The 121,896-nt window shown below is 37.3% G+C and overlaps 2 protein-coding genes across 2 annotated transcripts; one reads left to right on the top strand and one right to left on the bottom strand.

The window, feature by feature from the left end:
• Positions 1 to 17,246: 17,246 nt before the first annotated feature.
• On the bottom strand, positions 17,247 to 46,002 carry GEN1 (GEN1 Holliday junction 5' flap endonuclease). Its single transcript, XM_065891336.1, has 14 exons — positions 45,805 to 46,002; positions 37,271 to 37,443; positions 36,404 to 36,590; positions 31,369 to 31,545; positions 30,150 to 30,260; positions 27,745 to 27,818; positions 26,316 to 26,407; positions 24,843 to 24,993; positions 24,503 to 24,539; positions 24,332 to 24,412; positions 23,240 to 23,370; positions 21,681 to 21,742; positions 19,635 to 19,775; positions 17,247 to 19,095 (listed from the first exon to the last, which is right to left on the bottom strand). Exons 2-14 carry the CDS (start codon positions 37,429 to 37,431, stop codon positions 17,777 to 17,779), a joined length of 2,724 nt encoding a protein of 907 aa, XP_065747408.1. The 5' UTR covers positions 37,432 to 37,443; positions 45,805 to 46,002; the 3' UTR covers positions 17,247 to 17,776.
• Positions 46,003 to 55,062: 9,060 nt separating this feature from the next.
• Positions 55,063 to 119,673, top strand: SMC6 (structural maintenance of chromosomes 6). The gene is made up of 26 exons (XM_065890859.1): positions 55,063 to 55,200; positions 58,032 to 58,149; positions 60,176 to 60,281; positions 65,513 to 65,649; positions 66,299 to 66,360; positions 70,253 to 70,333; positions 71,547 to 71,648; positions 75,070 to 75,189; positions 75,292 to 75,390; positions 78,600 to 78,746; positions 79,005 to 79,093; positions 79,503 to 79,667; positions 80,080 to 80,258; positions 81,323 to 81,527; positions 85,033 to 85,147; positions 92,020 to 92,180; positions 95,569 to 95,704; positions 96,945 to 97,025; positions 98,135 to 98,305; positions 104,173 to 104,310; positions 105,299 to 105,444; positions 108,842 to 108,967; positions 111,851 to 111,956; positions 115,320 to 115,472; positions 118,620 to 118,717; positions 119,559 to 119,673. The coding sequence occupies exons 1-26, from the start codon at positions 55,063 to 55,065 to the stop codon at positions 119,671 to 119,673; spliced, it is 3,294 nt and encodes a 1,097-aa protein (XP_065746931.1).
• Positions 119,674 to 121,896: the final 2,223 nt, after the last annotated feature.

A 121,896-nucleotide genomic window follows, 5' to 3' on the forward strand; every position in this document is an offset into this window, starting at 1 on the left:
ACTGAAACAGATTTTGTGGTGCTAGAGTCCTCCTAAAGTTTCCAAATCTGGTTGCCCATCCAAAACACCTGGTGGTTTTAAAAGAGCTCAGGTTCCTGGGATCACCGCAAACCTTCTGAGCCAGAGTTCAAGGGTGTGAGGCCCAGACATCCATATTTCACAAAGCTCCATGTGTCCTCCCCCCGCAGCTTAAGGATTCCAGTCTGGGAAGCTGCATTTGGAAATGCCAGGTGCAAGTGATCAACTTTGGGCCTCTGGGAGGCCAGCTGTGGTGGGTCTCCCATAATCCATGGCTAGAGGCAGCCTTGGCATCTTCTGTTCTCGTTATATGTCATTCGGGGAGAAGCCCCTGAAAAACAGAGCTCAGAAAAACAGCTCATGTCCCGGGTGGGTCTGCTGGTTTCCCCTCATGGGAGCCAAAGTGGAGGTCTCTGTAGGCTTGTTCTCCTCCCTGTTACCACGTAAGGAACTTGTTGAGTGGCTCCTGCCTGCGCAGTGACCAGCGTCTGCCAGAGCAGTGATTTCAGAAAAACAACTCTGCAGGCTAATATTTGATCACTCTGGGCAATGTGTCATAAACTTTCAAAAGCTCTTTATAGCTGCAGCAGATTAAAAGAAGGAGATAGAATGAGAGTAAAGGAGACAGAGACAGACAGAAAGAGAGGGAGAGAGAGAGAGAAATTCATTATCCTTATCGTGCTATGGTGAATGGATCTGTGCCCCAAACAACATTATTTTCCTTCTTTTCTTTCTTCAGCTTCTACATCTTTCTCTGATCTACAGCAGTGTTTCTCTAAGTGTGATCCAAAGACCACCTGATTCGGAATCTGTGGTGGTGGGGTCCAGCAGCTTGTTTGTATAACAGACTCTTCAGACAAGTTCTAAGAAGGCTGAATTTGAGAACTATTGGTCTGGAGGTTTGCAATCCCCAGGGTACTCACCTGGCACCTCTTCCAGTCTGTGCCATCCCAAGGTGTTTCCCTTGTCAGTGCTGTCAGCCTTGTTTGTCCTGCCCTCTCTCATTTCCACCCAAGTGCAGCCTTGGGGACTACCTTTGAGCTATGCACAGTGTCACTTAATGTCACTCTTACTGGGCCAATAGAGCAATGGTCTCCTTCATGGGGTTATCACCAAGCCGGCATTGCTCTCACAAACTCACTCCCAGATCAGTTAATTCACTCAACTTGCAACCCACATTTCCCAAGTACTGTATCTATTATGCACCAGAAACCCCACTACATTCTGGAGACACACAAGGAACCAGACAAGGTCCCCGGACCAGGATGCTCTCTCTCTAGAACAGAGGTTAGCAGTGTGATAGACACCAGAGATGGGCTTCAGGGTGTCAAATATAGCACGCAATAATAATCGTGTATGTTCCCATGTAAAGTTTACTGGTAGGTAAAAGTTTTCAAAAAGTTTTGTAGGTTTGGCATAACTGAAAAAGGGCTAAGAGCTACTGGATGGGTTGATAACAATGTTGAGTGCTTTCTGAAAAGAGAAAATATCACCGGCAAGCTAGCAAAATGATGCCAAATCAGGACCATCAGTAACACGGTCATTAGCAGGTCATCTCTTTCCTCCAGAATGGGTGATACCAAGATGCAGAAAAGTTTCCTTACGTACTGAGGTCAAAAGTGTCCCTGGTCACACAACTAAATGCCACCGATGACAGTCTATCTTCCTGATAGTTACATGTGGGTGTATCTCATTTCTGAGGAGAATGGAGATTAGCCTGGATGGATGGCCAAGAAAAATGTTTTGGGAGATGTGGGTTGTGAGTTGTACCTTAAGAGCAGCTGGGGCTGAGCCAGGGCTTGCTGGGTAAGATTTGAAGCCGCTGGACCAGCGTCATCTCGTACCCACGTTGTTCTGAACATTGGGACCCACAGCTGCAGAGTCAGTGCGAGTATTCAGAAAAGAGCTCTCTTAGGAGCAGCCCAATCCGCACCAGAACCTACCCCGGTGCTCAGGAATGGAGATCTCTGCTTCTGTAGCCATTCTTCCTGGAGAGGAGCTGTCCCAGGAGCCTCCGCCATGGTATCTATCTGGAGAGAGCAGAGAGGATGCCTCAGACCCCTGTCTGACCCGCAGCTCAGCACAACACAATCCAGAGGCGTTTGCAGGAACTGCAGCGGGGGAAGGGAAGAAGCATCCCCTCTCCGGATCGGAGACAGGATGGGGAGAGAAGGTGGGGAAGCTGCGGCTTGAGCTTTGAACCTGATCTCTCAACCTCAACAGGAAGACTTGGCACTAGCGACAACTTTCTTATGGCTCCCAATTTGGCACTTCTAAGGCCTCCTCTTTGAGGGTGGGGGATGGATTTTCCAAGGAGGAAGGGAACTTGCAGAACCTTCTGATTTGTAGCAGACAGTCTCAGAAAGTCTGGGGAGAGGCTGCAAGTAGGCGAGTGGTCCTTGTTTCCAGGGGAGGCCTTATTGGTCAAAAGACCACCCAGGTGGTGGTTGGTGAACACCAGGTAACCTTAGTCTAGACTTGACTTCCCAAGAAATCCACGAAATGATGGCATTCATCTCTTTGTCCTGTTGCTGTCAGGAGCACATTTCACAGGCCAGTCACCCCAGCCAGGATACTGTCTGGGCTCCTCAGCACATCCCACCGCCTGCCATGGAAAGGAAGGCTCTGTACAGTCCTACCATCGCCTGGGTTCAGGTTCCATTTCCAATAGTTACTCGTTGTGGAACCTTCAGTCAGTTATTTCTCTGAGCCAGGGCTCCCCTGTAACATGAGGATAATAATTAATTGTACCTCACTGGGTTGTAGTGGAGATTAAATAAGACAAAGCACCCAGCACGTGGAGGCGTCCATGTGATTTGTCTCTTTTATCTTTCACTTTTAACATAGCAAATACATAGCAGGTATTCTCATAGATCTGACGCCAGCTACCTCGCATGAGTTATTCTCAGCACCTCTGTTTCCTAGATGTTTTCCAGGATTCTTTCCAGCTGCAAAAAAGTAAGCGTCTGAGATTCTGAGCTTGTCTCCCACAGGCTTTCTTTGGGGCCGAAGGCAGCTCTGTTCAGCAAATCCTATGGGCCTGCAGAGGACGGTTCCAAAGCAAGCCGTGCAGCTGTCAGGCTGCAGAGGCCTGCGTGAAAGACGAGTAGAAGAAGGAAAGGAAAAATCGCAGAGCCCAAGGAGAGCTGCAAAGGAAGACAGCTGCAAGTTTGTCCTGAGTAAATCAAATTGTGACGTTTATTGGGCTGTTTCCAGAATAACACCAGCAAGAAAACTGGAGCGCAGAGTAACCTTTTCCAAGAAGGATCTCAGCTAAGTAGCCTACCGTAACCGGGCTGTGTGACTGGAGTCGGGCTGGCTTCATGAAAAGGTCATAGGTTTGGAGAGGCACAGACCTGAGTTTTAACTCTGTCGCCATTACTTCTTATCCGTGATTTGGGGCAGGTTAGTTAAACTCTCTGAGCCTCGTTTTCCTTTTCCCTTAACAATAACAAAAAAGGTAAATAACAAGATTTGCAGGGAGGTTGTGGGGATTAGAAATTAAGAAAAGTACTCCATATATACCTGGTATTCAATAAATAGGAAGTTTATTTATAATATGAGTATGAGCTTAGAACCCAGGGCACATATCCTAGAAACCTCTGGGCCTGGAGCCATCATTTCTCAAGTTTGTACCTGGGACGGTGTAAGAGAACTGGGGGTGGGGAAGGCAGGCAAGGCTGGGGGTGGGTGGGTAGAGGGGAGACATCCAAAGGCCTATAAATATCTGTCAAACTTTAAAATGCAAATCCCTTGTCTGTGGTCCTGTTGGGACCAAATCTTCCGTTATCACCTTTCTGGGAAGAGCTTGAGAGAAAAAAATGTTACGTATGGTTTTTCCCTCCATGAAGTGTTTTGGTTTGGTTTGGTGTGATTTTGTAGCCAAGCCTGGATTTCATTCAACTCTGACCTGGGTAGAGAGTTAAGACACTGACTGCATATGGTTTTCCTTGTGGATAGACCATGAGCTCCTCAAGGGAACTGTCTAACCCTTACTATAGCCCCTGCAATTTGCATGGTACTTGGCATAGAGTATCTGCTTGTTGAATGAATAAGTGGATGGATGGTTGTTAACTCTGGGCATAGTAAGTTGTCTTCACCAGCTGCTGACCCAGTCCTCAGGGATCTCCTCATCTACACTTCACTGGGAGCCATGGTTGGAGGTGGAGGGGTGTCCCCTCTGAGGGGGAATCCTCATGAGGGGCAGCTGTGGCACTCTGAGAAACGCTTGGATGGCGTCTGCCAGTGGCCAGGGCTCTGTGCAGCCCCTACCTGGGCACACATAATACTGCAGAGCAGCTTTTCCCTCCATTTGCCCCCAAAATGCGGCTTCCTCATATGAGTCCCTGTTAGTGATTTATTTCTGGAGAAAGAATGGAATTCCAGGTAAATCTTACAAAGGAGAATTTCAGGGGTAAGAGAGCCAATAATTATGTGACACCATGTGCCAGGTCCTGGTCCCCCACCACCATCCTGAGTCAGGAACATGGTTGGTACCTCACTCCCTTTCCTCCTTTCCTCTTCCCTTGCTGGCCTTGTTTTTCTCATGAAATAGTACTTGTACGTAATGGGTGACTGGGTTTTTTTTTAAGATAAAAGAATCTAACAAATGTGTCCAGCCTGGAATGCCCTAAAACACGTCATTTACGAGGCTCTTCCTGAACAAACTCACCTGACTTCACCTTATCCAAGAACCTGACAGCCTTCCGTCCCCAGCTCTAAACTGCATCTGCCATTCAAGCCTCCTATCAAGTCACTCACCACTAGGGAGCCTCTGAGGACCACCTAGGTCCCTGCTGACCACTCACTTCTGCATTCTGGTGCCACTCCTTTCACCCCGCACTTATCTGTAGAATCTGTTGTTTCAAGAACAGAGAGTCTGGTATCACAACTAAGTTATAAACATCTTGAAGAGAAGGACCGGGTATTATTCCTGTGTGCTCTGCACCATGCCTCGCCAGGACTGAATCCACCTGGAGTTCAGATTGCAGCATTTGCATTTTCAGGTAAATATAAACAGCACATCACTTATTTCATATGTAACCTTCCAGCTAAAAATGGCGGGGGGGTGGTGTCGATTGGATGAGGACAGTTAGGGGAAAAGTATAAGAAGATAACTCTTGAAATAAAATGACGATATGATAAAAAAAATTGCCGCATGTTGGTGGTCAAAGCTTGAGCTTTGGCTTCAGGAAGATTTGGGTTCAAAGGTTAACTTCATCCACTCATTCATTCAACAAGGATGTATTAAATGTGCACTACGTGTTAGACGCTGCTGCAAGCTCGGGGGATATAACAAAGAACAAGACAAAGTTTCTTCTCTTGTGTTGTTGCTCTAATGACATGAGACAAACAAGATCTAATTATCTGTGAAGAAAATAGTGGGGTTGGAGTGGGGAGGTGAGGCCGCTACTCAGCTGGCGTGGTCACACAAGTTCTAGCTGAATGGCGTGGAGGTGCTTACCATCCAGAGATCTGCCAGAAGTCCAGGCAGAGGGAGCAGCAGGTTCAGGAGCTGGAATGTGGAATGAGTTGCATGGGTTTAAGAAGCTGGGATGAAGTGAGAGAGTGGCATGGACATATATACACTACCAAATATGAAATAGATAGCTAGTGGGAAGCGGCCACATAGCACAGGGAGATCAGCTCGGTGCTTTGTGAACACCTAGAAGGGTGGGATAGGGAGGGTGGGAGGGAGACACAAGAGGGAGGGGATATGGGAATATATGTATGCATATGGCTGATTCACTTTGTTATACAGCAGCAACTAACACACCATCGTAAAGCAATTATACTCCAATAAAGATGTTAAAATTAAAAAAAAAAAAAAAAAAGAAAGCCAGTGCCGCTGGAGCCAGGTGAACTAGGGGAAAGAGGCAGGAGACAAGGCTAGGGGGCCAAGCAGGGGTCAGCCACAGAGGACTTTACAGGCTCTGTAGAGGACTGTGGAATTTAGACTGAGAGGGATGGGAAGCTTTTGCAGGAGGGCTGTTAGAAAGTGATTTGCATTTTATTTATCTGGCTGATGTGTGCACTACGAAGGAAGGGAGCGAGTGCTTTGAAGCAAAGATCAATCAGAAGGCGCTTTTAGGAGTTCCTGCAACAGATGATGGTACCTGCCCTTTGGAGGCAGCAATACAACTGGGAGGAGATGTTTGGACTAACGGTGTGACCACAGGCGAGTTGCTTTACTCCCTTCGATTGCTTTCAAGATTCATGAAAAATGTGCTTAACTGATTTGATTATTATGGGGCCTCTGGCCCATTTTAGACACCGTGCAAAGATGATTCAAGTCAGAGATGAATACTAAAAAGGAGACACTCTTAATTAACGCTCTACTGAGAAGTTGCAGACAACCTCGTCTAGAGGATATCTGGCCCTAGTGGTTAGAGCTTTGAAGGAAGGGGACAAAAATTCTGGGATATTTGGTGTCCTGCCTGTCCCTCGCATGCTATTCTTTCTTCACATACAAAAATCCCCAACCTCCCCGAGGGTTAACTGTGATAATTATTTTTTAATTCTGAAAATTAAAGTAACTTTTGTGATCATGTCTTGAATGTTCACAATACTGATTTTCTGGGATTCTGAACTACTCTGACCTAGTGGCCAGTTGCCTATAAATAAGATTAGTAGAAGTCATTTCACCTCTCTGATGGGCAGTTTCTTTTAAAGTGACACAGACTTAGATAAATGTGGAGTATACAGAAGCCTTAATTTTTGCCAAAGAAACTTTGGAGTTAGACTAGCTCTGGATTCAAATCCTCGTCCTGCTGTTTAGTAGATTCTCACCTCGGATAAATTCCTTAGCTTCTCTTAGCCTCATATATAAATAGGGGATAAAAGTGCCTGCCTTTCAGAGTTTTTGAGGGGCATATAGGAGGAGTTTGAAGAATCAGTAAAGTGGGTGGGCGTAATAGTAAACAAGCAATATATGTCATCTCTCTTTTCCCAGGATTCACTAATACTTTGCATCACTGTGTGAACCTTATAGTGGAACACATTTTAATGACATCATTTGTGGACCATCAATGGATTTAGCATATCAAAATCAGTAATGCTAAATTTATACATTAAGATATGTCTCTCAAAAGCCATCTGTCCTCAGTGTATAAATGAGGGCAAAGAGAGGCAGAAACATCATTCCCACTTACAAGAAGAGAAGCAAGCTGAAGCCTGGGAAGGTTTGCCCAAGGCAGCTAGTCTCCTTCAGAACTAGGACAATTACTCAGACCACTGCCTCCCAGGTTAAAGAGAGGGTCCTTTGGTCTGTTTCACAGGATGTCAACCTGGTTGTACTGAGTCCTTTGACACCTCCCGTAGAACTATCCCAGCTGTGAAGTCGTGGGGCCTTCACAGGGCCTGGATGAGAGACGTCTGTCTTTGGACACAACCCTGTAAAATAAGCCTTCTGGCATCTGGCATCCACAGAACCAGCATTCTCAGTTTAATAAAAATGTAAATGAGTTAAGCCTTAATAATTACTTTGGAGCGGTTACTGTAGCCAGTATTGGTTTAAAACAAAACAAGGCAAAAAGGCAAAGGATTTGTAGTCTATCTTCACTTGGATGGTGAATAAATCACTCATTCTCATTTGCGGAGTCAAAGGACGGCCCTTTTAGACACCGTTCACAGCTGAAAGGCAGCCATCTATTGAGTGGTAAATGAAGAGATTCAAGTTATGATGATGCAAACACTGTAGAATTCATTCATTAGGTCTTTGATCAGAGAATTCTAAACACACAGGCACCTTTTGCCGTTTGGGAGGTCAATATCTTCCTTTTCAGGTCTTGGCACAGAATAATGCTGAGGAAGCCCAGACACTTAATCCCCCCTAAAGAAGTTCTGCTTTAGTGCCTACAAAAAGAATTCTTCCAAATATTAGCAAAATATTCAGTCATTCTGCCCACGGAAGGGTCAGCCTACCTTGCTGATGACCCTGCCCTCCATTGCCAAACAGACAATTTATTGAATTTATCTGGTCTGGGGCTAAATAAGCTATGTATTCTGGCAATCAGCTGCCAAGGTTCCACATTTTGGAGTATTTGGGCTGACTCTGCAGCATCTCAGGTTAAAGGCAATGTGGCAAGTCCTTGCAAGAGGCTAATGCGAGCTGTTAGCTGAGCCTGATAAAAGCTTTTCCTGGCTAAGAAGGTGATAAACGTTGCCACGTTGATCTGCAGATGAAAGGAGGCTGACTTCGGTAATATTATTTAAGCTGTTTTACCCTAAGTGCTACCAGCGCAACAGGAACAGTCAGCAGGTGATTTAGCCCCCCACCTTCAGAAAGCAAGGCATCTCACCATGGCATCTTAAAATGACTAAATGGGACCAGTGATCAAGGAACCACCCAAATGGATTTGATCTTTCTCCACAGTCAGTGGAAGAACTAAGACCCTGAATTCGTTACCAGGCAATCAGCACCCATTCACTGAATGCTTTCTATGCCAGCCCCTCTGCTAAATGCTACAGATTCAGCAATACAAGATGCTCACAGCCCGGTGCCCGAGACAAAACTGCAAATCAATCAACACAAAACTACTTAGAGCTAATATCTTAGATATGTATAGGAACTAGTAGAGATCCATAAGAAGCTATATAAACCCTTCTTAGAGAAGACCATGTCTACACTGAGTCTTGATCAGTAAATAAGAATTAGTGAAGTAAAGAATCAAACTCTGTGCAACGTTCTGGGGGCACAAAATATTGCAATACAGTCCTTACAGAGTTGTTGAGAGGATAAAAAATCTTGTAAGGAACCTTACTTTGCACATTCATAGTAGGTACTCGAGAAATGTTAGCTTTCCCGTTGCCCAGGGATGTATTTATTTATTTTTATATATTTTATTTATTTATTTATTTATGTTTTGGCTGCATTGGGTCTTTGTTGCTCCACGTGGGCTTTGTCTGCTCTGCGTGGGCTTTCTCTAGTTGCAGCGAGCAGGGGCTACTCTTGTTGCGGAGCACGGGCTCTAGGTGCGTGGGCTTCAGTAGTTGTGGCACACGGGCTCAGTAGTTGTGGCTTGTGGGCTCTAGAGTGCAGGCTCAGTAGTTGTGGCACACGGGCTTAGCTGCTCCATGGCATGTGGGATCTTCCCGGACCAGGCATCGATTCTGTGTCCCCTGCATTGGCAGGCGGATTCTTGACCACTGTGCCACCAGGGAAGTCCCTTGCCCAGTGATTTAAAATTCCTTGTCCTTGTTTTCCTTCCCTTCTATGCAGGTTGGGTGCACCTTTGGTACTTAATGTGTGTGAATTGATGAACCCACACATAAACTTTTTTTTTTCTTTTTGAATAAAAGTGTTAGTTTCTGCTTTATAACAAAGTGAATCAGCTATACATATACATATATCCCCATATCTCCTCCCTTTTGTGTCTGCCTCCCACCCTCCCTATCCCACCCCTCTAGGTGGTCATAAAGCACCGAGTTGATCTCCCTGTGCTATGCGGCTGCTTCCCATTAGCTATCTATTTTACATTTGGTAGTAATATAAGTCCATGCCACTCTCTCACTTTGTCCCAGCTTACCCTTCCCCCTCCCTGTGTCCTCAAGTCCATTCTCTACGTCTGTGTCTTTATTCCTATCCTGCCCCTAGGCTCTTCATAACCATTTATTATTTTAGATTCCATAAGTATGTGTTAGCATATGGTATTTATTTTTCTCTTTCAGACTTACTTCACTCTGTATGACAGACTCTAGGTCCAACCACCTCACTACAAATAACTCAATTTTGTTTCTTTTTATGGCTGAGTAATATTCCATTGTATACATGTGCCACATCTTCTTTATCCATTCATCTGTCGATGGACACTTAGGTTGCTTCCATGTCCTGGCTGTTGTAAATAGAGCTGCAATGAACATTGTGGTACATGACTCTTTTTGAATTATAGTTTTCTCAGGGTATATGCCCAGTAGGGGGATTGCTGGGTCATATGGTAGTTCTATTTTTAATTTTTTAAGGAATCTCCATACTCTTCTCCATATTGGCTGTGTCAATTTACATTCCCACCAACAGTGCAAGAGGGTTCCCTTTTCTCCCCACCCTCTCCAGCGTTTATTGTTTGTAGATTTTTTGATGATGGCCATTCTGACTGGTGTGAGGTGATACCTCATTGTAGTTTTGATTTGCATTTCTCTAATGATTAGTGATGTTGAGCATCCTTTCATGTGTTTGTTGGCAATCTGTATATCTTCTTGGAGAAATGTCTATTTAGGTCTTCTGCCCGTTTTTGGATTGGGTTGTTTTTTTTTTTGATATTGAGCTGCATGAGCTGCTTGCAAATTTTGGAGATGAATCCTTTGTCAGTTGCTTCGTTTGCAAATATTTTCTCCCATTCTGAGGGTTGTCTTGTTTATGGTCTCCTTTGCTGTGCAAATGCTTTTAAGTTTCATTAGGTCCCATTTGTTTAGTTTTGTTTTTATTTCCATTTCTCTAGGAGGTGGGTCAAAAAGGACACACATAAACTTTTATATGTGGTTTATACACTCAGAATCCTTTAGCATCCTGGTCAGTTTCTTTGCTATATTTCTTTTTTCTCTTTGCCCTAAGATAGCCTAGCTTGCTTTCTGCTCCAGATTCCTCATTACTTCTCCCCAGTTCCTGGTGATTCCTTTGCCTGCATAGCAATTTGTTCTCTAGAGACTGGAGTTCCAAATAACTCCACAATTGAAAGATTTTTTTCACCATTCCCTAAACATGCCAACTCTCATTCTTTAATCTGTGTCAAGGTTACTTCAAGTTATTCCCTCATCCACTGAAATATCTTCTGCTGGTAATGCTGTTCCAATTCTGCCAACCATACTGCTGCCTATGCTTCAAAGCCCAAATTCTTTTAGTTTGCTTAAAGAATCTTCCCTCCTCTGAAAGATTCCTGTAATATTGATTGCCTACTGCATTCATTTAACAATTCTGTGCTAGCCAATATAGTTTTTTCTTGGATGCAAATATGCCACACTGCCCTACCTTGCTCTAGCTTGTCAACTCCTTGGAAGTAAAAATTGGGCTTTACTCCACTTTGTCTTTCCTGGCAGCCCTTGGCATTTGACGTGTGTAATACTTATTCATTAGACTCTGAATAAATGTTTCTGGGTTGAATGAACGTACACTACCCAAATGACTTCACTTGGAACTAGGAACCAGTTACAGCAAGGCTTGGAACTACATCCCGGGTTAGGGATGTTGAGCACCTCAGAGCCTCTGTCATCTCTATTACCATACTCATCCCTGGTGATGTCAGAAATTGGTAAAATGGGCAGATCTATAGAGTAGGAGAGAAGCTTTGGCCAAAGATCTATATCTGGAGTCATAAGCACATAAGCAGTTGAAGTCATGAGTATAGAAAATATCTAGAGAGAATAGAGCCAGAGAGAGAACTGAAGGAACACAAGTATTTAACGAGCATGGATATTTAAGCCTATGAGGAGTTTAAAACGATAGCCAAGGACGTGGGAGATAAACCAAGAGGCAGTGCTGACATGCAAAACAACAGAAATTTTCAAGAAAGAGGGAAGTTCAATAGTCCCAAATTCTGCAGAAAGTTAAATTTAAGACTGTAAATTGTTTATTAGCTTTAGTAACACGAAGGTCAGTTGGTGATCTTGACAAAAAAATACAGGCAATGAACAAAAATACAGTACTTGATTTCAAGACTTACTATAAAGCTACAGTAATCAAAACAGTGTGGTACAGGGAGATCAGCTCAGTGCTTTGTGACTGCCTGGAGGGGTGGGATAGGGAGAGTGGGAGGGAGGGAGACGCAAGAGGGAAGACATATGGGAACATATGTATATGTATAACTGATTCACTTTGTCACAAAGCAGAAACTAACACACCATTGTAAAGCAATTATACTCCAATAAAGATGTAAAAAACCAAAAAAAAACACCCCCCCAAAACCCAACAAAACAAAACAAAACAGTGTGGTATTGGAGTGATGAAAAGCATACAGATCCATGGAAAGAATATGTCAGCAATAGACCCACTCTTACATGGTCCATTGATTTTCAACAAAGGAGCCAAGGTAATTCAATGGGGGAAATGATGTCTTTTCAACGAGTCATGGTGGCATAACTGGATATCTGTATGGGAAAAAAATTTTCCTCAATCCTTACCTCACATTGTACAAAGAATTAACTTGAAATGAACCACAGACCCAAATATAAAAGGTAAACACCATTCAACTTGTAGGAGAAAACAGAAGTAATATCTGGGACACTAGGTTAAAGATATCTTAAATAGGCCACTGGAAACAAAAATTAATAAAGTAGACATTAAAATTTTAAATATTTTGCTCTTTGAAAGACACAGTTAAAATGACAGACTCAGGGATACAATTTTTGCAAAACACATCTTGTATCTAGAAAAAAATAAGGAACACTTATAATTGAATAACAAGAAGACAAACTACCCAATTTAAAAATTGGCAAAAAGAATTGAAATTTCACAAAAGAAGATATATGAATGACCTATATGCACATGATAATTAATCCACCAGTTATCAGGAAAAGGCAAATAAAGCCACAATGAGATGCCACTATACACTAATTAGAATGACTGAAGTGAAAATGATTGACAATATTAAGTTTTGGTGATAATGTAGCATAATTGAAACCCCTATGGTGGGAAGACAATGCTTCTTTGGAAGAGTTTGGTAGTATCTTAAAAAATTAAACATATGCTGATCATATGAACCTGCAATCTCACTCTCAGATATTTATCCAAAAGAAATGAAAATGTGTGTCCACCTAAAGACCTATATCTGAATATTCATGGCTACATTATCCATAATAGCCCAAATGTGAAAACAATCCTATTTTTCCATCAACTGATGAAAGAATTAAAAAAATGGTATATTAATATTATGTCATACTATTCTACAATGAAATGGAACAAGATATTAATATAGACAACATAGATAAGTCTTAAAAACATGCTAAGTAGAAAGTCAAACACAGAGACTATATACTGTATGGTCCCATGTACATAAATTCTAGAAAAGGCAAACCATAGTGAGAAAAGAGTACCAGTTGTTGTCTGGGATCAAGGCTTGGGAGAGAGGATTAATTGCAAAGGAGCATAAGGAAACTTAAGGGTGATGGAACTTTTCCATATCTTGATTGTGGTGGAAGTTACACAACTGTATACAATTACCAAAATTCATCAAACTTTACATTTAAAATGAGTGGATTTTATTGTATGTAAATTAAACTTCAAAAAAGAAAAAAAGTCCGTGAAAAAGGAATTGAGTCTTTAGGTTTATTTCTGAGAACATAAATTGACTGGGTGTGGGATCAGGTGAGCAGTTCAAAACAAAATTAATTACTCCAAAGTAAAATTTCATACTCATCCCCTTCAATGTAGAGTATTGGGTCTTTATACAACTCTAACCTCAGAACTTAGAGCTGTACACACACCTACGAAGTAATTAATGTCCAATTTATGTCAAAAGCATGATACCTTGAAAAATTAAAAACTTACATTACATGGGCCCTTAAAATTGAGATTACTAAAAATATGTGGTACTCGTTCAAAACTGGTCAAATTCTAAAATGTGATTTTACCACAGAAATAACACTCTTGGTAGCCATACTGTCAGCTTTTTCTAACATCAGGTCTTCAAAGTAAATTTATTATTTTCATGTGTAAATTCATGTCATTTACAATTATGCTTAACTATTTAAGGGCATATGGGAAAATTTTAAAAGAGGAAGCTTACAGCAAAGTCAAATATGAGTTTTAAAAGCATTCATATGATTTAGTTCACATATCTGAATTTCAATAGTTTAGTTAGCCCTAGAGATTTAAAAATGTTTCAATTGTACATTTATCAACAGTTAAAATCAAACATGACATTCACATCTACTGTATAGCTCTAGGCATCTGTGCAGATACACACGTAGGGATATTGATGTCATTAAAGAGTGAGACATCGTATTTATTGACATGGGAAATTTCTAAGATACATTAATATGTTGGTACAGAACACCTCTGGAAGGATCTACAAGACATTAGAAACTGTGTTTGCCTCTAGATGCAAGAATTGGAGTCTGAGCATTAAAGATAGATTGACTTTTTCACTCTCTGTATTTTTGTACTGTTTCACCTTTTTAATTAACCACACAGAAGTATTACCTTAAAAGTAAATACAGCTGACCCTTGAACAACACAGGTTTGAACTGCACAGGTCCACTCTTAGGCGAAATGCTTTTCAATAAATAAATACTACAGTACTACATGATCTGTGGATGGTTGAATCTGGGATGTGTAACTGCAATTACGGAGGACCGACTGTAAATCTCTGTAAGGATTTTTGACTGTGCAGCGTGGGGAGTAAGGGTTGGTGCCCCTAATCCTCCACGTTGTTCAAAGGTATACACTTCTATCAATACAAAAAATCACTAGGTTTTAGAAAACATATCAGTTCAGCTAGAATAGGTGGGTTTCTTGAGAGCAGTGGACTGACTGCCTTTATTCAGTACTCTCCTTGCCCAGTAAGATTTTATATATATTAAGTGCTCTGCAGACATGACACTTTTCTAAAACAATGTTACACTTGATTCAAAGTATTTATATATTTTTAGTAGAATTTTCAAAAAAACACCCAAAATCATAACTTCAGAAAAGCACAAAACTTCAAATGTATTCCAAATTTGATCCTAATTTTACAACATGGCATAATGAAATAAATACTAGATAAATAAACACAATTCCATCTCCAGTCTTGGGAAAATAAATCTCTTCACTTTTCTGGACTTATTTTCAAATCTAGACAATAATGATGGCAGTGCATATATGCCAGTGAGGTTAGACTATATACATTTTAGATATTAAAGAGTTTGGACAGGTAAAACTCTCCACAATTTCTTTTTGTTTTTAAAACAGCTTTATTGTGATATAATTCACATACCACAGAATTTATCTATTTAAATTGGAGAATTCGATGATTTTAGTATATTCAAACTTTCACCATCAATTCTAGAACATCTTCATCATCACACACTCCCCCCAAAACCCATCTTGCAAGCAGTTATTTCCCTTCTCCTTCCTCAACCTCCCCTCCCTGCCAGCCTTTGGCAACCATGAGTCTACTTTGTGTTTCTATATATTACAGATTTGCCTATTTGGAACACTTTATACAAACTGAATCATATAATACATGGTCTTTTGTGACTGGTCTCTTTCACATAGCATGTTTTCAAACTTCACATTGTAATATGTATCAGCACTTCATTTCTTATTATTGCCAGTATTTCGTTGTATTGAAATGCCACATTTTGTATATCCATTCATCAGTTGATGGGCATTTGAGTTGTTTCCACTTTTAGGCCATTGTGAATAATGCCACTATGGACATTTGTTTACAAGTTTTTGTGTGGGTGTGTCTTCATTTCTCTTGGGTATACACCTGGGAGTGGATTTGCTGGATCATATGGTAACTATGTTTAACCATGTGAGGAACCAACAGTCTTTTTCCATAGTGGCTGACCCATTTTACATTCCTACCAACAGGTTGTGAGGGTTCCAATTTCTTCACATCCTCACCAAACACTTTTTTTGATTCTAGCCATTTTATTTGTTGTGAAGTGGCATCTCTTTGTGGTTTTGATTTGCATTTTTCTGATGACTAATTATGTTGAGAATGTTTTCATCCACTTGTTGGCCATTTGTATGTCTTCTTTGAAGAAATATCTATTCAGATATTTTACCCACTTTTGTCTTTTTATTATTGAGTTGTAAGTGTTCTTTACATGAGTCCCTCTAGATATAAGCCCCTTTATTACATTTATGATTTGCAAATAGTTTCTCCCATTTTGTGGGTTGTCTCTTCATTTTCTTGATGATGTCCCCTGAAACACAAATGTTTCTGGTTTTGATGAAGTTCAATTTATTTTTTCTTGTTGCCTGAGCTTTTGGTGTCATATCTAAGAAACCCTTGCCTAAGTCAAAGTCACAAAGATTTATGTCAATGTTTTCTTCTAAGAGTTTTATAGTTTTAGATCTGACATTTAGGTCTTTGACCCACCTTTGTGTGTTTTTTTATATTTTATGAGGTCGAGATCAAACTTCATTCTTTTGCATGTGGATATTCAATTGTACCAGTAGAATTTGCTCAAAGACTATTGTTTCCCGATTGAATTGTCCTGGCACTCTGGTTGAAAATCAACTGAACATAAATGTGAGGACATATTTCTGGACCTTCAGTTCTATCCCACTGATCTATATGTCTACCTTTACGCCATTCAACACATTCTTCATTACTGTACCTTTGTGGTAAGTTTTGAAATCAGAATCAGGAAGGGCAAGTCCTGTCCTGCCATTTTTTTTTTTTAAGGATAGTTTTGCCTATTCTGTATCCCTTAATTTTCCGTATATATTTTAGAATCAGCTTATTGGTTTCTGCAAAGAAATCAGCCAGAATTGATGGGGATTGCATTGAATATGCAAATTAGTTTGGGGAGTATTGTCATCTTAATATTAAGTCTTCTGATCCATGAACATGGGATGTCTTTTCATTTATTTAGGTTTTCTTTCATTTCTTTCGATGATATGTTATAGTTTTCAGAGTAAAAATTTTGTACTTCTATTGTTAAATTTATTCCAAAGTATTTTATTCTTTTTGTTGTTGTTGTAAAAAGAATTCCTTAATTTCATTTAGTATTATTCATTAGAAGGGTATAGAAATACAACTGATGTTTATATGTTGATCCTGTATCCTGCAACCTTGCTGAACTCATTTATCAGTTCTAATAGTTTTTAGTGAATTCCTCAGAATTTCATAAACACGAGATCTTGTCATCTGCAAGTAGCAACGGTTTTACTTTTATCTTTCCAATCTGGTTCCCTCTAGACTTTTTGAATGCTAAATAAATAAATGAATAGCTTAATATTTGGAGGTGCTGTAGTTGATATTGTATAGATGCACTGTTAAAACAAAAGGGGAAGAAAAAAGTGCTATCGAAGAAAAATTTTAACAGAAAAAGCAATGAATTGAGAGGCAAGCAATCTGGTTCCCATACCACTATTAATTACGTGAATGACCCTGAGCAAGTTCCTAATCCTCTTCTGGTTATACATTCTATTTTCCAAATCTTTTTCCACTTGGCATGCCTGTGGACTTCTGGGGATATGTAAGAAGTAGATTTCCTCAGTTTATTCAGCTACCACAACCATGATTTTCACTATATATATTGATCATCATCCTCCTTTTCCATTTTTTTTTTTTTGTCCCTCACAAAAGAGAATAAGATTACTGAAACTGGAAGAGCAGCTGAAAGTATCTTCACATTGAAAGCAAATATAACTCTCAGAAAGGCACAACAGAAGATGTTGTGAGAATGCAGGCAATTATAAAGAGTTATCCCTTGGGAACAAGCTGGAATATCAAAAAATGCTTTAGGGGCTTGTGGAAGAAATGAGTAAAAATGAGCAAATGAATGGAGCGTTTACTCTGTCTAGTAGTATACTAACATTTTAAGGATATAACTTAAGAATAATCAATAAAGATATTTTTTTAATGAAAAAAGTATGTTATAAAAATATACATTATCTGAAGTTTTCACTGCAGAGAATCGCCTTTTAAAACCAAAGTTTTAGGTAACATTTTTTATTACAGTTTTGGTTAAAATGTCAAGTGTCTCACAACATATAGAATCTCGTTAAATTTTTCTACTATACATTAACTAGATACCTTCCTTCTGCTTCTGCTAATGCCAACAGTACTAGAATACTAAGTTATACTTGAATATTTTAAATTGAATTTCAGGTGTTTTGGAACCTTAGTTTTAATCTCTGACTTAAAGGAAGAGGACTATCCAAACAGGTACCAGAGACGTCTTTTTCCTTATGACACTGTAGAAAACTCAGAGACCCTTTTGCTGCATCTTGGAAACAGGCTTCTTCATTTCCAGCTGTTTTATAAGGCTGGACACACTGTTCAGTTTCTTTAATATGTGCTTTAGGGTTACTCAATTTGTTGGCATCATTGTTGTTGAACTGGGCTGCGCTATGTTTCTGAGAATTCTGCTTCATTTTTTGAGTTGTGGACTTAGCTTTCCCAGACTCTGGGATAATTTCTTCACCCGAGGAATGTTTGTCAAGGCAAACACTCTTCTTCATTACAGTTTTCCGAGTGGTTTGCCTATCAACTTTTCTACTATAATCTAAGGCAGTATTTGGTGGTCCAATTCTAACACTGGAGGTCTTTACTATTGGGTTATTGACAGAATAAGGTATCGAAGTATTTGCTTTATAGTTTTCTGGAAACAGCTGGTTTCCTTTTAGGACTTTACAGTTTCTAGATTCATTTTGCAAATGAATTCCTAGAAAATCTTTTGAAAGATGTGACAGACACTCAGAAGTACTATTAGCAATACAGTGTTCTTGCACAGTAAGTAGGGACAATGTTTTCAGATCATCATCTGGTTGTACATTATTCTGAGGAGATGATGATTTTATATGTATTCGTTCCTTTAAAGGTAAATCCTGAAGATGTAAATCAGTAATGCCAGAAAGTAGGTGCTCTTCAGGATCAGTCTTCTGAAGATCCCAATCGAACTGTTTATTAATGCTTGCAGTGCACCATTCTGATTCACATGACAATTGCTCTGTAATATCTTTAAAGCTATCAGGGATAGCTGTTTCAAGTTCCGATTTTACACCATGAGCAAAAGTGTTCCCTGGGATAGCTGAAGAATTACTAAAAGAAGTACCTTCCCAGTCAATGGTGCTCAAGTGCAGATCAGCAATTGCAGATATATTATGGGATGAGGTACTGGGTTGACTAGATTCTGTAATCAGAGACTTACTGATAGCTTTAATTTCCTGCACAGCCAAAGGTCTTGGAGAAGATATTAACTGTTCTTGTGTATTCAAACAGGGAGCATCTTCAGGTAAAAGCAAGGTATTCAATGACACAGTAGATTCCTGTGGTAATGTAGAATCAGGGGAAATTTCCAAATTTAACTTGGAATTCTGCTTAGAAAAGATTTCACGTGTGGGTTTTAAAGTCGTGTGTGATTGAAAAGTCATCATATCATCTGATTCTGGCAAACTGTTTCCTTTAGACTTAGTTTTCGTGCCTGAAAGAAAAAAAAATATATAATACAATTAAAATCTATTTTATTTTCCTAATATGGGTAAACAAATTAAAAAGCTCAGATCAGAAATCTTCTGTATGATCAATTTTTGCCTTTTGTCTCAGAGCATTCCTGGAAACTGTGTTATACATAATTATAACAAAATAATTATTAATAAAATAGTATAAAATATTTTATTTTGGAAACAATGTTATAGTTGAGTGGCATGTTGTAAGTTCCTCACTGAGTTCTGGGAAATAAAGAAAATGTATTTATAATCCAAAATATGTTATATATACTAGTTGCTCAATAAGTGGTTAGTGTAATTACTAACAGTTAAGTTAGCAGACTCAGAGCAGCATGGTCTATTCTTGGCTTTTAGATTTTAAAGCAAACTGTGTCGAGACAAGAAAAAGTACAATCCTTACTCTTGATTTTACAGAACTTTCAGCAAAATCTGGACAAGACAGATTCAAATAAGACAGGTCGCTCTTTTGTAATATTTGTGTGCAGGCTAAATAGTTATCAAATGTGATACTTACTTTTTTGTTTCTTGCCTTTAGTTTCTGACTTTTGTTTTTGATAAACAGCAACAATCTCAGGATAAGCTGCTTCAAACAATGATTCTTCTTCTATTGTTTGTAAAACCAATTCTCCAGGTTTATCTTCTACAGAGTAATGTTCTAAAGGATTAAAAATACAGTAAAACAGCTTTAATTACAGAGTTGACATATTACATTTTTCCAGGTAACTTCAGTTTACCAAGTCAACTAGGTCATTCACAAATGGATAATTGATGCAAATCTTGCTTTATAACACCTCTATTCTAATAATCTGTTGATACTAGTACAGAAGTGATTTTATTCCACTTGGGAAGAGCTGAAAAGAGGTTCCTTTTAAATTAGAACTTTAAATTTCTCTTGCTTCAGAGATGGGAGGAGCAGCTTAGAGACTAGGAAACTTTATTTAGATAAGGCTAGTTTGTTTTAATTTCATATAAGTGTAAAATTTCAGATAAAGAATGGAAACAATTTCCTAAAACTTTAACATTGGCTTTCTTTAGTGGTAGCTTCTGAAAAGGACAGAATTGAAATGGTCATCAAAACTATCACTATTTTCCAGATTGTTGTTTCAAAGGTTATCAATCTCTTGAGGACACACCTGGGCTTACTGGACTCACAAGCACCTGATAAGTGAAAATGAGAATGCTTATATGTAAACTTACAATAAGATATGTAAACAGTAGACTAGATTCTTGTATTTATCTTATATGAGGGGAAAACTCCATAAGAAGCCAAACTATAATGAAACTATTCATTGATAAGTTTAAAGTAGAAACAATAGAAACAAGTGAACTTAGAATTATTTCTTAGTTAAAGTAGCGTGGGGTACATTTTTTCCCTTAAGGGATGACTCCTACAAGGATAAGTGAAAGTGGGCACCCAATCCTCAGTTCTTAACAAAGGAGATGCACTGCCAAACTGGGTTAATGCCATTGTCTTTCCTGAAAATCTACTACAGTTGGTGGATCGGTTCCTAAACAGTTTTCAAAATTCTTTAGCTATTTTCCTATTATTGCTTAGAACGACTTATCTAATTCTTTATCATTTAATTCTTCAAAGTTACTTACAACGTTCATTTCATTTCAAATCTGTTCTCTCACTCATTCACATGTAATTATACAATCTAATTTCAAAGCCAAATAGAAATGAATTTGGTATTATTTTCCACTTTAAATGATCTGTGCTTTCCTTGCCTTCAGTTTTGGAGCTAATTCAGAGTTCACTGTATTTCTGCCTGTAGAAGAGAAGAGTAATTTGACCATTATAAATTCCCATGAAGGGCTTCCCTGGTGGCGCAGTGGTTAAGAATCCACCTGCCAATGCATGGGACACAGGTTCAATCCCTGGTCCGGGAAGATCCCACATGCTGCGGAGCAACTAAGCCCGTGCACCACAACTACTGAGCCTGGCCTGAACTCTAGAGCCCGCAAGCCTCAACTACTGAAGCCCGCATGCCTAGAGCCGGTGCTCTGCAACAAGAGAAGCCACTGCAATGAGAAGCCCGCGCACCACAACGAAGAGTAGCCCCCGCTCGACGCAACTAGAGAAAGCCTGCACGCAGCAACAAAGACCCAACTCAGCCAAAAAAAAAAAAAAAAAAAAAAAAAAATCCCATGAAAACTAAACAGAGTAAAGAAAGGAGAGGAAGAGCACCCCAGGTGCTTTACAGCAACCCTGATTTCTTTAGACCCAGCTATACAATGAAATCCAATGACTAGACCATTTGTAGCAGTATTTTCTTGAGAAATATAAATAAAAACTATTTCCATATTGTTTTCGTAAACATTAATTACAAAAGAAATATCAATTTAAGACTTTGAAATAAAATTACTTAAGTTTTAAATATTTACTATCAGTCAACGGCTGTTTACATAGCACAGGTAAACTATGAAATTAATCCTTGATGTATGTGATATATTTTCGTCTTTATTTTTTATATACATACGTATGTTTTACCTATGTATATGATATTTGCTAAACATACATGACCAAATGTTATAAATTTTGCTTAAAGTGTATACATACCAGGCTTTTCCCATTCTATTTCAAAGCAATGAACTCCATTTCTGATTCGGTTTTTAACAATTCTGGAAAAAAAAAAACTCATCTAATGAGGTTTAATTGCATGAGTTATTTGGAAATTTTCAATTTGTAGATTGAATAATTCAATTCCCATTAATTTTTATTGTTTTACTAATATTCTAAAAATGTTTTAAGAATTATTGTATGGCTATTCCTTTGACTTGTTATTTAAAAGATAGAGTTTATAATTGTTAGATCTTATCAGTAGATTTTTCCTCTCATTATTGTTCAGTGTTCCTCTTTTCCATAATAATGATTTTTGTTTTAAAGTCTTTTTTGCTTCTGTTAATTTTGCTACATCACTTTGGTAAATATTTGCCTGGTTAAATCTTTTAAATCTCTTTATTTTCAAACTTAACATAGTCTTATTCTGCACATGCCCTATATAAAGCAGACTGTTGTTGAATTTTGTTTACTCGTCTGATATGTCTTTTAATAATGAGTTTAATCTACTTACATTTATTATGATTACTGATATAGTTGGATTCATTCATACATCTTATTTTGTGTTTTTGGTTACTAAGATTTTCTATGCTATTTCCACCTTTCACCTTCCTGTATTCTTCCGGTTTGATAGTTTAACTTTCTTATTTTATGTATTGGTTTTAAAGATAGAGATTGTATTTCTAACGTTTTAGTGGTTACCCTTAACTGTTTACTTGCATACTTTGGGAGTTTTAGTTTATTATCATCATCATATACTAACCATCAAGCATTATTAAGATATTTATATACAAATTTTTTCCATTCCATTTATTAAATTAGCTAAACATGTTTTATCGGTTTGTATGCTGGCCACTGTTAGTTGTTATCCACATCTTCCCCCTGAGTTCATTTTTCTTCTTGCTGAAGTCATCCTTTAACAGTGCTTTTGATGAGGGTCTGTGAATGGAAAACTCTTAGTCTTCATATGTCTGAAAATGCCTTGCCAACCAGTGAATAATTTTAATGATGTCTGAGTTGCCAATTATTTTTAGTCAAAGCTTTGAAATATTACTCCATCATCTTCTGGAGTCTACTATTGTCGTGAAAGATGTATGCTAGCAGACTGTCACTCCTTTGTAGCTTATCTTTTTTCTTTAATACTTTCCCCCAAACTTTTTATTTTGACAAGTTTCAAGAAGAGTACAATGAATAATCATATACCCTTCACTGAGAGCCACCAATTCTCAGTTTCAGTCCCTCCATTCACTTTACATTTCTGTCCCCTTTCTGGTCCACGGGAATAATTATCTAGTTAATCTATATCTTTTTATATTTATTTCTTTTAATAGTCTATTATTACTATATGTTTGAGGCAGAGAAGTGTGTCAGAGCATGAACTTACTATATTATCTTGACTGTAAGCCCTGAATAAGCTTTTAATATTCCAGTAGACCTTTCCTCCATTTTTATAAAACAAAGAGATATATATCCCACTATTGAAGATACTAAGAAGAATATTTTAGATAAGATATTCCAATGGAAACACAGGGACTTATTCATACGATTCTTTATATTACCGAAGTGGCTGTAGTTGATTAGAGTTCCTTCTACCGAGCTTTCTTTCTATCATGTCATAGTGGGTCAACAGTACCAACAATTTCTCACATGCATAGTGACTGGGCCACTCCATTTTTTCAAGAGCAAATCTCTGTAAATATAATAAAAATAAAACAAGATCTTGTTATCTCTTGGAGACAAACAGCACTCTCAGGGTGATATTATCTTTTCCTTAAGAGATAACATTAGTTAAAGTTGTATCAACGAGAATATTCCCAGAAAGAACAGTGAGCCTCCTAAGGAGGCAATATGGCACAACGATGTAAGCGTGAGGGTTCTGGGTTTGAAGGCCAGAATATTTCCTAGATTTGGGTAAATTACTTAACCTCTTTTAGCCTCAGGTTTTCCCTTTGTAAAATATAATCCGGCACACACATTATAAAGTTAGGGAAGATTACATGTAATGTGGTAAATATAACAGCAAATTTTAAATGTTCAATGAATGTTGGTTGCCATTATTACTACTGCTGTTGGTAGAGCCAAGCAACAAGTAGTTACAATTTATTGAGCCACTCTGTTTCTTTAGCTACTATAGTAGGGGTTAATATAAATAATCTCATTTAATCTGCATAGTGACTTCACAAGATAATATTATTTCTATTTTGAGGAAAACACATATCCAGGGTCACATGGTAAGCGATGGACTGTCCAAATTTAAATTTAGGTCACTGATTACAAATCCCAATGCACTTGTAAACTATATTGTCTTCCATAACAATATACTGTCTTCCATAATAATATACAATAACAATATATATCTTTACATTCTCCGGTTATTAGCATCTCTCCCCCAACATATCCCTGAATACAATACATCTGTACATGGTCTTTAAGGTGTCTTGTAAAGAACAGCATAATTGTGATTTGTCTTATGGGCCGCAAAGTATAGTTACTGTGTGGCAAAGGAATGAAGATTAGATATAAATGCTGAAAAACACATGTGCACTCAAGAGCCATCTATTTCAAACTCCTCTCAGATCAAAGTGATTACCCCTTCTTATCTTCCTAGTATCCAACTTCACACTGTAAAATAAGAGTTTATTTCCAGATACCTGAAACAATAATAAATCAGGTCTTTGGTACCTGATTGCCATCACCAATTTATCCTTGTTCAAAAGGAATTCTTGAATAACCTAGCAAGAGAACAGAAAATAGCAATTGACATGTCAAACTTTTAAAAAAAGCTTCTGAGATAAACACATGGTTGAATTATTACTCATTACCTCATGGAATGGGAATCCCTGACAACTGCAAGCTTTCCTGAAAATAAGTTATATACATGTTATTAATACAATCAGGCAATTTTAGATAGACTCTAAAATCATCCATTTAATCTCTTCTCATTTAATGGAAAGTGTCCTTGTATAGTATCCTAGTCATCAAGCTTCTCGATGAAACATTATTAAATTGCTATCTTCTAAGATAGCCTAATTTTTGAACAGAATCTATAGAAGGATTTTGTGAAACGTTATTAACCTACATGGGGGAAAGTTATGCGGAAATAATTCAACCACAGGTGTATAAATAGGCCACATCAGGAAACAATGAGCACAAAAAACTTACTTCTTAATACTGTTTTCTACTGCATTTAGTTGTCTCTCCTGTTCTGTTCGGTGCCACTCACAAGGACAACAGTATTCATAATCATGTGGTTCACAGTATCGATCAGTTTTACATAATTTGCATCCATTACGTTCGTGATCCTTAGGTGAACCTTCATGGAGACACAAAAAGTATGACTTTCACTGCTTTTTAGAATTACCTTCTATGTACATTTTTTTTTTTTTTTGCCCTTATCCAAATTTTCAAAAACAAATACTGCCTAGCACAATGCCTAGCATATAGAAGGGTTTCAATACATTTAGGCCCAATAGAGTAATGAACACAATAATAATTCTTACGATAAAGTAGATCTTTAGCTATTACTATCACATGACACTATTTTTTTCTGTAAATTACCCTTCTGTCTGAAAGTGTTAATTTGTAATATGAAATTATACATTTATAATCATCTCAAATGGAAAACTGTGGTGTATGTGGTAGCTACATACAAGAAAAAAGGACATTATTAGTAAAACATTATTTAGTTAATAGAATAATTCATGAAATGGTTTCTTTAATAAGAATATGAAAAGAATAGAGCAGTTAATTACCTCTGCTAGTGGCTAGCTCTCAGTTACTATATAGCTATTTTTAAACTATGCTTGGAACATAAATTATGATTGTGGCCTGGGTATGGGGTCCTAGTGCCCAGTAAAAGGAAAGCATGACTACCTTCAACACTTTTGAGAACACAAAGAACCTACATAACTGATATGACCAAAATCGTCATTTATAAGGTACCAAAAAAACTACAGAATGGCATTTTATCTATAAAAACATTGATTTCTTCCATGGTTTCACCTATCATTTTAAAAGGCTAATGAAAACATATTAAGACAAATAGATAAAGCAGAATTTCTTTTAAAAGATGAGCTAACATGATCTCTTAATCTCTCCTGAGAGCAAAAGGCCTTTTTCACCCAGTACATGTCAGGGACATCATATTTTTATCAAGACTAATGAACAGGGTCCAAGCTACTTAACAGTGAACATGTATTAGAAATTAGTTTTAAGTCACTATCTTCACACACAATAAAAATGCACTATAGGACAGTTAAGAATTCTTTAAATGTATGAATATAAATCACTGATACATAAGCAAATGATTTCACTTCCATTTTTCCCTAAGATTTATCAGTACAATTTTTTTCCTTAAAATGGATTTCTATATTGAAAACATAATTTTAGGATCAAAGTAATCTGATAACATAGTTCGAAACTGCACATATCCTATATTTATCATTTACATCACGTTATTTCATTCAATAAATATTTATCAAGTGCCTACTGTGTGTATGTGACACAACTCCTGACACTGAGGGTTCCCAATCTGGTAAGGAAGGTAGGTATGTAAAAAGTACTATAAGAACAGAGATGAAAACCTAGGTATCAGACAATAATATTCTAGAGATATCATGCCCTATGTCTGCTTACCTGGATGGGAACATACAGAGCAATGAGCCAGTTTGCTAACAACTGCTGGTTGTGAATTAGAGTAACAAAATTTTTCATTCCACTGATTAAACCTTTAAAAGAAAATGGTATTAAAAAGAAAAAATAAATAATAAGGTCACCAAAATGCCATGTTCTCAAATATCAGGCTATTCTGTTCCTTTCCCCTGCCTACTTAATTTTTCCTTTGGCGGTAAAGTTGCTGTCCCAGTCTGGGGACATAAAAACATAAAAAATTAAAAATAACTAGGGGGAAGTTTAGTCTAAATTAATAAAAATTGGAATGACAGATAATTATAACAAAATGTAATCTCATTATTTTCAAGCGTGAAGGCAACCATTTTATAAAGTGTTGCCAAAAGTACGTATTTGCTGAAACTGTCTCAATAAGAATGATTTGTAGTTAGCCAGGTGCCACGTTTGCTTGCTTTTCCTTTTTTATTTTATTCTTCACAATTCCCAAATGATTCCTTAACTCACCCCCAAGCCAAAGTATACCTTTGCTTTTTTGCTTTGGAAAACAGTAATCACTGATGTTAATAAGGAGTTTATTAAAGTCTTAGATCTATTAGTAGCTTTACAGCTGAAAGAGAAGCACTAGAAGAAAGAGCATGGCTATTTGAAATCTTTCTCATGGTCACCCCTTCTTCATTTCTACCACTTGATGTTTCCTTTCATGTACTCACTATCTCATAACTACCGGAGGCAAGGACTATTTTAAGTCTCCCAGAGTCCTAGTTCCTTTCCTTTTTATTCATTCTATACTTTATCATCATAAATATTAATTTTTATAAAACTTTGCCCTCATCAAGTAAATATAACTCACATGCTTTCAAAACTAAATAGCACAGTTTGTAAACTTTAATATACTCTGTATCCTGTCTTGAGTCCTCAGATTGTACAGTTAATTCATTAGAATTAACATATTACTAAATTTGTGGCTATAGAACAAAGGGCAGTCAAGAAAAATTTTTGATCAAGTGTTATTAAATATTTGCAACATGTCAGGCATTTCATTTATAGAAAAATATAGTATCAAAGTATTTATATAAAAAGTAATTTAAAATATAAAATTAATTTAATGTTAGTTTATCTTTATTTGTTGATGAAATAGTCTAAAATAGCCTGTGGCAAATGCCCATGGTTATAAATAAACGCATTTGATATCTTACTACTTGTGTTTGTAATGAGCTAATAATACTGAAAAAAACAAAATATGGCTTAGGACATATACTTTTCAGCTTTCTTTGGAAAACTTCTGAATAAATAAAATAACTGATTTTAAATAAAAATACAGATCATCTCAAAAATACAAAACCTTTTTTTGGAAAGCACAATACTTTTTGTATTCACTATTAAGTTCAACAAGAATAAAAGACTAATGTCACAAGAAAAAGTAATTTTTAGTTACCTCTGAAGTAAACTTTGTCCTTTCAAAATCTTTATAAGTTTTAATGCTTGCTCTTTTCCAACTCCAGGGACTCCCTTTCAGAAAGTGGGAAAAGAAGTTCAAACGTTAATCACTAGGGAATAGATAAATGAAGGGTGAGATGTCCATTCAATGTAAGATTGTGTAGCTCAAAGAATGAGGTAACTGTGTGCAAGACACATTGTTACGTGTGAAATGAAAATTGCAGAATAGCATACAGTATGATTTAGATTTGTAAGTTAAATAACAATTATATTGTTAACTTATGCAAACAAAAAAGTCAGTGTTATATACCAAACCACTGACTGTTTATTTTAGGAGAGGGAGGAACAGAATTTTAGAGGGCTTTCATTTTCTATGTTAATTATTTTGATAGTATTTTAATTTGACCTAACTTTCTGTTATATTTGTAATCAGGAAAAGGCATGTTCATTTGATTATATGAACATATAATATTTAAAGATCCAAACAACCAAAGAGAACAAAGGAGAATTCCAAGTTAACTCTTGAAATTAATAACTTAAGAAAATTAAAATAAGCATTAAGTTTCCTACACAAAAAATATATAAATAAATGTATATTCACATGACAATTTCTGGTTTACATTGAGTCTTCCAGTTCCTATAAAAGTTTATTAATATGTCTTTGTAAGCAAGGCTGTTCTTTAGCCGATATGCATCAGGAGAGACATACCAGTGTTAAAATACTTCTAAACTGGTTAGTAAATAGCCAATGCCCATGTACCCTGAGTGCCTGCCAGCAAAGGGGTCTCCCCCTTAAAATTAATTCCCTTTCCAACCCACCTACACTCGGGATTCAGCTAAAAGGGTAACACATAGCACAACAGAGGGTATCCAGAAGCATTTTCCATCACTACAGCCTATGTCTTTAGTAAAACAGTTGCTGGATATTTTGTATGTCACCCTTCATGTATTAGCATTTAGTTATATATTAATTTTTTTAGGCAAATCATGATAGTAGAGTCTTAAAGATCATTAAGTACAATGATATAAATAGATAGCAGTTTTGGTTGCAAAGAAACAAAAAATCAAAACAGGTAAGGCTAGTGTATAATACCACTGCAGCTAAAATTGGTTTCTGTGAGTTCAAGTTTGCAACGTTTTTCTTATATTCAACACTGAGCAGTTTTTAGACTTTAATTATGACACAATTACATATGGGAAACAAATCTATTTCAGAATGAGAACTATAATAATTATTTTCCATGTTGTTTAACAGTTCTTTTCCTCCTGTTTTCTTTTTTTACTAGTTAAAAAAAATTGTTGATTTCTCTATTTGGTCAGTGGTGACACAGATTAGAAATCAGAGTTAATAATTTTACTATCCTACTATTTTTTCCTCTCCCAAGCTCTAGTGAAAAAAAATTATATGTCATCCTTCTTTAGACTTCTCTTGGGGATAGAGTCTATAGTATAATGAGGGGTTTAGTAAGGATACAAAGATGATCAGCAGGGACATAATAACAGGACTATACAAAAATAGTAGGAGCTACAGTACAAGTCATTTTATATATTTAAACATCATATTTATGAATGTGGTTATCATGGTAATTCTTAATTCATCCCTCACCTATTATACCTGTTACAGAGAACTATATTGTGTACCTATTTTTTTTTGTTCTTGTTTTTTTAGTTTTTTTTTTTTTTTTCGGTACGCGGGCCTCTCACTGTTGTGCCCTCTCCAGTTGTGGAGCACAGGCTCCGGACACGCAGGCTCAGCGGCCATGGCTCACGGTCCCAGCCGCTCCCCGGCATGTGGGATCTTCCCGGACCAGGGCACAAACCCGTGTCTCCTGCATCGGCAGGCGGACTCTCAACCACTGCGCCACCAGGAAAGCCCTATATTGTGTATCTTAAGATGTAAAATAAAAGGTTTTCATGAGCAAAACTCAATGCAATGCTAAGAGGCACGCAAGGATGAATAGCTTAACCCAATGATCGTGTTGCGTAGCAACAGTAACAATAACACTGAGCATGCGCACAAACAGCTAAAATGGAGATGCAGAACTCAGACAACAGTGATGGAAACTAATATTGGCACAAGACAAGGAAAGAGTAATTCCTACATTTCTCTAAAAGGATAGTCAAACGTGAATGTGAATCTCTTAGAGGAATGGCTTACTGAGATTTAAGCTGTGGTACTAGATGATTCTATTCTCATTTCTAACATTCAGTATCATGATGAGCAAGCTGTTTAATGCCACTTGAAATGTTGATTATTTTAGTTACTGAAGAGTTTATTACACCTGTATTCTAAATTAGGTTCTTAATTATATAAAATGATATTGTATTCATATCTATGCAGCATGTAAGGTATCAAAAAAACCCCATTATGAATAGTAAATAAATATGGCAATTTCAGCATACCTTTGGAAGATAATCACAGCCAAGTAGTATTGCTAGCCCAACCAGAGCATTTCTATCCAAACCTAGTTTACTCTTGATGTATGACATTGTATAACAGTCAACATGTGGGTCCTAGAAGAAAGAACAGATTCAGTTTCATCTTCAAAAAACTAAACAAAAACAACATTATAAAAAATAATTTGTCAAAGCTGTCTCTAAATGTTTATTCCTAAAAGTTTAAAATTATCCTGATCACCAGAATCTTCATAAAATCTAACACTTCAATATCTGGAAATAAAGTCATAGTTTCAAAAATGGCTTTAAAAAATTAACTATAGTAGTCATTTTTTCCTCTTTATTGTTTTCTGGTGTCTACAAAAGTAGATTTTCATCTTGTACAATTAAGCACTGTAAAATGTATATTATAGAAATTGTATATTATTGTAATTACATCATCAGAAGTTAACTATCATTAACAGCATACGGCATATTCTTCTAAGAAACATGTTCTTTGACACATACATACAAATATTTATTATTCTATTTTTAAGTAAAAATAGGATTATATAAAAATACTATTTTGCAATATTTGTTGCCCACTAATATAACTGGATATCTTTAATATCAATAATACATACCTTTTTAATGATTGCTTACATTAGACGGACTCTAAGGCAGTGTTTCTCAATGGGGATACTGGGAGCATTTTCAGAAAGATAACAGAATTTTTTGGCAAGAGGTTTAGTCTCCCTGGCTCTAATCCACGAAAGGTCCATAGTCTCCCTTGCCCAACCTTGAATAATTACAACCAAAATGTCCCATGTATTACCTCCCTCCATGAGAACTGTGGCTGTATTTAGCCATTCTCTATCAATGGGCATTTGGGTGTTTGCCAAATTTTTGTAATTAGTGACAATGCTGCAGTTAACATCCTTGTATATCTCTCCTTGCATATTTGGAGGTGTTTTTGAGGCTTACTAAAAGTGCAAATTCTGGGTCAAGGCAATACATATTGTATGCAATATTATAATATATAGTTGAAACTGATTTAGAATTAAATCTGTGGAACAAGTCAAGCCCTTAGGAGAGAAATCCACATTTCAAAGAGAATGAACTATGTGGCACTGATATTTTTAGTAACAGTAAACATTTTACTTAGCAATTGCTAAGTGCCAAGAATTAATTGCTTTAAAAAAAGTAGTGTGTAAAACAAATGCTGAAAAAGAGAAAGAAAAAATACCTTGGTATTCATAGTGAAATTTCTATAAACAGTTTGGGCCCCATAAAGGAAAGCATCTCCATCGTTGGTGAGGCAGCCATCTACATAACCACTGGCATTGAGGTAAGCACACATGGCTTCAGCTTCCCCAGCAGCTTGGACCCAGGGAATTCCTAAGCATTCCAGCATATCAAGGCACTGAAAAGAAAAAGAAGGTGTAACAAATCTAAGAACATTTTTATTGCTGCTTTTTTCAGTGTTTGACTTAATTCTATATCACAAGTATTAATAGTAGCTATTTAGGTGTTTTAAAACTTATTACATTTAAGAAACAACTGGAAACTTGAGCACTGAATACTTAATGGCACAGTATAAGTATTAAACTTTTAGATGCAATAATAAAAATTATATTGTGGCTATGTTTTTATTTTTTAAGAGCCCCTATCTTATAGAGAAAGGTACTGAAATACTAAAACAATATTATGTCTGGGATTTGCTTCAGAATAAGGTAGGACCTCCTAGAGAAATGGAAATAAAAACAAAACTAAACAAATGGGACCTAATGAAACTTAAAATCTTTTGCACAGCAAAGGAAACCAAAAACAAGACGAAAAGACAACCCTCAGAAAGGGAGAAAATATTTGCAAACGAAGCAACTGACAAAGGATTCATCTCCAAAATTTGCAAGCAGCTCATGCAGCTCGTGAAAAAAACAAATAATCCAATCCGAAAATGGGCAGAAGACCTAAATAGACATTTCTCCAAAGAAGATATACAGATGGCCAACAAACACATGAAAGGATGCTCAACATCACTAATCATTAGAGAAGTGCAAATCAAAACTACAATGAGGGGCTTCCCTGGTGGCGCAGTGGTTGAGAGTCCGCCTGCCGACGCAGGGGACACGAGTTTGTGCCCCGGTCTGGGAAGATCCCACATGCCGCGGAGCGGCTGGGCCCGTGAGCCATGGCCGCTGAGCCTGCGCGTCCGGAGCCTGTGCTCCACAACGGGAGAGGCCACAGCAGTGAGAGGCCCGCGTACCGCAAAAAAAGAAAACAAAAAAAACCCTATAATGAGGTATCACCTCACGCCAGTCAGAATGCCCATCATCAAAAAAATCTACAAACAATAAATGCTGGAGAGCGTGTGGTGAAAAGGGAACCCTCTTGCACTGTTGGTGGGAATGTAAATTGACACAGCCAATATGGAGAACAGTATGGAGGTTCCTTAAAGAATAGAACTACCATACAACCCAGCAATCCCACTACTGGGCATATACCCTGAGAAAACCATAATTCAAAAAGAGTCAGGTACCACAATGTTCATTGCAGCTCTATTTACAATAGCCAGGACATGGAAGCAACCTAAGTGTCCAATGACAGATGAATGTATCAAGAAGATGTGGCACATATATACACTGGAATATTACTCATCCATAAAAAGAAACGAAATTGAGTTATTTGTAGTGAAGTGGATGGACCTAGAGACTGTCATACAGAGTGAAGTAAGTCAGAAAGAGAAAAACACTGTATGCTAACATATATATATGGAATCTAAAAAAAAGAAATGGTTCTGAAGAACCTAGGAGCAGGACAGGAATAAAGACGCAGACGTAGAGGATGGACTTGAGGACCCGGGGAGTGGGAAGGGTAAGCTGGGACCAAGTGAGACAGTGGCATGGACATATATACACTACCAAATGTAAAATAGATAGCTAGTGGGAAGCAGCCGCATAGCACAGGGAGATCAGCTCAGTGGTTTGTGACCACCTATAGGGGTGGGATAGGGAGGGTGGGAGGAAGATGCAAGAGGGAGGAGATATGGGGATATATGTATATATAGAGCTGATTCACTTTGTTATAAAGCAGAAAATAACATACCATTGTAAAGCAATTATACTCCAATACAGATGTTAGAAAAAAAAAATGTGGGAGTACAGGAGTGGGTGGGAGTATAGATGAAACAAAATTGGTCAAGAGTTGATAACGGTTAAAGATTGGTGATGGGCTACTTTTGTATTCGTTTAAAATTTTCTGTATGGAAAAGCTAAAAATTTAAATGTCAATTAAAAAGTAATCCATATTCGATTAAAACCTTAATTTAAAAAGTACTTTTAAAAGTAATGAATATGCAATTTTCATTGTTTTGTTCAATGCTATTATCTCAAGAGTCTGGAAATATCTTGACATAATAATAATTAATCACATTAACATACATCTGTAAAACTACAGCAGTTCTTCTCACATGATGGTCCTCCCAATATGAGCTCTTCCAAAGAAGATGCTATTACACAATTTTGGCTTGAGACCTTTAAGTTCACTTCTTATCACCTCCCCTGTACGATGAAACTCTCACATTACGGGGAGCCACACAGGGGCCCGTTGTTGGAGTGCTCCTAGTAAGTCAAATGTCTGTACAGGATGTTTATATCAATTTGCAGTTTTCTTGGGGTTATGAATTTAACCCAGCTGAGTAGCTTATAGTTTAGCTTTACAGCCTAGTGCATTCTTTCTTGTCATATGTGATACTCTCATTCTATCACTGAGGAATACTGGAAATGGTGAGGAAAAGAGGCTATTTACCTAGTTTCTAGAGACAGAAAAAAGATCATCTCTTTTGCTTTAACTGATTAATTGTTTGCATGCTATATGATGTAATAAAAACCTCTGCCAGATGTTGCCCAAGGCGGACAAGGTTCAGAAGGACAAAGTACTATGTCAAAAAAAAAAGGTGCTTTTCAGAACTCTGGCTGGGTAACTTTAGAGAGACAGTTTTGTTATAGGTGCTGCTTTACTGCAACACCATAGTTGTTTCTAATTTACTCATACATAAAAAGTATCCTTTCATAAAAAACAACAAGAGTTTAAAAGTCATTTCAGATTCTGTTCCAACTCTTTTCAAAAACCAGCACAGAATTTGTGATGAGGTTGGTTGCAATTTTCTCTACCCTAAGCCTCTATCACATGGGGTGGAGGTTGTGTTGGAGGACTAATGTGTGCTTTTCATGCTTGTAACTAAAAATGGCAGTAGATTAGGAGAACGTAAGGCTTAGTAACTGAGTGTACAGAAATATGATAATGATTAATGGGCAGGCAACACTGAACCAATACAAAATGCCTAAGAACACCACAATTAGAGAAATAAAGAAATAAGCATAGAGCAATTTTCTCAAAAGGACATAAACATCTTTTTGCGTTACACTAGGTATTTAATGCCTTAAGTATGTAAACCATAGATATTTCCAGGAACTGATTACACAAGAAATAATTAGAATTCAGTATAGATATTTTCTTCAATTACTGATAGTCATTAAGGTAGAATAGTCACTAACTGAAAATTATTATTTTTAATCACATAAAAATAGAATTTCTGGAGAAAAATGCTTTTTAATTTACGTAATACCTTTTAAAAGAAATTAAAATTTTAAACATTAAAAAGAAAAACAGGGATAGGAACTCAAAGCAAACATGATAAAAGGTTTACTTCCTTAGTATATAAAGAATATGAACAAAAGAAAAAGTAAAACCTCAAAAGGTAAGTGGGGAAAGGATATGATGGTCATTACCCAGAGAGAGACTAAAACTAAGTTAAATGTTTAACCTCACCATTAAAAGAACAATACATATTAAATATGTATTATATGTATTTATACGTATTATATAAACAAAGAAATGTCTTCGATTTTCCATACTAAATAGTACAAAGATAAACCTCCTAATATCCAATAATCTTGTGGGTGCAATGAAATTGCCTAATTCATATCTGTACTGGTAGAAAGTAATTGGCAAGAGTTATAAAATCATTCCTAAACTTTGGTCTATCAATCCCACTTTGGGTAATTTTATATTAAAATCACAAGAAAAAGCTATGCTTACAAAAAAATGTTCATCATAATTTACTGTATAATAGAGAAGAACTAAAAAGCAAACAGTATACAATACAATATACAATCATGGGGAATGATTTCATACCTTCATACATGTTGTACCATCATTAAAGTAATGATTTTGAATAGAATATGGCAACAGGGAAACATGGGTATGTTAAGTGAAAACTCCAGATAAAAATTATTTGTGCATGATTACTGCAATTTTAAAAAACATATACCCTTAAAAAAGAGACAGGGGACTTCCCTGGTGGCGCAGTGGTTAAGAATCCTCCTGCCAATGCAGGGGACACGGGTTTGAGCCCTGGTCGGGGAAGATCTCACATGCCACAGAGCAACTAAGCCCGTGCACCACAACTACTGAGCCTGCGCTCTAGAGCCCGCGAGCCACAACTACTGAAGCCCGTGTGCCTAGAACTCGTGCTCCACAACAAGAGAAGCCACTGCAATGAGAAGTCCACACACTGCAAGGAATAGTCCCAGCTCGCAGCAACTAGAGAAAGCCCCCGCACAGCAACGAATACCCAACGCAGCTAAAAATAAATAAATAAATTTATAAAAAAATAAAGAGACAAGATAATAATAGCTTCCTATTGTTTTACTTACTTTATCGTATTATAGATTTCTCTTCTTTTTAAATTTTTATAAAAATATATATTTTATAACGTATAAATATATTAAAATATAACTGAGTACTTTTTAAAATTACAAAGCCCTAAAGGATGCCAAATACGTATTCTGTCTATGAACTCTCATTAATCCTGAATGAGTGAAGTATGAATTAATGAGAGCTCTATCCTGGGAATTCTTTAAGTGCTGAAGATGTCATAAAATGTTACATATTAAGTCCTGACTATGTACCGGTTGTTTTAGATATATTTTCTCTAATTTTTACCATATCTCTGTAAAGTATTACTATCCTATTTTACAGAGTAGGAAACGAGGCAGACAGGTTAAAAATCTTGCCCACTGTCTCAGAGTTTCTAATGGCCAGTCAGAATCTGAAAGCAGGTGAGTTTCACTCCAAAACTTAAACTCTCTTTATTCACACTGTGCTTCTAGTCACAGTAAAGTTAATAAGTATTAAGGATACTGAACGAAAAACTTTATCAGAGTAAAGTATACTCTATAATTCAAATCAGAATTATTAGATCATATCTGAATGCTCACCTCCTTTAAGACTGAGCTAAAGTGTGATCTCCCTGTTTTCTGAGATGATGTTTTTGCCGAAGGTCCATATCGAATCTGATTCCTCTTACTTATGACATCAGCTTTCAGCTTTGGGGGTTCCCCTTCCATAACAAACACCAGTTTTACATCCATTAGCGTTAAATATGAGATACGAAAAAATAGGTTCCTGAAATATAGACGTTAATAATACATTAATCATCATATATTGATAGCAGAAGTCAACATAGCAGTATGGCATAATGGCAAGAACATTAATATAAAAAATGTTATATGCAATAACATTTTATTTGTTAAGATTTTAAGTAGACGGGACTGAGAGACCACTGTGTGTCTTTTAGCAAAGGAGATTTATGATTATTCTAATTGCTATGTGGAAGCTGGTTTGGAGGAGGAGGCCAAGAGAGGAGGGAGGGAAACTAGCGAAGATTTCATCTCAGCAGGGCAGATAAGAGATATTGGCATCCACTGAGGCAGTGCTTCTGGACATCAAGAGGAGTCTGTGAACGCAGGGTATACTCTGGAAGTAGAAGTGGCAAGATTTCTGATGGACTGGATGTGTGGAGGACAAAACAGGGGGAGAATGGCTCCCAAATTTCTGGCTTTTAGTCATCGAAGCATACTTGCGGATATGTTAAATAGGCAGCCAAGTATTACCAGTCTGAAGCTCAAAGGGTACGAGGTACAAATAGTGTTATCAATATGGAGATGGCAGATCGAGACACGTTAATACATTTTAAAATCTCAAAATGTAAAACAGCAACAACAAAAGAAATGAAGTGGAAACAAAACCAAGACATCCACTGCTTATGCAATCATCTATTTATATTCTGAGCACGTTTACTCTACCTGAGGTGGGGCTTCATGACCGTCCCAATCATTTTTTTGACTGTCTGTGCTTCACATACCCAGAGACTCAGATCAACCGCAATGGTTTTCCCACCAAGACTGTGCAAGTGGACGTGTTGTTTAACAGGCTCCAGAATCTGCCACAAGTCATTCACTCCCATCCTGGTGATTATCTGCTGTTATTTGAGGCACCCTTTTCAAAAGATTGTTAAAAGACATAGAAGCTCAGAACAGAAATTCAAACAGTGTATTTTGAGCTACTGTGGGGTGATTCATAAATAATAGAGTATTCTATTTCTTCCACTGGTCAGCTCTTTGGAATGCATCAAGAACACCTGAAACATTAAAAATGGTGGTAATACACTTAGTGGCTTCAAAAACACTGACACAACTAACAGATGAAAAGTTATTAACAGATTATAGCACGCTGAATTTGTCTTTAAAATCCACTCATGTCACCAAATATGTTTCTCTATAGTACTGAAAAATAGTTATTTTTAAACCTAATGTAACCAGTGTCAATGGCTGCCTTGTCCCTCCTCACTCTTTCCTCTTTTCCACGCAGTCTTCAGCAGTGGCTGAGAATAAAATTTTTCACATGGTCACATTAATATTGTATGAAATTTGGAAAATAAAAGGAAAAATTACCCCCATCTCAAAAGGTGGTAATTGGCTTCTCCCACCTAAGAAGAGCTAACAAATGTAGAGACGGGTAGAAAATCCACAGATGTGGTAATGCATATTTGTCTTCTTGAGAATTCACTCCTTGATATTACTCTAAAGAGAGAATAGGACTAGTCCTCTATCATCATGAGGAAAAACAAAAAGACAAAAGCAAGGAAGAATGCAAACACACAAACAAAAAAACACAAAAGATTAAGGAAGGAAAACTGATGGAAAAGTGGAGGGGGGAGATAGAAAAGGAAGAGTTGAAGGAATACATTATTATTATTATTTTTTAAAGAGCACTGGCTTTTTAAATTGCAAGGTCATGCATGTTCATTGTGGGAAAATAAAAAATCTTTAAAAAAATATTTTAAAATCACCTATAGTTCCACTATCCAAAGAAAACTGATGTTAAACTCTTTTCTATGTACATGACATTTTAAAAACAAAATTTGCTTAAACCCTGCTATTGTAACCTGCTTTGGTATTTTCTATACACCAGTTTTTCCTTATTAAACATCTATAGCTGTTTTTCTTTTCCTCTGTTATTATTTGATAAAAAATATTATGTAGCATTTACATTGAAGATTCAGTCTATGTAAAAGTCTGACTATGTATCATCTGAATAATGACCTTACTTCACTCTACAAACACAAGGTAGGATACAAGCCATATTAAGACAAAAAGCTATCACCACAATGTAAAGCCATTCTAAATAAAATGTAACTGTATTGTCTGTTCCTTTAACAGGGTCCATAGTAAAAGCAAATGATTTCAAACTGTACATGGCTACAAAGAAAATAAATGCTGGAAATGTGGCTATCTGTCATTTTCTCTGAACTTTTCTGAATCTTAATTTTAAACGTGGTCAGTGTAACTCTAAGTAGTATTTTGTGCACTCATTTTTATGAAAAGCTGCACAAATATTTGCTGATATGTCACTTTAGAAGGAAAATTATAGATTTAAATACAGGGAAGAAAGCATTAGGTAGTAATGGTGGTTCCAGTGCTACTATAGTCTATTGCACAACAAGAAGGCCCACAGATTGAACGTGGGTGGCACTGTAACATGGATTCAGAGTCAAGGTTTTACCTCTTTGTTAGTGAAAAGTTGTAGTAAATTTTGGAAAAAGAGCTGGGGGGCACATGTATTCCCTAAGGCATTATTATGAAGGGAAACAAACCTTTTAAAATGTTAACGACTAGGACTTCTCTGGTGGCGCAGTGCTTAAGAATCCGCCTGCCAATGCAGGGGACATGGGTTCGAGCCCTGGTCTGGGAAGATCCCACATGCCGCGGAGCAATTAAGCCCGTGCGCCGCAACTACTGAGGCTGCACTCTAGAGCCCGTGCTCTGCAACGAGAGAAGCCACCGCAGTGGGAAGCCCGCGCATGGCAATGAAGAGTAGCCCCTGCTTGCTGCAACTAGAGAAAGCCTGCGTGCAGCAGCGAAGACCAGCGCCGCCAAAAATAAGTAAATAAATAAATTTAAAAGAAAAGAAAAAAATAAAGTATTAACCACCACAACATATAAAATTCAGAAATAGAAAGTTTGAGGGGGAAGTTCTTATTGATAATTGTGCTTTCGTTTTATTTGTGACTCACTCTGGATACTGGAATGTGTTGCCACTGAAGGAAATTAAGCAACTTCTCTCTGGAGGAACGTTATCATAACTGATCTTGGTTCATTTAAATTTGACCCTGACGCTAGCTGTCAAATTTTTAAATGCAGGTATCTCCTGATTTAGCAATAGCTCTCCTAGGAATTTACTTTAAGATATGCTCTTAAGTGCTTACAGATTTATATTCATTGTAACATTGTTTATAATAGACACTGGGAAGAACCAAATGAGCACAACAGACATATCTTTAAGCAAATTATGGTATATTCAAACAATGGAATAGATGATGCAGCAAATAAAAATGGATACATCTATCTGAACTGATGAAATAGTCTCCAAGTTCTGAAATGAAAACAGGTACAAAATAGGTTATTTATTAGGGATGACTTAAGTTGAGAGATGTGAAAAATTACTCTTTGTGTTGTTTATTTTTTAAAATAACTATATGCTTGTATTACTTTTCAAATTAAAAAAAAAAAGCTAAAGAATGTGGCCCTATCTATAAAGTGTTGGGCAAATAAACTAGAAATCTTTAGATGGTTTATGTCTTGCCTAAATATTAAGTAATGAAATATGGACACAGTTCATGGGTCAATTAAAAAGCAATGTTCTACATATTCATGAGGACCTGAATATCAAATATCTACATATTCATGAGTACCTGAATAACTTCAGTATGTTATTTTAAGGATAAGAGATTCATTTTTTCTGGTTTCCTCCAGAATGCCTAGGAATGAGTTATGTGGTCTTAGGCAAGGCGCATCTTTTCTCTGGCCCTTCCATGTCTAAAGTTCAATCCTTCCTACCATGTCTCTAATGCTTCATTACATAAGCTGACTACACATATATAAGTGAATAGTAAGAATAAAGACTGTTGCATGGTGCAGTGTTATCATGGCACACACAAACACATATTTATGTATAGGACTGTGATGTACATTGTATTCCTTCTGAGGGTGAAGGAAAAAAAAAATTGGAGAAACACTAATGAGGTAGACTCAATCTTAAAAATTGTAGTCCTCTGGGCTTCCCTGGTGGCGCAGTGGTTGAGAGTCCGCCTGCCGAAGTAGGGGACACGGGTTCGTGCCCCGGTCCGGGAAGTTCCCACATGCCACAGAGTGGCTGGGCCTGTGAATCATGGCCGCTGAGCCTCTGCGTCCGGAGCCTGTGCTCCGCAACGGGAGAGGCCACAACAGTGAGAGGCCCGCGTACCGCAAAACAAACAAACAAAAAACTGTAGTCCTCTATTTCAAGCACATTTGGAACATTTTTAAGGATCTTAATGGAATATATTATTCACTGGGGCAGCCATGCCTGGAAAAATAAAAATAAACCCAAAACTGATTCTATTAATATTTTAAGATTCCCACAGATTGGATCCCTTAAGCAAGACAAAGAGGGCTTTTAACTAAGCCCATAAGTAATGTCTTTAATATAATATGATCATTACATTTAAAACTTATTCATGTTATTTTAATTTCTTTTGTCAGAAATAAACCTGGTTTAAAGAATGAGCATCCCAGGACTTCCCTGGTGGCACAGTGGTAAAGAATCCGCCTGCCAATGCAGGGGACACAGGTTCGAGCTCTGGTCCGGGAAGATCCCACATGCCGCGGAGCAACTAAGCCCGAGTGCCACAACCACTGAGCCTGCGCTCTAAAGCCCGCAAGCCACAACTACTGAGCCCATGTGCCACAACTACTGAAGCCCGCACACCTAGAGCCCGTGCTCCACAACAAGAGAAGCCACCGTAATGAGAAGCCCACGCACCACAACGAAGAGTAGCCCCCGCTCACTGCAACTAGAGAAAGCCCGTGTGCAGCAACAAAGACCCAATGCAGACATAAATAAATAAACAAACAAATAAATAAAAAAGAATGAGCATCTGTGGTTATGTTACAGAACAATTAGCACTGGCAGCTGAACAGATATGTACCTAGGACATCTATTTTGGCTATTCCTTTATTATAATATGAGCAAAGACTACAAAGCTGTAACAACGGCTGCTTAAACACAACTAGTATGAAAAACGCAGGCAAAAAGAAAAAAAGGTCTGTAACAAAATTATCATTTAGGTCCCAGAAAGTAAAAATTACTATCTCTGAGCTAAGGTTTTCTCTTCTCCACTTTCCTTAGTTATGTGACATTTTCTAGGAAAAAAAAGTCTCTTTCATTGACAGTCTTCCTGGTCACCATATTTTTTTCTTCCAGTTTTAATGAGATACAACTGACATACAGCACTGCTTAAGGTTCAGTTGTACAACATAATGATTTAACTTAAGTACATCATGAAATGATTACAGTAAGTTTACCACATCCATCATCCCATAAAGATACAAAATATAAAAATGTTTTCCTTGTGTTGAGAACTCAGGATTTGCTCTCCTAACAACTTTCACATATAACATAGAGCAATGTTAATGATATTAATCATGCTGTACATGATACCCTTAGTACTTATTTATTTTATAACTGGAAGTTTGTACCTCTGACCACCTTCATCCAATTCCTTTTTAAACTACTTTGGTACCTTGACCTAGAGTCCCAATATATCTACTGAAATGCATTTGAAAAAGGTTAAAAATCTCTCGTGTCCCCCAAGCATATGCCTATAAAGTAGTAATGCTCTGCTATGCTTCTTTCATAACCATGAAAGAATTGCTGCTATCGTGAAACATGCTTTCCTCCACTGTTTTCTCTGAATGATAGGACCCAAGGGGACAATTTTTAGGAGCTAGCCTCCGTCTCTAACATGCCCCAATGAGTCTTTTTTTTTTTCTTTCTCTTAGTAACTTACCGTTAATGAATTTCCATTAGACCTTCTTGAATAACTGCAAGACTTTATATAGTCTTAACTAAAAAATAATAGATTAGAACTATGCCAAGCAACACTATTTAAAGGATTGGTGGCAGACATAAGAACTAGAAAGTTAACAGAAAGACTCACAGGAAGATTATTTTTAGAGTCAGAGAGGTGAGTCTCCTTTGAATACTCTATAATGAAGAAACTTCTCTTCACTTTCCCTCTTTAATATTTATTCCTCATCATCTGACAACTTCTCGGAATTCTTGATAAGAACATCTAATCTCCTACTTTACATGGATGCATGACATGCATCTAATTCTTGATTCCACCATCTCTCCTCAAAACTGTTCTATCCCTAGTCATTGCCAAATATCCAGTTGCTTAGGCCAAAAACCTAGCAGTCATTCTTGATTGTTCTCTTTACTTCACTCTCTAACAGCAACTTGATCAACAAGTCCCCTGTCTCCAAAACACATCCTAAATCCCCATTTCTAAAGATACTCTTCTAGTGCCTGAAGTCTGCTAACTGGCCTCTCTGCTTCTACTTTTTGCCACCCACGCAATCATCCTCCCCATAGAAGCCACAATGATATTATTTAAAAATCTAAAACATATTTAAAAATCTTCATCTCTCTGGTAATGGATAGTGAATTTCCTTAAGGGTGACATAACTTGTTTGTTACCAGTTAATTTACTTCATTTATGGTGCTATCTTATAGTCAGTTGTAAAATGCAAAAAATATTAATGTAAAATTACAAAGCATTCTAAATGTAATACATTCTTTTAAAATACTATTTTAGGATTATCTTCAATAGATCTACAACCTAAGGTCTTTGTGCTCCTTTTGAAAATCACTTGTAAAAGCAGAATATTAAACAAATACCTCAATAGTTCTAAAAGGGTAAAATTATGTGAAATATCTTATGAAAAATTACACCATGTGTGTGTTTGGTTTTTTTGGCTGTGCTGTGTGGCTTGTGGGATCTCAGTTTTCCACTCAAGGACTGAACCTGGGCCACAGCAGTGAAAGCCCAGAATCCTAACTACTAGGTCACCAGGGAACTCCCCATAACATGTTTTAAGGATGCACTTAATCTAAAATGTCTATTTCCACGATCAATTATTTCCCATTCCTTGTCACTTTCTTTGCACCAGCCCTTCCTTTGAAGTGATATTAAGTAGCAATGGTAAGACTGTAAAAGCATTTAAAGTTCCCAAAGGGGACAGAATGCAACAACTTTTAAGATATTCAAGTACAATTACACTCAAAGATAGAACAGATGGTTCTTGCATGAGGTCATGATCAACCTGAAAAGGTTGCTTGAAAATAGCTCAGCATTAAGTAAAATTTAAAAATACTACACATAGCAAACTCACCCCGAACTGTGCATAATTTTATCTTCCATTTTTATTTTAATAGGTGAAATTTGAAATTTTTTATGATGTAAGATTTGGTGAGTCTCTACTCCTATCTTTCATGATGTAATGATTTCACTGACATCAATCTGCTCATGCAATCAATGTATATTACATATATTTTTAAATGTCTCCTAATATAGTTCTTAAGAACTAATGTGATGCAAGAATACTTACGTGAATCAACGAAGTCAAAACAACCCATAGCAAATAACTTTATAGCCTACTAGTGGCTTCTATTTATATGCTTTAGTGAAAGAGCATTGGACTTGGGATAGAAAACCTAAAATTTTGATCTTGAATATACACTGACTAGCTGTACAACCTTGGGAGGACATTTAACCCATCTACAAAATGAGAGGTATTAAACCAAATGAATTACAAGATTCTGATATCTTTTGAATCTCATCACCAACTCTGATAGCTTGGTATTAAAAACAAATCACTCTATTTCAGGTATTATTTCTTGGTAGAAAGAACATGAATTTCTAGTTTAAAAAAAGAGCTTAAGAATCCCCTTCAGGTTAAAACAAAACCAAATCCTTTGATGTAACCATATGGTACCCATAAATCAATTTATGCTCCTAAAACTTCCTTAAAAGCTAATAAGCTTTATTGGTTAATTATAAAACTGAATGAGGTGAGAAAAGCACAGAACCTTGCTAATTCCACTAATGAATCAAATTTAAAGAACATAAAAGAGGTAAATGGTTTGATATGCAAAAATATACATTTTATTAAACAGCTTTCCAGTTTTATTTCAGTTTTAAGCAGAAACATTAGAAACAAACTTTTTTAACAATAAAGCAGGAACTACTTTAAATTTCCCAATTCCCATGCAGATGACTCTATTTCATATAAAGTTTGGTAAACTGTATAAAGCTTATTTCAATTCAGGATTGTATTGTATAAGACTTACCACATAATTTCACTAATTAATGCTGTGTTTATTTCTTCAGTTTTATTTTCATATGAATTTAGCTTAAACTTTGAAGAATAATATAACACAGGCTTAAATTACTTGTTATTAATAAATATTTATTAAATGCCTACTATTTACCAGAATTCTTCTTGGTGCTGGAGATACAATATTGAAAGATCAAGCCCTGCATTTAAGGACCGTGGTTAGGTGAGATTAGAGATAAAAAGGGAATTATAACAATGTGACAAGTACAGGCACAGAAGTAAGGCTAGAGAACTATAGGAGTAAATAGAGCTAAAGAAGGTATCCTACCTAGTGTAGGGCATCAAGGAAGACTTCTTAAAGGAAGTGACATATAAGCAGAGACCTCTTTTACCCACAAGGACCACTTGGGCCAGATGTCGTAGTGTTTTCACCTATTTTGACTATGTCATATGTGTATCATGGCAAAGGCCAGGAAAGGAACATATACTTGATCATCTTTAGAAGTAAAAGGGTAGGAATTTCCTTACTGGAGACCAGAAGTGTGACATCAATTTCTTCGGGGGTGTTCTGGGTTAGCAGTAAATACCCCTTTTTTCCATCTAGAAAGGAAGATTTTGGGGTATAGAAAGTATATTACGTGAAGAGCTGCCACGTGAAGAGCTGTGTAAAGACAGAGGCGGTAGCTTAATGTCGGGTTGAGAAGGCGCTGAAAGCTAAGCCAAGGAACTTAAACTTCTTTAGTTCCGATGTTTATTGAGAGGGTTTGCAATGTAGGCACGCGCCAGCGGAAAGAAAGATTGTAAATAAACAACCACAATGCCTTAAGATAACTGCTATAATGGAAGTATTTCCAAAACACAAAGTTAACACCAAAAAAGAGGAACACCCAAGTGTGCCCATGGGGATCAGGGAAGGCTCGGCCAGGATGGCCTTGAACCAGGCGTGGGAATGTACCCCACGGTGCCCGGGATAAGGACATTCGGGACCCAGTGGCCTCGGCACGGCCGCCAGGGTGCGACAGGGACACGAACACAGAGCTCGCCCCCAACCCAGACTGCAAAGGAGCCAGTGGAAGGACCCGGGCGGTGCCGTCTCTCCACCGTTCTGCGGGACTTACCGGGACAACCCTTCCTCCTTGGTTTTGAAAGACGCCCTTCCGTGATTTACCAGTTTGGCCTGAATCCTAACTACTGCTGTCTACAAGTTTCTAAATTTTCTCTTCTCAAAAAATAAGAAAAAGAAAAGGAAAGACTTTCTCTTCCCTTCCCCAAGCAAAGTCGACCGTTTGGCGCCTAGCACCCTGCCCCGGAAAGCTCCTGCGGAGCACTTCGAATTCGGTGCCTTCTCGCCCACGGCCCCGCCTCTTCCGGGAAGTGACTGTCTCCTTTCCGCGACCGCGGCCGTACGCTCGGCTTCCCGCGCTCCCAGCCGGTTGCAGTACGCATGGGTGGAACTGTAGTCCTGGGGCTCCGAGCTTTTTTCACTTTCACTTAGGCAAATCACCCGCCCCGCTCCCCGCGTCCCGCTATCGCCGAGCCCTAGGCTTCTACAAGCTTTCTCCGTCCGGCCAGGGGCACTTCCGGTCCCTCTTAGACTCCAGTGACGCGAAAACCCCGAACCGCGCACGCGCGGGCGGAGTCCCGGCGGGGGGGGGCGGGGCGCAGGCGCGGAGTGTCCCGCGGTGGGCGCCGGGGCGGCCGGGCTGCTGCCTTCTCCCGCTGTGGGCGCGCAGAACCCCGCGGGCCGACGGCGGCCGGCCGACGCCGAGACGCCCCTCGGGTGGCTTTAGCGTCCTGTTGCGCCACGGCCGACCCCCGATCGGGTTCCTTCGGGAGACTTCGACTTGTTCGAGGTAGGGTGAGGGCGCGCGCCGTCTCTCTCCCTTGCTGCGGGTCCATGCCTCTCCGCCGCACTCGTAGCTGGCGCCCCCAGCCCACCTGGTGGCGGCCGGGTCAGCGGAGCTGCGGCAGTGTCTAGGGCGCCCGGGGGGCCCGGGCGGCCCGCCCCACGGCCGGCGGGGATCTTCTCGCCCTGTCCGCAGGCGGCACAGGTCCCCTCAGTCGCGGGAAACTTGCCCGTGTGTCCGCTGGGCTCCGCCCTCGAGGGGCTCTGGCGGCGAGGCTTGCCAATCCCGGCTCGGGCTGCGGGACCCGGCGCCCGGCCCAAAACGGCCCTTTAGGCTTTGACGAGGGGCTTGGGGGGTATAAGGGTCGGGGGTTGAGGTTGGGTTCGGGAATCGGGCTTTTATCACCCGTTTGATGGTACCTCGCAAATAGCTACTTAAGAATGTTTAAGAGATGTATGTAAATATTACTTAAATTGGATTTGTTGCTAAAATGCCAGTTTCATGAGAACGCATACGCTTCTGTACCTGGAAGAATTAAATTGTGATGTTTGGAGGTTTTATGATGTTATTTCTTTTCCCTGATTTTCTCGTGGAGATGAGCTGGAGAAGAATCACTATTGGGAATTGCGGAACACAGGACTCAAGGGTAGAGAAAGGGCTTGAGAGGATCCTGGGATAATTCCTAGAAAGAACAACTATTTGCTGTTTAAACCCTGAAGACAGAACTTATGTGAGTGCTTACTGCTCCGTATATTTCATGAGGAGACGATTACAAGCGAGTGTTTTGAAGACAAGCTACTCTGGAATGTATATTCAAAAGAAAGAGTCCAAATTCGCTGACGGCTTTTAGACGGCTGCTATGTAGTCTTTTTAAATGTTCACTGGCACATGCACTTGCTTGCAGAGTTCCATGGAGAACTCTGGAAAGGGACCATATTGGAACTACTTAGATTTACTTTATCTCGTTCTTTTACTGTGTGAAATATGCAGAGTAATAATTTCCTATGAGAATGTGTATTTACAGTTGTGTTGTTTTTTTTTCCCCTTGAATGGCTGTAAGTACAAAGAAGTTTGGAGATTACTAGACTATTGCTTTAAAAACATGTTTTTGTGCAAGACAGAAACAGTGTTATGTGACCCCCGACAAGTCGGTACCACCTCTGCAAATATCAGTTCCTTTTCTGTAATTGGAGAAAATAACATGGTCCCTAACTCACAGGATTCTTAAATATGTGAGGGTGGGGGGATAGAGAGAGAGAGTTAGAGTTTTATCTCTGTACCTGTCTATAATTAGTATGAAGTATTTAGAATTGAGCCTGGCAAAAGTCAGCACAAATGGCATATTAAAGTGGTTACAGTGAAAAACCAGTTTCATTCTCAAAAGTTTATTTTACAGAGTATATTTTATTGAGTGCCTGGATGTAGAATTTTGTGTAAAACCTGCCTAAATCTTGACTATCATATTTAGACCTAAGTTAGGAAAATTAATCAAAGCCGTACTTGGCTTACTTTCAGGAATTAATAAATAACTCAAAATTTTACCACAATAGTATGCATTATATTTAAGGCATAATTAAATGTCACAGTTTTATACACACACACACACACACACACAAGTCCAGATGACTGAGGGTCAAGTGTAGATACTTACATTAATGTTAGTGTTTTGGATTCACTAGTTAATGAGATACATCTTTCTCACTAAACATAGTTTCTCTGGTGACCAAATTCAGAACACTTCCTGTGGCTTTCTTAGCTCCACTCCCAAATCTGCCTCTACTGCAGAGTATATTTTATTGCCTACTGGCCTCTCTATCTCAGGAGCACTTAAAACTCAGTGTTTTCAAACAACATAAATGTATTATTTATCCTCCTTCCTTTCCAAACCTGCTCAGTCTACTGATAATGGCATTTAGTATTAAGAGTAAAGGTTGTTTCTGAAAATTAAACACAAGGTAAAATTCTATAAAGCAAGCCCAAGTTTTAATTGGCTTGAATAAGTAATATTAGAGGGACATATCACATTAGAATCCTTTATGTAGTTTTATACATTAACAAAGGATGGACAAGAAGATGAACAGATTAATATCCAATTTCACTGCCTATAAATAGTGAAACTTGGTTAAACTCAGTTCATACCACGAGGAACCTGGACGTTAAAGAGGTTTGACTTTGGGTTTTGACAACCTGGGTTTGGATCTAGCTCTGCTAAGTTATAGCTACATAAGTCTGAGTATCTTTTAATTGAGCCTCAATATCCCCTTTTGTAAAATAAGGACAATACTTAGAAGGATGTTGAGGATTAAAGGAAAGGTTTGTACCTCTTAATCCCCTTCACGTATTTCATCCCCGACCCCTCCCTCTGGCAACTATACATTTGTTCTCTGTATCTGTGAGTCTGTTTTCATTTTGTTTTGTTTCTTTTGTTTTTTAGATTCCACATATAAGTGAGATCATATGGGTATTTGTCTTCCTCTGTCTGACTTATTTCATTTAGCATAATACCCTTTAGATTCACCCATTTTGTTGCAAATGGCAAGATTTCATTTTTAATGGTTGTGTAATATTCCATTGTGTGTGTATGTGTGTATCACACCTTTATCCATTTATCTGTTGATGGACACTTAGGTTCCTTCCATATCTTGCCTGTTGTAAATAATGCTGCAGTGAACATCGATGTGCATGCCACTGCTTTTGTTCAGCACCCCTTATCCTTTAGAGACTGGTCTCTTTTGCCTCTATTCTTACTCTCTCTGTTTCGTTTGTCTTCTATATTGAGGTCACAGGGATTTTTTTAAAACACAAATCTGAGTGTTCACATTTTATTATCTGAAGTGCTGTGCTTAGTACTTCCTAGTTTTGCTCATCTGGAATTGTTTGATGGGTGGCCTAATGAGTTTTTTCACTTATTTATTTATTATCTATTGCGTCTCACATTACTTCATGATATATTCCAAGTAGTGTGCTTAATTAATTCAGTACATTAAAAATGAGGTGATACAATGCAGAATGAGTTTGTGGTGGTGGGAGAAGTGGAATTGGGAATGAGGTAGATAGTCCATGGCAGATTCAGAAGCAGCAACAGTTTGCCTTTTTTTAAACCATTGTTTTCTATTAATAATTCCAGTTCTGTTATGACTGTTCTCACTGCTGTTAACCCCTACTTTGATATGAATGGGAAGTGTGAATCACTACATACTCACAATACATTTGAAAATTTAGAAGTTTATAGTCCTTTGTTAAAATGCTTTTGGTCTCTATCAAATTTCCTATGTACATGCTTGCTGTAATTAACCCTTGGCGATTGATTTTTCTTCTTGAACTTTTTTTTTATTGAGAATCTGCATATTTGTTACTATTCCTGCTCTGATGGAGTTTGCTTTCTGCGAGGGGGAAATGATATGTCCCTTAATTTTAATTTTTTTATTGTAAATAAACAAATATTAAAGACCATGAAGAGCTTTATGGATATATTGAAAATCCCAGAGGAGTTTTTTTTTCTATTTTTATATATTGCAGGATATTAAAAGTATTTTTCTTTGCATCTGTTTATATGTCTCTTTAGCCTATTAGAAACAATTTTACTATTGTAACCTAAAATTAACTCTCAAGACATTCATGTGTGTTTTTAAAAATCCATTATCATTAAATTACAAAGTGATTCCTATTTTAAAAGGTAGGATCCTTCAGTGTCTGTTAGATGCAAGTTACCATGGCAACCTAACAGCAAACTGCAAATCCCAGGCTAAGCACAGCAAATAAAAAACATCATTGTCATGTAGCACACTGTCTTCCGTCTTGTAGAGAATCTCACATTCGTTGTGAGGAGCTAATCACATTTACCTTCATGCCCCTTGCTCCCCCCAATTTTACCTGAAAAACTACCATTTTCTAATGGTAAAATACTAAAATCAGTCAGCTGATGTGTCTGCTAACTGCAAGATCGTGTATTAAGCATTAATAAAAACAGTGTCTAAAAGGGCACTTAATGTTGGGAAAACCAAAAAGTAATGTGTCTTCTTTGCTCTTCTATAATAAATAAATTACTGTAATTGAGAAAGGAATAGAGGTATGGGTGGGAAAGAAGGAAGTGTTGGGAAAATAATAGCCTGGTGGTATTCTAGGGAACTTAAATTAGCAACAAGCTGAAACTAATATACATTAATTCTTGCTATTAAATAATTTGAGAATTGTTTGATTTGCAAGTTCTGACTTGTGTAAGAGATTCAAAAGAAACATTATTTGTAAAAAAGATGGTGAATATTATGTAATTGTGACTGTAACACTAGTACTGTCTCAAAAGGCATTTGTTAAATGTCCTTCTTTGGATGTTAACTAATATACCTTTTAAGTGGTATTTGATTTATCGTGATAAATTAGGTTCCTTATTGCCTTCAGGATAGGATAAAATCCCACGTTTTTTAATGTTGTTTACAACAGTTCTTCTCAGACTTTAATGTGCTTGTGAGTCACCCGAGACCTTGTTAAAATGAAGCTTCAGATTCAGTTGGTTTAAATTGAGGCCTGAGATTCTGGATATCTAATATGTTCCTCGGAGATGTAGATGGCTGCTCGATGGTCCTTGGACCACATTTTGAATATCAAGTCTACCAGTCATTCTATGGCTGGCTTCTTCTCTGCTGCCCTAACTTTATTACTGGTAGCTATGCCTTGTCATTTATGGCACTGTGTCATGGACATGCTTATAGTATCCCCTACAGTAGCAGTTTGCCAAGTGTGGTCCAGGGATCCATGAGACTCTTTCAAAGGGTCTACAAGATCAAAATTGTTTTCATAATTATTGTAATATGTTATTTCCCTTTTTCATGTTCATTCACTTGTGACTGTACAATGGAGTTTTCCAGAGGTTACACACATGTGATGATGCCATCGCTCTGGCGACTGATAGAATGTGTACTTGTGTGTTGCTTGTTATAAAAGTTTTTCAATTTTAATTTATAATATGGTAAATATTGATAGATTTAAACAAAAGTTCTTTGAGGTCCTTGGTACTTTTTAAGACATGACAACCTTTGAGAACTGCTGCCCTGTGGTTTTTTTAGGCCATGGACACAAAGACTCACATCTAAAACTTTACCAGAGCTCTTTCCATAGCTTACGGTGGCTGTTCGGCTAGGGTTGGAGTTTCAGCCCCCCACGTGGACACTGCAGTGGGGTGGCCTCCTCACCTTTCCGGGCAGTGGTAAAGGCCTCCTCTGACACCATCCAAGGGGGAATGGGAGTAAGTAGCATCCTGTTACCCCCTATTGGGGGTGGACGTCTAAGTTCTCTGCCGGATGCCATCATCATGGCTCCCTACTTGGCCTACACAGCCTTCTCTGAAACTAGCTTCACCAGGGTGGAAGTCCAGGCTACCCACTTGGCCTTTGCTGGTGTTGGGGGGAAGAGGAAGGGCCAACAGTTCTTTTAGTGATATTTGACTGGAGTAGAGTGATTATTGTCTAAAAGTTTCCTGTCTTGTTAGGCTCCCCTTTTCCTGCTCCTTTGTCTAGAGTGAGCAAGCTTTCATTAGGCTTTTTTTTTTTTTTTTTTTTTTTTTGCGGTACGCGGGCCTCTCACCGCTGTAGACTCTCCCGTTGCGGAGCGCAGGCTCAGCGGCCATGGCTCACGGGCCCAGCCGCTCCGCGGCATGTGGGATCTTCCCGGACCAGGGCACGAACCCGTGTCCCCTGCATCGGCAGGTGGACTCTCAACCGCTGCACCACCAGGGAAGCCCTCATTAGGCATTTTTGTTTTTCCCCTGCACCTGTTGGTGTTTCCCCTGTTGCTGGCTTCTCCAAGTCTGGGATAGTTGAGGCAAAACAAAAACTCAGGGAACTACCACGATGTCATTCCTTGGGTCATGTGGTTCCTAGCCAATCTGCCTCCTTCTTCAGAGTCGTCTTATGTTTGTTTTATAGTATATATTTTCCAACGATTTTAGTTTTACTAAGCAGAGGAAATAGGGAAAATTACATCTATTCCATCTTCCTGGAAGTGGAAGTCTCTGATTGCTTTTACTAACTTGCACTTTGAGATAAAGAATTAGAGACTAAACTCCAGCCCCACTGCATATCTCTTATATTTGGTTGTATAAAAATATATGAATAAACATTAAAATATTTTCATTAAAGAAAAACTAAGTTTGAAAAACGCAAATAACTACTTTTGGGAGAAAAAAGTTTAAATTTAATTAAATAGAATTGATGTGAAAGGAGTCATGACCACAGTTGAGGATTTTACAAAACAAGGTAATTTTGTGTAGTAAATTTGAAGCTTTAAATTATCAGTGTTCTGGAAAATAAAATTATAGCAAACTTGTTCTAGGAAGATATAATGAACCTGTAATAGCCAGTGTACAAAAAAGAAATTGAAATGATTTCATAAAATTAAAATAGTCTCCAATATCTAATAGCTTTAAGCTTAGTTTCTTACTTTCCAAAAACATTTCAGTGTCATGCCAGAGTGGTGATTTCAGAGCATTAAAAAGATGGGGGAGGCTGGGCTTCCCTGGTGGTGCAGTGGTTGAGAGTCCCTCTGCCGATGCAGGCTACACGGGTTCGTGCACCGGTCTGGGAAGATCCCACATGCCGTGGAGCGGCTGGGCCCCTGAGCCGTGGCCGCTGCGCCTGCGCGTCCGGAGCCTGTGCTCCGCAACGGGAGAGGGCACAGCAGTGAGAGGCCCACGTACCGCAAAAAGAAAAAAAAAAAAAAAGATGGAGAGGGCTTCCCTGGTGGCGCAGTGGTTAAGAGTTAAGAATCCGCCTGCCAATGCAGAGGACATGGATTTGAGCCCTGGTCCGGGAAGATTCCACATGCCGTGGAGCAACTAAGCCCGTGCGCCACAACTACTAATCCTGTGCTGTAGAGCCCACAAGCCACAACTACTGAGCCCGCATGCCACAACTACTGAAGCCTGCATGCCTAGAGCACATGCTCCACACAAGAGAAGCCACCACAATGAGAAGCCCACGCACCGCAATGGAGAGTAGGCCCCGCTCACCCGCGCGCAGCAATGAAGACCCAACGCAGCCAAAAATAAATAAAAATAAATATATTTTTAAAAAAAACGATAGGGAAACTACCCAGTTCACTTAATGAAGCATGCATTGTCACAATAAAACCTGTCAAAGATAGTTCCCCAAAGCAGTTCCAACACAGTACGTATAGATATTTGATGTTTCTGCAAAATTGGTTCTGTCAGTGTAACTTGAGAAAGCAGTGGATAAAAATTAAATACTGTATGAATGTCTGTCTCGCCCACCCTCCTTCTCTCACATCTCTGCTCTAGGGTCCCTGTTCTCCGTCTACTTCATGCCGTGTTTGTAACACCGCTCCACTAGCCCCCCAGCCTCCCCCCACACACACCCTTCAGCTTGGCTGTCTTGCCCTACAGGTACATCAGCAAGTGGAGCTTTCCTCTCTTCTACGGAGAACTGACTTGAATCTTTCAATCCAAATGCATGAGAGAGAAAAATCTCATTTAACCCACTGCTGCCATGTACCTGGTACAAACAGGGCTGCTATAGTATAGCACTAGGGGCACCTAAATGGGTTGAGAGTAGAGCTATTTTTTATATTCTTACATCTTAGAAATTTTTTATTACCTATGCTGTGGATTTTTCTTTCCAATTATTCAGCAAACAGCTATTGGGTACCTATCATTTTAGATCTCTAAGTGAATTTTTAAGAGAAAAATGAAAGCAACATTTGGAGTAGTCAACCATTTAATTTCAATCAAAGACCATCAGCTTTGACTTGAGGTGCAGCATTTGTATGTTTAGAAAATCTTGATGATGTTCATTTTCTAGGTATAAACTTTATAGTATATCAGTAAAAAACAAAAAAACAGACAGTCAGCATGGGCTCTTTCTTTGGAGAGGAGTTAAGGGACACTATTGATGCTAGGCAACACTGCTCCAAATATGCTTCTTTGGGAAAATAATTAAAATTCGTTTTATGTGGTTCACTATTTATAAGTTATAAAAATTGGATGATTGCTCTGGAATCATTTCAGAGGCATTATGCCATCTCTATCAATAGATCCGCAGTTTCACAAATAAGATCTTTTACCTTTTGTGAGCTTAGGAGTTAAAACACTTAGGTAGGCCCATATGAGTAAAAACCTTGGTCATGAATCATTCTGAAGTAAAATCAACTAGTGTAGCAAATGCAGATTTTTTTTTTTAACAAAAATTTATTATCTTATACTTCTGTAGGTTAGAAGTCTGACATGTCTGCCTGGGCGAAAATCAAGGGAACAGTAGGACTGCATTCGTTTCTGGAGGTTCTTGACTTATCTGTGTCCTTGCCTTTCCAGCCCCTAGTGACCACCTTCATTTTTTGGCTCACGGCCCCCTCCCTCCATGCAGATGATAGTTCTAATTTTTTAAAGTAAAAATGAATGGATATAGTACTAAAACTTAAGCTTGTCTGTCTTATTTTGTTTAGTTTTTTAAGGTATGTGGAACAATCTTATGGATGCTATACATGATTTTCTTCATTGTCCCTAATATTTGTTTAGACCTGATGGCCAAAAGAAAGGAAGGAAATTTCTTTTCTCCTGGAAATGCCAAAAGACCAAGACAAGAAGAGCTGGATGATTTTGATAAAGATGGTGACGAAGATGAATGTACAGTTTCTTTCACTAATGGTACCTCTACTTTGGTGAGTGCAAAATTACAATATTATGTTTTTTGATTTGCATGTTTCTCATGTCTGGTTTATATGTCATATTCTTAATTCAGTATCAGGAGCTGGGTCTCTGCAGAGGAAAAGTAATATGAATTTTAAAAAGCTGAGATAAAATCATCTCACTAATTTTGAAGTTTATGTTAATGATTAAAAAAAATTAGTAGAGAAAACAATGAAACAAGGAGCTGGTATCAATAAAATTGACAAACCTCTACTAAGATTGACAAAGGGGAGAAAAGAGAGAAGACACAAACTACTAATATCAGGAATGAAACAGAGGATATGACCACAGACTCTGCAAACATCAGAAGGATAATAAGGGAATACTGTTAACTCTATACACATAGATTCACAGCTTAGAAAGAGTGGACCAGTTCCTCAAAAAGCACAAACTACCACAATTCATTCAATATGAAATAGATCATTTTAATCACTCTGTAACTATGAAGGAAATTTAATTCATCATTTAAAAACTCCCCAAGAAGATATCTTCAGTTCCAGTTGGTTTGATTGGAGAATTGTACCAGATGTTCAGGTTCAGGTTCGGGTTAGCATTCAGGAACAATTCTTAGACTTAACATCAAATGTACAAACCATTAAATGAAAAATTGATAAATTGGACCTCATCGAAATTAAAAACTTTTCTTCTGCAAAAGACCCTGTTATAAGGATGGAAAGTCAAGCCAGGAGAATATTTGCAAATCACATATCCAACAAAGTTCTAATATCTTGTTTGTATAAAGAACTCTCAAAATTCAGCAGTAAAAAGCAAATAATCCAATTTGAGAATGGGCAGAAGACATAAAGAGACATTTCACTGAAGAAGAGGATATACAGATGCAAATAAGCACATGACATGATGTTCAGCGTAATTTTTCATCAGGGAGATGCAAATTAAGACTACAATGAGATATCACTGCATACCCATCAGAACGGCTAAAAGTTTTTGAAAAGTGACAACACCGGGCTTCCCTGGTGGCGCAGTGGTTGGGAGTCCGCCTGCCAATGCAGGGGACGCGGGTTCGTGCCCTGGTCTGGGAGGATCCCACATACCGCGGAGCGGCTGGGCCCGTGAGCCATGGCCGCTGAGCCCGCGCATCCGGAGCCTGTGCTCCGCAACAAGAGAGGCCACAATAGTGAGAGGCCCGCGTACTGCAAAAAAAAAAAAAGTGACAACACCATATGCTGGTAAGGATGCAGACACTGGATCATTCAGTGGTGGGAATGTAAAATGATACAGTCACTCTGGGAAATAGTTTGGCAGTTTCTCTAAGAAATTTCACATGCAACTATATCATATAAGCCAGCATCTGTCACAGAGAAAAGAAGATTTATCTTCACACAAAAATCTATACATGAATGTCCATAGCAGCTTTATTCGTAGTAGCCCCAAACTGACAATCCAGATGTCACACATCTGAGTGAGTAGTTAGGCGTGCTGAGGTACATCTGTACCCTGAGATACTACTTAGCAACAGAAAGCAGTGAAGTACTGATACAGGCAAAAATGGATAGTTATGCTGAGCGAAAAAAAAGCCAATCTCAAAAGCTTACATTCTGTGTGATCCCACTAATATAACATCTTGAAATGACAGTGTTTCAGAAATGGAGAACAGATAATTGGGCCAGGTGTTAAGGAGCGGGTGGATTGGGTGGGATGTGGATGGGGCTCTAAAAGGACAGCGTGAAGGATACTTGTGATGGAAATCTTCTGTATCGTCACTGTATCAATATGAGTATGCTAGTTGTGATATTGTACTGTAGTCTTCGAGGTGTAACCTTGGGCAGGAACTGGGTAAAGGATTCACAGGATCTCTCTGTATTATTTCTTACAACTGCATCTGAGTCTTCAGTTAGATCAAAATAAAACATATTTTTAAAAAGTCTTCAACCACGATTTTCAGTATTCTACTCATACAAGGATGTAAATGTTTTCTGCTTTTTAATAAGCTGGTGTCTAGTAGAAGAGAGCCAGGGATTTTTTAAATAAATGACTAAAAAGGCTGGAGACGTTAAGTGTTCTTTAAAAAAATTTGGAAGGTTTGGTAAAATGTTTGATTTATTTTCGTATTTTTAATTACGGAGTCTGACCACTCTGTGCTGAACTTTTGCTTGAAACGTTTATAAACCTTCTCTAATTTAATTATGACATATATTCACAATATGAGAATTATAATTACATATCCTCCCCTCAGTGGGGGACATTTAGCAGTGTCTGAATATATTTTTGGTTGTCACAACTAGAGTTGGGGGAGAGTGCTACTGGCATCTGGTGGGTAGCAACTAGGGATGCTGTTTAACATCCCACAATGCACAAGACAGCCTCTCTCCAACAAAAAATGATCTGACTCAAATGTTGGTATTGTCCGTATTAAGAAACCTTGATACACTTATTAGACCCTATAAGGACTTTAGAATGAGTGGTTAATCGTATAAGGTCTCCATTTAATATCATTTACTCATTGACTAAAGTTAACATTTAAAATTATACTTTCTGGGCTTCCCTGGTGGCATAGTGGTTGAGAGTCCACCTGCCGTTGCAGGGGACATGGGTTCGTGCCCCAGTCCGGGAAGATCCCACATGCCGTGGAGCGGCTGGGCCCCTGAGCCTGCGCGTCCGGAGCCTGTGCCCTGCAACGGGAGAGGCCACAACAGTGAGAGGCCCGCATACTGCAAAAAAAACTCCACTATACTTTCTGTAACATTTTTCATTGGTAGCACTGCTAATCGTTCTCTTCTAGCAAATGATTGGTTGATTGTAGTGAATGAATTCGATTGTTTTCTCTCGTTTTTTAAATTAATAGACAGCAGCAGAAGTTGGAATCATTGAGAGTATTCAGCTCAGAAACTTCATGTGTCATTCGATGCTGGGACCCTTTAAATTTGGTTCTAATGTCAACTTTGTTGTTGGCAATAATGGAAGTAAGTGCTTTTGCCCTCCTTCTTATTTGACTTTGAACAGTACATTGAGATCAGAATGCATTAACTTTTTAAAATAGGTGACTACTAGTGCTGATAAATCTAAGGTTTAGACCTCTGATTTGTGGTCATGAATTTTTTCAGTATTGCCTGCCAGTCTGCACTTTAAGAAATGAGTTAACTTTAGGCTCATTATGCAACAGGGATAAACATTTCCTGCTTATTCTTCTGAATCTATGTACCTTGGAATTCATACCACAGAAGAGTAGGCAAGCTATCCTCATTGCAACTGAGGCAGGCCTGTGTCTTATATCTATTAAATGTTGTAAGAGCATGAATAAAGTGTCTTGGGAATCCAAACTTGAAAGAAACTAATTCTTATGGTTGTGGCCAATGAAAGCTTTAAGAAGAGGTGGTATTTGTGGTGGTACTTGAATAAAAATGAAAGATTCTTTAGATCTTATTGGGGAAGAAGAAGCTGAGATGTTCCAGGCAAAGATTGCTCATCACCAAAGTTTGGGAGGGGTAGAAGCAGATGTATATGGAGAGAGGTGAACAACCTCATAGGGTTTTATCATATCATACATGGTAGGGAGGGGCAGAAGCATACACTGGAGAATCAGTTGTAGGTAATGTTGTTGAGGATATTGACTGCCGTGATAAATATTTGGGGATTTCCTTCACAAGTCAGTGGGGAAGCAGTTAAAGTTTTAGAGTATAGAGGTGACACGGTGAAGATTTGTGAAACAAACTGGCCACATTGTAGAGAGTAGATTAGAAGGTGGAAGACATAGGAGTTAGACCAGTCAGGTAGCTTTTGTAGTAGACCCCCGCCTGATGTGAGGTGTTGGCTGCTTGACTGAGCCAGTACAGAGGGAGAGGAGCTTGCCAGGGTCCACGACTGGTGGCCGTGCTAGAACATGAAACTAGTACAGGTAGCTCCACAGTCTGTTTAGTTGTTGTTCTTTGTTTTCCCTACTCTATTCGGTCAAGAGGAAAGTATTTTCAGAAGGAGGGGATAGACAAAGGAACCAGAGCTATGGGGAGGTCAAACAGGACAAGAAGTAAAAGCAGACTGGTGGGTTGGTTCTGCGGTTAGATCTTCACTCCTGAAACAGCGAAGTTATGAATATAATGCGAGTGGTGGAGGCAGTGAATTTGGAAATGAAGAAAAAGGAGAGAGGTAGGATAGGGACTTGAAAGGCATTCCAGGAACTGAACTGGGCTAACCAGTGTGTACTTTGGTTAATTTGGAGTATTTTGTGGAAGATGATGAGCTGATAAGAGTTGATTAATTTGGTTGATTGTGGAGTTGAGAAAATGGTTACCATGATTGTTAAAGATTTTGGAATTTTAGCTTGTGATATTTTATGTCTGTTAGGGTAAAAAGAAGTATACTCTTCAAAGAGCTAGCAAGTGAATAATATTCAAATTAGGAATAATAATTGTCAAAATATTATGTAAAAACATGTCTATATGACTGATAATTTTTTCATATTTAAGCTCATTCATTCAATAAATATGTGAGTGCCTATTATGGGCTAATATTGGAGATAAAGCAAATGAATAAAAAACAACAGTCCTGTCCCTCTGGAGCTTGCATTCAAAGTTAAAAATAGTTTCTGGCTTCTGAGAATTTATGGAAAAAGTAAATTTTAATTAAATTAGGATGTAAGAAAAATTAGATGAGTTAAATATATATGGGTAATTAGAAAGATAAATTCATTTAATAGGCTGATGGGCCAAGATGACACAATGAGAGTTTTAGGTTGGAAAGGTATCAACCATTTTTTCCATTTCCTTATTAGTGGCAAAGATTTGATTCCTGAAATGTACTGATTTTTTTCTAATAGCAGCAGCTAAATATTTCATGATATGTACAACTTTTTGTTTGTTTTTGGCACTGGAAGAAAATTATAATTGAAGTATAATGCTTTATTTCAGAAATTTTTTTACATCAAATTGTAGGAGTCAGACTTCTCTTTTCTCCCTCTAATGAATGTGATTTCTTCAACACCTGTTTCTTTAGGTGGGAAGAGTGCAGTACTCACAGCTCTTATAGTTGGTCTTGGTGGAAAAGCAGTTGCTACTAACCGAGGATCTTCTTTGAAAGGTTTTGTGAAAGATGGACAGAAGTAAGTGTTTGTTTTCTACGTGTATTTTTCAGTTCTTTAATAAGAAGCAGCTTCTTTAGAATCCCAATTCATGTAGACATGGTAGGAAATGAATTGGCTTCCCGGAACTGGAGCACTGATATCATATCTTTTCATTCCTTTCTCTTGCCCCCTCTTGCCAGCATAGCCCACTGTTGCCTGTTCACCTCTCCCGACAGAATGCTTGTGTCAGTTAGTGCCATGTGCCTGCCCACTGACACTCGTTTCTGTTACCTTTCTGGAAGAACGAGCAGTGATAAATCTGCGTACTTCTGTTTACAGGAATATTTATAAATATTGGACTTTGCTGGCTCTTGACCCAAACCCAGCTTCAGCAAGTCCACGTCGCTATGATGTGGGCTAAGGCAGAGTTAGTGACGAGCCAAGGTGTCCCTAAACAGAATTGCTGCCTCCAGCTCTAAGAATTTCAAAAAAGTATTCCATCTGTCTCTTTATATCCTTTACTCAGGGCGTTCACCAGTGAGCTTGACTTGAGGACCACAGTCTCGAGTCTCTTTGGGGTCCATCTTGACCCTTGGTGAATGGTCATATAACAACCCTCTGTGGCTTTACATTTGTATTTCTTTCTGTTTTAGTTTGCCATCACCTAACTATATATTAATTGCTCAGTTTGCATCATCATAGACTCGTGACCTTTTGCCCATTAGGAAACTCTCTTCAGGCTGATGTCCTTGTTCTTTTTAATTCTGCCTCAGAAACCTCTGAGGGATCCTCGTGTCTCCTAACAACTGCACGTCCCAGGCTCCATCATACCAGCTCCCAGAGTCGGGCTGCTCCTGCTGTCCATTCACTCCTCTTTCACACGCCCAGTGCCCAGAACTTCTGGAACTTTGATAATTAACAGTGATACCTTTTTTTTTTTTCCTTCATGTAACAGACTTTCCTCCTGCTCAGTGTTGTATCCACTTAACTTCCCCCATTTTCCATTTTATTTCTAAAAAATAGAACGCGGACGGGATGTGAGTCAGGATTGCGGGTTTTTTATGTATCTCTCAGAAACCTTGGGAATCTTAACCCTAAGCCAGGGTTCCAAGTTGACACAGGAGAAGGGAAGAAAAGATACAGAAAAATTCATTTTCTGTGCTGTATGGCCTTGAAAAAGAACCGTTTAGTAACAATTCTCCAGCTTATTTTCTGTCTCTCCTTATCTTACTTGGGCGCCAGCGCAGCAAGGTCTTCTCTTCCACAGTCTCCAAATAAAATTATGGCTGAAGTCGAAAATTAGTATTTTTAACACTTTTAAGGCACTGGTCTCAACTCTGCTTCAATTCATTATACTGAACTCTACATTTCTTAGTTGTCCAAATAGTTACCTAGTCTGCCTAGCTAGATAACACATTGATCTTTCAAATAGAAGCCTCAGGAAGAAATTTTTTTTTTCTGCACCATTAAGGGGTTTATGTCTCAATTAAAGATTTTAAATGTTTTTTTCCATATGGGAAGTAGCTGGATGAAAGCAGAAACTTCTTTCTGAGATGTGTCCTTGGAATACCATTAAAAAAAGAAAGAAAAATAAAGGCTAGCTTACACAAATCACCAGCCTTGAAGGACACAGCTGCCTGTAGATAGGAACATTAAAATACTTTAAACAGAGTTAATAACAGTTAAAACCTTTAACCTGAGCTCAGCCTCCTTTTTACTGACCTCGTCTAAAAAAATAGCTAAAATGAGCTTTTCCAAACCCATTACTATTCCTCTTGTCCTCCCCTTCCTCATTTAAAACATTTGGTATCTATAAAATTTCTCTTCTTTTATAGTCTCTGATTCTGTCATCACTTTTTTACCGAATCAGCTCATCGAGCTTTTCGGTTCTATTCTGCACCTAAAATCTATGAGGCTATCCTGTTCTTCCTGAGGAACGTCTTTCAGTCTGGCAGAAGTTTGAGGTGGTCCTCAGGACTCTGTCCCTCCCGCACATCTGAAACATTACACTCTCCATCTGTGACGCCTGGGCTCCGGGCTACCTTTGTAGAGGGTTTCACCTCCTCCATTAGAGACGCTTGCCGAATATGGTTAGGAGAAACCGGATGACTGTGCCTGGAGGCTCTTTACTTGGCGCTCCAGCCTCTGATTATCCACTGAGGCTTTGCAGTGAGTGGTACAGGGACAGTGATGGAATTCTCCAGTGACCAAGGTCTCAGACCCCTAGCTGTTCAGGTTCTTCAACAGGTTCATTTACTGTTCCCTCCTCGGCCTTCCTAATCCTATCGTGGCGGCACTGGGCTCTTTGCCGCAGGCCTGTTTCTGACATCAGCTGTGGCATTGGGAGTGGGTTATGGGGGGACAAAAGCTCCTGCTGTACGTTCCCGACTTATTAGTCAAGGTTACAGAACTTACTGCAGATGAGCTGGCCATGCAGACAAGGAACAGATGCCTCCTATTTTTACATGACTTTTTCCCTGTTCCTTGTTCCTCGTGCCCATCAGTGCCTGATGCTACCAGTCATCTCTGTGCAGATAGGTTCTCCTGGAGCTAAGAAAGAAGCCACACCCTTATGGTGGCGCCGCTTGTGTGTGTTGTCGTTCTGAAGGAACTCTCGGTGACAGTCTCTCTTCTCACTAAAGGGTCTCTTTATTTACAGACACTGGGCTCTATGGCTGTTGACCCCAATTCAGCAGCAGTCACATTAGTAGGTGGGGAGACAGCAGTTAGTCTCAGCTCAGTTAGGCTTGTCTCCTTATACAGGTTTTTTGAGCAGTTGTTGTGAGGGTTTTTTTCGTAAGCTTTAATTTTTTTGAATAACTTGCCTTTCTTACATTTACTAAATTCATATGGCAGTAGGATACCAGTGCCTCCAAAGCTCTCACAATACTAAAGATAGCTTTCAAATGCAAGGAGTAGCTAGGAAGGAAAATAACAAAGTAGATGTTTGCTAATCAAGGGAGATGTCACTTTATTTGTAAAATGTTTTCATGAGGTACATTCACTTAATACTAGGTAATCATACTAGTTAATGCAATAAATATTGTTTGCTCCATGTTGTAGGCCAGCTACCCTTCCCCTATCATATACTTTAGTTAATAGTTTTCAACCTTGGCTGTTCATTAGAATCAACCCAGAAAGCTTTCAAAAATCTCATCGATTACAACTTTTCAGGAGCGTATCTGTCTTAATTAGGTATTTCTGTTTAAAAACACCCCCCCACCCCAAACCACTCAGGGTAGCTTTAGAAGAAGAGATTTATCATAAAGATGTCTTGGAAACTTCAGTGAGGCAGCATAATTGGATCTCATGCGTGACCAGAACTGAGAGACTCAGAACCAAAGATCTTCGGTCTCTAGGTCTTTCTTTTCTGTGTCTCTGGCTTTCTTTGTGTCTTTGTCTCCAGGCCTCTGTCTCCCTTCCTTCCTTAGCCGGGTGTGTGCTGCAGCTCTGCGGCCACACCACCTCCCTGCCGCTCCTCAGGGGCTGCACTTCTGTGCTGTGCCCTCCTCCCTCCCTCTCCTGCAACAGGCATGCAGGTGTGTGAATGTGTTTCCCTCTCACTGCCTCTGGAGCGTGTGTGCTCTTTCTTCTTCTTCAGATCTTTGGTACTCTGTGTCTTCATGGGCAGGCGTTTATGTCTTACTGTCTTGGTGTGTGGGGCTGCGCATGGAAGGAGGTGCTCTCGAGTTCTCTGTGTCTCTGATTCACAGCCAGTATCTGTGATTATGTGTCTCTGCCAGTCTGTCCAGGTGGTTTCCCAAGAGCTTATCTGCTCTGTGTTTCTGCTTCTCTCTGTCATCTCTGCAGGCTTTATACTTGTTCATCAGAATATAATGCCCCAAATTGGTTTCTCTGGTCCCAGAGGCCTCAGAACTTTGTATCTCCAAGGAATCACCACCTTTCCACTTGATGTGTCTTGATTTGAGTTTGTTTTAAAAACTTGTGGTTTTGAAATAATTTTAGATTTACATAAGTATTGCAAAGATAGTACAGTTTCCTTACAGCCTTTACCTAGTTTCCCTTAATGTTGTCATCTTAAACAACTGAGGTACTTTTAGCAGAGCTACGCGGTTAACACCGGTACAATATTATTCACTAAACTACAGACCTTACTTGGATTTTACTAGTTTTTCTTAATTTGAATTTTTAAAGAAGGGAATGTGGCACAGTTAGCATTCACTTTCTATATTTAACCCAGTCTGTGTAGGGAGGGATGGGGGCTGATAATGGCTGCTAAGCCATCTTTCTATGAGGGCATTTGCACAGAAGTACGGGGGCACCAGAGCTGAGCACCCTTCAGGGTGTCTACCAAGTGTAAGTTTACAGTGAAATTCATCTTGAGTATTTTTACCTACATTTCCTGCAAATAGGAACGATTTTGGGGTATGATTACTCCAAATTGATGAAAACAAGTTTATTCTGTTAAATATATCATTTAATTACCAATTAAAGCAATTTTGCATTGAAGGACTTTAGCATCTTTGGCAGATATTTATATTAACCAGAGAAAGTATTATCTGCTTTTATGTTTAAGGAAATATAAGTATGTATTTATTAATGCCCTTCATTAATTTTTAAAAAATTTTTCTACAAAGTCTTATTTGAACAGAAGTTAGAGTAGAAAAATAAAGATGAATTCTTCCCCCCCCATAATATGTTAAAATATACATGGCTATAAATGCTTCTTTAAAACTTTAAAAATGTTTATTTTGTAATACCAATTAAACTTTTAAGAAGCTTTGAGATTTAGTTTACATCTCTTGATATCAAATACGTAAGCTTTTTTTTTATTGCCAAGTAATAGAAGAATTCAAGTTGTTTCCCTTGATTCTGATTTTCTTAGAAAATATATAACTTCACTTTAATTCTTACTGCATCTTTCTTAGAGGCCTGCTGTCAGGATGATGCTTTATTATATAATTTAGCATAGTCAGGCAGTGTAATAGTGATTATACATAGCGGTTGGGAAAATGTGCAACTTATCCACTTGATGTGAAACAACCAAAACTTAAATGGATTCTGTGCAAACGTATTTCTGTTATGGATAAAATAGTCAATTATTTTTTATAAAGTTTCTCTTCTTCTCAACCTTGTTCCTTGGTATCTTTAACATTATTCTGTAGTAGCCTGTCAGCCATCAACTGCTGGTATAAAGCTGCTTTTCAAATGAATTAGCCAAATTTCTTGGAGGTTTTTAAAATCATGGTAACCTAGTGTTGTAATTGCCCTGTACCTTCATGTGACTTAGCTTAACCTTATTGCTTTAGCTCAGCGGATATCTCAATAACATTAAGGAACAGAGGGGATGACGCCTATAGAGCCAGTGTGTACGGTGACTCTATAATTGTACAACAGCACATCAGCATGGATGGAAGTCGATCTTATAAACTGAAAAGTGAAGCAGGTTTGCTCTGAATTTCTCTTTATTTCATATAAAGTATTAGTAAACATCCAGTTAAAAAGAGTTAAGTGATTGTGCTGGTATCATTGAGAGGACACTTCTCCTCTCTTGAAACTGCTTTCTTGCAAGAGGATTGGTTGGTTGCATGTATGTATACACACACGTATATATCCGTACATAGTTGTTTTACCACAGGGCATTCTACAGCAAAAGCATGATTAGCAGAATTTGGGTCTGTTTGAAACAGGCTGTGATAAGTCATTCTGATCTCACTTGTAGACTTCTTTTCACCCCCATAGTTTCTGTCACATGTGGAAAGAGAAAGTTAGCCAAAAGTAGAAAAAGACATAAAGGAAGAGGAGGTGGGTGTGGAGAGTTACTTAAAGAGACAGATGAGAAGGAAAAGGAAACGTTTAGCTATAGGAAGAAGAGAAGTACCTGCCACTGCATTTGTGTGCTTCTGCCTCCTGCGTACTTGTGTCATAACAAGTGTGTCACCCCAGTTCATTCAGATGTGTGTATGTGCAGTGGTACCTTTCTTGATGACATCAGGAAAACTAGTTAACATTTATGTTTATAAATAATTGCTCATTTTTAAAAACGTATTATTGCCCTAGAAACAGTCTGGTCATTTTGTGTTTCTCATAACTAGGCGCCTTGGTTTCCACTAGGAAAGAAGAACTGATTGGAATTCTTGATCATTTTAACATACAGGTAATTGCTAAATTTGTGTTTCGGATTAATAAATACAACTGGTTACTTTTCTGTGTGGTTTCATTTGTGGTGTGGAAAGAATTTAAATGGCCTCATATAAGTAAATTGACCACAGGACAAATATATTTAACTATGGTTAGTGAAGTTCCTTAAGGCTTCCTAGTTCAACAGGAACCTTCAATATATAATATAACATCTTTAATTTGGCAGAACACACAAGAATATCTTGTCTATACTAGTATGTGCCAAAAGTTATGTTAATCAAATTTATGTTATAAAGTTTCTTTGCTTTCTGCTGTCCAAGTCAGAATAGCATCATAGTTTCCTAAACTCAGTTGCTAAATTTTTGTAGAAAGGAAGTTTATTCTAGCCATATAAAGAAAGCATTTCTTTATGTATTTTGGAGTTATTTCATTATACCTATAGGAGACAAGACTTGATTCCATTCTGCTAAGATACTTTGACTGAATAATTGGAAATGGGGCTCATATAGTCCTATAACATTAGCACTGGAGTTGTCTTTGGAGGTCATCTAATCTGGACCCTTTATTTTGTAGGTGAGAAACTGTAGGCCAGCAAAAGTAAACTTGCACTTACAGTTGTCTAGGCGTGGGTACTGGTTGAGCCTGCCTTGGGATCCAGACATCCCTGTTCCATTCTAATGCTCTATCCATTGTATCACCCTGCCTTATTCCAGAATTAAGAACACCAAGAGTAGTCACCAAGGAAAAAGAATAATTATGAGTATGGGTCTCTTTCCCAGTTTGGTTTAGAACAGGTTGTCCAGAAAAACTTTGTGTAATGGTACAAATATTCTGTATTATGGTGTCCGATGGGGTGCCACTAGCTACTTGAGCACCTGAAATGTGTGACTGAGAAATCAAATGTTTTATTGTATTTTACGTAAGTGTCAAATGCTGCATGTGGCTAGTAGCTTGCATATTGGGCAGCACAGGTTCAGAAAAATAATTAGTAAAATCTGGAGAAAAGCAGTTACAGCAAATAAATTTGAGACTAGAATACAGGTCAATTTGTTATTGACCAAAATCAGGAAAACCAAAAGTTAGAGTGTATGCTCTTGCACTGCTGGTGGGAATGTGAATTGGTTCAGCCACTATGGAGAACAGTATGGAGGTTCCTTAAAAAACTACAACTAGAACTACCATATGACCCAGCAATCCCACTACTGGGCATATACCCTGAGAAAACCAAAATTCAAAAAGAGTCATGTACCAAAATGTTCATTGCAGCTCTATTTACAATAGCCCGGAGATGGAAACAACCTAAGTGCCCATCATCGGATGAATGGATAAAGAAGATGTGGCACATATACACAATGGAATATTACTCAGCCTTAAAAAGAAATGAAATTGAGCTATTTGTAATGAGGTGGATAGACCTAGAGTCTGTCATACAGAGTGAAGTAAGTCAGAAAGAGAAAGACAAATACCGTATGCTAACACATATATATGGAATTTAAGAAAAAAAAATGTCATGAAGAACCTAGGGGTAAGACAGGAGTAAAGATGCAGACCTACTGGAGAACGGACTTGAGGATATGGGGAGGGGGAAGGGTGAGCTGTGACAGGGTGAGAGAGAGCCATGGACATATACACACTAACAAACGTAGTAAGGTAGATAGCTAGTGGGAAGCAGCCGCATGGCACAGGGATATTGGCTCGGTGCTTTGTGACAGCCTGGAGGGGTGAGATAGGGAGGGTGGGAGGGAGGGAGACGCAAGAGGGAAGACATATGGGAACATATGTATATGTATAACTGATTCACTTTGTTATAAAGCAGAAACTAACACATCATTGTAAAGCAATTATACCCCAATAAAGATGTTTAAAAAAAAAAAAAAAAGAGTGTATGGATTCACAGGTGTTGGGAAAGTCTCGAAGGGCATCCAGTGTAGTATCACACTGCATGCTTACCCTGTGCGCAGTCTCCACCAGATGTTCCTTCAGCGGGTACTTGAGTGGGTAGTAGTGGGGAAATGACGTCCGCCTGAGGCTGCTGATTCCGTCTGTAGGTGGCTGTGTTTATTAGAAAGTTGTTGTTAATGGGAAAAGTTGAATAAAGTCAGTTTCTCTAAGCTCCCACTTCCTTGGGGAATATAAAATATGTTTCTTTTCTTTTGAAATATTTGAAGATTGTTATCATAACTCCATTAGTCCTCTTGTACAATTCAGTTAACTAAAGGTTCAAGTTCATTGATCAAAATACGAAAGGTCTAGAGCTACACTTACTGAGTAACCACTAACCACGTGTGATGGATATTGAGCCCTCAAAATGTGGGTAGTCCAGATGGAGGTGTGCTCTAGTATGAAGTACACACTGGAGGTTGAAGACTTAATGCAAAGGAATAACTCAGTTTTCATACTGATTACATGTTAAAGTGATAATATTTTAGATATATTAGATTAAAAATATAATACTAAAATTAATTTCACCTGTCTCTTTCTATCTTTTTAATGTAGCTACTAGAAAACTTAATTATATGTGTGGTTTGCATTATATTTCCATTGGACAGTGCTGGCCTAGAATTACCAGGAGGAAGGAGAGTGTTAGTCTTTAAGTACCTGATTATATTTGTCCCCTGTGCCTCTTCTTAATTTTTCTCTGAAGTTTACCTGTGTGCACTTGCCTTTTGCTTACTCCAGGGTCTCGATGGGTAAAGCTGCCAGATTTCTAAATAATCTCCGGAGTAGTATAGAAACGAGGAACCCCATTTCAGAGGCTGTAGAAAAAAGAATATGAACTTTGGTGAAGCTGTTAATCCAAAGCTGGTGATAAAATGTCTTCATTAAAGCTAGTGCATTAGGTCTTAGTTTTAAGAAGTCAGATACTGTGTGAAATTAAGATACCACACAGACCTTGTTAAAAAAAATATGTGGCAATCAGCATCTGGTCTGAGAAAAAGGTGATATGTAGAGGTTTCTTTATAACTGTATAAATGTTTTTTATCATCTTAGAAGATAAGACCCAAAACCCTGATTAACAGAAAGGTTTTCACCAGTGGTATACTAAATAAAGTACAATCAGTATTTTACAGATGGTAAATGAAGGAGTTAAGCACCTTTTCCTTTATAGTGGTCCTTCATGTTCTATACCTTATAAACAAGATTATTTTCTAACATATAAATTACTTTGTTATTAACACCAAAGATATAAATGAGAAATGAACTTGAATCTTTTTGAAACAAGTTGAATTAAAAAAAAATTTTTTTCAACTCCACTTTGAACTGTTATTATATTGTTATTTTAACTGTACTTTAATTTGTTAGCCAGAGGTAGTTTAATTCAAGTAATGGCTTATTTAAAATGACTTCTCCTTCAAAAGATAGAAGTGATCCCAGTGTTTCCATTTGTTTTACAGTATCCTCATGAAGAAATGACAGGATATAGGAACTCTGAAGAACTGCTGTACAAAAAATAAACAATACTCGTCATTATAGTTCTGATTAGAAGTGACTGAGTTGGACTTCTTGTGTTTAGTTGGGGGAAATAGCTAACTTGCCTGCGGCTACATAGGAGGTTCAGACAGAGCCAACTAAGAACCCAAGTCAGCTGACTCTCATGCTAGAGCACTTCCAGCTCTGTGGTCTGATGATTAACCAGTAGCATAGGAGTGGTACGCTACAAAACCAGTGAAAGGAATGAAAACTTGCTAAAAAAACACACTTCTTTAGAAAGTTCTCGTGCTTGTGCCCACATGTAATGGCAGGATATTTAATTTTGGCTGTAGTACTGATATTTATTTTAATATAATGAAATTTTGAAATATTTTCTCTCTCTTAGGTCACTTGTAATGGATATTTTAGTTCATTTCTCTTTAAGGAATTAAAATGAAATATTTAAAGATAATCATTTCTTTGTTTGTTTGTTTCAGGTAGATAATCCAGTTTCTGTCTTAACGCAAGAGATGAGCAAGCAGTTCTTGCAGTCTAAAAATGAGGGAGACAAATACAAAGTAAGATGCACCAAAATAAACATAAACCTAACCAAAAAGAATACATTTATAGATTAGGCATCTATACTGAACATTAATCTTGGTCACATAGTAAATATCGAGGATTTTTTTAAGTCACTATTTAGAGTAATATTGTAGGACTAATTTAGGAACTTGTTAAGTAAGATGGAAGTATAATTTTCTTGGTAAATCCTTGCTTTAACTTCTTTGCTTTTAATTCTGAAAGAGAATGAATTCTAAAATTTATCTTTATGGAAATACAAGGGAATGAGTGCCCAAACATACATAATAACTTTTAAACGTTAGATTATTTTAAACATTTTTAAAAAATTAATTAATTTATATATTTATTTTTGGCTGCGGTTGCTGCACGCGGGCTTTCTCTAGTTGCAGCTAGTGAGGGGCTACTCTTTGTTGTGGTGCGTGGGCTTCTCATTGCGGTGGCTTCTCTTGTTGCAGAGCACGGGCTCTAGGCGCGTGGGCTTCAGTATTTCTGGCACGTGGGCTCAGTACTTGTGGCTCGCGGGCTCTAGAGCACAGGCTCAGTACTTGTGGCATGCGGGCGTAGTTGCTCTGTGGCATGTGGGATCTTCCCAGACCAGGGCTCGAACCCATGTTCCCTGCATTGGCAGGCGTATTCTTAACCACTGCGCCACCAGGGAAGCCCCTATTTAAAACTTTTTAAAAAGCCAACAAAATATATGACTACTACTACAGCTTACAGTGTGACTTTTGAATGGGTTTTGGTATTCCCTATGCTAAAAAATTATGATGCATTAAGATCAAGGATACTGGGACATCCCTTGTGGCACAGTGGTTAAGAATCCGCCTGCCAATGCAGGGGATATGGGTTCGAGCCCTGGTCCGGGAAGATCCCACATGCCGCGGAGCAACTAAGCCCACGCACCACAACTACTGAGCCCGCATGCCAGAACCACTGAAGTCCGTGTGCCTAGAGCCCATGCTCTGCAACAAGAGAAGCCACCATAATGAGAAACCTGCACACTGCAATGAAGAGTAGCCCCTGCTCTCCACAATTAGAGAAAGTCCGCGTGCAGCAACGGAGACCCAATGTACTGACTTGCTTAAGTATGTTTTTAATGTCTTTTTACATAATTGGTCTAAAAGTTTTTAGAGAACAAATTCTTCTTTTTTTCATAGTCCCGTGGAAGTTTACCAACTCCTAATTATGTTTTTCTTGTTGTTGATATAGTTCTTTATGAAAGCAACCCAACTGGAACAAATGAAGGAAGATTATTCATACATCATGGAAACCAAAGAAAGAACAAAGGAGCAGATAAATCAAGGAGAAGAGGTTTGTAAACACTTAATGCAATTATTTTAGAGATCAGTCAAATTCCTATAGTACTTATCAGGTAAATGGTATTGTAAAATTATATACCTACATATCTATATATGTATATCTATATAAAACTAGTAACATTTTTATAGTATTCTATCAACTATAACAAGTGTGATTTTTTACATTCAGGGTATTTATTAGCCTTTACTTTTTTGTTTTATAATAATGGGTATGTCCATGTCTTAATTCTTCTATGAGGCTATAAAGTAGAGGACGGGGTAGTATCTAACATACTTATCCCTTAGTTCCACAATAAGATATCACTGATTCCCACTCGGAAGTAGTTTAAAAACTATATTTCTTTTGATGGGAAAATAAGCACAAGCCTCAAGTTGGTATTAAACGTAATATGCATTTATCATTGTATACAATAGATAACTCTTTCATTACACTGGTAAAATGTTAACATTCTTTAAGCACTGATAGCTTGGTAGCAGCTGTCACATCAGTATTCACCAGCTTGGCAGCCATGTGAATGTGCTTGAATTTGAAATCACTCAAGCCAATGTGACTTTTTTACTTAGGTTTGTTTTTACATCTGCTATAGTTTGTTCTTGTGCTTTCTTCTTCTGATTCTTGAAGAGCAAACCTTTGTTTGATAATCAGAGATCTCAGAGTTATAAGGCTTTATGTTTCAGCTGTTCATCCAGTACATTAAGTCCCACCAATTTTTGTATGATTCTGTATCTTTTTCTTTTGTCCCTTAATCAGTTTTATACAGTCAGTTGCTTTCAGCAACTTTTTAGCATGTTCTTTTGAGATAGAATTGTATTAATGATTGACCCAAGTCAACTTTATCAGACGTTACACTGACCTTTTTACTTCAAGTTTTTGAGGCATACATATTTAAAATTGGGTTTATAGTTATATGGTTCATTAAGTGAAAACAGAAAAAGCAAAGATGAGTATATTTATTTTTATTCCCCACATTATTTCTTCAAACCTGGGGTATGTGATAGTGTGCAAGGATGTACTATAAACCACAGAATTGATGATGGAGTATCAGTGTTATTGGAATGTCAATGTTATTATTGGGGAAAGGAAATATTGTATATTCAAGCAAATGTACATAGTATATATTAACATCTATTATTTTAAAAACAATAAATCAGGACTTTGAAGAAATTTGTTTGCTTCAGACAGCTTGGTGTTTAAATACCCACTTTCTTCATGGTATACTTTGTCGTAAGCGATTGAAGATACTTTGTTTATGAAGTTTAAGAAGCGCATCCCTATATCATGTATCAGAGTTGCTTATGCATAATATGCACTTAATAGGAAATTTCTTCCTAATTAATTACATGCACTATATTCTCAAAATAAGCTCTGGATTTGAATAGTTTAATCTTTAAGAAGTAGAATGTGACCTAACACAACATTGTAAATCAACAGTACTTCAATAAAAATTTAAAAAACAAACAAGAAAAACCCCAAGCCAACAAAAAAAGATACAGTGGGAGATACAAATGAAAAAGTCAAAAAAAAAGAAATAGAATGTGAAGATTAGAAACTGGAAGTCATTCAGCCATCAAATATTAAGTTCCTGCCATGTGCCTGCTAGCATTGGGCTTTGGTCATGACCATATAATGGCAAATACATACCAGGATTCTTGGGGTCGTACACCTAACTATTCAGCAGAAAGCAGATGGTAGATAATTGACTATGGTGAGCACTACTAAAGGAATTAAAGATTAGTTTGTGCAAAAGCACTTAATAGGATACTGGCAACAGGGGTTAGGGACAAGGCAGGGGCAGTGGGAGAGGTATAGCCGTTAAGTAAGTAATGTCTAAGGTAAGAACTGAAGGGTGAATGATACCAGGCAAAGGATGGTGAGAGTGAGGAAGTGCATTCCAAGAAATAAGCATGAATGGAGTCTTGGGCAAGAGAGCACGTGGTGGTTTTAAACAGCTGAAAGAATTCTACATTGTCTAAAGTAGAGAACAGGAGCATGAGAGTTAAGAGGCCAGACTGTGGAAGACCTTGTAAAACCTCAGGGCAGCACAACACATGGAAGTGGATGGCTTGACTAAATGTATATTTTCAGGAGATCACTCTGCTGCAGAAGAGAGCGAACTGCTGTAAGGAAAGAAAAAACAGAGAGGAAAGGTGTTACCTCTCTTTGAAGGTAATACCTTCGATAAGGAAGGTATACCATTGTTCAAACAGATGATGATGATGTAAGTTAGGGTAGTGGCAGTGGTAGTGTAGAGAAGAGCTTTGAAATGGTTTGGGCCAGTGCTCTGTGGACATGTAGGGTGGTGGTGAAAACAGAAGCCAGAGAGAATTGAAGAGCTAGAGATAATTTTCATGAAACTTGGGTGGAAAGGGAAGACGGCTTTTAGAGGAAGAGGTGGTGTCCAGAGGTGGATATTGGTGGTTTTGTTTGTAAATTGGAAAGATAAGTAAGTAAAGTTTTAAATATGATCATGGAAAGGAGTCAGTGAGGAGGAGTAAGTGGAAAAAAGATGAAAAAGATGGGATGAAAAATCAACTGATTTAGACCTCTTGAGAAGGCAGAAGGGGGGTGAGTAGGATGTAAGTAAGAGATAGGGACTGGACTTAAGTATTATGAAGCCACCTCTTCCGTTTTAGCAGGAGGAAAAGACTGCTTTAGGTTTATATATATGGTTGTTGAACACTGGAGATGGTTTCTTTCTGATAGCTTCTGAATTCTGTGAAATAGACATCAGGGAGAATGAGTAAGGGATTAGGGTGGCAGTTATATGAGGTTTGAAGAGAGTGATGATGGATTGAAATAATCCTGAAGGATGGGAAAGTGACTTGGATAGGGAAACACACTAAGATCCATAGTGAAGACCCTAGTTGAACATGGAAACCATGAACGAAGAGGAGAGGCTGTCAACCCAGGTGTGCAGCTTTAGAAGCTGTTCATACGTCACTAGAGTTGGTTTTTGCTTTATTGGTTAATTATTAAGAGAAAACTTGGATAAGAAAAAATGTAACATTTGATTTTTAGAAATAAATTCCTTTTGAGCCTTACATTATCATTGGAATGGATCCTGGGTATATTTTGCCCAGGAGAACAGTCCAGTCTGTCTATCAGGTAGGGAATTGATAGAAACTGAGTTTTGTCTATACTTGTGTGGTCTTGAAACTTTTATTCCTTTGCTCTTCTTCATTTGAAGAGTATCTGGTCATTTTTATAGTGTAGAAATTAACAAAATAATTGTACTTAGTAAAAGTATACCAAAGAACCAAAAATATTTTTTATTTTTGCTTTAATTAAAGAAGTCATTTCCTAGCACATCTTTTTCAGTACTTGTTTAGGCAGTATTCAAAAGAAATACATTTGCGGAAAGTCTTGTCTCTTCAATGTTGTTAAGAAATACATTCTTTTTTCTTTTTTTAAGCGACTTACTGAACTAAAGCGCCAGTGTTTGGAGAAAGAAGAACGTTTTCAGAGTATTGCTGGTTTAAGTACAATGAAGACCAATCTGGAATACTTGAAACATGAAATGGCCTGGGCAGTGGTAATTTTCACTTAATTACCTATTCACACATATTTGTAATATACAGAATATACTAGGTTGTGGTTAGTCTTATATGTGACTTGCTATATAATTTCTTTTTAGGTCAATGAAATTGAAAAACAACTGAATGCTATCAGAGACAACATCAAAATTGGAGAAGATCGTGCTGCTAGACTTGAGAGGAAAATGGAAGAACAGCAGGTAATTATATTTTTTTTATACAGAGGTAGAAGTTGGTTGAGGGGTAAGTAAAGGGAGTAATTTTCTGTTGAGGGTTTCCACATGGAACTTTGTACCACAGAGCAGCCCTGCTCTTTATATTTACCTTGCCATTCTCTTGTTAACAGCTTTATTGAGATATGATTCATATACCGAACAATCCACCCATTTAAAATTTACAGTTCATTGTTTCTTTTGTATATTCACAGGGTTGTACAGCCACCACTGTGGAATTTCTCTGCCGTCGTGCTGGAAGTAGATCTCCTAGCCTTTTCTTTCTTTATAGGATCCTCAGTGTACTCAGTGTGACTGACTTACATCTTAGTATTTTGTTCTACTTAGCTTACGAGCTTCTGGCTCCCAGGCTTAGTTGTAGTACAGGGTGTAATCTTTCCCACCTTACTTTTTCCTGTCTACCCCTAAGATAAGCAGGTCAGTCTTTTTCCTTTTAAGTGTTATAACATTAATCCATGAAAGGTAATAGATGAATGTGTAAAAGTAACAGAAATGGTGAAGACAGTACATTTACTTAGTGATCTCTGGACTGAATTTCTTATATTCCCTCTTCAGGTACTAAATGGAAATTCAACCCCACCCACCTCTCTCACCTTAGATTTTCATTTCTGAGAGAATATTCTGAAATTTTCATTCAATTCTTCTCAGTTTCATTTCTTAGCTTGTCATAGAGGAAGACCTTGTTGCTTTCCTCTTTAGATATTCCCCAGTCTAAAAGTGAAATCCAGTCTTAGTAATAAACACTCATTTTTTTTTTTCAAGTAGGGAAAGGAAAATCTTGAGGTTGGATGATATTTAGTTCTGTGGCTATTTGCTCTACTTAAGTATTTGGGCATGCTATGTAGTAAATGGTAAATTTCTGGAGGGTTTGGACTATCTTATATTTATATCCTTCCCACCATGTCTTACATAAAACCTTTCACATAGTATATGCTTGTTTATTGATTATAGAATAACTATTGAAGGGAAGGTTTCTGAAGAAATAGCGTCTAAAGCAGACTTTAAACTTGTATTAACCTAATTTAAACTGAAGATAGATGAATTATATTTAGTTTGTATAACACCTAGACCAACTTCAACTTTTATAAAAAACATAGAGATTATACTACTGATGTCTTAATAACAGAACTACACTACCATTCTATATAATGTTTCCTAAATAGCCTACATATTGACAATTCCCTAATCTGTATCTCCTAATCAAACTTTTATCCTGAGCACTTGGTTCAAATATTTGTCTTCCCATCTTTACCTACATGTTCCAGACACTTCAAACTTAGCAAGCATTTCTAGTTGAATAGCTGTGACAGACTTTATAGCTCACAAAGCCTGAAGTATGCACTATCTCGCTCTTTCTAGAAAAAATTTGCTGATCTCTGATCTGAATAGTTCTCATATTTTCCCCTTCTAATCTATTCCTGTTTTCAGTGCGACATTTTGGTCCCTAATTATTTTTGTCCCCAGAACATTACATTAACTTCTTACTGACATCATTTCCTTTAATTTTTCCCTTTACCTTGCCTTCCATGTGCTTCCAAAGTGATTGTATGTATAGATTTACATATAGTTTCGTTATAGATTTACATATCGTTTCGTATCTTGTTTCCCTGTTATCTAGAGGATTAAGTTGTTAGCTGATCATGGAATTCAAAGCCCTTCTACCCCTTCATCTCATCTCCCACCACTACCCTGTCAGTTCAAGCTCCAGAAATAATTTTAATTCCTAAAATGGTTTTAATGCCTTTCCACATGCTTTTCCAACTCCCTGTAACACCTTTCCCCAGCTTTTTTCCTGGTACATTTTGATTAATCTTCCAAGTTTCAGCTCAAATGCTTCTTTGAAGGTATTCCTAACTTTTTCTGACAGACCTATAAATTCTTCCTTGTGCTTTCACAATTACAAATATACATACCCTACTTAAGCATTATTGCGTCCAAACTGCATGATCTATTTGCATGTTTGTTTCTCTGCTAAATTGTGTCTGTCTCCCTTTAATTGTGTTACTTGAAGACAGTTGTTACTATATCTTTGTATCCCCAGAAGATAGCACGTTTATTGGAAAGCTAAATGTGGAATTAAAATATATTTTAGCATTTCAAATTATTAGAGAAATGCAAATCAAAACTACAATGAGGTATCACCTCACACCAGTCAGAATGGCCATCATCAAAAAGTCTACAAATAATAGATGCTGGAGAAGGTGTGGAGAAAAGGGAACCCTCCTGCACTGTTGGTGGGAGTGTAAATTGGTGCAGCCAGTATGGAGAACAGTATGGAGGTTCCTTAAAAAACTAAAAGTAGAGTTACCATACAACCCAGCAATCCCACTCCTAGGCATATATCCAAAGAAGATGAAAACTCTAATTAAAAAAGATACATGCACCTCAGTGTTCATAGCAGCACTGTTTATAATAGCCAAGACATGGAAGCAGCCTAAGTGTCCATCAACAGATGAATGGATAAAGAAGATGTGGTACACACACACACACACACACACACACACACACACACACACTGGAATATTACTCTGCTATAAAAAATAATGAGATAACTGCCATTTGCAGCAACATCGGTGGACCTAGAGATTATCATACTAAGTGAAGTAAGTCAGACAGGGAAAGACAAATATTACATGATATCACTTATATGTGGAATCTAAAAAATGATACAAATGAACTTATTAACAAAACAGAAACAGCCTCACAGACATAGAAGCCAAATTTATGGTTACCAAAGGGGCAAGGGGTGAAGGGTAAATTAGGAGTATGGGTTTAATGTATACACACCACTATATATAAAATAAACAACAAGGGCTTACTGTATAATACAGGGAACCTATATTCAATATCTTGTAATAACCTATAATGGAAAAGAATCTGAAAAAGAATAGATAGATAGATATGTACCTATCTATATATATCTATGTATATGTATAACTGAATCACTTTGCTATACACCTGAAACTAACATAATATTGTAAATCAACAATATTTCAATTAAAAAATACATATTTAACACTTTATATAATTATGTTTGTTTACCTAATTAATGTCTCGAGTTTAGTTAGAGCAAAATTAAGTTTATTTGAAATGTGAACCATATACAATTATTTTTTTATTTTTTCTGTTTATTGGAGAAAAATAAAATATCCTCCAACGATGTTATTTTCTTAAAGGTCAGACTTAATGAAGCAGAAAAAAAGTACAAGGATATTCAAGATAAACTAGAAAAGATTAGTCAAGAGACAAATGCACGAGCACCAGAATGTATGGCATTGAAAGCAGATCTTACTTCTAAGAAAAGGGCTTATAATGAAGCTGAGGTGAGAGAAATTTTCCAGTATTAAAAATTGCATATCAACTATAAATACTGTTCATTTATTTTTAAAAGTAGAGGTTTTTGTAATTGTGTTGCTTTCAGACTTTAGAAAATGTAATAATTTCATATGGCTATATATGTATGTTGTTTTAAAAATATATTTCTGCATATATTCAACCTCTGATTTGACAATTTGGCAAAAGTGGTCTTGAATGGGGTATTTGTGTTTTCATTTTACTAAAGTATTTCTAATTTTTTTTAGGTTTTATACAACCATTCCCTAAATGAGTATAGAGCATTAAAGAAAGATGATGAGCAGCTTTGCAAAAGAATTGAAGAACTGAGAAAAAGGTAAGATAGTTACTTTGCAATTTTCATAGTTATCTCATTTTGTAATAAAGTAATCCAGCTGAAATGGAATATTTTATTTTCTGTATTATTGCTAAAGGAATTTTATCACATTGCTTTATGTTTTGTTTTTTTTGTTTTTTGTTTTTTTTTGCGGTACGCGGGCCTCTCACTGTCGTGGCCTCTCCCATTGCGGAGCACAGGCTCCGGACTCGCAGGCTCAGTGGCCATGGCTCACGGGCCCAGCCACCCCACGGCATGTGGGATCTTCCTGGACTGGGGCACAAACCCATGTCCCCTGCATCGGCAGGCGGGCTCTCAACCACTGTACCACCAGGGAAGCCCTGCTTTATGTTTTTTAAATGTTAGGTTTTTCATTGAACATTTTCCACTTTGTATTATTTACCATTAGTGCTGATCAGTCTTTGGAACCTGAACGGTTGGAAAGGCAAAAAAAATTATCTTGCTTAAAAGAAAGAGTAAAGGTCTTACAGGATCAAGAAAGTTCAGTCAATCAAGAGATCGAACAATTTCAGCAAGCCGTAGAAAAGGACAAAGAAGAACATACCAGAATTAAGTAAGTGTCCACATTCTTATACTTTTTTCAGTTATTTGAAAATCATGTAGTTTTCCTCTTTATATGAAAAGAGAATACATGTTTTTTTTTTTGTTCTTCTTCTTCCTCATAATAAGGGATCTTTTAAAATCACTTTCCTAATAAGACTTCTTAAACCTGTAGAATTGGACAGTTTCTGGGATTTCTAGTCCTCATCACGATTGCATTTTTTTTTTTTTTTCCATGCTAAGTTTTGAGGTCTTCTGACTATTTTTTCCTGGGAACACAGTTGTTTGAAAAAATGAAAAAATCCGCTTTTAGTTTTTAGGGCAGCTGTGTCATTCACTGGTATGCAGGTATTAGGGGGAAAGACTGAGTATTTCTGTTTAACTGTATCACATATCTGTTTTGTTTTTCCACTTGTATTTTGTAGGAGAGAAGAGTTAGATGTGAAGAATACACTGAACTATAATCAGAGGCAACTGAAAGAATTGAAAGACAGTAAAACTGATCGACTGAAAAGATTTGGCCCTCATGTTCCAGCTCTTCTGGAAGCCATAGATGATGCTTACAGACGGGGGCATTTTACCTGTAAACCTGTAGGCCCTTTAGGTATTTGTCAACAATTAGTATATAATAAAAATTAGAAGTACATTTTTATTTTCTGGAAGGAGTCTATTGAATATAATTTTAAAACGCTGTTATCGAAGAACCATGTAGTTATATGTAGACTTTGTACATATTTTAAGAAATAATGATAAAATCACTTTAAACTTTGTAACTTTGCTTTTGTATATTTTAAGCATAAAAAAGCCAAAAGAAAGAGAACTTAGGAAAAGGAAAAGTAATTATAGAGTTGAATAATCTGCTTTTGATTTTTTTTTGAACGAATAAATCAATGAACTAATTTGCATGTAATTGATTAGTAGGAAAATTCAGTGATATCAAGATATAGTTAAAAGGCCAATCACCTGAGTTTTGTGTAAAACTTGATAAAATGACTTGTCTTTTTAAGTTTCTATTTAGGTTTGGACAACATTACTTCTAAGTCCTCTTTCAACTATAAGCCTGAGGTTATTTAGTTATCCTCATATATACATGAGAAAAAAAAATCAGTTGAGTTCTGAGGAGCTATCTCTAATTCTGTACATCATTAGGTGAAAGTGATGCTATAAATATACTTTTTTAGTAAAGTACTGTATAAGTACAGTATTATGTACTGTATTAAGTATTGTAGTAATGTCTCTTCATTTAAATGACATGTGCGTCTATACCAGGATCCATTTCAATAGATGAGGTATTTTTTTCCTTCTCTAAATCTAAAATTTCAGTATTAATCAGTTTTACAGAAAATAGTGAAGAGTCTATAACCCTTTTGGCTTGATTTTCAAAACACCATTCAGAGGCTGGAATAGTATTATATATATATATACACATAGGAAAAATACTGTTGATTTACATCAGAGCGAGACAGCTTTTCACAGGACTTGGTGGGTTTTCTCCCCATTGTATCCAGTGGGATGGGGTATTTCCCATTTGGTTAAAATGAGATCTATAATATCATTTAAATTGCTTCATATGAAAATATTTTAAAGTCATTTATGAACTATTATAAAGATAGTTACATTAACATTTTAAGTATTTATGGGCTTTTAATAATTTTCTCTCACTTTTAGGAGCTTGCATTCATCTTCGGGACACTGAGCTTGCTTTGGCCATTGAATCTTGCTTGAAAGGACTTCTGCAAGCCTATTGTTGCCATAATCATGCTGATGAAAGAGTGCTTCAGGCACTGATGAAAAGGTTTTACTCACCAGGGACCTCACGGCCACAGATAATAGTTTCTGAGTTTCGGACTGTGGAGTATGATGTAAGACACAGGTAAGGCATCAGTAATTAAATACTGTTTCTGGTTTCGCTTAGTTACGTGCAAGCTCAGAAAGAGTTAAAACATTTTTAATGCTAACCATATCTACACTCCTGATTTGTAAAATTCCATCAAGCCACGTCTTTAATTTGAATCTTAGGCATTGGAGATACATAGATAAATGAGAGATACTCCCTGCCTTTAAGGTCCTCACGTGAGATCTGTTTGGGGAGACATACTGGGAAGTAGATGTTGTGTGGCTTAGAAATTGTACTGAAGAGGGAAATGGTGCAGACCTGGCCACATTAAGAGGGAGGGTGTACGGAAGAACTTTGGCACTCATTACTCACAGTTCAACTTTAGGTGGTTTACAGATTCCATAAAGAGCTGTGATTGTTTTCTTTAATGACCCTAACAAACCTCAAGGGCACCACACCCAAACTGCCTTCTTTGTTAGCTGCTGGCTAGCTGATCACTTTACTTTTAAAGATATACGCGTATGTGTGTGTGTGTGTTCCTACATATATATAGTCCTCTCTCTATATCCCTATATATATATTCCTATGTATATATATTCCTATATATATATATTCCTATTAACAGATTGTTTTAAAATTTCTTTTCTCTCCCACTCCACTTTTTCTTATAAATCCAATTTTTGCTTTTTTCAATTGCCTTATATTTGGAAACATTAAAAATGCCCTTCATTTTAAGCGTGTTTTTTCTATATTTAATTTGATTGTGGTATTTTTCCTTTTACTTGGCTTTATAAATCACGTTTTTATTAAAGCTTTCTTCTGAGCTTAATTAGGATCATCAAATCATTTTGTCCTAATTCCTCTTACCAGTGAGGCTCACTGTGTTCGCCTAGAATTTGATGTGCGGTTTTTCCTTTGTCCCTCTCGTCCTCTTTAGGCTTTCTACATTATGTTGTTTAGTGAGCCTATTCCATACTTGTCCTTTCCTTGTCTCATTACTGACACATTATTGCTACTATTCCTTCCTACTTTTAGTTTTCCTCGACTGATGTTACAGCATCTCTCAGCGGGCAACTAATTGTGATATAAACTAAATATGAAGCGCATCCCAGGGAAGTAGAGCAAAAGGAAGGGGTGGTTGTGACTGGGTGCTTTAGAGCAAGCTGGTGGGAGCAGCGCTGTCTAGCAGTGGCATGTGCCTGCTCCAAAATACTTGCTCCTTCCTAGCATAGAAACCTGTGCTTTCAGTGGACTGGCCAGAGCCTATGCTTCACCACAATCCCCTTCCACGTCCCTTCCCTCTTAGACTCGGGCTCCTTATCCTCTCTCCCCTCACTCCCTGCATTGTTTCATTGGCACTGCGTGATGTTTCTAGAGCGCCCACCCCCTATTCTTTCCTATCTTTGTTTTTACTTCCACTTGAACTCTGTACTAAGGTTACTATCCTATTTCTCTGCCTCTTTTTAACAGGAAAAACTTCTCAGAAGAGTCGTCTGTGTCACTAACTTCTCTCTTCCCCTTCTTTCTTGAACCTACTCCAGTCAAGTTTTTATAGCTTCATCACATACCAGAGCAGCTCTTGTCCAGGTGCCAGTGAGCCTTGCTTCGCTTGGTCCTGTTGTCCTTCCTTCCTACTCGCTGACTTGACCTCCCAGCAGTATTTGATTCAGCTGATCGTTTAATTCTTCCTGAAACACTTTTTTTTACTTGGTCCCTAGGATGTCACTCTTCTTGTTTCCCCAAATCTCTAGGTATTCTTTTGTAATGTCTTCTGCTTATTTCTCCTCACTTGGGAACCTCCAGTATCAGTGTTCCAGACCTCTTCTCCACGTGCACCTACTCCCAGCACTTACTTCCTGGGTGAACTCATCCAGTTTCATGGCTTAAAATACAGTCTATACATTGATGATCACCACATTATGTTTCTAGCTGGGCTCTTTCCTCTGAACTCCAGAATATAATACATTCAATTTATATTTTCCACCTTGATGTCCAAAAGACATTTGAAACTTAACATATCTAAAAGCCAAACTCGTGAGATCCACCCTAAAAACTGCTCTTCCTATAGTCATCCCCATCTCCATTTTTCAGTTGCTCAAGCCAAAACCTCAGTCATCCTTGACTTCTTTCTGCCATCCCACATCCTACTAGCTGTACTTTATAAATGTATCCAGGATCTAAACACTTCTGCAGTGCCACCCTGGTTCATGCCATTATCATAGCTCAAGTGAGTTTTGCTTCTGGTTCCCTTCCATCCACACTCTCAATATCACAGCCAGAGTAAAGTCAGACCATGTCATTCCTCTGCTCAAATCGTGCTGTACGTTCTCATCCTCTTTAGGCCTAACTGCGACCTCTCGGACCCACATGACCTATCCTCTTGCCATCTCTCCTGTCCTTGTGTCCAGTAGCACTCCCAGTACTGCTCGTCCACCACAGCACACTGGCCTCCCGGCTTCTCCAACAGCCCTCTTAGGGCCTTTGCAAATGCTGCTCCCTGGGCACGAAATGCTCTTCTTCAGTATGCTAATGTTACTCCCATTTCCTCAGGTGTCTGCCTGTTGACACCTTAGTAAGGCTTTTCCTGACCCTTTCTGTGTTTAAAAGCACAGTATGCCATTTTTTCTTGATTTTTCTGTCTCCCTTCAGTAGAGTGTAAGCTCCATGGGGAGAAGGATGTAGTCTGTTTTGTTTACTGCTATCTCCTCATACTCTGAACAGCATCTTGCACATAGTAGGTGCTCAGTAAATACATGTTGAATTAATGAATGAATAAGTGGAAAACATATATACAAAGATATTTCTTTGTTTTGGAATTCTAGAACTAAGAAAGCAGTAAGAATGCCATTGCCTTTTCCCAATGTGTTTTAATTAAATGACTTTTATGTTTGTATGATAGAGTATAAGATTTAAGAAAATTGTAATGATTAAGTATAACAGGCAATAGGACATAATGATTGAGAATCTGGGTTCTAGAGCTGAGCTGCCTGGTTTAAATCCTAGCCTGACCTCTTACCTTTATGACGTTGGGGAACTTATTAAACTCTCTGCAGCTCATTTGGAAAAAAAAAAATAGAGCGAATAATATTATCTATCTCATATAGTTGTTTTGAGGATTCAATGAGCTAATACAGGTTTCCACAGGGATATCCCTCTGTGGGTATAAAAATCTGTGGATGCTCAAGCCCCATACTTGGTCTTCTGTAGCCACAGTCCGCATCTGCTGATTCTGACAACCACAGATACTGCAGTGCATACTGTATTCATTGAAAAAGAATCCACATATAAGTGGACCTATGCAGCTCGAACTCGTGTTGTTCACGGGTCAACTGTATTTATAATATGCTTAGAACAGTGCCTGGCACATAGTAATATATAAATGTTTGCTAATAAAATAAAATAGACCTATTACGGATGTTTTCAAACATTATCACATATTTTCCACGTCTTGTTACTATCCATCATCTCGTCACCCATTTTAAAAATATACATATGTAATTACTGTTTGGTAAGTTAATCCTTATATATTTTTGTCTCCTAGAGCTGCTTATCATCCAGAGTTCCCAACAGTTCTGACAGCTTTAGAAATAGATAATGCAGTTGTCACAAATAGCCTAATTGACATGAGGAGCATAGAGACAGTGCTGCTGATCAAAGTAAGGCCAGATGCTTGCTGCATTTTATATTATTCTAAATTTCCTAAACTGAGGTTGGTTATATAAATTCCTATTCTGCTTAAGTACTTGATATTTTATGAATTCTTTTTCTTAAAGAAACTTTGAGTTCTGTAAAATAAATCAATGTTTATTCTTCATCAGTATACATATTTCTATTGATATGTACTTGTTAGATTAGATCACCAATATTGTGTTTCATCTATTGGCATAAATTTGCTGAGAAGAGACAAGGGAATTCAAAACAAATCTGTAATTAATACAAACAGAGTCTCTTTTTCTCATTAATGGAACCTGAGAGGCAATGACATCAGTCATCCAAATGTGTATATGTGAATTGCAAGTTCATATTGTAATTATTTGTGGGCTTGGCCCTCTCATATTTTAGACAGATACTTGAAAGAAAATAATGAAGTCCTCTTGTAAAGGTCTGTTCCAAGGAAGGTTGATTAGGCTTCAGTTAAGCCTAATCCTCTTTTTACTTCCTCTAGGAAGTAATATACTAAATGTTTCCAGGCTTTCCCTACATAATTCAGTGTACTAATCTTTTATTGGAATTTGCTTTTCGCTCACATCTTTTCTAGGGTGTAAAAGACATTTAGAAAAAATAAGATTTCATTTTTCTATGAAAAATAAGATTTTTAAGGTAAATATTTTCATGTGAAAAAGGACTTAAAATCTTTAACTTTAGTGGATAGCAATATTAGAATTTAAAAATAAAACCTATCAGGAAGATTGGTTCAAGATGGCAGAGTAGAAGGACGTGCGCTCACTCCCTCTTGCAAGAGCACCGGAATCACAACTAACTGCTGAACAGTCATCGACAGGAAGACACTGGGATTCACCAGTATCTGGTATCTTCCAAAAAAGATACCCCACATCCAAGGACAAAGGAGAAGCCGCAATGAGATGGTAGGAGGGGCGCAATCACAATAAAATCAAATCCCATAACAGCTGGGTGGGTGACTCACAAACTGGAGAACACTTATACCACAGAAGTCCACCCGCTGGAGTGAAGGTTCTGAGCCCCATGTCAGGCTTCCTAACCTGGGGTTCTGGCGATGGGAGGAGGAATTCCTAGAGAATCAGACTTTGAAGGCTAGCAGGATTTGATTGCAGGACTTTGACAGGACTGGGAGAAACAGAGACTCCACTCTTAGAGGGCACACACAAAGTAGTGTGTGCATCAGGACCCAGGGGAAGGAGCAGTGACCCCATAGGAGACTGAACCAGACCTACCTGCTAGTGTGGGAGGGTCTCCTGCAGAGGTGGGGGGTGGCTGTGGCTCACGGTGGGGACAAGGACACTGGCAGCAGAAGTTCTGGGAAGTACTCCTTGGCATGAGCCCTCCCAGAGTCAGCCATTAGCCCCACCAAAGAACCAGGAAGACTCCAGTGCTGGGTCACCACAGGGCAAACAACCAACAGGGGGGGAACCCAGCCCCACCCATCAGCAGAAAACAGGATTAAAGTTTTACTGAGCTCTGCCTACCAGAGCAACACCCAGTTCTACCCACCACCAGTCCCTCCCATCAGGAAACCTGCACAAGCCTCTTAGATAGCCTCATCCACCAGAGGGCAGACAGCAGAAGCAAGAAGAACTACAGTTCTGCAGCCTGTGGAAGGAAAACCACATTCACAGAAAGACAAAATGAAAAGGCAGAGGACTTTGTACCAGATGAAGGAAAAAGATAAAACCCCAGAAAAATAACTAAATGAAGTGCGGATAGGCAACCTTCCAGAAAAAGAATTCAGAATAATGATAGTGAAGATGATCCAGGACCTTGGAAAAAGAATGGAGGCAAAGATTGAGAAGATGCAAGAAATGTTTAACAAAGACCTAGAAGAATTAAAGAACAAACAAACAGTGATGAACAATACAATAACTGAAGTGAAAAATACACTAGAAGGAATCAATAGCAAAATAACTGAGGCAGAAGAACGGTTGAGTGACCTGGAAGACAGAATGGTGGAATTCACTGCTGTGGAACAGAATAAAGAAAAAAGAATGAAAAGAAATGAAGACAGCCTAAGAGACCCCTGGGACACCATTAAATGTAACAACATTCGCATTACAGGGGTCCCAGGGGAGAAGAGAGAGAGAAAGGACCAGAGAAAATATTTGAAGTGATTATAGTCAAAAACTTCCCTAACATGGGAAAGGAAATAGTCACCCAAGTCCAGGAAACACAGAGAGTCCCAGGCAGGATAAACCCAAGGAGGAACATGCCGAGACACATAGTAATCAAACTGACAAAAATTAAAGAAAAATAAAAGTTATTGACAGCAACAAGGGAAAACAACAAATATCATAATAGAGAACACCCATAAGATAAACAGCTGATTTCTCAGCAGAAGCTCTACAAGCCACAAGGGAGTAGCATGATATATTTAAAGAGATGAAAGGGGGAAACATACGATCAATATTACTCTACCCAGCAAGTATCTCATTCAGAGTTGATGGAGAAATCAAAAGTTTTACACACAAGCAAAAGCTAAGAGAATTCAGCACCAACAAACCAGCTCTACAACAAATGCTAAAGGAACTTCTCTAAGTGAGATACACAAGAGAAGAAAAGGACCTACAAAAACAAACCCATAACGATTAAGAAAATGGTAATAGGAGCATACATATCGATCATTACCTTAAATGTGAATGGATTAAATGCTCCAACCAAAAGACACAGGCTCGCTGAATGGATTCCAAAACAAGACCCATATATATGCTGTCTACAACAGACCCACTTCAGACCTAGGGACACATACAGACTGAAAGTGAGGGGATGGAAAAAGATATTCCATGCAAATACAAATCAAAATAAAGCTGGAGTAGCAGTACTCATATCAGATAAAGTAGACTTTAAAGTAAAGAATGTTACAAGAGACAAGGGAGGACACTACATAATGATAAAGGGATCAATCCAAAAAGAAGATATAACAATTATAAATATATATACACCCAACATAGGAGCACCTCAATACATAAGGCAACTGCTAACAGCTATAAAAGAGGAAGTCGAAAGTAACACAATAATAGTGAGGGACTTTAACACCTCACTTACAACAATGGACAGATCATCCAAACAGAAAATTAATAAGGAAATACAAGCTTTAAATGACACAATAGACCAGATAGATTTAATTGATATTTATAGGACATTCCATCCAAAAACAGCAGATTACACTTTCTTCTCAAGTGTGCATGGAACATTCTCCAGGATAGATCACATATTGTGTCACAAATCAAGACTTAGTAAATTTAAGAAGATTGAAATCATATCAAGCATCTTTTCTGACCACAATGCTATTAGATTAGAACTCAGTTACAGGGAAAAAAATGTAAAAAACACAAATACATGGAGGTTATTTTATACGTTACTAAATAACCAAGACAGAGCACTAAAGAAATCAAAGAGGAAATTTAAAAATACCTAGAGACAAATGACAATGAAAACATGACAATCCAAAACCTATGGGATGCAGCAAAAGCAGTTCTAAGAGGGAAGTTTATAGCTCTACAAGCCTACCTGAAGAAACAAGAAAAATCTCAAATAAACAATCTAACCTTACACCTAAAGGAACTAGAGAAAGAAGAACAAACAAAACCCAAAGTTAGTAGAAGGAAAGAAATCATAAAGATCAGAGCAGAAATAAATGAAATAGAAACAAAGAAAACAATAGCAAAGATCAATAAAACTAAAAGCTGGTTCTTTGAGAAGATACACAAAATTGATAAACCATTAGCCAGACTCATCAAGAAAAAGAGGGAGAGGACTCCAATCAATAAAATTAGAAATGAAAAAGGAGAAGTTACAACAGACACCACAGAAATACAAAGCATCCTAAGAGACTACTACAAGCAACTCTGTGCCAATAAAATGGACAACCTGGAAGAAATGGACGAATTCTTAGAAAGGTATAACCTTCCAAGACTGAACCAGGAAGAAATAGAAAATATGAACAGACCAATCACAAGTAATGAACTTGAAACTGTGATTAAAAATCTTCCAACAAACAAAAGTCCAGGACCAGATGACTTCACAGGTGAATTCTATCAAACATTTAGGGAAGAGCTAACACCCATCCTTCTCAAATTCTTCCCAAAAATTGCAGAGGAAGGAACACTCCCAAACCCATTCTATGAGGCCACCATCACCCTGATACCAAAACCAGACAAAGATACTACAAGAAAAGAAAATTACAGACCAATATCACTGATGAATATAGATGCAAAAATCCTCAACAAAATACTAGCAAACAGAATCCAGCAACACGTTAAAAGGATCATACACCATGATCAAGTGGGATTTATCCCAGGATGCAAGGCTTCTTTGATATACTCAAATTAATCAATGTGATACAACACATTAACAAATTGAAGAATAAAAACCATATGATCATCTCAATAGATGCAGAAAAAGCTTTTGACAAAATTCAACACCCATTTATGATAAAAACTCTCCAGGAAGTGGGCATAGAGGGAACCCACCTCAACATAATAAAGGCCATATACGACAGACTCACAGCAAACATCATTCTCAGTGGTGAAAAACTGAAAGCATTTCCTCTAAGATCAGGAACAAGACAAGGATGTCCATCTCACCACTATATTCAACATAGTTTTGGAAGTCCTAGCCACAGCAATCAGAGAAGAAAAGGAAATAAAAGTAATACACAGTGGAAAAGAAGAAGTAAAACTGTGTACTCTTTGCAGATGATATGATACTATACATAGAAAATCCTAAAAATGCCACCAGAAAACTACTAGAGCTAATCAATGGATTTGGTAAATTGCAGGATACAAAATTAATGCACAGAAATCTTGCATTCCTATACACTAACAATGGAAGATCAGAAAGAGAAATTAAGGGAACAATCCCATTCACCACTGCAACAAAAACAATCAAATACCTAGGAATAAACCTACTTAAGAAGGTAAAAGACCTGTACTCAGTAAACTATAAGACACTTATGAAAGAAATCAAAGCTGAAACAAGCAGATGGAGAGATATACCATGTTCTTGGATTGGAAGAATCAATATTGTGAAAATGACTATACTATCCAAAGCAATCTACAGATTCAGTGTAATCCCTATCAAATTAACAGTGGCATTTTTTACAGAACTAGAACAAAAAATCTTAAAATTTGTATGGAGACACAAAAGACCCCGAATAGCCAAAGCAATCTCGAGGAAAAGAAATGGAGCTGGAAGAATCAGACTCCCTTACTTCAGACTATACTACAAAGCTATAGTCATCAAGACAATATGATACTGGTACAAAAACAGAAATATAGATCAATGGAACAGGAAAGAAAGCCCAGAGATAAACCCATGCACCTATGGTCAACTAATCTATGGCAAAGGAGGCAAGGATATACAATGGAGAAAAGACGGTCTCTTCAATAAGTGGTGTTGGGAAAACTGGACAGCGACGTGTAAAAGAATGAAATTAGAACACTCCCTAACACTATACACAAAAATAAACTCAAAATGGTTTAGAGACCTAAATGTAAGACCAGACACTCTAAAACTCTTAGAGGAAAACATAGGACGAACACTCTTTGACATAAATCACAGCAAGATATTTTTTTATCCACCTCCTAGAGTAATAAAAATAAACAAATGAGACCTAATGAAACTTAAAAGCTTTTGCACAGCAAAGGAAACTACAAACAAGACAAAAAGACAACCCTCAGAATGGGAGATAATATTTGCAAATGAATCAACGAACAAAGAGTTAATCTCCAAAATACATAAACAGCTCATGCAGCTCAATATTAAAAAAAAAAAAATCCAAAAGTGGGCAGAAGACCTAAATAGACATTTCTCCAAAGAAGACACAGATGGCCAAGACGCACATGAAAGGCTGCTCAACATCACTAAATATTAGAGAAATGCAAATCAAAACTACAATGAGGTATCACCTCACACCAGTTAGAATAGGCATCATCAGAAGATCTACAAACAACAGATGCTGGAGAAGGTGTGGAGAAAAGGGAACCCTCTTGCACTCTTGGTGGGAATGTAAATTGATACAGCCACTATGGAGAACAGTATGGAGGTTCCTTGAAAAACTAAAAATAGAATTACTGTATTACCCAGCAATCCCAGTACTGGGCATATACCCAGAGAAAACCATAATTCAAAAAGGCACATGCCCTCCATTGTTCATTGCAGCACTATTTACACTAGCCAGGTTATGGAAGCAACCTAAATGCCCATTGACAGGCGAATGGATGAAGAAGATGTGGTACATATATACAATGGAATATTACTCAGGCATAAAAAGGAACGAAATTGGGTCATTTGTAGAGACGTGGATGGACCTAGAGACTGTCATACAGAGTGAAGTAAGTCAGAAAGAGAAAAACAAATATCGTATATTAATGCATATATGTGGAACCTAGAAAAATGGTACAGATGAACTGGTTTGCAGGGCAGAAATAAGAGACACAGATGTAGAGAACGAAGGTATGGACACCAAGCGGGGAGAGTGCGGGGGGGGGTGTGTGTGTGTGATGAAGTGGGAGATTGGGATTGACATATAGACACTGATATGTATAAAATGTATGACTAATAAGAACCTACTGTATAAAAAATAAATAAAATTCAAAAAAATCTATCAGTTTGTCATAAAACATCATTTTCTTATGTTTTTAAGGCTCTTAATAGTTTAATTCTTTGAATCTTGAAAGTTGTTTTTTAAATTATTTTTCTCATGGAATTATTTCATTTGAATGTTTAAATAAAAATACTTGAATCTTAAAGTGATAATAGGTAATATTTTGAAATTACATACAACAGAAATGCTTTGGCATATTTTTAAAATGTATTTTCCCCTCTATTTTTTTAGAATAATTCTGTAGCTCGTGCAGTAATGCAGTCCCAAAAGCCACCCAAGAATTGTAGAGAAGCTTTTACTGCTGATGGTGATCAAGTTTTTGCAGGGCGTTATTATTCATCTGAATATACAAGACCTAAGTTTCTCAGCAGAGATGTGGATTCTGAAATAAGGTTAGTGTCCAGTGTAGCTTTACTGTATTATTCCCACTAGTTCTTTGGGGTTCATTTCTTTTCATATTACTCTATTAGTAGTTATGTCAGTGAAGAATTGTGAGTAATCTGTTTGGTCTTAAAAGATCATTTAGCTGGATGTAGAATTCTAGATTGATGGTTATTTTCCATCATGACTTTGATGATAGTATTCTGGGTTTGATGAGCTGGTCTGCACATTGATTATTACCTGTCTGCAAGGAGGTAAGGAGCTTAACTCAGAATGTAAATCAGCTACATCACTATGCCATTGTTTAGTTTTGCTGATTTTTCTCAGCGAGAGTACAAGTGTGCTGGGTATACATTCTGGCTCAAGGTCCTTGCTGTGTCTCTGCCTGGTACTTTGAGTCACACTGTTCTAGAAGAAAAATCAGTCCGCACCGTTAGATCAAATGCTTAGGGAGATAGAGCTGCTAGAGGAGATGCAGTGAAAAGCCAAACAAAAAACTAAAGGTACTTAATAAGATTCAAACGTGTGCAAAAAGAATTTTTGGTATGAAAAAAGCATGATTTTCCCAACTGAACTGTCAGTTGGTGAATTGATAAGGTGGAGCTGAATTAGTGACCTAGAAGACCTCAAGCAGAAGAACATAGAACTCAGGTAAAAGCACTATCTAAGAAAACTGAGTAAAGGTGAAAGTATTCTAAATGGCTTTTATATATAGGGGGAAATGAGGGTTTTTTTAAAATAGATATCTGATTTTCAAATTATATTAGTTATTTTTGTATGATTATGAGAGCAGCATAAAGCAAAATAACCATAGTGGATATTGGGAAGTTTAGTAAAATTTCTTTTTTAGCAACAGAAAACTGTTGAATGACCTGCAACTTGTTATTACAGCACTCAACACACATTTTAAATTGACACTGAATCTTTGTGATAGGATAGATGAAAATTCATCAATGTCTGAATGTACCTGTGTAGAAGTGGCCTGTAAAGTGATAAATTTTTGTCCGCTGTGCCATGACATTTAAATCAGGCCCTTCTAATTCTTAACTGGGTAAGACTAAATTATATAGTACTCCAGCAAACATGAATGCAAATGTATAAACAGTATCATGGTACTGTTACTGTGTGTGATTCGTACTTTTTCTTTCAACAAAAAATGCCTTGTGCATTTGTGTTCCACATCTTTAAATAAAGTATGACATTCTTGGAAAAGGTAGTAAGTGTATCAGCAGCAAATCAGTGTCCCTGATTCTAGCATTTTAGTAGTAATGGTTTAAGACTTACTTATGAAGTTAATAATTGGCTTCATTTTTAGCTAAAATATTTGCATCAATGTGTAGTGGACAGAGCTTTTGTTTTAAAAGCCAGGTGAACATTGGTTTTTTAAAAATCGTTTCTCACCTTGATAAACTTTACTGATTGAAAATGTACTAAGTTATCATGATACTTAAATGATATTTGTGTCATCTGTTTTGACCTGAACCAGTATGATAGTTATCTGATATTTGGAAATTTAAAATAATTCACTGGTGTTTTTTAAATACAGAAAATATAAATTGGAAAACAAAAGTAGCTTATAATTCTATCTCTCCACAGTCCCTGTTGACATTTTAAAAATGATTAAAAGTAATATAGGCATATGGTGAGAAAATTCAAACAGTACAGAAATGAATGCAATGAAAAGTGAAGTCCTTTGCCCCCACTTAGGTATAATGTTTTCAAGGTTCATCCATTTGTGCTGTGTATAAGTACGCATATGGTTTCTGTGTCTTGCTTTTTGTCTCAATATTGTATCTTGGAGATTGTTCCATATCAGGACACTTAGAGCTGCCCCTTGGTATGGCTGTTCCATAATCTACCTGACCAGTTCCTGTTGATGGACATACGTGTTATCTGCAGTTTTCTCCTACTATAGCAGTGCTGCAGTGAGAATGCACATGTGTATCTTGACATACTTCTGAAAGTATGTGCATAGATTAAATTCTAAATGGTGAAAATGCTGAGTCAAAGAATATGTGAATTTTAAAATTTTTAAATTCATTGTTTTATTAACATACAATTTATGACGTGATTTTAAATATTTAATAACATTAAACAATTACTAATATTTTTAACACTTAATAATATTAAGTGAGCCTTAATATTTATTAAAATAAATATTTAAATTTTATTTTATTATTTTATAAGTTGATCATTTAATAGCAATTGCCAAATGACTACAGAGCAATTGATTCCCTAATCCCCTCCCACACTATGAGTATATGAAGTACACTTTTCTATACCCTCATCAACTCAGCACTGGCAGGTTCCTGTTGATGAAAGATGGCTCTGAAATAGTTTTTGCATCTGGCTCCATTTTTACCAGAAATACCACACTTATTCTCCTCTTTTTCTCATTTGTTTATCATTCATTCAGCTAACATCATTGATTTTTGTTTTTAATTTTGAGAATTCCACAAGGTAGCACGGTTCTAATAGTTCATCAAATTTAAGATGCTCTGTTATTTTATATACCAGTAAAAAAGAAAAGTATTGATAGTTGAACCATGGACTGGAAGATGATTTCAGAATTCAGAGATGTTAAAATGTGGAGAAGTGTGCATCTTAGTGAAATCTGGCATACACTCTTTATCAGAGAAGAGTGGTTCTCTTCCACCAGGCACAGAGTTTTAGAAGACAGAGTCAGTGAGACAGGAAAAGATCACTTCTGAAAGACAGTTGCCTCTGCTGGCATAGAGACCCCTTATGGCTTTGGCATCTGCCGACCTTTCCCTCCACCTCTTTTCATTGTCCTCCTCTCCTTCCCTTTCACTCCCCACACATTCATAGCATTTATTCACTGCAGAAAATGTTGAGCTGACCTTCAGTTTTACTGACCTTCAGTCTTATTTGTTTTTCACCTCTTTGTGCCTTCGTGTATTTCTTTCCATCTTCTCCTCTAGGTGGTCCATCTGGTGAAGACTTCAGAGAACACAAGTCAGTTGTCACTTCTCCCAGAATTACTCTTAGGTTCCCGTCGTATTGTGGACATATAGTGCAGTGTCCTGTTCACATTTCAATGTTATGGTTTATTTCCTGATGTTTTCCCTTTTCGTTTGATTCCTTTATGCCTTAATTTTTTTTCTACCTCTGCCTGTCACTGTGTACAATGCCTACCACAGATAAATCATAAATACTTACTAATGAAGTAAGTAAAATTTAATTCCAGTTTAGAAGATGTTTTTTGAAATCTCTGTATTTTCATGTTTTGAATTACTTGGTAGGAATAGAGAACTGGTTTAACTGCATAGGTTTTGCAAAAAAGCTATTAAAAATAGGGCTTTCTTTGTAAAGATATAAATATTTGTAATATTCAGAAGTAAATTTAAAGTATTTTTTTACCCTCTCTTCTCTATTAAGTGACTTGGAGAATGAGGTTGAAAATAAGAAAGCCCAGATATCAAATCTTCAGCAACATTTGTCTGCCCTTGAAAAGGATATTAAACACAATGAAGAACTTCTTAGAAGGTGCCAACTGCATTATAAAGAGTTAAAGGTAAAAAAACATCATTTGTTTTCTCAACTTAATCATTTCCAAGTTATTTTTAAGGTCTTAACATTCATTTAGTTAGACGAATAGTTCTCAACTATTTTGGCCTCAAGCCCCTTTACAATCTTAAAAGAGCTTTTGCTTGTTTGGGTTTTATCTATCAGTATTCATGTTATTAAAAATTAAAGCAAAATTTAAGAATGTTTATTAATTCATTTAAAAATAATAAGTACATTATGTGTTAACATAAATAACATTTTTATGAAAAATAACTATTTTCCAAAACCAAAAAGATTTAGTGAAAAGATTGATGTTTTTTATATTTTTTTAAATCTCTAACATCTGGCTTAATAAAATTCACCTGAACTGTCATATCAGCTTCTGTAATCAGTCTGTTGCAATATTACACATCATAGTTATAAACCTCCTGTACACCTGTAAGAAATCCATAGTAAAATTGGTCTTAAAAAAAAAAGTAATGCCGGCCTTCCCTGGTGGCGCAGGGGTTAAGAAAATCTGCCTGCCAATGCAGGGGACACGGGTTTGAGCCCTGGTCCGGGAAGATCCCACGTGCCAGAGAGCAGCTAAGCCTGTGCGCCACAACTACTGAGCCTGCGCTCTAGAGCCCGCGAACCCCAGCTACTGACCCCGCGTGCCACAACTACTGAAGCCCGCGCGCCTAGAGCCCGTGCTCTGCAACAGGAGAAGCCACCACAATGAGAAGCCTGAGCGCAGCAACAAAGACCCAACACAGCCAAAAATAAATAAAATAAAATAAATTTAAAAAGAAAAAAAGGCTTTTAAATAAATAAATAATGCCTTAGTGTTTTTATGAAAATAGTGTTGACTTCATGGACCCTCTGAAAGAGTCTCAGAGACACCCAGGAGATAGTGGGATTGGACTTTAAGAACCACTGGAGTAATCTTTCCATAACTTGAGACTGGATGTTTCAGGAAAGTACTTTCTCTGTGGACTCAACACTGTCATCATTTTAAATGCTAAGGTGGAGTACTTATATCTGCTTTGCATGAGAGTGGATTAGCAATAATGGTGATCAAGGCAGACTTTATACATACTTTTCTTTGGTTCATTTAATACTAATGTGTCTCTTTCATTAACTATGGAATCCTTCTGTAACATAAAGCAGAGTAGAACTTTGTTGATTAATACATCCTTGCCCAGGGTTTTTGTTTTTATTTTTCATTTATTTCTATTTACTAAAATCTAAATACTGTTTTTCAAAAGATGAAAATAAGAAGAAGTATTTCTGAAATTCGGGAACTTGAGAATATAGAAGAACACCAGTCTGTAGATATTGCAACCTTGGTAAGATTCTTTTCCTCAATTTAAATGTAATGTTAAAGGAGAAATCTGTCGTTTAAGTTAAGAGTATCTACTCTCAGCTTTATAAAAAACTCCTTTTTTGAGGCTACTTTTTATGATGGCTATATCCATTTACAAATAAGGTAGAAACTACCTGGTGTGTGGCCTTCATGTTCCTTAATATTTTGTATATGTAACTTGCATGCATTGTAATTGGTTTTGTCTTCTTCTGTTGATACATGAAATAAAACTTTATCAGAGTTTATTATGTAAATAGTGCCCTTTCAAACCAAACTACCTAGCATTTTTTTTCAGAATTAATCAGTATCAATATTAGTGATATCTTTTAGTCAGTTGAAGTTGGTCTCTTTGCATTATTTTCTTTTTTCCAAGTTAATGGTTTCAATTCACCACATATTTGTTACTCTATTTTAATTTCTCTTAGACATCTTTTTATGACATTCAGCTTAGCTCTCTGGGTTACCATAAGTAGTGAATTAGATAGATTGCAGAGCCTTGTTAAAATGAATCAGTTTTTACCAATTGTCTGCTCTCTACCAGGCATCATGTTAAATGCTGAGGGAGACAACAGTGAACAAAACAGATCAAGTCCCTGCACCGATGGAGCTTTACTCTAATAAGAATTTGTCTTCATTTTTTATTAGTAATCTGGTTTTCCACTTAGTGTTTTTCTGCTTTCATTACTTTTATTGATAGACTAAATTTCTTAAAGGTATGGACTGTGTCTTGTTTATTTTTGTTTACTCAGCATCTAACATATTGTCTGGCATAAGATATATATTTATATACATTATATTTTGAAAGAAAAAGTGAGTAGATAGAATAAAAGTTACCCCTTTTGATTATGACCTCAAGCACAATGTAGTTTGTCTTCTAAATGTAATCCTTTTCTATTTTTGAACCTATTTCTTCTACCTCCCAATTTACCATTAAGAGTATGAAAATATCATAATTTGTTCTTTGTATTTGTCTTTAATCTGATTTACTTGTAGCCTGTAGTTTCTTCTCTTCTAGAATTGTTTGTACTGTTTTTCTATTTGATTACTTAAAAGTGTTTTAATTAATTCTATATGCTCTGTAAATGTTGCCAGGAAGACGAAGCTCAAGAAAATAAAATCAAAATGAAAATGGTTGAGAAAAACATGGAACAACAAAAAGAGAATATGGAACATTTTAAAAGTCTGAAAATAGAAGCAGAAAACAAGTATGATGCAATTAAACAGAAAATTAATCAGCTATCAGAGCTAGCAGATCCACTTAAGGTATGTATTATTGTTACTCTACTATATATATTTTTTATGTTTCAGTTTTATATACATGGTATACCAGCTAGATATTACCTCAACAGAATTTATGGCTAAATGTAAATGTAGCTGTATAAAACCGGGCTGTAAACCAGCTTTTCGTCATTAGATCAATTAGAATTAAACACTCTGCTCACGCCTTTAAGGAGAATAAATTGCCAAATTTCTGACCCCCCAGAAGATTACAGCTTTTGTTACCTTTTTATTTTGTGAGATTTTTTCTTCTTTCAGAACTAGAGGCAGGACGTCTTATCTGTCCATACTGTTTCTGTGCTTATCTGTTCTTTTGTCCCACTTTTCCTCAATAGCTGAAGAATTAGTTGATACAAAAGCCAGCTTGAAATAAAATGCTACCCAATTCCCATTTATTAACATATCTGCATTATATTCCAGCTAGAATTCAATCGGCTTTTTTTTTTTTTTAAAGCACATACTTTTTGGAACTAAATTAGGGAAATAAAGTTATTTAACAATTAAATTCTGTAAATTTCACCACGTTTAATAGCTTTGTTGTCAAGTAGCTTATTATCATTCTCATTTTTATGAATAACTCAATTATTCTCGAAACCTCAAATTTTATTTATAAGACATTGAGAAGAATTAATAGTATGTTTTAAGAGGAGAAAGGTTTATTGACGATATAACCCCCTTTTTTTGCAGGAAAATTACCCCTTTGAATCAAAATGTATTTAGATATTTTAAAAATTTTAAAGAATTTGCATGCATATGAACTTTACTGTAATTGTCTCCATTGTCAATTTTAGAAAACATAATTTATTAAAGGAAGTCAGAGGAGGAGCCGAGCAGAAACAACTTTCCTCTGTTTGCGGTGGCCTCTCTATAGCTGCTTTCCATAGAGCTGTGATTCCTGCCTGCTATTGTAATGCAAGGTGGTTTACTTTTTTTCTATTTGAGATAAGAATAAAAAATGGGGAAATAGACTGATAAATTACTGATTAAAAAGAATATAAAATTTTAATAGTAAAGTTTGAGGAAGGAAAAAAGTACTAAGGATACTATTGAAAAAGACAAATAGTAGTTACTACAGGAAATTAGAATTAAAAACACAAAAAGTCCAAGATGAAAAAGAAGACAAAATTAGTTTTTAAAACAAAATAGAATAAGAAGAGATAAAATAAGTATGAAAATTGTCAGGAATAGGAGAGAGAGAATTCAAAACTCAGAAATTAAAAAAAAAAAAAAAAAAAAAAACTCAGAAATTAGAGCAGTGAAGTTAAAACAAAGATGAGATAAAAGAAAATTTTAAATGGGTGAAGGATTGAGCAGGGAAACTTAAAATCAAAGTGATAAAGTATGCTAAAACAATATAGGAAAAGAAATAATTAGCACCCGAATTGTCCCAGATAGCTTAAAATTAAAAACAAAAAATGAAGGATAAGCTGTGTTCTGTTCTTTTAGGGACGTGTAGGCTAACGCAACTCCTGGAATTGGGAGTGTGTAGATAAGTTCAAGAGCGGAAAATATGGGCAGAAGGCAGTAAGAATTCTTGTTCTTAAGTTCTCTGCCTTGGTTGCAAATAAGTGAAAGCTAGACGAGTCCTTCAGTAAACCTGCATGCAGTCAGCCAGTAGCCAAGAGGGTTTTCCTTTGCAATATCACATCCCAATAGCCATCCCAATAGGTAACAACAGGACCAAGAATATTTGGCTAACAAAAGAATTTAATTCCTCAGAAACTGTCTTTGTGATATATTAGCAGCTTCTAAATATAATGTGTTTGCTATCAGGATGTTTGTTCATTTTGTGTCAGAGGAGTGGTGAGGAGTGGAATACTCTGTTCAAATATGTAGTCATTGAAATCATCGCATAAGATTTCAGTATTTTTCTCCCTTTGAACAGTTTATTTTGATTTACACTTAATGCTTTAGTCACAAATTAAATTTTTTGTACAGGGAGCATGACCTACATCAAAAATGATGGTCTGCATTTTGGAGTAGGAGGGCCTCTCAGTTTCTGATAGAGATAATAAATGTTTATTTGGATTGAGGCTGACCATGCTTTTGAAAATTCCAAGATCTAATGATCTATAGCTTTTTAAAACCTCATAATTGATGTAGAGTTATATGAAGCAAGTGGCTATAATACATACTGTAGCAATTTATCCAGTGTTGTCAGGTAACTAAAATTGGTTATTTAGGCATCAAAGAGAATAAAATTTTTCAATGATTCTGTCCCTTCTAGCATCTCAGCCTATCTTTTTAAAGGCTGAACTTTTTAGGGCTACATCAGGATTAATTTTAGATCTAATCCAACCTAGTCCTCACCCCAAAACCAGGATGAGTGTCACTAACTGGTTTTTACTATCTCTAAGTCTCTGTTTCACCGTCGACAACATGAAATTAAAAGAAATACTCTCTTGGTTCCTTTTTAGTTTTAAATTTGATGGTACCTATGATATAAATTTATTAAATATATAAGGACAACTCAAAAGCCATGATAAACGTGGAGAAAAGAACATTAAATTCTTTTCATCCTATTTTATGTCAAGTCTTTCCCTTTCTAAAGTTGCTAGGAGAAAAGATTAAGCAGCACAAATCTGCCCTGATATAATTGACCCCTTTGGCTCTAGAAAGCTGATTTGGTTCCCTGAAGCAAATGTGGACATATTTTGAAAGTTTCTACCAAAAATGATTAGAAAATTTAGTGTTTAACCATTCTGTTTCATAAGGTATTGCAATTTCTAACTGTAGTATCTCCTACTATATACATTGCACCATTTTCTTTTATTCTCCTCAAAGTAAAGGAACAGAGTATCTCCATACTCCATATAACAAAGTGTTTATTTTTAATAGAACTCTGCTATAAAAGCTGTATATTATTAAGTGTCTACCTTGAGTGATAGTTATTTTTAGCAGTACAAACAAGATGCAGTAAATTGTATTCTTAGGTCAGCAAATAGCCTAAATCTATTCTTTTATATGAGGTAAATACTTGCAATTTTTAGATACTTCACATGTTCTTTTTCTTTTCGGGATATCTCCAAATATTCTGTCTCCCTTGATGCTGTTGTTTTGGTTTGTGTTCGTTTCTTTTTCCTTATAACTGTGATTCTTGAGGGTGAACATGATCATCATAGCATGTATGTCCAGTACTAGGCTCAAAACACAGACCGACTGAAATTTAATTTGATGGTTATTAAATCAAGAGCAATTTTAAAAATTGAGATTCAGGGATTCTCAACCTACTAAAACAGAATCTCCAAAGGTGGAGTTTGGAAATCTGTATATTTTTTAAAACATCCAAATTGATGATAAAGAAGTCAATCTGTATATCAGTATTTGAGAAAGCTGCTGCAATTGGTGGCTATGTGTGTGTGTATATATATATATATATATATATATATATATATATATATATATCATCTTCTAAATAAAATCTTTTCACCAGGCTATGCCTTCTTTAAAGACATTTGTTTACTGCATGTACTCAAATAGAAGGCAGATGCCCATAACAAGGGAAAAATCCAGTAACAAAGGAAAATGTATTTTAGTCACCATTCATATATGAAATTATTAGGCAAAATAATCAAAATGTGTACTTGACATTAGGTCTACTAATTTAATTATACATGAACACAAAGTCACAGGTACAAAGTGATATATTTAACATTTAGAAATACTGCTTTGTTTCCATTTACATTTCATGAATTAATTTTTTTAACCTTTCTCATGTGTCTTCAGCGTTGGCATCTTTACGGTGATTAGAGCTGTATTTTCAGTAATTAGAAGAGTTGAGTGATGGATTTTTCCAGAGCTCTTGATCTTCTCTTTCATCTATATTATTTTAAATATAGCACTTTTAATAAATCATCTTTTGGGCTTCCCTGGTGGCGCAGTGGTTGAGAGTCCACCTGCCGATGCAGGGGACACGGCTTCGTGCCCCGGTCCGGGAAGATCCCACATGCTGCGGAGCGGCTGGGCCCGTGAGCCATGGCCGCTGAGCCTGCGCGTCCGGAGCCTGTGCTCCGCAACGGGAGAGGCCACAGCAGTGAGAGGCCCGCATACCGCAAAAAAAAAAAAAAAAATCATCTTTTAATTTAAATAGGGTAAAATTTACTCTTTTTTGAGTCAAAACTTAGGAGTTTTGATAAATGCATAAAGTTGTGTACGCAACACCACAATCAAGATACAGAACAGTTCTATTATCCCTCCCCCGTACCCCCCTCCCAAATTCCCTTACAGGGCTCCTTCGTAGCCAAACCTCCCCCGCCCTTAATCTCTGGCATCACCGATCTGCTCTTTATCACTGTGGTTTTGCCTTTTACATAATATCACGTAAGTGGAATCATAATATGTAACCTTTTGAGTCTGGCTTCTTTCATTTAGCATGGTGTATTTGAGACTTATTCATGTTATCACTATCTGATTAATAGCTTATTCCTTTTTTATTACTGAGTAATAATTCCACTGTATGGATGTACCACAGCTTGCTTATTCATGTACCTATTAAAGAACATTTGGATGGTTTCAGTTTTGGTGCTTATGAATAAAGCTGCTCTAAACTTTTAAGTGTAGGTTTTTGTATGATAGGGTTTCATTTCTCTTGGTTAAGTGCCTAGTACTATAGTAAATGTTGTAGATTTTTAATTCATTTTTCAATTAGTCCTCCTATATAGAAATATTACTGATTTTTGTATTGGCCTAGTATCCAGTGACCTTTCTAAACTCACTTATTAATTTAAAAACTTTTTCTTTGGAATTTCTTTATACACAGTCATCTCTCTTTTAAATACAGTTTGATTCTTCCTGTCCAATCTGTATACTTTTTATTTCCTTTTCTTATTTTAATTGAACCATCCAGGACCTCCAATAAATGTTAAATAGAAGCAATGGGACTGCACGTCCTTGGCTTGTACTTAATCTTAAAAAGAAAGCACTTGGGCTTCCCTGGTGGCGCAGTGGTTGAGAGTCCGCCTGCTGATGCAGGGGACACGGGTTTGTGCCCTGGTGCGGGAAGATCCCACATGCTGCGGAGTGGCTGGGACCGTGAGCCATGGCCGCTGAGCCTGCGCGTCCGGAGCCTGTGCTCCGCAATGGGAGAGGCCACAACAGTGAGAGGCCCGCGTACAGCAAAAAAAAAAAAAAAGCAGTTGATATTTCGTCTTAAAAGTAATGGTTAGCTGTTATTTGTTCTTGTTTGTATTTCTTCTCTTTATTTCTTTCTTTTGGGATTAGCCAAGTAATTTTTAGTGTTCCTTTTTAAAATTTCCTCTACTAGTTTATTTAGCTACAATTTTTGTTTTTTTGTTTTTTTCCCAGTGGTTGCTGTGCGTTCCAGTATGCATCTTTACCTTATAGTTTACTACTGTTTCCCTTTAAAGTGAACTTGGGATAGCTTCTTTACAATTATATTTTGTTCTCAAAATTCTGAGGTTACACCTCCAGAAATGATGACCAAATAAGTCAGTGTTAAATTTCTTCACATCTTTTCCTCCTCCACCCCAATTCACCTTTTTTTAAAACCGGGTTTCCTCTGTCAGGTACCTCTGTAATATACAACACTTGCATTGTTTTAAGTCTTTTCAGGCTACCGTAGCTTCCCAGGAAACTGCCTTGTTTACCAAAATAAAGTTGAGAGCACCATAAGGTATGGAGACTTCATACAAGAACTTTAATATGATAATGTGACTTCTCAATTTGGGAAACTCTTCACTTCTCTTCAGAAACATATGGATATGAACTTAATAACACTTGCCTCTTAAAGCAGCATAATCCTGTCCACTTTATTGAGTTGTCAATTAGTTTATGCCTATGCTGATAATTTTTTAAAGCAATCTTTATAGATTATTTTGGTTTTATTTAAACAGGATGAATTAAACCTTGCTGATTCCGAAGTGGATAACCAAAAACGAGGGAAACGGCATTATGAAGACAAGCAAAAAGAACACTTGGATACTTTAAATAAAAAGAAACGAGAATTAGATATGAAAGAAAAAGAACTAGAGGTTATCCATCATTTTTTTTAATGTTTTGTTTACACCCTTAGTCATGATTATTAAAGTGTGTTTTCCTAATGTCATGTTTTCCAAACATAGGCATGTTGTCCGATGACTATCTGTTTTGTATGAAGTAACAGCTGTTTCAGTGAATCAACAGAGGAAAAGACTGAGGAACTCTCAGAGTGTGGGGACTTCTTAGATCAACATGAAGAGGACTTTAGGCAGTACTGCCACAGCCCCATGTAGTGTCACTGAGTGATTTGGAAAATGGCACGCCCTCCACTGAAATAGTTCCTTAAATGCCCAGCTTGGCAAGTGCATACAGCTTTATGTCAGAAAAATGCTCCCCTGCCTCTGAGTAATTTGGGTGTGAGCTGGGTTGCAGTTCAGCTCCCACTTACTAGATAACCTTTGTTGACAACTGAAAGCAGCAGCCCTGTTTTTAGAGGAGAGTAAGTTGAGGGCAACTGTGGTTTAACCTAAAAGAGATGAATTCCAGCTTTGCTTTTACATGTCTTAGGAAAATGATTTAAACTCTGTAATTCATTTCCCTACTTGTTTAAAACTTACTGTACTACAAATGTTGTGAATATAAATACTATGTTTAATATGTTACAAACACGAAGGTCTTTGTGTTTTCAGTACTACTTGATGTTCAGAATCCATCCTAAAACACACAGAATGCTATGTCTGACCTCAGCACCCTGGGTGCCAAACCTTTCATAACTGCTACTTGAAATTTGTTTCACTAGGAAGTTATGGAGCTCTTACAAATTATTAAAGTGTGTACACCAATGTAATTTTCTCTTGAAGATTATGACAACTCTGGACCGTATTCTCAGTATAAAGCTTAGAACAATAATGATATTAAACGTAATTAAGATACATTTCTTAAACATAAGTTCAGAGTTCTATTTTGCATACTTTGGCACAAGTAGTACAGTGAATTGTTATATCAAAGAAAAGTTTTAAAGTTAAACATCTGTTATCTTAGGAGAAAATGTCACAAGCAAGACAAATCTGTCCAGAGCGGATAGAAGTAAAAAAATCTGCATCAATTCTAGACAAAGAAATTAATAGATTAAGACAAAAGATACAGGCAGAACATGCTAGTCATGGAGATCGAGAGGAAATAATGAGGTAAGTGATGGCTCGTTTTTCTACTTTATGATATTATCCATAGATATATAATAGTGAGACAAAAAATAACATTTATATATCAATCTTAAATTTGGGTAAAGTGTTGCTATGGCATATAGTTATAGCTAAACTAGCCTTTCGTACATGTATTATTAATAGTAAACATTTTTCCTTCGGAATTATTACAGAACTCATTACAGAATGACATTTTAACATAGTTGCCTGTAAGATTCATATAGACATGAGGATATTCAGCTTCAGAAGTAATCAAAGAAATGCAAAGCAAAACAATTAGAAGCCATTTTCATATATATCAAGATGAAAAGAACACATATTTCATGTCAGTGAGATTTCAGTGAAATGGATATTTTTATATTACTTGTGAAAACGGAAGCTCTAGTTTAGTTAGAGCATGGGTTCTGAAGCAAGAGTACCTCAGTTTGAATTGCAATTCTGTTACCTACTAAACTGACTTTGGAAAGTTATCTAATCGCTCTGAACCTCAAATTTTTCATCTATAAAATGGGTATAATTATAGTACTTACCTTATAGAGTTGTAATGAAGATTAAATGAGATAACCCATAATAAACAATGTATAGGATACATAATATGTTAGATGTTATTGTTATTAGTCTTTCTGAAAAGTTTTAAGGTAGTTTATGTTAAACGCCTTTAAAAATTTCAATTTGGCCAAGTAATTTTGTTGTTATAATCCAAAATGAAAAAAACAATTTGTACTTGGATGTTTATTGCAGCATTAGTATTTTTTTTAGTTGAGATATGGTTGATTTACAATATTATATTTCAGGTGTACAACATGGTGATTCAGAATTTTTATAGATTGTAGTCCCTTTATAGTTATTATAAAATATTGGCTATATTCCCTGTGCTGTACAATATATTCCTGTAACTTATTTATTTTATACATAGTAGTTTGTATAACACTAAAAAATTAGAAATCTTGTATAACTGGATGATAATGATTGAATTACAGTAGAAAATTATAGCTATTAAACTTTATGAAGAATTTTTCTTATTAAAAAAGGCAGGGAACAGGAGTGATCTCAATTCTGTTTTCACAAACTTTGGGGAAAAAGGGAAAGAAACAAAAATAGTAACAGAAGTTTTTCTTTAAAATAGGTAATACCTTACATGTTTTAAAAATATAATGTGAAAGGGCAGACAATGAATTTTTTCACTTTTATTTTATTTTATTAAATTAATTTATTAAATATGCTTTCAGTGTTTCTGTATGCAAAGGCAAGATGATATGAGTATGTGTTTTCATCCTTGCAGATACAAAAAGTAGTACACTAAGCTGTTTCAGGTTGCTTTCTTTGATTTAATGCTATATTTTGTAGATCTTTCCATATCAGTACATAGGCATTTTCTCATTGTGTTTTTATGTTTCACAGTATTTAGTCATCTCCTACTGATGGACAGTTGAGTTTTAACTTGATTTTTTGCTATTATAAATGGTGGTACACAACAAATAATTTTATACATGCATTATTTTGTATAAGTTCGGGGTTTTTGTTTTTGTTTTTTTAAAAGGATAAACCCCACTCTGGCAGAGTCCCCTTTCTAGGGATTGTACTTTTTTTTCACTCCTATCAGCAATGAGTGCTTGTTTCCCCACAGCCTAAACAATGTGTGATTATTGTAGATTCTTTTTGCTGATAGATATATTTCCTAAATATATATATATATATATATATATATATATATATATATATACACACCTCAGTGTAATTTTAATTTGCATTTCACTTCTATTAAATGTGGTTAACATCTTTTCATGTCTTAAGGACCATTTATTTATATTTCTTTTTCTGTGAATATTTTTGATGTGAGGAATGTATTTTATCTTTTTCCAAATGGCTGTTTAGCCATTTGAAAAGTTATTGGTCCTCTAATTTTTTCCTTAAGAATGGCCATAGGAGTAATATTTTTTGTGTTTTTGCGAGTTCAAAACTTTGTCTCTAGCTTTTGAGTTTGAAAGAGTTTAGCCTAGTATAAAATCCTCGTTCTCCTGAGTATCTGTGTTTATGATGCTCGTCTGTTAAGTTCTATAACTTATCCAGAATGTCAAATTCTGTGATCCTTTCCTTGGTATACACAGTGCTTTTTTTTTTTAAATATATAGATTTAAGTCTTACTTGTTAAAAGTTTTCTGGTATTTTACTTTTAAGTATTTTCTGTTGTCTAATGTTCTTTTTAGAGGTCTTCAGTTATACATATGTTGCATGTACTTTTTCTTCTCTAGTTATTTTGTCTAACCATTTTATGTGGGGTTTTTTCCTGTTTTGTTTGTTTTTCTCATTTCTCATCTGTCTGTTGATGTTTTCTGTGTTGTCTGTTTGTTCCTATGCATCATCTCATTTTGTCTCATGTCTTTGTTTTTTTTGCTTTTTGTCTACACTCCCTTGTCCCACCTTGGGTTCTGCAAGTTCATGCTTCTCCTCCTCTTGTCTGTTTATAACCTGTTGTTGTTTACCTGTCTGTTAGCTTTGAATTCCTTGATTTATCTTTTCCTTCAGTTCTTTCATTTCTGCTTTGAGGTGTTCCTTCCTGGTAGCACTTGTGTCTTGTTTTGTTTTCTTTTGTTTTAATTTATCGTGTTCAATTACGGTTTTAATCTGCTTTGTGACAACATTGTTGTAATAAGTTTTCTTTGTCTGTAGAGAGAGTTTTGCTGCTCTTTCCCAGCGCTTTTTTCCCCCCATAAATATCTTTGTATGTGTGCTTTGTTTGTGCTTTTTTTGTTATTCGTTTTTTAATTGGTTGGATTCTCTGGGACTGGACATTTGAAGGAGGATGGGATGGATGACTGAGAGCCTTGGCCAGGGTTCGCCCTTCATCCTTTGTCAGGATCTTTCTCTCCCTCTCTACGGCAATGAGCTGTTACTTCCACAGTAGCACTCTGAGAAGCCGTGTCTTCCCGGCCTCTTTGACCTTGTCTCGTTCACGCTGGGGCTAGGGGGATCCTAATGCCCAACCTGTGTTCTTCTGTTCCTGCACTGGCATGTGTCACTAAGGGGAACATTTCTTGCCTTCTGGTGTGATCCCTTCCTTGCTAGAAGATCTGTATTTGCTGGTATTCTCTTACGATCTGCCACTCTGGGCCCCACTTGAGCACTTTTCTTCACTTACCTTCTCTGCCTTCTCTAGGGCTTGCACTTTGTTTCTGCCCAGCCCTGCTAACAGCTCTCCCCAGTCGGGGCAGCACGCTCGCATTCTGGCAGTGTATTTGTCTGGAGATTTATGAAACCTGCTACTGCTGGGCCCTCTCAGCACTCCCTGCACTCCCTGTTCTTCCTATTAAATATATTTGAGATTTTACTTTATGTTTCATTGAATGGCATTTATTTACTTAACATTTTTTTCATAAAATAGGCAATATCAAGAAGCAAGAGAAACCTATCTTGATCTGGATAACAAAGTAAGGACTTTAAAAAGGTTTATTAAATTACTGGAAGAAATAATGACCCATAGATATAAAACGTATCAACAATTTAGAAGGTAAGTGTATTAAAAAAAATTACCACATATTGTACGTGTTTGTTTTTTCTTCGTTTTCACATTCTCGCTTATAAATAATAAAATTAAAAGAACTTGCATGATTTATTCAGAAAAGAAATGGTGGTAGTGCTTGGGATCCCGGATTTGAAGGGACTTTTATAGTGAGCTTTTTAAACTTAAACTGCATTAGATATGCTTTACTGGATAACTCATAGATGGCTGTTCAGTCTATGCTCAAATGGGTCATTTGGAAGCTCATTGGTTCTGTTAACAGACTGTTTCACTCTTGGACATTGCATGTTCTTAAGGCATACGAGTTTTGATGGGACATGTTAAGGCAGTTTCTCAGCTGTTTACCATGATCTCCTAGAATGGTGTAGCTCCATGGATGCAGAATCTGTTTTGTTTGCTGCTGTATCCCCAGTACCTACCACTGTGCCTGAAATATAGTAGAAACTTGATATATATTGGTTGAATGAATGAATACAGGATCCGCAAAACTGGATGTCATTAATATACCCAGAAATGTGCAGGTTGACAGAGATAAGTTAACCTCAGCTAAAATCACAAGCAACAGAAATAAAGGACAGTTTATAGGGTAGGGTTGCCCTTTGATATACTTGGATCCAAGGCAGCCCTAGTCTTTCCACCTAACCTCTATTTTCCCCATGATAGTCCCTCAGTAACATGCATTTTAACTGTACTTATACCAAAAACTATAATCTTAAGACTATAGAATTTTTTTTTTTAATTTAGCTCTAGTACGTATGGGGAAATTCAAATAAAGCCATAATGAGAAAGGGGCTTTGCATGTTTGACCATATTCCTTAACTAAACTATAGCTTAGTTCTTGAAATGTGTATTTCAGTTTTATATGCATGTTATTAGGACTTGACTTAAAGAGTTTTTAATTTTATCCTTTTGAGGCTGCCTTGCAGTTTTGTTAGGTGGGACCAGAGCAGGCTTTGGTGAAGGACTGATTTTTTTCCTACCTGTGCAGCTGTGTTCTTCTGGGTCCTCTGTTGATATGTTGTGAGGTTATTCCATTCATGCCTTTGGGAATATGAACTATTCCTGGCTCTGGGTGACCTCGAGGGTTGTTTCTGGTTCTGTTGGGTGTTCCTCTCACCAGCCTCGGGCAGTATCCTCACACGGACACTGAGGAGGAAGGTGCTCAGCCTGAGGCTCTCCCACCCGCCTCTGTGGTCCTCTGGAGCTCTCTCTGTGCTGCTTCGTGAACCGGAGGTGCCTTGACCGCCCCAGACCCCTAAACAGAAAGACTTCTGGACTCTGCTTGGGTTTCCACTCCCTTTACTCTCAACATAAAAGTAACTTGGGGCGTTCACAGGGCTCAATTTGTTTGTTTCCCATCTTTCAGAGATTCTTTTGACTGGAATTGTCTGCGATGTCTGATGTTCAGAGTCCAAAAACTCTTGTTTCATAGATTTTGTCCAGTTTTCTAGTCGTTTCACGCAGAAGAGTAAATCTAATGCCTATTACTGTGTCTTTTCCAGAAGCAGTAGGGTTCATTTTCATATTGCTATTCAGAAAATTTTAGAATATTTTCTGTAAAGGTATTGGTCTTATTTAGTTTTCTATCTTGATAGGTTTCTTCACCACTGACATGTTTTATATTGCTAACCAATCTTGGGAGGACAATAAAAATGGTCAAATTTTTAAAATTCTTTATCTCTTTACACTGGAGAACCTTGCCATTTTATGAGGACAGTCTCTTTTAGTCATCCCATGAGTGGAAGCAATTGAAGAATACGTATCAGTATTGAAAGAAAGAAAAGTTAACAGAAAATTCTGAAAACCAGCTAGCAATAGTTGTGGCAGCAAAAGAAAACTCAGACTAACAGTATTTTCGAATGTGGAGATTTAATACAGTTTAGGAAGGGAATTGGGAGGGAAAAGAATAAAACGATAGTTATTCTGAAGAAAGGAGCCTTAGACTCATTAAGGAGCAAAGATGTCAAGAAAAATAGCCAGTCACCTGTCACCTAGATCTTATTTTCTGCATACCATTCCGCAACAAAAGGAACCAAGGCTCCTTTGAGAAATGGCTGATGATACCGGAGCAGAGCAGGGAAGGTATAGATGAGCCTCTTGCTATGCCAGAAAGTAAGGAAGTGCCTCCCCAAAATGTGGAGTCATGATAAAAGGACATAGGCAGCTTGAAGGGGCTCCACTGGCAAAATCTGGGACAATTTGAAGACCAGAATAAATAAGAACAGTAATGGATGACAACCCAATGAATAAAATAAGAATCTGTGACTGCGTCCTTAAAAATAGAAAGGTGGTAAGTAAATAAATGAGGAAGAAGGGAAAGCTCTTTCTTACAGCAGAATGCCATATGACAAATAAGTGAAGTTCACGTTGTGCTAGACAGTGCGTAAGGTATTACAGGTACAACATGATTAAGAGATTGGCTTTGCCCTTTTTGCTACTGTAAAGTTAGGAGGAGACAGGCAAATGAATAGGCAGTTTACCATTATCTTAACACTACTAGAGTTTAATCCTCTCAAGGACAAGATTCATGTCTTCTGTATTAGGGTGATATATAAATTAGTTGAATGATTGATACATTCATATGGACTGACTGTAATATAATGGGTTTCATTATATATGGGATGACATCTTTATTCATTTTATAGATGTTTGTTTATTATAAAAGGAAATGAAGTGGTAAAAATGTGGAGACATGAACGAAATATAAAGACACAGGCAAAAATCATCTAAAATTTTACCTATTAAATGGGCACCAGTGTTAACATCTTGGCATATTTTCATCTGGCCTTACATGCTGGTGTAAAGATCATGCTGAATATACAGTTCTGTATCTCTGTAATCTTTTTAATATGCCCAATTTCTTTTTTCAAGGTGTTTGACTTTACGATGCAAATTGTACTTTGACAACTTACTATCTCAGCGGGCCTATTGTGGAAAAATGAATTTTGACCACAAGAATGAAACTCTTACTATATCTGTAAGTATCTTAACTCTTCGCATGTTAGTCATTAAGAGAATTAGCTGCTTCATTTCTTTTGATGATATTTTGATCTGTTGTCATTGGAAAACAAAATAACTTACTTTGAAGTTAAAGATAGTCTTTGCCAAAGTGTTGAAAATTAAATTGATTTTACTGACTGAAGCCATTACTTTAGCTTTTTATTGTTTCCCCCAGACAGCCACATTATTTTCTTATGGTGATAATTAGGAGTTTTATTTTCAGTGATAAATATTTACCTTCTCTTTAAACTCCACTGGTTCCTTTTTAAAATTCATATAGCATTTTAAATTACGTGGGACATTATAGAAAGTCTGTATTCTCTGGCCCCACTGTAGGAAGCCAGAAAAGAATTACTCAAAGAATGTTCGACCCCATGTAATTGTCTTTGTGCTACTTATTTTGGAAGGTATCCCTAGATCTAGCCTCTTTTGTATAAAGGAAGCCACCACTTTCAAATTATGGAGTCTGTGTGTCTGGATTCTATCACAGTCACATGCATTAAAGGAGGAGTGTGAGATATAGCATTAAAAATAGTGTAGTCAGGGGCTTCCCTGGTGGCGCAGTGGTTGAGAGTCCGCCTGCTGATGCAGGGGACACGGGTTCGTGCCCCGGTCCGGGAAGATCCCACATGCCGCGGAGCGGCTGGGCCCGTGAGCCATGGCCGCTGAGCCTGTGTATCTGGAGCCTGTGCTCCGCAACGGGAGAGGCCACAACAGTGAGGGGCCCGCGTACCGCAAAAAAATAAAAAGAAATAAAAGTGAGTCAGGAGGTCAAAAGCAGCTACTCACTCTAAATAATTGGGTCAAACTTTTCAAATATTTGTGTACTATTCTTAGTTGCCATAAATTTTATACTTCCATTTTAATACTTAGAATAAGTAATAATTTGCCATACAGATATGCAACTAAGAACCCATCTAAAACTTTTTAAGAATAATAATAATTGAGAAAAAGAATGACAATACATTTAAAAACAGTTAAAAGTCATTAATTCGCCAAGTGGTGAATAGGCACATGAAAAAGTGCTCAGTATCGCTAGTCATCAGAGAAATACAAGTTTATACCATAATAAGTTACTATCCCACTCCTATTATTGTGACTAAAATGAACAAGACTGATAATACCTTGTGTGGGTGAGGTTGTGGACTTGGAACGCTTATACCTTGCTAGTGGGAGTATAATTTGGTAGAACTAATTTAGAAACCTGTCTTGCAGGGTCTATTAAAGCAATTCCTCTTTTCAGAACTCTTCAAAAACCAGTAAAATTTATCTACAGTAATTAAAGTCAAAATAGTGGTTACCTTTTAGGGGTTGGTAGTTGACGGGAGAGGACACAGGGAATCTGCTGAGATGCTAGAAATGTCCTGTCTTGATCTCAGTAGTGGTTACCCAGGTGTGTGTGTATATGTGTACGTATATGTCAGAATTATTTGAGCTAAACACTTAAGCTTTGTGTTCTTTACTGTATATAAGTTATACTCTAGTAAAAATTATACTCTAGTAAAAGAAAATATTAGGTGTTTGGATAATTTATTCCCAGAGCCATAGCTGTTCAAGACAACTGAAACTAGATTTTCTGACATTATCATTCCTGTTATTCAACAGACTATTATTGCTTTAAGAATCTTCAAGTTTTCTCATCTTCATTTTACAAATAAGAAGTCCCATGATAGGTTTACTAACAGGCCAGGGATAAAATTTAGATCTCCGTAATTTATCTGGGGCTTAATTCATTAGAATGATACAAGATGCAGTTTGGGAGCAAAAGACTGCATCCTGTTTCTTAGTTCTTACTGTTCTGGTGTGTGTGTGTGTGTGTGTGTGTGTGTGTGTGTGTGTGTGTGTGTGTGTGTTTGGTTTTGTTTGGCTTTTTACTGCTTATGTTAATGTTGTTTTTGAGTTTGGATTTTCATAGAGAATTCAGACTTCAGATGATAAATATAAAATTTCAGTGTATGTTTAAATTCAGAATTTTTTATAACCCTTAGAAGATTAAAATATAAGTGAATGCTCACTTGAGAACCAAATAATTTTTCAAATAGTGTTTTGGAAAATACGTGAAGCTGTGTATCTCTTAAAACACATATGATAAAACTGGTTGGTCCTCTGATTTTTCAACTTGAGTGCATATATGTATATCTGGAATTCTCTTAAAATGAAATCGAGTTCCTTCAAATGTTACTTATACTGTCTTCTTAGGGAATTATATGAAAATGTTATCTCGCTAATTACTTTTATATTGTTCCCATGAACACTTACTAAGAGAAACTTTTAAGAGAGAGTTATGTATTTCAATTGATTGCTGCTGTTACTCTTTGGCCAGTGTGAGCCTCTTTAAGTTGGTCCTGTGTCCTTTTGACATTCAGTAATTACTTTGAAAGCAGTTTAACCACTAGATGTCACTAGAATTCAAGTAGCAAGAGATTAACTTGGCACTTAAAGTGTTTGACAAAAGGAGGTAAAGAAAACAATCCCATTTACAATAGCATCAAAAACAATAAACTACTTAGGAAATTTAACCAAGGAAGTGAAAGATCTATACACTGAAAACTACTAAGACATTGTTAAAAGAAATTGAAGAAGACACAAATAAATGGGAAGATAACCCTTGTACATGAACCAGAAGAATTAATATTGTTAAAATGTCCATACTATCAAAGCTATCTATAGATTCAGTGCAGTCGCTATCGAGATTCCAAAGGCATTGTTCACAAAAAGAAAAAACAATCCTAAAATTTGTATGGAACCACAAAAGACCCCTAATAGCCAAAGCAATCTTGAGAAAAAAGAACAAGCCGGAGGCATCACATTTCCTGATTTGAAGCTATGTTGCAAAGCGATAGCAATCAAAACAGTATGCTATTGGCATAAAAATAGACACATAGACCAATGGAACAGAATAGAGAGCCCAGCAATAAACCCAGGCATATCTGGCCAACTAATATTTGACAAAGGAGCCAAGAATATACAATGGGGAAAGGATAGTCTCTGATAAATCATGTTGGGAAAACTGGATATCTACATGCAAAAAATGAAACCGGACTAATGTTGGTACTTTTATTATTAAGACTTTGGACTTTCGGTATGTTAGATCTGGTTATGGCGAGAAACTGTTTTCAGTTTGATTCTCTCACAATAAAACAGAAACCACCGTTACACAGCTCACTGTTTTACTCTAAAATATTTTGAATAGAATAGATGTCGTTTCCAAGTCACTAAATGATTTTTTTAAATCTTCTTTTTTACTATAAACTCATCCTTTCTAATGGTGGCCAATCTTTTTTGTAAAGAAATTAATCTGTTTTTTTCCTATACTTTGTTTTTTGTCAACTCATTCAAGGTTCAGCCTGGAGAGGGAAACAAAGCCGCTTTCAATGACATGAAGGCCTTATCTGGCGGTGAACGTTCTTTTTCCACAGTTTGCTTCATTCTTTCTCTGTGGTCCATTGCTGAATCTCCTTTCAGATGCCTGGATGAGTTTGATGTCTACATGGTAGTGTTGACTTTTAAATTCTCTAATTTTTTGGTTGTTTGAAATGTGTATTTTGAAAGGAAGCAATTCACTCTTTAGTTTTACCCATAACAGAAAAGATCCTGCTCTGATAGTTTTGTCTGTGATAAGTGATAGAGAAGAACCAAAGAATTCCAGTTCTCGCCCTTGCTAACACACCACACTGGCAGGGACCCTGTCCTGGATTTGCAGCCTTTTCCCCAGTTTGCTTCCATCTTCCGTTTGTACACATAATTATAAGCAGTTCCCCACATTTGCTTTCCCTGACTCTCGCCACTGTTCTCTCTCCCTTCCTGCACAGCCATACTTTTCAAAACAGCAGTGTGTGTAACAGGAGGGAGCGAGGACACTGGACTTCGAAGTTAAAAAACCGAAGATTGAGACCTACCTCTGTCACCAGTTCCCCAGCTGACTTTGGGCAAGATATCTATCCTCTTTGGGCCTCAGTTTCTTCATCTGTAGAATAGATTATTAACCTTTCCTACCTTGTAGGGTTAGAGCGAGGCTCCAGTGAGGTCCTATCTGTAACGTGCTCACTATGGTGCGGGCGCACAGTAGGGCCTCCCAAATCAGCTGTTAACCATTCTCTTTACTGCTTCATGCCTCCTTCTTTACTAAATCTACTGTAATCTGGGTTTAGACGACAATACTCCAGCAAAGCTTGTTTAGCGAAAATCATAAGAACTTTAATTTGGTGACTGACCACAGACTGACCTTCCATCTCTTAAACTGTGTCTTCTCACCTCCTCTTCGTTCTCCGTGTGCCAGTCTGCCTCCCCTAATTCGGGTGCCCTTAAATGTTTGAGGTCTTCTTTGTTTTTCATAGTGGTGTTAATCTTCCTGGATATCACGTTCTACCTACCCCCAGCCCACACACACACAGTCCCACAGGCTGCTGTCTACGTTTGGATCCCTCCCAAAGCTAAGCATATCATTCTGACATCTCTCTTGTTCTCTGGACCCATGTGCTCGACTACCTGTGAAACCATCTAGTGAACAACCCACATCTCAAACTCAGCGTGTCTGAGTCTGAATTTTTCTCCTCCAAGCCTTCCTTTTCCTGAATTCTTTTCCTTGATTAGTTGCAAATTGCCATTTCCAACCCAACACCTAACTGCACAACCAGTGATTTATCTGTGATTCTTCTTTCCTCGTTACACATGAAGTCTGACCCCTATCTCTTCTCTTTTCAAGTATCTCCCTGGTCCCCGCCCTCTGCTCCTTCCTGTTACCTCTCCTGTCCTCGCCTCTCGCGTGTTGTCATCACTTCCTGTCCACACTCTCAGACTTTAATCCTGCCCCTTCTCAGTTCCTCCTTCACTGTCTTGCCAGGTTTATAGTTCTAAAATAAATCTAATTGTAGTCACTCACTTGCTTGAAAATCTTTGGTTTAATTCCGAAGGGTGACTTTGAAACCCTTCATGATACGGTAGCCACTGACTTTTTCAGCTGGACTAAGCTGTTTGTGATTTTCCAGACTCTGCGCCTCTGCCCGTTGTGCTCTTCTTCGTTGTATGTCACACTCGGACTCATCTTTCAGGACTCGGTTCAGATGTCCCCTTTATGTAGCCTCCATGACTACCACCCTGCCAGGCAGGATTAGGGACTTCTCAGAGCTCCCTCAACACTACCTGACATCCACTCGTGCAATTATATTATTTTTATATTTTATAGGATCTAATATTATATATTATACACATTTTATTATGATATATATTTTGCATTCTATTGCAATCCCCTATTTTCATGTCTGAATCACCCACCAAATTTTCAATTTTGAAGTTCAACTCTGTCTTAATCATATTTCTAACTCCTAATGCCTAGCCCATAATTAGGATTTAGAAAATGCTTATTTACAAATCAGAATTCACATTTGTAAGTGCTGTATAATCCTTCAGTGGTTTTTTTTTTCTATGCTGTCACTGCTGAAGATTAGTTAGAAATTCCTCTGAGATTTGGCTTCAAAGCTGATTCACAAATCATAGAAGATGATTGCTCTTTCCATATAATATTTTTGTCCAAAATGCTATTATGTAGACTTATCACCCATCTTATAAGTCAAATTTAATTCTGAACAATTTCTTTCTCTTTCAGAAACTTACAGGTTCTTAGTCAGAGTGACATTTTGCCTCATTGAAATTATTCAGAAAAACGTACCCAAGTTCTGAGAACCAATCCAGTGGAAATGAATAAATATTTCTTGGTGCCTTGGCAGCTTTGTTATTAAATGATGGGCTTCCCCAAGGCATTGTTTTGAAAGGACAGTTTTCACTTTGGGCAAGCTCCGGTCACTTCTGTTAACGTTAAGTTAGATTACTTTAGGGATATGCCTGATGGAAGAATTTATAGAGCAAGAGCCACTGAGCAGTGTAGCTGGAGTGCAGGGCCCCTGTCGGGCTCCAGAGCCCAGGTTCTAAACCGCCACGCTGTATGGTACGGCCACACGCGGTTTCATTTGTCTGTGTTTTCAAATTTCAGGAGTTGCCAAGGGAGGAGAGAGGTACTTTGACTTTTGTTTTTTCTGTTATTTAACTCAGAAAATGTAAGCACACAGTTTAATTCCTGTAGTCAAAACCTGTTATAACCAAGCATTTTTTCCCTATACATGGATGTGCTGTTTAACTTATTTTAAAGATTCAGCTGAGAAATTAGTCTGTAAATTCAAATCGATTCACATTGTACAGATTGTAGAAGGTGATGGGGACGGAGCTTTTAGAACACCTTAATCATTGAGGGAAAACGTGAGAGACTTAGTAAGTTTGAAACTGGTCATCTTTGATACTGTTCTCTTGAGTAATTAAATATTACTGTAGAAATTAGATGCACTCTGCAACATCTAGTTGTATCTTTTGACTATTTTCTGATTATTTTAATTGTTAAGTATATTTGAGGCAAGGGGCTATGCTTTGACTATAGGAATTCCTGGAAGATACATGTTATTCAGTTATTTTCCCCTAATAATTTTAGATACTGTCTTTCACAGTATATATGAATTGCTTGGTATTATAGATAAGATAATGGATGATCCTTGGATAAAAATCCAGGGGTTCATAACAACCAGTAGAATGCTCCTTTCACAGGAACATGATTGACACAGCAGCACCTCTGACTTCTGCCTCTGTTCTCCAGGATATGGTTAACCGGAGAATTGCGGTGGATATGATACTCAAGATGGCAGATTCCCAGCGCTTCAGGCAGTTTATCCTGCTTACCCCTCAAAGCATGAGGTAACTTTTTAAAACTCTTCTATGAATTATATATATATATATATATATCAAGTATATAAAAAGGGGTGAGAAATCTTTTATATTCTCAATTTTAAAATGCAAATGCATAAATGACCAGTCAAAAGAAAAATTAACCCCTACTCTAGTTCCAGAGATCGAAGGTAGTTTTCCCGTATTAGATGTTTAAAATTTTGTTTGTGTTATCTCCCATTAACAGAGGCAGTTGAACTGAATATGATTATTGACTTGTTAATACTTCTATTTTGAATCTGCTCTTCTGTGGTTACCATGACCCAACTAACATAAAGTAATTTTAGTAACTCTGCTTCGACTGGAGAAGCGATTCATGATTTCCCTAGTCGTGATTCTTTTCCTGTTGACGGAGAAGTAGCAGTCTTCCTAAATGGACAACGCAGCTCTGCTGTCAGTCAGCGTTTATTAGGTGCCTCCATGGTGTCAGGCTCTGTGTCACTTAAACGTTGATATTCTTTCTCTAAAGTGGTCACTCGATCGTGTGGGTACTCAGGTTTATGACTGGAAATATTCAGGTGACTCCTTCCTGACTAGACAAGAAGAATAAGAGTTAGTTGATACATAAATCTCCTTCATTTTCTTTTTCTTCCAAACTGAAAACCCATGGCATTTAGCAGGAAGTTAATTTTTAAAAATGAAAATTTATTTCCCTATTGCAAGTTATATTTCTCCTAGAATTCCAGATATCAGACATACCCCCCCATTAGCAGCCATTTAGACTTATATTTTCATGAGGTAGTATTAGAATTTTTTTTTTTTATGAAAAAATTTTCTTGGAAATTGGAATAATTAATTTTGCCTCCTCTAGTTCACTTCCAGCAAGTAAACTGATCAGAATTCTTCGAATGTCTGACCCTGAAAGAGGACAAACTACGTTGCCTTTCCGACCTGTGTCTCAAGGAGAAGAAGAAGACCAGGGTTGATTTACTGTGGCTGACTGTGCCACACCCTCATGTTGAAAGACGTGTAAGGGGAGACGCCCGGGACTATGGGAAATAAAACGAAACTGAAGACATTCTGCGATGGAGACTGACTCATGTATCTGACACGATAAGCCTAGAAGACCGGCCACAGCCCGCAATTTAAAATTATAATTACTTTGCTTTGAGAAAATCAACTTCATAGTACTGGTTTTAAATCTTCTTAAGTTTGTTTGTTTTTCATTCTAACCATCTACTTTTATAGATTCTTTTTCAGAAGTTTAAAATTTTGTACATACGTACATGTACATATCTGTTTCGTTTGGGTTCATTTCTATAGTATTTTGTAAGAATTAAAATAAAGATTTGATCACCCGGTTATAGTTAGTTTTGCTTTTCCAGAATATTACATTATTCTCATTGCAGGGGGTGGGGCGGCGCCCAGGCCGGCTGTGAACAGGGACCAGTTTACAATAGATTCATTGTCTGTTTTGTGCTTATTAATGAGGAGGGACCCGCACAGGACTGTAGGAACTCTGGTCACGATCCCTGCACAGGTCATTTTCAGCCCTAGAGATACAATTGCAGATTGGGACGGTAGTTTCAATTATTGTGTTTCATCACATTTAAGATGCTCTCTGTTAAGGCATGTTCTCGGAGCTTTACTAAAGCACTGCCAGTCCTGACACGGTGCCTTTCTCTGAGTCCCTTAACCATCATCCACCCTACTAAGTGTCCAGCCTGTGTCGGAACTGGGTTATGACCCACTGGTGCGTCCTGACCTGCAGCGTGATTGCTTGCTTGCTTTAAAGTCCCGCAGTTTGCAGTCCAAAGCGTCTCAAGCTCTGGCTCAGCCGAGAGGACACAGGCCAGAGGGACTGTGCAGACCAGGCTGAGGAGAGGGCTGGGGAAATTGGGGCAGAGGACAGCTCCCCCTGGAGCAGAGAAGTAGCTGGGAGCCAAAGGCCCAGCTGCTGATAGGGAGCTGATGTCAGTTTATAAGACACACCCTGATTTTAGAGTTGTTAAAAAGTGTGATCCTTAGAATGATAAAATATAGCCTGTTGTAAGCAACGGTATTTATGAATTTTTTTAAAAAGAAAACATGAGTAGAACTCCTGCTTGCATTCTCTATGTTTGATACTAGGACTAGTGCTAACCTTTTTAGAAAGACGTGGATACCAACAAGAAGAATTCCCTATATTGCTAGCAATAAATATTTGTGAAATTGAAAGGAAGTATTTTAAGAAAAAGACAGTACTTTAAAAGCAGCGACACTTCTGTAGTTACTGAGAAAAACTGGATTTTGTTTTTGGTGAGGGGAGAGAGTCTAATTTAATCTTAAATTGAGATCCATTGGTAAATGAGAAGTCCAGAAACTGTGCTTTTCTAATCTAAGAATTTACAGAGAGAGAAAATGTGTGCCGCATGTTTTAAACATCCTCCACTAACAATACAAAGTCTGATTTTTTTAAAGGTACATTTATAATTCATTTGTATCAAAACTATTTTAACATACATGTGCTTTTTCAAATAAAAAAAATGAAGTAGAATATACCAAATGCATACACTTTTATTCGCTGAACAGTTTCAGTGTCTGAAATTTTGTGGTAGTTTTTTAATGTGCTTCTTAATACAGAAAGGGAAGTAGAATCCTCAGGTATCCAGGCATCTCTTGTTGAGTTGAAGGTTATTCATTGCTTTGGCCTCACAAAGTTTGGGTTTCAACTATCGTAAGTGAAAATATTTTCAATTAATATTCTAATTAATGGTAATATTAATTAGAATAAAAAGAAATTGCTTTTTTGAAATATGTGTAACTTCTAAAAATAAAACTTTAAATTTACCTGTAGTTAAAGTCATCCTTTTGTGAATTGGGGAAGATATTATAATTGACAGAATCAAGCCTCCTCATGAATAGTGACTTGAATACTTCATAGAGATGACTCTTCCACCCCTGGTTTTTATCAGCAGGGCAGGAATGACTGAACTGAGTCGTGAAATCCTGGGGAAGAAATGCTTCCTTGGACCTTTAAATCCTACCTTTTCATAACTTTGGGTTAGACATGATTAAAATCGTTCTTAAAAATGACAAATGTGGGGCTTCGCTGGTGGTGCAGTGGTTGAGAGTCCGCCTGCCGATGCAGGGGACGCGGGTCCGTGCCCCGGTGGGAGAAGATCCCACATGCCGCGGAGCGGCTGGGACCGTGAGCCATGGCCGCTGAG

The sequence above is a fragment of the Phocoena phocoena genome, chromosome 14, assembly GCF_963924675.1.
Source record: "Phocoena phocoena chromosome 14, mPhoPho1.1, whole genome shotgun sequence".
Classification (NCBI taxonomy): domain Eukaryota; kingdom Metazoa; phylum Chordata; class Mammalia; order Artiodactyla; family Phocoenidae; genus Phocoena; species Phocoena phocoena.

Coding starts and splice junctions, on each gene's coding strand:
- GEN1 (XM_065891336.1), bottom strand. CDS start 37,431: ATGGGAGTGAATGACTTGTGGCAGATTCTGGAGCCTGTTAAACAACAC. Junction 30,261..31,368: donor ATTTCACTATGAATACCAAG/GTATTTTTTCTT, acceptor TCTTTCTTCTAG/GACCCACATGTTGACTGTTA. Junction 26,408..27,744: donor GGACAAAGTTTACTTCAGAG/GTAACTAAAAAT, acceptor TTTCTTTTAAAG/GTTTAATCAGTGGAATGAAA.
- SMC6 (XM_065890859.1), top strand. CDS start 55,063: ATGGCCAAAAGAAAGGAAGGAAATTTCTTTTCTCCTGGAAATGCCAAA. Junction 75,190..75,291: donor ATGAAATGGCCTGGGCAGTG/GTAATTTTCACT, acceptor ATTTCTTTTTAG/GTCAATGAAATTGAAAAACA. Junction 81,528..85,032: donor GAGTATGATGTAAGACACAG/GTAAGGCATCAG, acceptor TTTGTCTCCTAG/AGCTGCTTATCATCCAGAGT.